The sequence below is a fragment of the Lutjanus erythropterus genome, chromosome 18 (genome assembly GCF_056507025.1).
Source record: "Lutjanus erythropterus isolate fLutEry1 chromosome 18, fLutEry1.hap2, whole genome shotgun sequence".
NCBI classification, from domain to species: domain Eukaryota; kingdom Metazoa; phylum Chordata; class Actinopteri; order Lutjaniformes; family Lutjanidae; genus Lutjanus; species Lutjanus erythropterus.
The window spans coordinates 14,663,810-14,767,630 of NC_139334.1; the positions used below are offsets into that span (position 1 = coordinate 14,663,810).

At 38.1% G+C, this 103,821-nt stretch overlaps 5 protein-coding genes across 8 annotated transcripts; 2 read left to right on the top strand and 3 right to left on the bottom strand.

The window, feature by feature from the left end:
• Window positions 1–16,351: 16,351 nt before the first annotated feature.
• On the bottom strand, window positions 16,352–18,988 carry htr1b (5-hydroxytryptamine (serotonin) receptor 1B). The gene has a single exon (XM_084742294.1). It carries the CDS (start codon window positions 18,620–18,622, stop codon window positions 17,486–17,488), a length of 1,137 nt encoding a protein of 378 aa, XP_084598420.1. The 5' UTR covers window positions 18,623–18,988; the 3' UTR covers window positions 16,352–17,485.
• A 17,017-nt stretch (window positions 18,989–36,005) lies between these two features.
• Window positions 36,006–46,774, top strand: LOC146310801 (snake venom 5'-nucleotidase-like). Its single transcript, XM_084742903.1, has 9 exons — window positions 36,006–36,390; window positions 36,500–36,722; window positions 37,987–38,175; window positions 38,456–38,653; window positions 41,042–41,196; window positions 41,486–41,594; window positions 41,706–41,855; window positions 42,933–43,133; window positions 46,383–46,774. The coding sequence occupies exons 1-9, from the start codon at window positions 36,040–36,042 to the stop codon at window positions 46,538–46,540; spliced, it is 1,734 nt and encodes a 577-aa protein (XP_084599029.1). The 5' UTR covers window positions 36,006–36,039; the 3' UTR covers window positions 46,541–46,774.
• Window positions 46,775–49,749: 2,975 nt separating this feature from the next.
• LOC146310802 (sorting nexin-14-like) lies at window positions 49,750–78,305 on the bottom strand. The gene is made up of 31 exons (XM_084742011.1): window positions 78,151–78,305; window positions 77,812–77,994; window positions 77,577–77,697; window positions 76,604–76,677; window positions 76,088–76,166; window positions 75,950–75,993; window positions 75,698–75,785; window positions 75,520–75,604; window positions 75,272–75,428; window positions 75,006–75,081; window positions 74,463–74,507; window positions 74,247–74,327; window positions 73,249–73,363; window positions 72,458–72,613; window positions 71,444–71,568; window positions 70,691–70,749; window positions 69,458–69,484; window positions 67,147–67,293; window positions 65,282–65,414; window positions 61,702–61,888; window positions 60,022–60,105; window positions 59,610–59,710; window positions 56,231–56,342; window positions 56,022–56,062; window positions 55,655–55,774; window positions 54,123–54,246; window positions 52,583–52,747; window positions 52,340–52,435; window positions 52,095–52,186; window positions 51,721–51,777; window positions 49,750–49,998 (listed from the first exon to the last, which is right to left on the bottom strand). The coding sequence occupies exons 2-31, from the start codon at window positions 77,946–77,948 to the stop codon at window positions 49,957–49,959; spliced, it is 2,970 nt and encodes a 989-aa protein (XP_084598137.1). The 5' UTR covers window positions 77,949–77,994; window positions 78,151–78,305; the 3' UTR covers window positions 49,750–49,956.
• Window positions 78,306–79,980: 1,675 nt separating this feature from the next.
• Window positions 79,981–89,490, bottom strand: LOC146310803 (heterogeneous nuclear ribonucleoprotein Q-like). Of its 2 annotated transcripts, XM_084742467.1 has the most exons (12): window positions 89,333–89,490; window positions 87,394–87,553; window positions 86,302–86,420; window positions 85,911–86,018; window positions 85,291–85,404; window positions 84,894–85,070; window positions 84,505–84,640; window positions 83,819–84,024; window positions 83,568–83,717; window positions 83,119–83,240; window positions 82,139–82,464; window positions 79,981–81,513 (listed from the first exon to the last, which is right to left on the bottom strand). In XM_084742467.1, exons 2-12 carry the CDS (start codon window positions 87,539–87,541, stop codon window positions 81,485–81,487), a joined length of 1,635 nt encoding a protein of 544 aa, XP_084598593.1. In that variant the 5' UTR covers window positions 87,542–87,553; window positions 89,333–89,490; the 3' UTR covers window positions 79,981–81,484. The 2 variants fall into 2 exon arrangements, with proteins under 2 accessions (XP_084598593.1, XP_084598594.1); XM_084742468.1 differs by lacking the exon at window positions 87,394–87,553 and having other exon boundaries at window positions 89,333–89,482.
• A 5,272-nt stretch (window positions 89,491–94,762) lies between these two features.
• On the top strand, window positions 94,763–100,108 carry cga (glycoprotein hormones, alpha polypeptide). Of its 3 annotated transcripts, XM_084742471.1 has the most exons (5): window positions 94,763–94,861; window positions 98,194–98,392; window positions 98,481–98,586; window positions 98,819–99,003; window positions 99,808–100,108. In XM_084742471.1, the coding sequence occupies exons 2-5, from the start codon at window positions 98,366–98,368 to the stop codon at window positions 99,880–99,882; spliced, it is 393 nt and encodes a 130-aa protein (XP_084598597.1). In that variant the 5' UTR covers window positions 94,763–94,861; window positions 98,194–98,365; the 3' UTR covers window positions 99,883–100,108. The 3 variants fall into 3 exon arrangements, with proteins under 3 accessions (XP_084598597.1, XP_084598595.1, XP_084598596.1); XM_084742469.1 differs by lacking the exon at window positions 98,194–98,392 and having other exon boundaries at window positions 94,794–94,861; XM_084742470.1 differs by lacking the exon at window positions 94,763–94,861 and having other exon boundaries at window positions 97,587–98,392.
• The last annotated feature ends 3,713 nt before the right edge of the window (window positions 100,109–103,821 follow it).

The window sequence follows — 103,821 nt, forward strand, 5'->3', positions numbered from 1 at the left end:
CATGAAAGAGAACAGCTAAATAAATGTTCATAAAATGTTAATGTCGAGGGAAAAATGCATTCTTTCTAGTGGTCTTATGATGGCCACAGATATGTAAAGGCAAGTTTTTAATCAGTCTGATTAAAACTCAAACAACCATCATTTCGCAAGGCACACTGTCCAATTAAAATACTATATTTTTTGCCACCCTGCAGGTAGCCACCACCTTGTTTCAGTTACTAACTGATCAAGACTTGAAACATGTTACATTTTCAAGTGAATATTTTGTCAGTGTTTTGCCTTCGTGTTGGGAGGCACTACACTGTGGGTTCTTGATGACAGTGTGCACTTACAGCTGTCATAACACACAATGATGGTGCAAATTTGAAAAACCACACATGGGTGATTGTGATGATCACCAAGTGTGCAACTTTGGAGAGTAAAAGCTGATTTTCATACCATACATAAATGAATGAAAACCAAATGTCCCGAGGGATGTGTAAAACACACCATGCTTTGATTTGGAAAATGATCGACAACAGCATCAGAACAATAATTCTGCCATTTAAATGACTCCGATCTAATCTAATATTCAGTTTTCTCCTGAAATGGACTCTAAACGCTCCGATTTAAATGGAAAGTAAAATGACTCTGGATCAATGGAAGTCACAGTGTAAATTATAAGTTCAATATATTCTGTCCTGTGGAGAGCTAACAGTCTCAAACTGAGGCAACTGAGAGTCATGCCATTCACAACAATTAGCAACTGTCACTTGTCTCCCACATTTCGTTTGCAGTTCCACACAGAGTATCTTTATGGAAGAACTGATTAGAATCAAGTAGAATTGGAATTAGAAGACAAGTGGTCTAAGATGTATACCATGTGACTGCAATGTCCCCACTTCAATTCAAGCTGGGGGACCTTTGTTACATCTCCCCTTCACCCCACTTCTTAAAAAACATATTAACATATTCACATGTTAATATATTTTAGGTTTTTTTTAAACAAAAGAAGAGAATAGAGCTCAGCTGAATATTTGCACCACGCAATTTTGACACCTATCTTGCTTCTACCACCTACCATTTCAATTTTACCAACACCCTCCATATTGCAGTTGGAAAACAATATACATATTACATGAAACAATAAGATATAGATGATTAAGACAGTTCTGTAATAGTGATCCTCACAAAACCTAAGGAAACTGGTATTTGATGCCTTTAAGTATTAAATGGTGCTGAATGGAGGATTTGTTGTTATAGACACTGACATGAACTCAAGTGAATTGATGTTTTTCAAAGTGTTTGTTGCTCAGGATGCTGGTTCTTTCTGTTAGGAAAACACTGTACTCAGGAAAATATTGAGATTTGGAAAAGCAGCATAATAATTAAGAATAAGGCATTTAAATTGAAATTAGAACAGTAAATGGCAGCATTCATGATCTGCTCGGGAGACGAACTGTCCGTGCCTCGCTGTGGCAACTTTTATGTGACGGTCTTGCTAAAAATGGAAAAGTTTTTCTTTGCAATTTAAAAAAGTTCTGCATCCAAAGGAGAACATTGTGAAGCTGATCCCCTTACACACGGACCCACAAAAACGACTGAAACTCTAGTGTGCATGCCAGGCCAGTAGTTGGTGGTGTAACTTTGTTATGAAACGCCACAGAATAACACCACACTCCTCCAGCATATCTACATTTTGCTGACAGAGTGTTAATAGGCAGCAGAAACATAGCTCAGTCGTCCACCATTGTTATGGTTGTCCTCCTATTTGCGCACAACTATTCGACTGAAAACATAATACACGTGTGTGATGTCACTGTTTTCACAGGAACTGCATATTGCCAGTTGTGTGTTGTCAACAACATCTTGAATCAGGTTTCAAAAGTTCGCCTTTTCAGGCCCCTAAAACACTGTTGTCATGTGAATGAACGGCCAAAATCCAACAAAAGTTTACTGATCTATGTTGAAAACTTTATCATGTAAACCTATAAAGCCAGTATTATACTCTCTGTGTCTGCAACTGCACGAGGGTCCACTGGGTTCAGTGTGACATAAATTTCATCAACATCATCTGCAGCCTTGTCCATGTGGACACTACAGACGCTGACCTACTGCATATGTGTGGAGCACGCCCTGCAAGCAGACACCAGAAAGTAGTATAAGAGCTAATATGCCTCCTGCACCTGTGCATGTACACACCTGTTTGGGAATATAATCCAGACTATGTGTATTCTTGATGCAGTGTTCCCACCACAAGGGTGCACATGCCAAAAGTGTTGACATTCTGCTTCTTGTGTCAACACAACACTGTTCACACTTATTCATATTGGAAGTGCAACAGCAAACGAGAAAACTCCACCACTTGACAAATGAATGGTGTAACTTCACCTTCTGCTCAGTCAGTCACAGACTTTCTCGGTCTTTCACAGTGCTGACCTTTATAGACTACAGAGCTGTCTTCTATAGACCATAATGCAGACTTTAATAGGTGGACTCCAGCTTTGTTGTGGACCAGCCAAAAAAAGTTGTGGTAAATTGGTTAAAATGTTGTTGTTAACACTGTGTCTGATTGCTCCTGCTGGTTGCCTCATTGGACCAACTTTAGCAAAGTTGCAGCATCTCAAGATCTCTGCAATTACTTCAGTAATGGTTTTATAACCAATAGAACCAATGGCCCAAGCAATAAAGTGGTAATGAACCGCAGTTTTCCATTAAAACCACTGATTCATAGCAAAAGATACATAGCAGGATTTAATAAATAATAATATAAGTTATTATACTGATGTTCAGTTGTCCACTGAGATATTTTCCTTTCTATATAGTGATAAACAAAGTCAGGAGATAAAACATTGCCTTAATTTAAGCAGAATTAAAATACAGAGAGTATAAAAGAGACAAAACGGTTAAACTAAATAATTAACTTTATCAGCCTGGACATTTTTTTTTTCCCATATGGAAACTGAGAGTTTATATTTGTCTTAATAACTCGTTTAAAGCATGTGCATCTGTTGATCCTCAACTCATTTACAGGCCACAAAATTACATCAGCCTCTGCCCACAGATCTTTTTTCTTACCGCACACAGCGCTCTCCTCCTAGTCTCCTCAGTCATAGTTAAACAATTTTTCCATGACCCCAGTATGAAGGGCCACCATAAGATTCTTCTAGATGTGGTTGCACCAACACAGTATAATTTAATCTAAGATTAGTTCTTTGTCAGAGTTTAGAGAAACTAGATTTAAAATGAGTAAGAAATCCAGATTTAGAATTAAGCCAAATTTCATTTAACACTATTCTCAGTTTAAATGCATTGTTTGCTATTCGGCTAAAACATTAACAAACAATCACAAACAAAAGAAGAATAAATTGGAGCTTTAGGTTTTGGTGCAAAAGAACTGAATTTAATCTTGGTAAAGACTAAAGTAAGTTTTAAAGAGAGGCTGAAATTTAATTTCATTTAATTAAATTCTCGGCTAATTTAAAAGTTTGCTGCAACATAATTTAAATTCAAATCATGATTTATTTTTGTTGGTGCAACCCAGCATTAAACTGCAATTATTTCCAGTTTTGAAAGCTGGGAGATTGTGTTCAGTCTCTACTGAGTGAAGCCGACCTGTGAGTCTGTCAAGAGACATATAGTATCTGCCTTACAAAACCTGTTCAATACAACAGAGAGGACCAAACCTCAAGCTGTCGAGGATGTTGAGATAAGTGCTCATATGATTATCTTGCACAAGGACAAATCATATAGAGAGAGAGTTCAGCCATGCAGGTCGAGAATATCAATCACTGATTAGATGAAATATTTATGGGACAATGATGCCATCAAGTCAAACATCCTGTCTCCTGCAGAGAAAATGATTGAGTCATCTGCATACATGTGACAGAATATCAGATTGCGGAAGCTTTAAGATCAGTTTTAAACGACCTATTAAAGATGTCATATGCAATAAAGAGCTTAAAAAGGCTCATGGCTTTGCGAGGAATTATATCGAAATCGCTCTACAGTTGACAGGTGGAAGTCTAGAGATTAATCGCTCGTGTCTTTGTTCTCCATAAGAGGTGCCAGTGCAGATGCCCAGGAGGGTTTCCTCCAGCTGTCCGAGCTGAAGAGGAGTTAAAAGGCTGCGTTCCCATGCTGGTAGAAGGAAGATGGAGCTGTGACTCCTGGTATTCAGTGAAATGGAGCCTGTTTATCATGGTCCCCATGGACAGGCTTCATTTTATGTAGAAGAAAGGGAGTAAAGCAGCAGGACAGACAGTGATGGAGGGTGGGAAAGAAGGAAGGAGGCAGCTGACATGAAGAAATTGAAGGAAAGATGGGAGGTGGTGGAAAAGGAAGACACGAGAGGGAAAGAGGATGATGATGGAGGGCATGCAGCGTAGGAGGCGGGCATGGAGGGAGGAGAAGATGGAAAAATAGTGGGATGAAGCTGGAGAAACAACGCTGTATGGCAGGGGAACAAAGAGGGGAAAATAGTGAGAAGCAGAGAAGGAGGTCAGGTCAATTGACAGCCCATCAGAGAAGCATTTCTGTCCCGGCATATTAATCCACACCTGCTTACAGCCCACTGCAGCATGACCGAGGCGGCACAGAAACCATGACTGAATCCAATGCAGAATATAAACCTGTCAAAACCGCATCTCCCTCAGACCAACACATGTATTACTGTGGTGGTCTGGTGTGTGGTTTTTGATGAGCTTGATGACAGCAAGCATGAAAAGTCCTAGAAACACTGAAACAAATTTAGAGACTGATTTACGTCAATGGAAGTCAACAATGTAGACGAATATAACTGATCTAAGAATGCCACAAAGGTTCTTGTGTGCATTTGCCTGTTTGTGTGTGTTTACTTTGAGATTAAGTGGATCAGACATTTTTAATCAAGTCAGCATGGCTTCACAGAGAGTAGAGAGCTCTCGCTTTGTCTGAAGATGCTCAGCTTTCTCACCGCATTTGAATTCTGAATGATTAAATGGCCAGTGTCCTCATTTATGGATATTTATATTTTTTTATGGCTATATGTAAGAAAGCACACCTGTCAGGATACAAAAATAAAGCTGCCCTGTATCTTAACCTCTGGCTGAACATTTGCACCATATTGCAGCAGATTATCCACAATAAAACAAAAAGAGACCTTTTTAAAATTAAATTTGGATCAGAGGTATTCGCAGGTCCAAATATTTGTGCTCAAACGAAAAGATCAGGAAATGTACTGCCTGGGACCAAACCGTCTCGTATTTGAAAGTTGGGAATTTAAAACACTCACAAAACAAACAAACAAACAATCAAACAAAAAAACTGATGTGTGTCCAAAAGCATCCAAAGGTTTAAAATTAGAAATTACTGTCTGTCCTCAGGTTAATCCCAAAACTCCCTCCTAAATTGAGCATCAATTAAGGCACTTAAAGGTGCACAGTTACTTAGAAGCACCTATAGTTACATAAAGGACATTTTTATCCTTTTTAAATCATCCACATATATTTTAAATTATTAACTCAATACATTATTGTGCATATGAACTGAGAATACCTGTAAATAATCCTCCTAATTCATTCTAAATAAATTAACTGAAATTACAGTTGTTTTAAATTCAAAACTTAAATCATTTATTACCTACTTTTTTTAACCAAATGTCAATGAAGAAACTGTTTGGAGAAGGGCAGGCACTTTCCAAATCATACAGGTGATTGGTCGCATCCATGGACGCTTCTTGCCCTTGTCACACCTGAAACCACGACCACAGCTACCATTAGTGCCTCCTAGGACGCTGATTGGCTGCACCAGTTTTGGAGATGGATTCTCGCATGAGCGCACAAAGTCGGTTGCCTCTCAATGTATCCCTGAACTGACAGTCATGAGGTTTCAATAATGACAAGATCCGCTCAATCAGGTGTCACAGATGGAGTAACATGTTAACCTCTGACATGTCTCTTTTCTCATTGGCCTACATGTCCCTCCGCCTTCCTTCTTTGGTAATAAAAAAACAGTTATTTAAAAGCCATAGTCAGCAAATGTGTTATGAAGGAGCACCGGTGTTGACTAGTTAAGATTCATGTGAGGGTGGTTACACATCCCACCCCCTGGACACCACAAAATTGGGCTGAAATGAGTTTTCTCTGCAGGGTGAGCTGTCCTCACACTAATCAGGGGGGACCTGCAGCTTCAAGACGTATTTTAAAATGATGTGACATCATGTTTTCTGTTACAATAACAGAAACTTGGAGGTGGAGGTATGGTTTCTTGACTGTGTGGTGGGTCAGTCCCATTCACCACTGTTTGAACTCCAGATCTAATGGGGCTGTGTGAGTCCATGCAGCTGCACTTGCCTCAATGGGTGCAGTATTTTCCATATGATCTCACATTGACATATGCTTCATTTAATGATTTCCCAGGAGTCAATTCTGTTTTTGTGGCAGTGAACCAGTTAAATTTAATTAATATGATTTGATTCAGGGCTGAAGAACTAAACCAAGAAGTATCTGCCTGAAAAATATCAAAAGGGTTTGCCAGAGGGACAATTTGTGGATTAAATCTTGATTTATTCTGCCTTCAAAGGAAGGATGGAGTTGCGAAAATGGGGTTCAAAGTTTTCAGTCTGGTTTGGTGACTTCAACTAGGGTTGCCACCTGTCCTGTATAATATAGGATTGTCCTTAATTGAAAAATAAACTGCACTGTCCCTTACTGAATCAATATAGGACATAATTTGTCCCTTATTTCTACCCCACACTTGTGCATAACTCTATATTTTCACAGACTTGGAATGACGTGAGAAATAATAAAACCAAAACAGTTTCATGAGACATGGTGGAGAAGTATTAAATCAGTGTCATTATTGCCCTGGTTACACAGACTAGGACACACTTTTTTTTTTTTTTGCTTCAGTGCTGACAAATTCCTTTAGCTTAAGTCCACCAGTAAAAAGAGAGAAGGTGTCCAAATACAGATCTAAATGACAGTGAGTACAAGGCAAACAGTTTGCCATAGAGTGTTTTCTATCATTGGTGGACTGTCCGAGCTACGAACTACGAGAGCAGAGGCCCAGAGTGGAGTTACTTTGACAGACCAAACATTTTGCCAAATGTCTATGATCTGATGTAGATGAATCCTTAATGTAATTGATGCAACTGTGCTTTACTCTTATTGACTGTTTATTTCCTTTGCATTCATGTTCTGAGTTGCAGATGACTTTGAAATTGACACATAAAAACAACAAACTGGTGCATAAGAATTCACCAGAATGCAGGAAGTCTCACGGAGGAGGACGCCAAGACCTCCTACTTGATTTGTGGCCCAGTGCCTGGGGCCACTGGCAAAGTATCCCTTATTTTTCCAAACCTAACTGTAGCAGATGAGTAGGATGTAATTGCTTCATTTAATGTCATTTGTACCTATTATTTACACCAAATATATATATAATATATTTGTAAAAAACAATTTGAACTTGAAGAACTTGAAGTTTTTTTTTTTTTATCTATATTTTTTAAAATAATTACCTTGAGGGGAAGAAATTAAGCTTTAGTCAATTCTAGCTGTTTACATGTAGGGAATATTCTTGGTAAAGGTCACCTTGAAGCTCTGTTGTCAAAAGTAGGCTTATATATATCAGCTTCTAGTATAGAGCAGAATTGTGTCACGCTGTAGCTGAAGACGTCTCTGGTCCTTCCTGTCCTATTAGGGGAGCTGAGAAAGAAACTGAAAGGTTAGAGGTGGATGTTTAAGGTTCAGGTAAAAATCTGGGTTAAACTATGTGACGTGGACTGGGGGCTTGTTTTTGATCGAGGTGAGAGGGGGATATATGCGAGGAGAAAGTTGCTTATTAGAGTGACAGGTAGCCTGGGGGTTTGTAGATGAAGAAAAAAGGCTGAATTAGGTTGTGTCAGGCAAATTTCATGCTAATAGCTTCAGTGACATTTTGTGTTGTTATTGCTTGTGAAAATGGGAAATTACAAACATGCTAGTCAAGTTTCCATCTCAATGCACCTTCTCATGCTTAATGTGAAAAGGTTAATAGACAATATGTAAATTATCCTCGAGGTGAGGTAAAGCCTTCATTTATATTCCTCAAGGCTCTTGATGAAACAGAAATCCATCTATGTGTGATGTTTTTACTCATTAATATAGGCTTTATTATTGCAGGAAATGTACATCGGACAACATGCCCCATTGGTGCAGCCTAACAGTTTTAATAGAATAAATTATTTGTGTGTGACTGTAAGCGTTACAGTCAGGATCATTTAGAAAACTCCTTTCACACCAAACTATGTATCACAAGATGCAAATAAATTTATATTTGAGAGATAGTGCAAGAGAAGGGTGAGGAGAGCCATACGGAGAAATCAAATGACCTCTTGTGTTGAACTGCCATCTTCTCTGTTGTAGCAGTCTCTGCGCTTTGCCTTTTAACGAGGACTGAATAAAGTTTTGTGCGCTTGACCTCTGAGCAGGGGCATCTCAAGTTCAGCATGTCAGCCAAGAACAAGACATTCAACTCCCACAAGCTCCTTATTAGACAACAGTTTACTTTTTTCTTTTACTTATAACTTTCTGTGCCTTGAAAGAACCAACAGCACAAGCAGTGACAGGATTGTTAAAAAGGTAGTAAATTACTGTAAAGTTCCCAAGCACTCAATTGATGAAGTGTTGTTATCACATATATATTCCACTATATGTCACCAATATGCCAGTTTTTGGCCCAACAATGAGAAAAAAAAAGTTTTGTTATTCCCAGGTATTTTTAATGATATTTCCGAGTTTGTCTTTTCCTGCAAAACAATTTTAAAAAGACTAGTGTGACTGCACACTAGTTAGACTAACTTCTGTATTTTAAGTTCACAAAAGTTAGACTAACTTGTTCACTTGAATGTGCAAAACTAATATCAACACTTTATGTATCTATAAACACACAGTACTCTGTTGACAGTACTGGCCAGATAACTAGCTACATAACGTTATACTGTGAACTGAACACCCTTCATCCCCAACCCCCCACCCAGTTTACGATGATACTTGCTCACACAAGAGTGTGAACAACAAGATGATGCAGTTCACTTAACGGCCACCAGCGTCAAAATAACAAGGAGTTATTACAAATTAGCTGATAAGTTGAGCTTGGAACAAAAACGATTAAAATATGCATCATTGTGACACGGAGGCTTTTACCCTAAATTTTGCCAGTTGATAGCCATAATTCTCACTCGTTGCAAATAGTTGCGGCTCCAGACAGATTTTGTTCTTTTCTTTTTTGGCTAAAAATGGCTCTTTTGATAGTAAAAGTTGACCCCTGAGCTAGGCTAATCACCTCCCACCTCCAGCTCCACGCTGAGAGCAGTCTTCTCATCTAACTTTCTGTAAGAGGGTGAACACACATATTTTGCAAAATGTAAAATTGTCCCTTCAAGAATAGCACTCAATAATGTATGAATTTTGATATCAAACATTTAAATACATCCTTCACTGGAGGGGCACACCCCCCTAGAGTTTTCATATATTGCATCCAGAGTAACAAAGATACAGTATAGCCTACAGCACATTTGGCACTATATGTCTCACCATCTCCGCCATAAAAAAAAATACATATTTCCTGCAGCTGACAGAGAATTTCTGATACTTTATGGTAAAATTAAACCACACTTTTTCTCTGCAAAGTGAAAACACTGTATCTAAGTGTCAGCTTTTTAGGAAATACTATGAGAAACTCACTTGACCAGATCAGTTTTAATGAGGTTTAACAAATCCAATTTTCTCAGCCCACAGAGGACCATTTAATCTGTCAGCTCGTGATTAAACACACACACAAAAAAAGAGATACCCTCCTCTGGGTCCTGAGGTTTTTGCATGACCAGTATGCAGGTAAACAGAGGAGACCCTTCTTTCTCTCACTGGTAATTGAGCGCCCATTACCAGTGATGCACATATAGTATAGATGGATGCACACCTCCTGTAGCACCACTATATGCCTAATTTGGTGATATATTGCTTGTCAGGCTGGAGTGGATGTTAAGTGTGATAGATTCACCAAGCTCCACTAGTGACAGTCTCACACGCGCAAACTCGGCTATTCGATCACCAGTAAGGTCCGATCATTATGATTTTCTAGCTAAAGGTCAAATACAGTGTATCTTCTTCTCTATTTTTCTGCAGGAGAATCACACTTTATGATGCAGAATGATTGAGAAACATATAGTTTGACGTATTGGTGAGCTCAGGGAGAAGGTAATGCAAAGTGCTGTGAGCCTTTAAACTAACCCACTTTGTTGAGAAGCAGAGAAACTGCTTGTGGCAATTGATCTGCTGTGAAGCACGGAAAGAACACGCATGACTGAAGGCTGTGATTTTAACACACACTCACACACACACATTCACGATAACATGGTGTGAAACCTTCATCCGCACATGAGCTGAGGCCCGTTTAGTGTTCGTGGGCACAAATAAGGCAGTGAATTGCTCCACCTTTGACTCCACTGTCCAATTTTTAGCTCCACATCATCTCATTATCACCAGGTATTGATGAAAGTAGAACATAGATTTATGCTTTTGCCAATATGTATTGATTACATGTTCTTACATGATGAATTTCCACTGTGTATAGACTGTTCTGTCTTTACAAACCTACAATGCAAATGAATAAGTTTATCCATACAGGAGAGATGTGACAATAATAATAACTTAATGGCCAACATTTGAAAAACATGTAATATGTAAAATGCAAGCAGCTAGTAAACCAACAAACATACGCACAAACAGTTAAAGGGATAGTTTGGATTATTTGAAGTGAGGTTATATGGGGTCACAGTAGATGTCAGTTGGCATGCCCTCATTTTGAAGAAGCAGAGAGGATTAGCAGCACGGAAGCTGTGGACAGGGTCACAAAACATATTTTAGCCACTTAAAAATAAGGTCAATTTTAAAAAGTCAAAATGAGATTAAGCTTTCTCTATATTTAGAATATTTTCACCCCTTCACCTCACGGTCAGAGAGCCTCTTCCAAAGGGAAACTGTTGTTATATAAGCCAAATATCACTCTCTCTCACTCAACCATCCTTCACTGGCAAAATCAGCAATTTCACTTCACAGAGCAGGGGGGTTGCTGGTCTTTCGCCGCCTCAGTCAGCCTGTTTGTGTTATTGTATGACTGCTGTATTTTAAAAGGATAGTTTGGATTCATAAAAGTCCTACAATAACACAAACTAGCCGACTGAGGCAGTGGTACACCACCAACTCCCTTGTTCTGCAAAACGAAAATTACCAATTTTGCTAGTGGAGTCTGGTTGAATGTTGAAAGCTTAAGTGTACTCTACATTTAGAATATTTTCACTGTTTTTCCTTGCCTTCAGTTGCCTTTTCTGACAGGAAACTGTCATTATATGTGCCAAATATCATTCTAACTCTTTCAACCAGACTCCATTTGCAAATTCAGTAATTTTGCAGGACAGGGCAGTTGTTGGTCTACCACTGTTCACCTAGTTTGTTTGTATTATTGTGTCACTGTGTTATAAAAGGTCAGTTCAGATTCACCAAAGTCACACAATGAAACAAATAAACTAAGAGATCAAGGAAGCAGTAGGCCAGCAGCTCCCTGGTTCTGCAAGGTAAAATTACTAATTTTCCTTATGGAGTTTGGCTGGTTTGGAGAGAGTGATATTTGGCTAATATAACGCTGATTCCACTTCAGAAAAGGCAGTCTGACTGCAAGGTAAAGCATGAACATATCATAAATATGACCTTGCTTTTGTAGATGGGCCTTTTTTAAGTGGTTAAAATAGATGTCTCTGTTGATCCTGTCCTGAGCAGTACATTACTTAGCTTCCATGCTGTTACTCTGCTCTGATTCTCCAAACTGGGGCGTATTAACCGTCATCTACTGTAGGTAATTAATTATTAATAAGTTCCACATACTCCTCCACTTCAAATAGTCTGAACTATCCCATTAAGAGTCGATGTAAATGATAAAAATCCACATCTTGGTGCATCAGCCCATGTGCTGTAGGATTGCTATAAACTAACATCAGACCCCGCCTCTAATGGTTATTCACCCTCCATCTCCTTACCTTCCCATGTTGCCTAATAGATGACTTGCTGACTCGTTTTCCTTCCTGTCAAGGTCAATTGTGATCACCTTAGTCAGGTAATTTACTAATAGCAGATGGGCCCTTGGGCCTCCATTTTTTGGGTGATGAATGCTGTGAACCTTCTCCAGCAAGACAGGGTGAAACAATAAACCTTTTTAACCCAAACTTCAGCGAAAGAATATTTTATAGGTTCATTATCCATGTGTTCAGCCTCACTAGCTGTTACATCAGCAACGTCCTTCACTCTACAGCCAAGACGCGTGGCAAACCAGTAATGCAGTGCGGTTGTATAATTAATGTATTTGTTTGCACGATGCAATCATCCCGTGTCAACAAAATGAGAATGTGTACTGTTCTGCAGCTGGACGTACGGCAGTGTTACCTACATGAGCCATGCAATACTGCTTTGGATTCATAAACCCTGTTTGTTAAACATCAACAATCTCTCTGAATGAAATATTTATCTGGTCCATTATGGATCAGCTCTGCTCCTCTGTATGCATTCACAAGGACTGTGTGACATTTTCAGTATGTGCTGTCTTTTATGTGTGACATCATGGAAAATAATATTCAAGGTCCCCAAATTTTTAAGGAGAGTTCACGATATCTGATATACAGTGTTGGGCAAGTTACTCGGCTGTAATAAGTTACTTTTTAGTGATTGCTCCTTTAAAATGTAATTATTCACTTTAACTTAACATTAAACTCAAAATAATGACAATGCTTCCACCTGTAGAAAGTGTGCCCCTCTGCCTCGCTCTCATCCTCCATCCTTTGTGCAGCTTGTTGGTGATGTTGGTGATGTTGCACATAAATAATTATTTCATAAATTAGTCTGCCCAGGTCAAAAAGTAATTCAGTAACTCAGAGTAACTTGGATTATAATCTGTAATATAATAACAGATAATAATATTAGAACTTTAATCCCTTACACTGCATATTACTTGGTAAAATAATAATGTTACAATAATATATTATTCAGTCATGCATTACTGCCTAACACTGCTGCACTTGAGTCGGCATTGGTGGAGGCCAAAGACTACAAGTTTGAAATTGAAAAAAGTTAGAAATGTGATGTTAAAAAGAAGTGATCTTACCAGACATCCTCAGCTCCTCATCTCTGCTTGAGGCTTGCATCTTGAGGCTACATCAGACTCACCGACCTTCACAATTTTCCTCGGAGACTCCCATTTTTCATTACCCACCTGAGGTCACATTTTTTCCACACCTCTCCTGATTTCTGATAAATTTTCACACTTTTTCCTCCTTTTCCGTATCACAAACTGGCACTCTACAGTGTGTGTAAACCCTACAAAGCTAAAGTCAACTCTTTCCATCCAAACAACAATACAACTGCACATGACATGAAAGAGAGCTGCTTGCAGCCTCTGTAAACAGTTCCTGCTCACACCTCGTCCTCCTCAGTGAGCAAGAGACAGAGAGAGAACGTAGAGGACAGTATTTAAGCAAATTTCAGACATTGTGGAAAGAAGAATTCCTTCTTCTATCTGTGGGTTTTAAAGGAAAGATGCACATTAACAAACAAGCCCTTTACTGGATTTGTGAGGTGTTCATTTTCTGTGTTTTTGCAACCAAATTTGAAATGGACCGAGTAAGGCTAAATGCTGTGGGCTCATTGTGTTTCCCAGCCAATAAGTTTCAGTTATAGGTCATCTGCAGGCATCTGTTTACAAAAAATCAATGTGAAATTATTATTTTGTTATTTTCATTATTGAAAAGTTGGCAGGAATGCAGGAAACAAAGTGCATGAAGCTCATATTTTTTGGGGGACAGGACTCATAGACCTTCTGATTTCAAAATCAGAGGTGTTAAGGTTGGCATCTATCTGCTACGTTAGCTGCTAGCATGACACTCCTGAAACTCCAGCCAAAACAACCTCTGGGGCTGAAAAATGAAGCCAACACAGCAATGCCAGACTCTGCACTTCCTCAAATGGCCACTTTAGGCTGGTTTTGGTCTCTGAAACTAATTTCCCCTTTAATTATAACTGCATGTTAAATTATATTAAGGCCCAACGTCAGACACAATTAAGGGTGTGAATGTTTTGATTGACAGGTTGGTGCCATCATGGCTCACCGCATAGGTACCTGCTTCAATCGGCCGCCTCAGCTCCACCCATGCTCCACCTCGGATTAGCTGGGAGTTAGGCTTTGCCAAGATGGTGATGGCCACCATTGTACCCATTTTTTACATTTTCCAAAAACATATCTTGAAAAAATTTTTTCCTTAGGACGTAATGTGATGTGAGCCTGTGCGTCAGTGTTTTGCATTACAATTTTGGCAGCTGGAAAATTTTAATGTGCAGACACTCTTTCCTTTGCCTTTGTTTGCTGTTTTAGTTTTGTTTTGTTATGCACCTGGATGTGCACCATCCACGTCTTTGAATGGGAAACAAAAATATTGTCTTCTTATGAAGGTCAAACACAGCTGTATGTACCAGTCTTGTTCTGTTGACTCACTTTTGTCGTTTTTGCGTCAGGTGACCATATTTTGTGTTTTGTTTATATTGTTTACTTCTTTTAATTGTGTGGTGTGATTGAGAAAAAAAGTTTTGACAATTCCTTGTACAAAAATTTACTTTTCTCCAGAGTGACATCATAAAAACACTATTTCATCATTATATCCTGTGAGTTTGTGTTCAAACACTTTATAATGGATGGACTGGAAGGAGGAGGAAATCCAAAGAACTTGCTATCGCTTATTATCCAACAGAGATCTCTTTGTTTCCATTACTCCTGGGGATAGATTTATTGTATGTATATATCATGAGGTGCACATGCTGTCATATTTTTCCAGTCTTTCGGCCTACTTTAACTGCGGTAAAAAATCCTGGAAATGCTGTGAATGTCTGCCCGCTCAGATGCACTCATCTTTCATGCATGATGAGCCATGTGAAAACTCATATGTGGAGGGCCAAAGGGTCTGTGCGCAAATGTGCATATGTGTTTGCATGTGTGATGACAACATGAGTGGCCCCTCCTTTCTGTGTCTGTGAAGTACACTAGAAGAGCATTGCCCACTGTCAGCCTCATGACTTATTGAACTGTGACGGCCGTTGACTACACAGATCGTGTCGATCCTCTGGCTGCAGGAAGGCAGCTGAGAGACGTAAAGGGCAGGAGGATGGTGGAGAGATCAAACCTTTTAGAGAATCTCAGCCACAACACACTCCCATCCCATCATCAGAGAGGAACTGATGGGAAGTGATGCACATTCATCTAAACTGATCAGTATTTGTTAATTCTCTGCTACATCCTCATGATATGCTGCAGCCATTAATCAGTCACACTTTGCAGCACAGTGCATGTAACGTGTTAGTTAATAGGTAGTATGGCCCTTATACGATACTTACTAACATTAATATGACACTATCTAAGTGTTATTAATGGTATCATAAGTATGTTTATTGTTAGATTATAAGACAGTTATTAGCATAAGAAACTGATTAACAGTTTACAGACATTCTATAGGAGTCTATAAGTCAAAAGTCATAAGTGGTCATAAATGTTTTGCAATGAAACAGATATTACCACTTATATAGTCTTATTGACATATGTCAATGATAATAAGTGCCTTATAAGGGCCTTGTTACTTATCAGCCAACACTTACTACAAGCACCTTGATAAAAAGTGCTTCCTGTTAATGTAATCTCTTGTTACATTAAATGTAACATTTAACAATAGTTATAAAATAAATAAATAAATAAAAATGAAAGTTGTTATTCAGAGTACAGAGTAAAATAAACATTTTTTTTCTTTGAAACATTTGCGTCTGGGCTGCCTTAAAATTTTAGAAGTCGACTGAATGTGAAAAGAGAAGTTGAGGTAATCTTGTAATGATTCAAAACATATAAACTGTCTAGTCCAATAAACTTGATATTAGTTCAGTTATACTTGAGAAAACATGTTCAATAAGCTCAAGATGTTAAGTTGAACCAACAACTCTTCAGTCACACAAACAAAGATTGAACAAATTTGATTTAATTTTTCCTCCATTTCAAGGCCAACAAGCTCATGTTTATAAGTTCTGAAGTCTCATGAAAAGCAATACTTTACGTTTCAAGTGTAAAAAACTTTGATAGATAAAAGTTATATGTTATGTTAACTGAAAAAAGGTTGTTTGATTCCACCAAATTCCAGAATGTGTTTTTTTTTATTGTGTATTTGTGCTGCTTTCATCACTGCAACAATAATACCAGACAAAAATGTTTTCACTTCTGATTTGGAAGAAGTTTTAAACACAATTCCGATTATTAAAACTCACTCATGGAACAGTTGTGCCAAACAGATACTTTAAAGCCTTTATTGCACAGCATCTCTGAATGGGAACAGATAAACTCTTAGAACAACATACCTTTTATGTCACATGATGCTGCTGACAAACCTTCAGCATTGTTATATTTTTCTATAGCTCTGCAGGCCAGGCTGCACCATTCAGATCAGTCAATTTCACACATGAACATAACATACTGTAGATACAGATTTAATGTAGCAGCAAACAGACCCACGCACACAGTAAAACAAGGTGTGTGTTTGTTCTGCAAAATTGAACTTATGATCAGCTTTCAGCTCTGCTGGGTAAATATCAGCTACAGTTTCTTTGTTTGACATTGATATGAATCTTTTCTTTTTTTCAGCGGCATGAGTGTGCCTTTCTAAATAAAAAAAGATAACCATACAGCCAGGGTAGCAGCAAGCTGAGCAGTCCATGACCATAATAAAAATATATATACCACCGTTATCACTTCTCAGAATACATAGACTTATTGTAGATCTCCGGGCTTTAAAAATAAAACTATTATATTTGTACACTTAATGCAAAAAGGATCCGGGTAGCCACATGTTTATATTTTTCACTTCTCTTGTCAGATGTGCGTGATTAATGGGTCACTTGTCGCATGGGAACGATGAGTTGTGCATTGGTTTAATATACTGTACCATTAAAATGACTCCATACAGAATACCAGCAACCCATCACTGAATTTGTGCGACAACAGAGGAAAGTCTTCCATCAAAAGGAGCTTATATAACAAGCTTAAATGATTTTGTGCCGTGCGTAAAGTTTGTTTTCTCCACTGTTTTCACATTAGCTTTGTACTCAATATTATTATTATTATTAATCTTATTGATTAAGATTTTTTTCTTAGCAGCAGTCTGAGCTTTAAATCCATGGGGAAAATGTGGAACAGTTTCATATAATTTGTTTACGAAAACTGGAATTTTTAAATATCCTTTCTGGCCCGAATGAATAAAGATGTTTTTTATTCTTTTGCATGCGTATAATGTCCATAAGTCCCAGAAATGATACTGTTAATGGCATCTTTACTTTTCTATACGCTCATACATTTGTAGACCTTGATATCCGAAAAGAAATAAATAAATCTCACTGGTGACTGGAGAAACATTCGTTCACGATCTGCAGCATCTGAAGCGCACAAGTTTATGGAAAGCTTTCTTGAAGTCCTCGTTGGACATGGTGTAAATGATCGGGTTGATAAGGGAGTTCAGATATCCCAACCAGGTGAAAAAGTCAAACAACTCGGGGTTGAAACATGTGTCACATGTGGCCACCACCAGGGTGTAAATGAAAAACGGCAGCCAGCAGACGATGTACGCGCCGAGGATTATCCCCAAAGTCTTGGTCGCTTTTCTCTCCCTGGCTGCTGAAATGCGCTTCTTCTCCAAGAGCGCATCGGACACCGTCACCTTCACCTGGTTCTCGCTCGTTGAGGAGCCGGTGTCGCTGGACGGGGTGTCGTGTCTCCCGCACTGCAGAGAGCTGGTGGACGCCACGGATCCTGGGGAGTTGGTGACCAGGTGCGCCGAGGTGAGTCTCTTCCCCACCTTCTTGTTAGGGGACTGCTTCAGGATGCGTTTGCGCGCCTCGACGTAAATCCGTCCGTAGAGAACAATAAGCAGCAGGGTGGGGATGTAGAAAGCCCCAAAGGTGGAGTAGATGGTGTAGAAAATATGATCCGTGTTGACGCTGCAGCTGGTCAGCTCCTCCGCCTTCACTTGCCTCCAGAAGAGTGGCGGCAGCGAGATGGAGATGGCGATCACCCAGGCTGTGGCCACCATCCCCGCCGCGCGTCCCGGCGTGCGCTTTTTGGAGTACTCCACTGCGTCCGTGATGGCCCAGTATCTATCCAGAGCAATTACGCATAGGTGGAGGATGGATGCCGTGCAGCACGTTATGTCCGAGGAGAGCCAGATGTCGCACACGATCTGCCCCAGCGTCCAGGTGTGGATGACGGTGTAGAGGACGCAGATGGGCATCACCAGGATGGACACCAGCAGGTCGGTGATGGCCAGAGAGGCAATCAGGAAGTTGGCAGGAGTTTGGAGCTTCTTCGACTGGGAGATGGTGGCGATGACGAATGCGTTGGATAAAGTGGTGGCCAGTGTGATAACGGAGAGAATCACCGCCAGACTGATCTGATAGGCAAGACTCTCCGCGCTGACATCCACAGGGGGTGAATCTGTGATAAAGCTGTCGTTTGTGGTGTTGACCGGCTGAGTTGGCTCGATTGGACTGGAGCGCTCCATAACTTTTAGTCACTTTTTGTCATATTTTACATTTAAAGTGCCCTTTACCTTGCCTTATCCGTGCCATGCGCTCAGATAAAAGGCACAATCAGTCTGCAATATAAAAATACCTTCTTTCCTTCCTCATCTTCTTCAGGTTTTTGATGTGCAGATGCCAAACTGTAGAGGCAAATATCCATTCCCCGCTGTTCAAACTTTTCCGTTTTGTAGCCATAAAAGAAAACTTCTTAAATCTCGTGCAAGACAGAAATTGTTTGTGTGTCAGTGGTGAGCAGTGCGTCCTGATGTTCCAACATCTGGGATGAGGCTGCCACAGATAATCCGCATGTAGGGCAGAAGTTCTCCAGAGCTGCTGTGTCTCCTCGGGCCCCCTGTCATTGAATGGTGAGCCAACCCAAAGTCTCAGTTTTATACAGACTCTGACATCAAACAAGCACCACTGATCACAGCCTTGTTTTTTTTTTTCTCTCCCTCTCTCTCTGTATGAAGAGTAGGCTATCTGCTGGGTCATAGTGCCCAGTGTTTCTAATTTGTCACATATGACATGTACCTTATAGATTCTCATTTGCAGTGAAGGAAATGCCTTATTTTATATCACACAATGCAAAATCTGCCCTGGTATTAGCATACATGTAATAACTCACCACTTACAAAGGGGTTTTAGGCTGTAATGAAAGGCTTTATTAATGGTACCAAAGCTTTATAGGTTTTGTGAGGAACAATCTTTCCAGCTGTCAATTTGTTAAGTCATTTATAAATCAGAATAATAAGTTTCTACCTTTTCAATAAATCATTGAGTGAGCGGTTATAAATGTCAATAAGGAAATAATAATGGATAATAAACAATAGGTTAGCATTTACTGTCCCTGTATGTAGCATTTTTAAACAGTATATTTGATAAATGACACTTTGCTTGTACATTTGCCTCAGTTTCTCTTCTTTCTTTTTCCTGGGTTACTTTTAATTACTGTCACTCCCCTCATTCCCTGGACCATCATTTGGGGAACATAACAATCTCTAATAACCCATAGAGTCTGTGGTTATAAATGTTAATAAGACATTAATAAAGGAAAATGAATATCAATGTGTCACATGCCTTTTTACGTACTCCCCTCATCTAACATTTTATAACACTATAATGCAGTCGTAAGCAGGTATAATTTCATTTTTAAGTATTTATTAATGTATAGTATTTGTCAATAGTCATTTCCCTTAGATATATTTTATAATATTGCTATTGACTGGATGTCTAACATCCATGTCTACCTATATGCCTGCCTGCCGGCACACACTGCTCTTGTACTTAGATACTTTTCACAATTGAATAATTTAAGAATGGAAAACAACAAAAGACAATGATCTTCTAAGAGCATTCTGAGACTTTTCATTTTAATGATACAGACGCTATGTCAAGTCTGTCCTTCAGAGCAAACCTGATTCTTTCAAGGTGGACGGGACCTGACAAGTCACTCAGTCGATGAAGGCTGTTCTGGTGTTTCCAGTTATGTAATAATATTTTCTTTGCTGTTATCATGCCATAGGGAATGAACAGTCATCATTGTTGGGTCTGGTCCAAAGCTGCATTTACAAATGTTAAATAAATCATTAAGAGAATGTCAAACCTTTCCAGTTTTCAAGAAACGAACATCAACTTTTGGTAAATCATATGCAGTTATGAATGCACTATTGTTATGGTCCTTACAAAATATCCAAGTCAGGAACTGTAAATAAGTTGTTTTATTTAATAAATTATTTTGGTCCACATGTCCTGCAGCAGTTTACCAGAAAACCAAAAGTCAAATAGTCCACAGGGGGTCTGCATGAAGAATTAAAAGCCAAACAGATGAAGATAAACACCAGCAACAACCCAAAATTGTTCTTATCAATGGTTAATACCTGCACTGTGAAGCATTTGTGAATTATTAATAGAGTCATTACATACAACGTATAAACCCTGTATAATGGGTGCATTATTAGAAAGTGGTACCACTGTATCTCACACCAGCAGAGGAGTTCACACACGCACTGGATCCTGTCATTTCTGACACTTCTGATGTGTGAAAGCGGCTGTCATTGATATTGACATGAGGTCAGTTACACATGAAGCTGTGAAGCTCTCAATAGTTCAGTTCTCAAGTTCACTCACTTCACTGGACTAATAATCAATTCAAGAGCCTGATGATATTTGTGAAATGAATTTTTAGTCTGGTCAGGACACACACACACACACACACACACACACACACACACACACACACACACACACACACACCAGGAGAATGTCCATTTTCCAAACTGAGGGCCTGAAATGACTTTGAGTAATGAATCTGCTGTTATATATTCTTTTCCCATCTCCAGCAGCTGCAGCAATCATAACACCCCATTCTACTTCAATTCATTTCCTCATCAGAAACTTTTAATTGAAATTGACTTGTCACTTAAATTACACCCAATATTCATCTGAATCAGACTTCTCTACTCTTTTCTACATCCGTGGTGCTCAGCTTGTTAACCGCTGAAATCTATTAATAGATTTAGAAGTTTTGACCTCTCAGGTGTAAAACTCCTGTCTTACTGTACTTAGGTGAGTTATGAGCAAATTTTAATTGTACTTAAACTACACAAATTCCTCAAACATATTCCACAGCTTACACTTTGTAAGAACAACCACGGCTGCTAAATCAGGACCATGGACAGCTCCTAACTTTTTCTATCACCATTGTTTTGAATATAAGGCCACTCCTCACAAAAAAAAACAATCAAAACCAGTGTCTCTTTCCAAAAGTCATGCGGAGGACCTGCTCATTCAAGATAATTCACAGACATTATTGTGAACAGTTTTAATGCAGCAACTGCTTTCTTTCTGTTTGACAGAAAGTAGGCACTACTTACTTTCTCCTCTGTAAGCATTTCCAGAACAGCTGCTGGTTAAATTTACAAAAAAAAAAAAAAAAAAAAAATCATGCAAAGTAATATGATGCATTTTCAGATGTAGATACTTGGCTATCTGTAGGCTTTATAATGAATTTTTCTGATGTTTCTGCCATAGCTGAATAATAGATACCTTCATTAATGTTGTCAATCACAATAACTTATTTTGGATTCTTGAATTTCAAAGTTTAGATACCTTGTGTAATATAAGAGACGTACCTTATTGTGACCAGTCATATGTCATAGCCATGTGGGTCTTATGCTGTCATGTGGACGCTTGTTAACAATCAGATGGTATTTTCCACAAGTCTTCAGGTCAATAGGGTCAACAGGTCAACCACATGTTCAGACCACTTGTGCAGCAGCTCACTGATGTAATGAAAAAAAGCTGAGAGTCATCTTATGAGTCATCTTTTAAAAAAGGACACATTATGAAGATATCATATGACAATGGACAGGATGGAGGTGAAGTCTGCTGATTTCTTCCAGTGTAGACTGGTTTTGAAACAGATTGTGAACTGTGGTGCTAACACCAAACAGTCAAAACTGCAGGGAACCGGCAGCAGTTTCTCTGGAACGGCAGCACAGGAAGGAAGCCTGGGTCAACCTATTCATGCATAAATTATCTACATATGAAATGATCATAATAACATTTAAGCTCAAATTTCATATAACTACAAATTCAACAATAACAGACTGACCCTGCTGTCCTGCTCTAGAGCTCACTAATAGTGCCTGATTTTGCAGCACAGCTATTGGAGACTTTTCCTGTAATTTATTGCTATTATGATTTTATTGTTATTATTATTACTTTTTATATTATTATTTGTATTAGAGTTGGTAGCAGAAAAGGGCAGAACATCTTTCTCTCCTCTCCTATGCTCAGTTCGCTACCTTATTTCTTTTTATTATATGTCTATTTTATTTTATTTTATTTCATTTCAATCCTCCTCTTTCTCTTCTTTGCTCTTTTCTCTTTCACAGAAGACCTGAACAGTTGATTTTAGTCATTCCTTCTTCTTCTTTGCTGTACTGAGGTCATAAGTTGTGGGTCATGACTTCACACCAAGAAAAACTTTGAGCAGGCACCAGAACAAGAGCATCTAAAACAAATAAATCATTTCTACTCTTTTCATTTGACTTATTTGGTAACTTTTATTTTCAACATTAACATCTGGATTTGTTTTTTATGTTTGGAAGAGAAAAATATTGAATACCATAAGGAAAAAAAAAGTTCTGAAAAAGGACTGAACTATTCTCAACATTTCAAATTTATTCCTAAAAATGCAAAATAAAAAAAAATCTTCCTCCTCTCATTGTCCTCACTCATGCACTAATACTCCAGTGAGATAATTGTAAAGTCCTCTCCGACACTATGAGAAATTTAATTCTGGTAAAGAAATACTGGATCTTTTTTCTTATAAAAGTAGTCCAATTGATTATATTATTTAATATATTATTAGTCTAAAAAAGACTGGAATTATCCTTATAAAATATCCACCAAATGTTCCTAATTTAAAAGAAAACTCTTCCCCATGCTGTAAAGCCCACAAATTCACAAAAACAATATTGAGGACATGATCTCAGTGTCCACCGTGACGGCTGCAGCCGTGCCCGCTGGTCTTCAGTTAAACTGACCTTTGTGATGTTCATGAAAAAAACTCAGACAAGCCGCTAGCAAGAGCGTTTGTGTCAAACCGTTGAGCATCATTTAGAGTTTGATGTAGCATGAAGGATCCGACGGAGGTGCAAATTAACGATGCATTCATCTGAACTCACCACAGTTCTAACAAATTCGTTTTAACAAGTAATGGTGGCAGATAAAAGAGAGCAGACCAGCAGAGTCTCTCAAAGACATTTACTGCTGCATGGGTGGAGCCTTTCCGCACTGGATGGATACACACTCACTCACAAAATAAAGGTGCTAACTGAATCCATAAAGGGTTCTTCAGCTTGTCTGTGAAAGGTTTCACCCAGAACCACCAATGAGAATTTCTACAGAGAACCTTTCTATGATGTAATGTTTCTGCCCAGAACCCTGTTTGAGGGTTCTATATAGAACCTTTTCACCTTCTACAGATGCCGACAAGAACCCACTAAGCAGGTTCTACTGAGATGGGTTTTATCTAGAGAACTCTCAGGGGGGTTCTACCAAGAACCCTTATATAATATTGTGCAAAAAACCTTGCCAAACCATTGATGAAAGAGTTCTTGAAGGATTTCAACAATGCTTGAATAACTCCTTCTTCTAAAAAGGGTTCTTTGAATGAAAAGGGTTCCTCGTGGAATGTCTTACAAAGAACGCTTGGTGAATCCTCTCTTCAAAAAAAAGGCCTTTCAGAAGCAAATGATTCTGTGTAGAACTTCAGCCCTTCAGGAAGAACCCTTTTGGAACCATTATTTCTGTGAGAAAAACACTATCAACATTTTTTTTTAATTAAATATTGATTGATTGATTGTGTTTGGCGGGTGTCTATGTGATTGTATCAAAGTGGAAAGTCTCTTTTCATGCATATAATCTACAATTTATACCTACAGTTGTGCATAACGAAAGACGTCTAAATGAGCGAGAGATGTCAGGTTGATGGTACTTTTCAACCATGGCCCACAGCGCCTGATAGAAAACTGAATCTAGAGCCTGAAACTGAATCTGGAGCTCTCCTCGCCCTGTTGTTGTTGTGTGTTTATGCATGTTTGTGGGTGGAGGAGAGGGTGTTAAAACAGAGAAGAGCATGTGTTTTTGTGTAAGTGGTGGTAATGGTTGGTGTGTTGTGCCCAGTGTTCGTACATTAGCAGTGCCAGACAGTGGTGGTCAGTCAAGGGGTGCAATCATGAACTCACAGGAGGGTCTGTTTCACTGAGCCCTGCCTGACGACACTCTCTGCTGAGCTCGGATACAGAGGAATGACTGCTGTTTGTCACCGCCTGCAGGGGAATTCATGTGTAAAACAACAGTCGTGCAGTGACTTTACCAAATGCATGTTGACTTCACTGAAAAGTGAACAATTTGGGATGTTTAACAGGGGAAAATGTAGTAAATGTAGTTTTATAACAAAGTTGGTGACAGCTCTCTGCAACAGATACAGAAAGAATTCCAGTCACAGGATTGGAGAAAAGGCAAATTGCTAATAAAACTTTCTTTAAAAACACAAAAATAGAATAGACAAATCAGCCTAGCTTTTCGTGCACATTAATGACTGTATGCTGAAGGACCTCTGTGATTCACAATTTTTTGGAAAACCTTTTTTTTTATGCCTCCACGCCGGTGACTTCGGCATGTGAATGTAATGACGGCTCAGAGCAGAGGCACCTGGCATGGCGGCCTCTGCAAATAGAGTGTGAATGTGTGTGTGTGAGTGGGTGAACATGACATGAAGTGTAAAAAGTGTGAGTGGTTAGAAGACTGAAAAAAGGCACAATACAAATGCAGGACCATTTACCTGTTACATGTAACTGGTTAAATATAATTAAATTACAAAATAAATTTAAATTTAAATTAAACACAATTTTAAATTAAATTTAAAATTGTGTTTAATCAAGTTCAGTTAATGTAACTAAATAGCTTTTTAAAAACTCAAATAACACTTTAAATTAATTATTGAACCAAAGTTCAGTTCACCTTTTTAAATTTAAATTGAACCAGCTCAAAATTATTTATAGCACACAGTGTAAAAAGCTGTAAGTGGCTAATTTAGGGGGAAAAACACACAGCACTTACTTCATAAATCCCGTATTTTTACTCTAGTTATTCTAATGTGACAGTTTATTTTCCTAGTTGTAGTTTTCTGAGTTAAAAGGCTTCAGTGTGAGTGACCCAGTTCAGTGGCAGCAGCAGCAGCAGCAGCAGCAGCAGCAGCAGCAGCACAAGGCAATTTCTGTGACTCTGTTTCTGTTATCTCCCCTCATCTCTAAACACATTGCAGCGCAGCACTGTAGCTGCTACATCCAATCTCACACTGGCCCTGAAAGTCCTATTTTTAGTCGGGTAATAAGGTATCCAGCAAGCCTTAAAGTCGATACATTATACCACATACAAGCACAGGACCATGTGGATTTTTCTAAACCTGTTCTTTACAATCTCAGCCATTTTACATGAATATTAAAATAAACAGGTAACCAGCTCCCCACATACTGTATTTCAGTTTCACAATAAAATCTAAAAATTTTTTTCATAGAGGTTCATGAGTGACACAGACTAAATTATAAAAGATAATTAGAGTTTTTGGAAGCTTCATCTTTCTGAGATGATTTCAATAATTCCTGATTAATAAAAACTGGAATCTTGGCGCATAATTTTGTCTTAAATTCTGTATTTCTGGCAGGGTGCAGGCTATGTGGATTCTGGCACAAGCTCCTCATTGTTCACCTTGGTTTTTAGAAAAATGTGACAAAAATGAGAGAGCAAATCCGTTAGTAAACGGATCAAGTTCTTGTCCAGAAGATTCCCCAAGAGAACAGTTGGTGGAAGATCAGCTGTAGTAGGTCTGCAGAACAAGGTGTCTGAGATTTGTAAAGTAAATTGTCTTCCAGATTGAAACATCCATGCAGGATTTGTCTTAAAGAAGTTACACATCAAAAAGAGGGTTCATTATAGCGGTTTAGAGCACTGTCACTGAAGACAGCTTCCTGCTACACCTCGAAATGATGCAGTGAGAATGAACCAAAACAGTGAAGTTGCGGGTCATAAAACCAAAACAATAAGCTGAAAGAAGTTAAAAAGCTCTGCTCGGGGAAATTATGGGAATTAATTCTGGTTTTGTCATCATAAGGTTGTTTCTGTCCACATGTTTTGGGGGAAACTTAAAATTTGTGCCAAAAAAGAGTGCAAATACAGAAAATCAGTAAAAGGGGGGAAAAAAAACTATATCTAGAGAAGCCAAGAAACATGCAAAACACATGAAAGGCCGTATCTAGAGCTGCAGTGTTTGGTTTGTCAGAAATGTGGCAGCGCAACATGGCGCCCGCTGTGGAAGAAGACCTGATATATAAATGACTCATTCTAACATAACAAAAATGCAACTATTATTGATTTCAGATGATTTTACACTCATCAAAACATACTTTTGAATATTATCCTAAATTTCTACCATATTTTGCCCTGTCTACCTCGCTAATTCTCAAATCACAAAGGTTTACATTTCTACACCGTTACACTTTCTCTGAGTGAAGTTCCTCAAGAGCAATTTTAACAATTTTTTTTTGTGGTGGACTTTGAGTTATTGTGGTCATCTATTTCTATCTTTGATAACTGACAGCTGTAGAGATGGAGACCAAATAGGGCAAACCCAAATCAGGGCAGATCCCTTGTTGTCATGAGATTAAACCGTCCCTCTCCACCTACCGAAAACTCCTTCTTATCCAAGTGTTTTTGACACAAGGCACAGAAGATTGGAACCTGGATCCTCAAAGTATCTCATGTATGCAGCTGTGGAGCTGTCTGTATTTAAACAGTGAAGACATGTGACATTTGTACGTACAGAATCAGTTTCATATTTGTCATAGTAAGAGCTGAAATACACCTGAAGGTTGTTTTATTCCTTTTCACTGACATGTCAAAGGTTATTTCATATATCTTTGTAGAATCATCCAAATACATCCAAAAACTACATTAAACTTATAAAATAGGACATATTATCATAGATTAAACTACCCACCAGTATATAATATAAATATTGTGCTGTACATACAAAAATACATACAAAAAGGCCCAACTAAAAAGTAAAGTTATGTCAGTTTACATGTACACTATATTAAGAATATTTTTCCCATTTCACCTTGCCATCAGAAAGCCTTGTGCGATGGGAAACTGCTGTTATAAGAGTTGCTGTTTTACCGCTGCCTCAATCTGTCAGTTTGTTTGTGTTATTGTGTGACTTCTGTGTTTGAAAGGATTAGTGTGGGTTCACCAAAGTCACACAATAACACAAACACACTAACAGACTGAGGCAGCAGAGGACCAGCAACTCTCGTCTTCTCTCAGATAAAATTATCATTTCTCCAAAAGGAGTCTGGTTGAGTGAGAGAGCGATATGTGGCTTATATTACAGTGGTTTCCCGGTAGAAAGGCTGTCTGACAGCAAAGTGAAGGGATGAAAATATTCTAAATATAGTGAACACTTAAACTGATATTGATTTTTTTTAATGGTCCTTTTTTAATTGGCTGAAGTACATGTTGCTGCTGAACTTGTCCACAGCGGTGCATTGCTGAGCTTCCTACACTGGCACACCTGCTGCTTCAACCTCCATGTACTGAGGATAATACACTGACTATCGATAAGCCCACTTAAAAAAAATCTGAACCATCCCTTTAAGTTACAAACTGAAGTCTCGAGCAATGGTCCGTTGGTGCAGTGGACTTTTGTTTTTGAGACGACAGACTACCGGGCCATCAGGACAATGGCATGGCACCGTAGCTGTGAGCTGAAATGCAGCCCTTTACTTGAGTGACCCACAATATTCACAGTGGGGGGTCTCCCAAAAAATGGGGCACAAGACCTCCAAAAAGTGGCACAGTCCCCTACATGGTTACAGCAGCTCCTTCATATGAATTTGGAAAGCTAGAACCCAGAAAGCCTCCAGTTGTAAATAGAAGCCCATATCTCCTGATACATTTTTAGTTGGAGACCTTCGAGAGCTGACTGGCGGAGCAGACGGCACCATATGCCATCAGACCAGGCTGGGGCACACTGCAACTCAACATGTGCCCTATATTTGATTCTCTCATTGTACTTTAATGCAGGCTTCAGATCATTTAGACACAGTGGTGGAGGAAGTATTCAGAACCTGTACTAAAAGGAAGCAATATCGTACATTATTGTATTATTATTACAATGCATTAAAGGGATATTTGTACCATTGTGGGGCTGCATGAAGTACAGGTGTAGGAAGCTAAGCTGTGGACAGGGTAGCAAAACATATTTTAGCCATTTAAAAACTAGCCCACCTAAAAAGAGTGTGAGTTACATTTAGAGTATTTTCATTGCCATCAGACCTGTTATATAAGCCAAGTATCGCTCGCACCAAACCAACGAGACTCTACTGGCGAAATCATTCATTTTACCTCACAGAGCACAGGAGTTGCTGGTCTACCACTGCCTCGACCTCTTAGTTTGTTTGTGTTATTGTGTGACTTTTGGTGCACACGCTATAGCACAAATTAACAGATCGAAGCAGTGGTAGACCAGCCGTTCTGGTGTTCTGTGAGGTAAAATTACTGTTTTTGCAAAAGGAGTCTGGTGAGCACACAAGAGAGTGATATTTGGCTCATAAAAAAGTATTCTAAATATAGCATGTTTATTATTATTGCCACTCAATATAATGACAAAGGTCACCTGCACACTAAGACAACTCCAGTGAGAGTGTGTGTTGTTGGAACAGTGGGCTTTTGTTTTCAGAATAACAGAACGTTGGACAAATGTACTCCTAGTCCAATGGGACATTTTCGGACTATTGGGGTTTTGGGAATAATGAGCAGAACAAACAAACAACAATAGGCAAACAATAGGCAGTCCCCACAGGACAACAGGCAGTCCCCACAGCCACAGGGAAGGAGGGGGGAAGTGTACACTGAATGTGTATAGGGCAGAATTTTATCCCCTGGAGGAAAACGTGACAGGAAATGGGCTAAGTGGTGATGATGACTGGCCCTGTGTTACTGCGGTAAGACTCGTTTTGGCTTGAGTGGAAGTGGCCGGCTCCATTTAGAGACTGAATGGTCAGATGGGAAACTCACTGCAGGCAGTTATGAGTCCTATCAGCACTTTTGAGAGCTGGAGCCGGTCCACAATTTGAGGAGGAAAAAGCAAGCGTGGAATTGATTTATTAAGCCCGGGCGATGATGCTGCAGTGATACCATTGTGTCAGTCACTGAGGTTCTGTTGCATAAGATATATCATTCTCTCTCTAAATATTCACGGCATGCAGCTACGGTATCACAGATGGCCTCATTTTAACAATTAAAGGAAGATTACCCAGCGGTATAGATTGCAAACATCATAATTCACATGCTACTCTGATAGATGAGGAGAAAAAGAGGACTTTATTACGTGAGTGTGTAAAATGAGACTTGATTTACAGCCTCCTGGAGGTATAAGCTGTCTGATTTGTGTTTGCTTACATCAGAAATAGGAAGTAACTAAATACAAATACTTTTTTTTGCTCTGAGTCTACGGTACATGTGTGAGGATCATGGGACTCCCTGTAAGGTCTCCCAGAGGGCCGGTAAAATCCTTCATGACCCCACACGAATATTGTTCCTGGCCTCTGAATGACTCCCCTCTGGCCGACATCTGTGCAGAACCAGTTGTAGACAAACAATAAAAGGTCAACCTTAATAATTCAGAGTTTTCAGTTATCTGTACTTTACTTGAGAATCTATTTTTCTGTCAGTGTCTTATTTTTATTCCCTTCATTTATACATGAATATCTTTCAGAAGAGGCTCATTACTTTAGTTTTGATGCGTTTGAGGGGAATTATTGATTATTTTTATTTTGCATCATTGTGCTGCCCTCCCACATCAACACTGATTTCAACAACAATAAGACGAAAAGACAAATGATGTAAAAGATGTTACAAGACAAAAACTATGCGAAATACATAACAAGACGAAAACGTTGGAAAAGACATCACAAGACAACAAAAACATAAAATAAGTAACAAGACAATGACATAAACAAAAAGACATAAGAGGAAAAAAGATATAATGAGATTGAAAAAAAGACATAGCAAGCGATGAGAAAAAAAGATGTAACAAAACAAAAAGGCTGTAAAAGATGTAACAAAAAATTGACTTGAAGACATAACAAGATGAAAAAGATGTCAAACTATAACAAGACAAAAAAAATATGTAGCAAGACAAACAAGATGTAATGAGACAAAAACTGCAAAAGACACAGCAAGACAAAAAACATAAAAGATGTAACATCATAACAACACAAAAGATGTAACAAGACAAGTCATAAAAGATATAGCAAGACAAAAAAGCCATGACGAGACAAAAAGTTGTAACAAGATCAAAAATATTGAAAAATAAAAACACTGTATAAGACATTTCACGACAAAAAAGATGAAACAGACAGAAAGTGAGACTCGACTTTTGGAGAAAAGCTGAGCTTCAGTTAGATTTGCAGACAAACAGCTGGTAAATGTCCTTCAGTGAGCTACTTTTTTACATTAATACTTAGATTACAGAGCCTGTACTTTTACTTTTTCACTTTTACTTGAGTCAATAAGTTGAATCAGTACTTCTGCTTTTACCAGAGGCTATTTTAGTCAAGTATCTGTACTTCTACTTAGTAAAGAATGTGTAAGCCACCTCTGTGTGTGTGACGTTTGTGTGTGGAAAGAGACAGAGACAGAGGGTGACGGCGAGAGGAGGCGACCGGCCTAATCTTCAGTGGGCAGACGAGTGCTAATAGCACACATCAGTGCCGGTGTGGGTGATGGCTCATGGAGTGTGAGGAGGGGAGGTTATTAAGCACGCACGGGGTTGATGTTAGGAACAAGCATCGCTGAGATTCATCACCCTGTCAGCGATATCCGAAAAATCACGGCTGTGGATAATCCTGGAGAAACATTATATGGTTATGTATGTAATATAAATGTTAGATATGTAGTGGTGCAGTCGCAGCTGCTGCTTCACTTCAAGATCTGAGTGCAAGAGAGTGGAAGAGCCGATGATTTACTGCGTGAAGACTTCCCACCTCACTGCCCACAAAGACTCACTTCCATCTAAGATGGCAGAAAGTTAACCCACTTTATCACACAGCTGCATTCGCTGAAAGTTTCCTCAACATAAAAGATTATGTTATCACAGTGAGTGTCTGTGCAGTAAAGTGCTTTTAGACCCCCAGAGGAGCACTAAACAGGAGGAAGCAGAGGCCGAGGGGATTCAGTGTTCCTCAAAAGGCTGGAGAAACCCAATATCACTGTGTGTGTGTGTGTGTGTGTGTGTGTGTGTGTGTGTGTGTGTGTGTGGTGTGTGTGAAGAGTGTGTTTATGCTTCAGCTTCACAAGTACAACACCATCTGTCTAACTGTGTCAATTCGTGTGTCAGACTGCACCAGATGCAACCTTTAGCAGTTTGGTGGACTGTTCTGCACCAAACACTGTGAGCGATCACATGTCGAGGCTACCTGATCGTGACACAGACCAAACTGCATTCAGCACTGTAGAGATTCCTGTCTGAGTTTACTTTAAAGACTGTAAAGATGATCCAGTTTGATCTATGAAATCCCACCCTCTCCTGGAAATAAAGAAATAAGGACCATTAAAGCACATAATCAAACACCCTGCATAGAACAAGAGCAAAATGAAAGAAAAAAAAACTCATATATCAGTTAGTAAAATTTGGATAAAAGAAATAAGTTCACAAAAAGCATGTAAAATTTAAGTAAAGGAGGTAACCACATATACTGTATATGACATATGCTTTCATACACTGTCTGATGATCTCATGTAAGACTGAATGTCAATAAAAGAACATTTAACAAAGCATGTAAAGCAGCCGACAGTGCAAAGTATAAGTGCATGTAAAATTACTGAAATAATGATACCAAAGCACAATTAGAATATGTAAGGCAATAAATCTGTCAATAAAACACATAAGATAAAATAACACGATAGTTAAAATGCTGAAAAAAAAGTAAAAGACACAGCAGTCAGCATTGGGAAGTGGAGATGGTTCCATTTCAGTAGACAAAGGCCTCAGTTATTAAGGTTGACCTTTAACTGTTTGTCTACAACTGGTTCTGCACAGATGTCGGCCAGAGGGGAGTCATTCAGAGGCCAGGAACAATATTCGTGTGGGGCCATGAAGGATTTTACTGGCCCTCTGGGAGACTTTACAGGGAGTCCCATGATCCTCAAACATGTACTGTAGATCTGGATGGCAAGAGACTGCTATTAGCAGATCAATGACAAGGTGATTTGTTTTTTTTTGTTTTTATTTTATTTCCTTTTGACAGGTACAGTCATACTGTACAGTTGCATGCCAAAACAGACAACAAGGTCATGAATGTCTTTGGGAGGCAGTCCAGTGAGTTTCGACAACCCCTCAATGTTCATACATACTTCCAATAAGTAGGGCTGAATAATGATTTTCATCCATGATAGGATGAAATACACATAAACACATAACATATTTGTTCATACTTATCTTAGGAGAAAAAAAGTGAAAAAACAAAACAAAATAAATTATAATAATAATGATAAAACAAAATGGAAAAAAGATGCTTTTAAGGGCAGTTTTGGGCAGTCCCAAAAGATGTGTGTGTGTGTGTGTGTGTGTGTGTGTGTGTGTGTGTGTGTGTGTGTGTGTGTGTGTGAATACTGATCTGCAGCCTCTCACTGAACACTGGTATGCAGGATGTTTACTTGAGAGCAGCTCAGTGTTTCTGCAAAGGCTAATGAGATTTATTAATGAATTAAAGCTCAAACCTTTGTGCAGCGATGCACACTATTTTTGATCACGCTCGGGTGTTTCTATTATTGAGCTTTTTTTCAGTTTCATCACTCATTGCATGCAAGTTTTATTGATGTTGATTTTTCTCCCTGATCGCTAAGATCTGTCTATTTTTGTTTCTCGCTCTGTCTGTCACACTGTCTGTAATTTTATACACACACCAAACACCCTCTGCAGCACTTTTTTTTTATGAGACACCTCTGCAGATCGTCACTCACGGGCCCCAAGAGTCCTCACTCTGAAACTGAAATCAAACAAACAGGTAAAAACCTGACAAAAAACAAAATGCCAACAAAAGTTTTCTAATTCTAAAGTTATAAATGTGTTTAAGTTACTTTCTTAGCTTGTTTGTTTGATTTTTGCTTTTGTTTTTTTTAGTTTTTCTCTGCAGACTATCTCCAGGCTGTCACAAATTTAAGGTCTTCAAAAGACAATTTCACTTATTTTTTCAAATAAATACTGTTGATTTCTTCAGTGACATAAAGTACTCATTGTTTACTAAGTTTCTTACCATTCTGTATGGTGCTTCATTCACTGTGGTGGTATTGATGAGGATATTTCAACCATCATGGAATTAGTTGCCTAATATCAGGTTATATATTCTTTTCAAATATTTTGTTTATTCACTGTTTAAACTAAGTGCCTGACCCAGAACTACTTCTGTCTTATCATTGTGACCCATGCTACTTATATTATCTGTACTTATAACTGACACCTCAGTCAAAGCCTGCAGAGAATTAGTGTTATGTTTGTATAAAGATATGAATTTTGTTACAATTGCTCACTATGGATGCAGGATACAGATTTTTGCAGACATGACAATATTTTCAGATGTGTTTTGATCAATTATCAACACACTTAGTGGCAGAGAACACCAAGTATACTGGAATTACATACAACAAGCGTGGCCATGTGCAGCGGTCCAGTCTGAGCGTTGTGTTGTCACACTGTCAGTTCAGCAAAGATGCCCATCTCAGGATGACGCCTGTCTTTCATTTCAAAGTCTTTACTGGCTGATATGGATGATGTGGAGGCAGATATTGTTGTGCATTCTTATTAGGCACTACTTTTTTTGTATTTTTTTTCTTTTCCTGTCTGTATAACCTTGTACTCGAATTGTTTGCATTTCTTTTTCCTTTTTTGTATATAATGAGGAAATCTTACAAATTATTTGAGAGCCATAGTGCCTCTCTGAGTGACCTTTGATTAACTTGGAGTTTTAGTCCTCGTCTCTCCACTAAGGGGTGCTGCTGCGTGAGGGGGACTGCATTTAAAACAACAGACAGCTCAGTCTGGACCCTTTTGATCCAGATAAATTATAGATTATGTCGATTAAAAAGGAGACTCTCTACTGCTGGAGGTGTGAATGGACAATATTTTGTATTTGACCTATTATTATGATTTAGTGGAAAATGTTTGATATGGATGCATATTCCAGGAAAAATACAAATGAAACGTGAAAAATGTGATGATACTCAAATAAAGCACTCAAATTAAAACTGAGATGACTGGTTAGTTCACTTTTCAACATCATTCAATATGTACTGATACTAAATTAAGGAATGAAAAAGAAGAGTTATTTAAAATGTATGACAATACATTTATGACAACAATAATAGGAAATTTTCAATTGTCTCACCAGTTTAAAATATATGCCATTTAAAATTGAATAACATTAAGAATGAAGTTTGTTTGTCTGGATGTTACCTTCACACAACATTGTGCCTTTGTGGAAACAGCCTACAGGAATGTATTCATTAATGAGTGTAAGAATGTTTCTTTCAGCAAACTTTATATCAATAATCTATCAAATCAAGCATCTTCTTAAAACAAGAAAGTGAGTCACACTTCAGAGTTTGGTCATTTGTGTTTTATAGTGCCTCATTTTGTGAACTGCCTACTGTTGAAATGAGACACGCCTGCTCTCAGACATGTTAGAACATGTGTCATGAAATACATATAATAAGAGAGAAATCAGTTTTCCAAACTGGATGAAATATAATTTCTCTCAACTATGTTACCACTTAACTTCCTTGAACTAAGAAAAGAGGAGCTAGCAGGCATGTTTTAGGTACCCTGTACTGAAAAGATTATCACACCAAAAAGCTCCAGTTATTTCTGTTTTACTTGTTCTTCTTAGATGTATATAATATCTTAAAAAATTTTAAATATATAAATAATTTGTAATTCAATAACTAAATACCCTAAAACACAAGACATCATGCACATATCAGAAGTCAGTGGCAGACAAAAGAAAGGTAACAAAGAAAGAGGAGAGAAGAAGACAAAGAAAAAAGTGAGCTATGATCACACAGAGACTGCTGGCTCGTGCACGATGCATCAAATGTCCCAAAAAGACTTTCTTATTTAATTTCATTGATTTTAATATCAAAATTATAGGTGTCCCATTTTGCCACCTCTGAAAAAAGTGGTCTTGTGTTTCAGATTGAGTCAGAAAATCTGTGTTTGATTATTCTTTTTTTTTTTTTTCCTCTGTGTATTGTAGTACGATATGGAAGCTATGGAAGCCTTTCACCAATGAAAGAAAAAAAATCCCCATGTTAAGTAATTATGAGATAAAATGTGAGAAATATGAAATATGAGATTAATTATGAGATAAAAACTCGTAATTCTAAGATTAAAAAAATAAAATTATGAAATGAACCATAATTATGAGATAAAGGGTCAAATAGTCTGATGTGGGATGAAAAATTTGATTTTTTTCCTCATAATTTCGACCTTTGTTTATCTATGTTTTTCTGTCACTGGTGAAAATAGGCTTTTATACAAGAAGGTTCATGTTTAACTGTATCAAGTTTGGAGCTACAACATTGGGATGATTCGGTAAATTTTCCCAGAATGCACAATTTAATAAACTCATTTTGACATTACTCACCCCTATCAAACATGCTGTGGCCTCAGTTACTTGCTCTGTGCTTTGACTCATCCTGCAGGAGAAGCCCCCGCCTTCTTCATGTACCGTACATTCTTGGTTACTGGTGCGTTTTTACGCACAGCAACACGATGAGCGTGTGGACGTGTCGGTGCGCTCTCTTGACCTCGCTGTGCCTCTGTCTGCTTTTACTAAACTGTCCGGGCGCAGTGTCGTCGACTTTCGAGGTGACACTGCTTCACACCAACGACAACCATGCGCGCATCGAGGAGACCAGCGAGGACTCGGGGAAGTGTTCACCCAAGGGTCCCTGCTTCGCTGGGGTCGCCAGGAGGTTCACCAAAGTGACGGAGATCCGCAGAAGGGAGAAGAACGTGTTGTTTCTGGATGCTGGAGACCAGTTTCAGGGAACTGTCTGGTTCAACTACTACAAAGGCGCAGAAGCAGCGCACTTCATGAACAAACTTGGTTATGATGTTATGGTAAATATTCTTTAAATTGTGGTTTTTGCTTTAAATGCGCAACCATGCAGCTGGATGTGGTTATAGAGATTAAATATATAGTAAAAATCTATATTCTTCTATATTTAAGGCTTTTGGAAACCATGAGTTTGACAATGGAGTGGATGGTCTCATCCGGCCCTTCCTCCAGAAAGTAAATTGCTCTGTGGTGAGTGCCAACATAAAACCTGACCAGACTCTGGCAGCAAATCTAAGTGGCTACTACCAACCCTACACCATCTTAAATGTGGGCTCAGAGAAGGTGGCTGTGGTGGGTTACACCACTGCAGAGACCCCCTTCTTATCCATGCCAGGTAAAAGTCTTACTTTTGTTTGATTAATAAAGTTCTTAATGTTCTTGTTGGCATAGCAGTTGATGTGTACATGAGTTAAAGCTTTGTTAGTCCAGTACAGATCAATCATCACTTAATGAAATGTGCCTAAATGGATGCAAATTAGACTACAGACCCCCATCAACATTTTGTCCCAGAGTCCCGCAACTCATGAGATTTTTTGCTTTAAATGTTTTATTACAGAAGGTGCATTAAATCCATGATGAAAATAGTCATACTGTATCTTCTTTCATTGTATTACTTACAAGTTAATTATTTTGTTATCTTGAGATAACAAATCTCATTTTTTGTGATGAGAGGTTAACTATTTCATTATCTCGGGAGGACAAATCAAATTTTCTCACGATAACAGGTTAATTATTTAGTTATCTCAATAACAAATTTTGTTTACTGGCAATAACAGGTTCATTATTTCTTTATCTCAAGATAACAAATCTTGTTTTATCGTGACAACAGATTGAAATGTTTTGCTATCTCGAGATGTTTTAAGTCAACATTATGGCTTTAAACTTAATTAAGTTTGCTCAGCAGCTTATAACAGTTCTGGTGAAAAGTGAACTTAACAGTCATTTCATAGTTGAGTATCATCTGTATTTTTTTTAAAAAAACTGCTGATACCTTGAGATGGGATATGTTGCAAAGAGTCACTGTAAAACAGGTTAATCATTTATTTATCCTTAGATAACAAATCTTTTTTTTTTTTTTTTTTGCACTAACAGGTTAATTATTTCTTTTGGTTGAGATAACACATCCTGTTTTGTCATTACAACAGGTTTAATTATTTCATTATCTTGTATCTTTGTTTTCTTGTGATAACAGGTTAATTTATTTTGTCGTCTCACGATAACTAAATAATTAAACCTGATCTTGCAAAGTATTTGCAAAGCCATTCTCAGCTTCTATTCATAGGGATAGAAAAGTGGCAATATTCCCGTTTTGCTGGGGATCCCCTGGAAATCAACTACAGACTACAGGGAGGTAGAGAGAGCGTCTGTAACCATAACTCTATAAAAACATACTAAAAGCACAATTACACTTAACCGATAGTAAAAAGGCCAAGAGATACAATATTATATAGCTATTATTAACATGATATTAATATTTCCTGCTTTTGCATCATCTGATTGTTATGTGATGTTTGAAGTTTTACTCACCGGTGTTGGACCACTGATTGCTACAAGTTTGTCACCATGTAAAATAATCCAAGTTTTTCCCTTTTTGTGAGGCCAACACCTAAAGTTTGAGGATGAGGTGGAGGCACTTCAGGTTCAGGTTGATAAACTGAAAACTTTGGGCTATAATAAGATCATCGCCCTGGGCCACTCCGGCTTTGAAGTGGATCAAGACATTGCCAAGCGTGTCAGAGGGGTTGACGTTGTTATCGGAGGACACACCAACACATTCCTCTACACTGGTATTTTTATCCTTCTTTATTCCATTATGAAGGTCTGTTTTAGTGACTGAGGTTTACAGAACATCAACTGTCTTGTATCTCTTTTTTTATCTTATTTTTGTTATTATTATTATTTTTTTTTAATCAAATTCAGCAATAAAAGTCTCTTTTTTTAGCATTCACACTACACTCAGATATAAGAAATGTCTACACTGCAAGAGCAAAGACATGGTTTTACTTTCACTGTAACAGGAAGTGAGCAATTGAGCTCTAAAAACATCAAAACTGTCTTTCTCTGTAGGAAAACCCCCATCAACTGAAGTGCCAGCAGGGCTGTATCCATTTATGGTAAAGTCTAATGACGGGAGAGATGTGCCGGTGGTCCAGGCCTTCGCCTTTGGTAAATACCTCGGATACTTGAAAGTGACCTTCGATGAGGCTGGGAATGTGATAAAAGCTGTTGGAAACCCCATCCTAATGGACAGCAGCATACCTCAAGGTAATGAGGCAATGACAGCCTGATTGTCAGTGATAACACTTCACTAGGACTGTGCCAGACTAAGATTTTTTTTAGGTGAATGAGATTTGGCCGACCTATACTAATATTTGACAATTCCTCCCTTTTTTTACTGTACAGTGTGCCACACTAAATACCTATACAAGCCTACATGATTGTTTTACCAGTGAGACATGTTTCATTGCCTTTCTTCATCATCTGTGATGTCAAATTATCAGAGCTTCTCTCCTGTCCAGCATCATCTGCACTGCACGCACTGTGCTCCTTTACGTCGTGAATTAAGGATTAATTTTGACCAAACTAGAGTTGGTGATTGTTGGAACAGTGCAGAATTGAGTTTTATTTAGTTTATGTGGCGTTTGAATGAAGCTGACTATGATGCAAAAGGATTCTGGCGAGTTTGGCGTGAGCAATAAAACAGCCATTTCTGGTTAAACAGAACAAATCTTACTCTTTGAAATAGATCTCTCGCTGTCGTGATCCTGTCCATAATGTTGTCAGATGCTAACAGTAACAATCTGAGTCCATCAGTTGCAAAAACAGGCACAAACAACAAGTAAACAAGCAAGCATCTCCTGCTCTGTGCACATGAATGGATGAGGAGGATTGTAGTGCATCAGGCTGCTCTGATTTTCTCTCTTCTCCTCTTTCACTACAGTTAGTTTTGTGGTGATTGAGAAGCTTTTGAAGTTTAGAGGGTGTCATGCTGTCACACTGCTCTGTGTACAACGACGCATGAGCTGAAGCTTGTTTACTGACCTCTCTTTCACCCCCTCTCATCAGTAAACCGACAGCGCATATAGTCCCGGGGATGTTTTTTTAAGAAGTGCACCAGCCAATATAAAAATAATATAAATAAAATATATTGATGAATACCTTTAATTCCTCATTGAAACATTATCCCTGAGCATTTGTTAATCTTAATGTTAATCGTAATGCACACTGATTGACAAAGGATAAAAAAAATTGCTCTACTGGAAGAATCTTAATCGGTTCGTTGGGTTGGTTTAGGCATGGGGAGTGATTGGTTAGGGTTAGGGTAAGAATATCAGGGTAAGCCAATCAGAGGCAGATTAGGGCGGGTCGTGACAAACAGGGATCTCCGTGCGTTGTCCAGCAAAACGCAGCTTAATCAGGAGCTTTGCAGTTTGAGGACATCAAACTTCAAGGGAACAGAAGAGCATTGGAGCGAACTGATTAATTCACAGTCTTTAATGGTGAAAACAGACTAATGTTTCAGCACCACTTTGTCTTCATCAGACTTCATCAGAGGACTCTGATCAGTCAAAGGCTGTGAATTAATCACTGTGTGCACAAAAGAAGTCTTGGGTGGAAAATGGGAGCAAAAACAAAAGTGTTGCTTTTATATTTTTGATAGACCCATTTTGCCTTGGATCTTTTGGGGGGAGAAGTGGTTCGCATCATCTGAAAGCTGGAAACTTGAGATTAATTTCAGATGTAGCTCGACTTTTTCTAGCTATTAATCTGTAATAAACAGTGTTTTTGTCAAATGCGTATTCAAAATTCTGAAGTCTTGAGTTTATAAGAACAAGGACAAGTATATGATGGCTATTCCTATGCTATAACATGTATTTAAGTTGTAACTCCAGCTAACTAGCAAGCTAAACCACATCAAACATTAGCTAGTTAGTTAATATAATTGCTAATTTTAGCAGAATGCTACCTAAGTAGTTAAATAACCTACATCAGTCTTTAGTCAGCTAGTTAGCTGGCATTTTATTGACATGAGCAAATTTAAGATGTGACTTATATCAGTATTACGAGTTCCTCAGCAATATCTTTTATATGTTTGCCTTTTCAACAAAGACAGTCTGGCACATATAAAAGCAGTTCATCATCTGAATGCCCCAGGTCTCGTTTATGAGGCTGTGATTATCCCTGAGGTCACTATAGGTCATTTTATACAGTGAGGTCAAGTTAAAAAAAAATGGACCACAGTCTGCTGAATTTTTATTTATGGATACTGTGTGCAAGAAAATGCTTTAGTTTTGCTCCAAACTGCATGAGATTAGCATAAAGTTGGCATGTCTGTATAGGAGAGACTCTCAGATTGTACCAGTGGATGCCTTAGGTTCTTCTAGTTTCATATGATATAATCTCATGTACTATCTTAACTCTTGCCTTAAAGCAGAGCCTGCTAAAGCTTGTGAAAGACAGTAGTGTCAGTGGCGGATGTAGGCGTCCATGTGGAGTTGAAGAGGTTAATTCGTGCTTTGTTTGCTCAAATTATAGCAGCACTATAAAAACACAACATAATCTATTTTCCTTTCTCAAGGGTGTATTCAAAAATAAACTTGTCTCATGCTTTCATAAATCCTTTCTTTACACAAGCTTTACTTACTTTCCCAGACCCGGATATCCTCGCTGACATCAGTGAGTGGAAGAAAGGCTTGGCTAAATACTCCTCACAGTATGTTGGACAAACCTTGGTCTACCTCAATGGGACATTTGAAGAGTGTCGATTTCGAGAGTGTAACCTTGGAAACCTGATCTGTGATGCCATGGTAACTGTTGGAATCAACATTTAGTTAATTTACTAATTCAGTTAAAGTATAGTCGGTCGTACCCTCGCTTTGTTGCTCAGTTTATTAGCTACTTAGACAAAAAGAAACCTTTTGTGACACGTGAACCCCAACATCACACTGGCCTCATGTCCTGCCTGTGCTTGTTCAGTATTATATGGGAATTTGTGGAATTTAAATGGCTGCAGGAGTTTGGACTGAGTTGACGTAAATACCCCTTGGAACAGTAGAGTTTGAATGTTGTATAACATGTTTTTTTCCCTTTTGTCAGATTTATCACAATATAAGGTATTCAAGTGATCAGCAGTGGAATCATGTGGGCATTTGTATGCTGAATAGTGGAGCCATACGGGGACCTATAGACGAGCACTACAAAAATGGTACTTCAGTGTTTTGTCGACCGAATTACTGAGTGCTTCATGACAAATACCACTTTGCACTGGCTGCAGGTGTAGTTTTTCTTATAACGTAACGGAATTTGCCCTGTTTAGGTTCCATAACTATGGAGGATATCCTTACTGTCTTACCATTTGGAGGAACCTTTGACTTGGTCCAGATAAAAGGGTCAACTGTGAAAAAGGCATTTGAACACTCCATTCACAGATATGGACAGATGTCTGGGGAATTTCTTCAGGTCTCAGGTTTGTACTCTGGCCCCTGTGCTCCTCAAACAACGCTGCTTCATCCTGGGTCTCCTAATATTAACTGTTACCTGATCTGGTCAGGTTTAGGATTAAACAAGTAATTCAATATTTTGGTGAATATGCTTCTTCTCAAAAGTTGGATTACAAGATCAGTACCACAGTCAGTTACCTTAACATAGCATAAAAACTAGAAAGGGGAAAGAAAAAGATTAGCTCCGATCTCGGAACTCATCAGCTATCGTCTAATGACGATTTAGCTTCTTGGGGCAACAGCCAATGTTTTGGGGGTTTTGTAAAGTACTATTTACAGTGCAGTTAGCAACTTGCAACACAAGAAAGAAGATAGTGGCTAATCTCAGTAAAGAGATATCAAATATAGCTACTTGATGGGTTCCAAGATTGCATTTTGAACAATGTCTCTATTGTTGTCGATGCGGATATCTGTGATGGGTCAATGCTAGTTGGGCTACAAAGGGAAACCAACATGCTGCTAAAAACAAAATCTTATGCCTTGCATACAGATTCTGCATATTTATATGCACATCAGTTATTAAAAGTTTTTTGCAGGTTTGTATCAATTATTTGTTATGAGTTAACGTTACTTATTACTTTCATTCTATACAGATCCAATAAATGTGCCTTAAACCAACACCAAAGCCTCCACACCCACATGCCATATGTTTTGTACTTAACATGTATAGAAATGCAAAAAAAACCACATTAAATAAGCAACCTGTCAGCAGTGAGGAGGCACTGAACATCAACAGCTAACGGAAACCTCAGTGACTGCTCTCCAGAGAAGTGCCATTCTCAACTGAAGGGTCACTGGCCAAATACAGTACAGGCAAAGCTACTGGTTACTAGCTGATAGCTAAGAGGAACGTGTAAATGTAAGCATGTAAATAATGAATTGTTTGAGTTACTGTTATCAGCGCATTAAATCTATTTTCGAGGAAGCTAACTGCCTCCTGCCCTCCATCGCTTCTGTGCCAAGCTTCGTTTTGTTTCTGATGTCCCTGGGGAATTTACACTTACTAACATAACATTTCCTAATTTTCTCTCATACATTTCCAGGCATTCATGTAGAGTATGACCTCTCCAAACCAGCGAACCACCGTGTAGCGTCGTTATCCATGCGCTGCACTGAGTGCCGTGTGCCCAAGTATGAACCGTTAGACCCGGAGAAGACGTACACTGTGGTCATGCCGTCATACGTTGTTGGCGGAGGTGATGGCTTCACAATGATTAAGGACGAGTTACTGAAGCATAACACAGGTGGGCAGCAGAGGCAGTTCAATATCTGTGTGTGAAATATAGTCAATATGGTAAATTTGTTTAGTTTGATGAATTAAGACTGACAGAAAGAAGAACTGCCTTAATTTGCTAAGTCTCATTGCTTAATACTCAAAAGAAAAATGTCTACATGCTAAGCAAAGAGACGCCAATTACTGACTAATGTACCTGGTGAGAAATATTACAGCTGGCAGACTGTTCAAAAACCTCACTCCAGGTCTCTTAATGTCTCATAGTCTTTCCTCCTCTGTGTTTCCTTCCTCTTGGATCAGACTCTAAGAAAGCCCTCCATGTTAATGTTTATTTAATGATAAGGAGCTGGATAGTGTTTTTCATTGATTGCATTTATTTAGTCAGTCATACAGGGTGGTGCTTACCGGCAAGCTTTAAACGTTTCTGATAGAATATTTGGAACATAAAGTCAAATTGCACGTGTTATAGATGATGTTACAGGCAGCAAATGTGCACACAGTCTGTATTCCAGTAGAGTTACAGATACTGACACTGTGTAAAAATAGACTTTGGTAAGAGTAGAGGTCCTGATTCAACTCATTTATGTAAGTAAAAGTGAAAAAGTACAGGATCTGTAATAAACTCCAAGTATAAAAGTACAAAATCGCTCTCTCAAGGACATTTCTACCAGATGTGTCTGTGCAAATTTAACCTCACCTTTTCACCACAGTAGAGTCTCATCTTGTTACAGCTTTTTTTTGTCATGTTAGGGCTTTTACGTATTTCTTGTTTTGTTACATCTCTTTTGTCCTCTTATGTTTTTTTTTTTTTTTTACATTTTTTTGGTCTTTTTACATCCTTTTCCATCATTTTTTTTGTCTTGTTACGTCTTTAACATCTTTTCTAACTTCTTACATCTTTTATGTTATTTTTGTCATGTTATGTCTTATTGTCATGTTACATTTTGACATCTTTTATTGCCTTTGACACTGCTTTTGTTTTATTATGTCTTTTTTTTTTGTCTTGTCACGACTTCTACCTCATTTTGTGTCTGTCTTGTTACATCTTTTACTTCATTTTTGTTTTGTTACATCTTCACATCTTTTATGTCTATTTTTGTCTTGTTACATCTGTATGTCTTTTTTTTTTTGTCATGTTGTTGAAATCACTCTTGATGTTAGGAAGGCGGCACAATGATAAAACTAATCGATAATTCCATCCAAATGCATTAAAGGTGATGTAACAAGCCTATTTTGAAAATGTAAGTAGTAGAAATTCCAGATATTAAAAATGTAGGGAGTAAAAATTTAAAGTTATCAGAAAAAAAAAAACCTCAAGAAAGGTACAGACTGCCAGAAAGCTTTTGTTGATTAACATTGCAATTTGGTTTAGGCACAAAAACTACTTGGTTAGGTTCAGGAAAAGATCTTTGAGTTTTGAGCTAAAATACGTAGGTTACATTACAAGAGTCACAGACATAAGTGATGCAAACCATGCTATTAAACGAAAAACTTTAGGTAACACTGGTTTTTGGTTTCCCAAGGGACAAAAAACCTGGCTTCCTCTATATGTAGACTTTCTCACTCTTTATACTACATCACGTTGTGCAGATGGGCTTACATTGAAGTTGAGAGCCTGTTGCGTTCCAGACGCAAAATGGTACATGATGCCAAGAGACGTGACAAAACCTCTGATCTGGCGAGCTGAGAATAAGAACAGGCTGGGTTTTCTGGCACAGATTTTTTAAACTTGACAGCTCATACGTCATATTCAAATGTTTATATTATATACAGTGGAAAACTTAATCAAAAATTAATCAGCATGGACATGAAAGAAAGGAAGTAGCACGGCACAAAAAGTTCGTGAAAGGCAGGATGTTGCCTTGGGAGGAGCGCCAAACTTGAAACATGTTGCACCTAAGCAAGTCTCTTGGTCGGTCTTTTGGAGCAACATTGTGCCCCAGATGGAGGAGTCCCAAAGCAAACATTATTAGATTGTTAGCGTTGTTATTGTAGCATGTTATCATACTGATGTTAGCATTAGTACAAAGGCCGCTAGCATGTCTGTGTATTACAGGGTGACAGAAGAGTTGTTATTCACTTGTGCCCCGTCCAACTCCCACAAAAACACCGAACATCCCATTCCAGTCCCGGAGGAATGACACATCATGCACTGGTGGCCACCCACCAGGGCCAACAGGAGAGGATAAAAAACAACTACCATTATGTCCAAAATAAAGAACATGGCATGTGTTTATATTAGAAGTGCATATTCATATATATAGAAACAGACCTATTGTTATTATGATTCCTGTCACACCCAAACCCTTCAACTTTTTTTCCTGTCCTGTTCCAGTCACATGATGAAAAGTGAAATTGACTCTCATCCCACTGGAATCCTAGAGGCATACATGCCAACACCGAAGGAGACTCCTGTTTTTCATTACCATCTCCCTGTTTCCTCTCGGAATTATAATTTTCCTGTATTTCTACCGATTTATGACAAATCTGTGTATAAGTCCTACCACTCTAAAAGTCTACTGTTTCCACCCAAACAACAATATAGTTACATCAAACCAGACTTCCTGTTGAGAAGAAGTCATGTCTCTTAATGAAAGTTTAAAAGGAAAGGGGTGTACATTTTGTAAAATCTGCCACGCCTTTTTTTCTTTTTAGGGGCAGGGCAAATAAAATAAATAAATAAATGAAAGAAAACTATTGCATATTAGCTTATGCTAAAAATTTACACAAGATCACACCAGATGTTCAAATTATTCTGTATTGCTTCCTGATAATTAAAGGTAAAATTAAAAGTGGCAGTGTTCTTTTTATTTTGGTATTTTTTATTCTTTAAAATATGTCAGCATCTACTGTAGACTCTTAGTCTTTTTATGTATCTTTTCTTTCTATGCAATAACTGATGATAATAATAATTAAATACACTCAAAAGTCTTTTACTGTAATTCACTCACTTGAAATGAATGCAGGGCCATTATGATCGCAGCTGTTCTATAAGCAAGACACTGCACATATCCTAGGAAAGAGTCCCTGTCGACTCATTTCAGAGGGTCACCTAAATACTCTATACTGTTAATATACTTTGTGGACTCTTGGTGAACTTTAAAACTTCAAATCACTCTGGTGAGGATGATTTATCTAAGCAGATGCATGGTTTTAATACGACTCTGCAGCTGTCTCCAGTGCTCACAGTGACTGAGAGCATGAGCGGCAAGGAAAGTGAAAAACACTAACCAAGCTCTGATTTTCCCACGTCTTGCAGGTGATATGGACATTTCTGTTTTTTCCAAATATATCTCGGACATGAAGCGTGTGTACCCCTCAGTGGAAGGCCGGATCACGTTCAGGAACTCCGCCGTTGTTACAGCCCGCAGCCTTGGCTTGTTACTGCTGGGTTTATGTCTGTCCCTGACTCTCTGATGACCTTGGTACACTCCGGGAAAACTGAAGGGCAAGTTTGGCAGCTTGTCGGCTCCTCTGGGACTTCGTTAACCGCCTTTCCATCTCACTACCTTTGAGGATAACTAGAAGACAACAGGACCACAGGTTCAGCCTCGGGACAGATTCAGCACCCTGACAGTGACTTAATTTATCCCAAAAATCTGTTGATTATAAAAACTGGGGACAATTTAAGTTTTGGGTCGTATTACAGAAGGTCCTATCTTAACCATTTGGTAACCATGGAAATTACAGTTAGAACCTGATTTAGGAAAAAAACATCTATGGATTTCTATACAGACGTTAGTGGCCGTTGTTGTTTTGGCTCCATTTTTTTGTATCTTTCAATGTATGTTTAAAAGCAATGGTTCTGAAGTTGTTTAGCTCAGTGAGATGAGAAAAGAGGCATCAGTTACGTATTTAGGATTTCTTAACCTGAGACAAGATAAGACAAAGTAAGATATGATAGGTTTCCTAAAGTTTATTAGGAGTTGCTTCTGTAATACCAAATTAAGAAATCTCTGTAATACCCCTGTATAATATTTACCCATAACAAATACATATGAAAATATTGAATATGTACTGGCTATTACCGACTTAAAATGCAAACTTAGGCACTGATAAAGCGCCATGTAATGAAAGTCTGAAACCCAGGCAATGCTTCATTATATGAGTAGAAAGAGACTAAAGTCTGGAAGGCAAAGTCCACATCTGACTCCTCAGTGAGATAATGAACAGAGGGGAAGCTGTCTAGAAGCTATATTTCTGCCTTCCCTCACTGAATAGCAATGAACAGGAAGAATCCATAGCTTCCATGTTGTTGTGCACCTGAATGTGCCTATACATTTTGTAGACTGTCTTCCACATTAAACTTAAGTACATTTCCTTTGATATGCATTTAGAGAAAGACCAAAGAACAAACATATTTTTTTTATAAAGCTATTTGTTCATATTCATCAAGTACATTAAGTTACAGACATAAATTGCTACAGCAACTGAGCCTCTCTCCCTGGTTTAGTTGGCATATTGATCTACAGAGAAAAAACACGCAGAGCTGACAGAATGAAATATTTGTGTTCATAATCTGTTGCAAAATCTCACTGCTGTTCATCTGTTTTTGTCATCACACCTGTATAAAGTACTTGTACGAGCTTGTTAGAATAAATTGAAAATGGAAATGAAATTGGATGGATTTCTCAGGTGTTCTTTTTACATATTGAAAAATAAATAGCATCGTGACAACAATTCATCACAATCAGTGACATTGTGACAGATCTTTCTTTTGCATAAAAGCAATAGTCCTACAGCTAATGATTATTAATAATTAATACTAATTAATACAGTAAATTAACAATTTATTAAGAGAATTCAGAAGTGTTTTTGAACCGCATTCTGCAGTAACTCCTAAATGTCAAGCTTTTGCCATCCATGGCAGACAAAGTGTCATAGGTCATTTACTTATTCAACTAATTACTGATCTCAGCTGTTTTTCATTTTAAATGAAAAGTAATCCCTTTACCATAAAATTCATACTGCTTGCTAGCAAACATGTTGCAACACTCCAAACTGCTGCAACTAAAAAAACAAGGAAGGGACATCACATCACTATAGAACATTCAGTGCTCTGCTTGGCACCAGATGTTTGTGTCAGCTCTATTGAAGCCTATGGGAGATGAATGAAGAAGCAGAGTAAAACCCAACATATCTATATTGAATGACCTTTCATAAAAAATGCCTCTAAGAAATGAAAGAAACACTTCCAAGAATAGCATACAGACTGATTTTGTCCAAATATGTGCATTTGTTTATTTACTGTTGGTCTCCAAATAGTATGATCGACACCAACATCTGGAGCGTAGAATGTTCTATCTAAGAGATAATGCACAATGAGTCATTAAGTCATTATTGTGAAATAAACCCTGACACCAAGCGGAGGGGTCTTGAATCACCCTGCAGGGGTTTATTTCACAATAATGACCTGCTCAATGCTCATTATCTCACTTATTATATGGTTCCTTACCTAAATAAATCAATAAATTGACACACAATATTGATTTTAAAAAGGATTTTTGTTGATTAAAAAATAATCCTATTGCTCCTCCAGTCTATGATCAAAACTGTCCATAGCAGACACAGAAAGAAATAGCAGACCTTAGAATGCTGTAACCAATCAGAATCCAGTATTTAACAAAGCCGTGTAATAAAGTGATGTAATGGCCCTTCCTTCTTTTTAAGTTTCCTTGAACGGCTGGGCTTTTTTGGTAAAAACACTGTTTTTTACTGAATAATAAAAATACTGATAAAAACTGACCGCTCTAAATCATAAAAGCAGTTTAATTTGGACGTCTGCATTCTTGCAAATATCAAACATGTCTGAGATGACATTCTTTAACAAACTAAACAACACAAACTCAAAGCTTGTTGGCTAAATCACTGAAACATTAGCAGAAACTGACACCGGCCAGCCAATCAGAATTGCCCCCTCCTCTGTCAATGTAACACAATAATAGAGTGTTTGCATGTGCATTAGTATCCTGGTTAGGATTATGTTCTTGGAGTATTCAGGTTATGTTTGGCATATGTAAACTGCTTATTCAGGTTTCAGAAATCTGGATATACTACCTGGAATACTTCAACAGAAACAAGGATACTGTAGCATGTAAACGCCTTATCCAGGTTTCTGAACCAGCTCATAGTGTCTGAGCCAGTGAGAAATCAAGATACACCTGCAGGTAAATACCTGTTAACTGTTATGATCATGTATTCGGGGACATGAATAACTAGGTTTTTAATGTTCCATGTAAACCCCATATCCCGAATATGATCAAAAACAGGATTAGACTCAAAACCCACATACTAATGCACATGTAAACACACTTTAGATCAGAAACTACATGTGCTGTTATGATAGTTTTTTCTTTTTCTTCAAAAATAAAAATAAGTGACAATTAAAGAAAAACATTTTGGCTTTCAGACTAAGTTTTCTCCTTTTAATCCTGTAAAACTGATTCTACGGTGGCCACTTTTCTAAAAGGTGTTACAGGTTCTAATATAAAGTGATCATTTTATAGCAGTTGAGGTAATGTGTGCTCAGTGGTATCACAGTGTGGAAAAAGTAGAAAACAGTAATTTTATTTAAAGCTTTGACAGTTTGCTTTTAGAACAATAATTACACAAGGGCCACTATTAGATCATTTAGCATAATTTATTTTACAAAGTAAATGACACATGGAGCAGGAGAAACCTTTTCTCACTGTGGCAGGTATCCAGATCAGATGCTGTACATGTGATGTACGTGTTATTTTCAAGTAACCATACCAACAAAAGTCCTTGCATTAGTGTCGGCTTAGTGCAATGCCTCATAAGCATGTCAGCTCATGTTGAACGAAATGTTTATTTTACATCCATGGAGCCATCATAGAGGTCTCCTTCTGTACCTGCTGAGGAAACAAAAACACAGAGTAAGAAAACGAATAGCTGTTCTTTGTCAAGTAAGTGTTCAAATATATACATACATATATATTTATTAGTTACACTTACAGATAATATGTAAAAGCTGTAGTGATGTATTAACTCACATTTGATTGGACAATTTAAATATTAAACAATGCAGTTTAATATTACTATTAATTACAAATACTATGTTGATCTGGTAAAATGTAACTTATGAATAAAAATATTTAAACGGGACATTTCAAAAGCCCAAAATACATACAAAGAATGTACATACATCTTGAACTTGTATCTTAATAAGAACACTCCACTGAGTGTACTAGTCTACTTGTTCTTAACTGTACACTTGACTCAGGTCATAAAATTCAAAAACTGTCAAACTTTCACATATGCACTGAGAAAACTAGATATAAAAGAAGATAAAGTTTCCATCTATGGAACCACAAACTCTTTCCATTTTCTGTCAGGTAAGTTTGTCATTTCTTCCTGATTTACAGTAAGAAACCTGAAATCACTTAAGACAAAACTGTCTGGATAAAAAACAAAACTGTAAAAAAAACATCTGAACTATTTTTTAACAATCTCCAAAACAGTGTCACTATAGCCAATCTCGGCCCTGAAAAATGTAACCAGCTATAACTGTGTAAGAACAACAGATGACTTTTCACTTCTAAAACACTGAAATAATTCACATAAAACAAAACATTAAATCCTCAAAAGGATCATTACAGACACAATGTACAACTTATAATAGAAATGATCAACTGCAGTGATTAAAGCTGCAGTAGGCAATATTATTTCATTATAATTTTGGTTGAAATAACAATTTTTTACCACTGCATGCCATTAAAATTAGCACAAAATATGCAAAATACAGCTGGCCTCAAGAAATTTAACAACCACCTCACTAATGGTGATGAGTATAAACCAGCAAAAAATGATGATTGATTGATGAAAATGATGATTACCAACATAAACCAACATGTTCTGAAGAGACATGAACACCAACAAAAACTAACATTTGCATTTTTTTAGTCATAAAATAGCAAACTTGACAAACTGCTCTGTTCAGCAAGCATGAGGGGACATAAGGGGACTGGGAATATTTTTACTTCTCATTGCTTGTATCAGTGATATAGTTTTCCTTAGAAGAGATTTTTGTTGGTTTTGTGCCACAGTATTGTGCTTAACTAAGCACCTATAGCCACATTTGCTAGAGTTTTGCCATGGCTTCTCAGAAAAAGCAGTTTCAGAAATATCACAATGACGTTCTACATTTTTTGGTGGTCAAGGAAACCAACCTGATTATTCTGGGGTCAGGACAGGGGTCAAAGTTGAGAACCGCTGATTTAACATAACATATAACATAATATTATTTTATTTTATTTGGGACCACGGTTCCACACCCCTGGCTCCACAGCTCAGGGTCCGTGTTATCCAAACCAGGTTACTGTTACATCTTCTCCATTCAGACAGATAAGACAAAACCCCTCCGACCTCAGCCACCATAGCAACACTATCAGGTTGTTCCCTTGTTTATCTGAAAGGAGAAGACAGCTGCATCTACTGTCTGGAGGACAGACAGTATGTCTGTTAAAAGTTAGTCTAGGTCTCTAAATGGCTCCAAGGCCTTAGCACGTTGCATAAAGATTGGAAAATTCCCTAACAACAGCATCACTGCCTTTTAAAAACTATATTTCTTTTGATACCTTGTTCAGCTCTGGGAAAAGTTCTTGGATGGCGATGTCCAACAGCACATATGTGAGCTAAGGAAGACAAAAAAACAGGGATAAGATGAAAAGAACAAAAGCCTGTGATCTTTAATTACAAAACGATTTTAAAACAATATTCAGACGCTGACTGCAGAGGAATTTGACACTGCAATCAAACTACGCAAACAACTCTGAATTGTGGTGTGCCACATCCCATGATACGTGTGTAAATGTGCAGACATAGCAGGACGACAGGCTCAAATTCATTTTCACTCGTGCATCACCTGTCACATCTTCTCTCAGGTTATTTTTTTGTCTTGTTTGTGTGTGTGTGTGTGCGTGTGTGAGTGTGTGTCCTTGTACTTGTGTACCTGTTTGTTGAGAACAGGCTGTTGCAGTCCATCAAAGAGGAGACGTACTCCTTCATACTTGGCCTCTTCCCCAATACATTTCCCCAGGAAGTCTAAAGATAAATAGCTTATGAATTTCCCCGCTGACACACCAAACTGACCACTTGTTTTCACATCCATACATTTGTCTTTGTGGAAAGGGGAAATGTTGACAGAGAGGAGTTCAGCAAAGTACAAAACACTAAGTGCAAGAAATTAATGAATACCTGGAATGTAGGTCATCATCTCCTCAAACGTCTTCTTTGCCCTCTTCTGCCTGTCTTGAGCTGACCGAGGTGGACTGCTCTCACAGAAAACTGTGTCTAGAAAGGCAAAAATTATGTCACATCATTTCACCTCATTAAATTAGAGTGTTTAAAGGAATAGTTCAACACTTAAGGAAATAGACTTATTCTTTTTTTTCCCAAGAAAAAGATGAGGAGATCAGCACTGATCTATCTGCAGTGTACCTCTCAGCAGGGTGATGAGTGAGACTAGTCGGTGCTCCTGGACCACCTGGTTCAGTTTGTACTGCAGGTAGTAATCTGTGTAGGCCTCCACTGTGTTCTTGAACAGGATCCTGCCGGTCATCAGCAGGTGGTGCAGCCAGTCAGGGATGTGGAAGACGACTCGGCCTGAAAAGCACCAAGAGGAAGGACACAAAGAGGAAGCAAGACAGACTATGTGAGTGAATAATGGGCTGACGTGGTTGTGATTCATGAGGGAGCTTTTTCACAGCAGCCATATTGATATGGAATAGTAGGTTAAACACAGGTGTTACCAATGATAATAAGTTAGGTCCTGTTCAGTGTAGCAAAATTCTGCAGAAATGCCTTGCCACATATTATTTTAATACTATTAATAAAAGCTCTTTGTAACTTTTGCTTGAAAAGCTGTGTATGAATAGTTATTATTATTAGATTTAACAGATCTAAATACTATTCAAATGCATCTACTGTATTGTTTTACAATTGCACTGTACAATTCAAACAAACAAATCATTATAATCATGACGTGTTTGTTTTACTTGCAGCCAGTTGCTGTTACATAAAATTGTATATGTGATATATACTTTTGTGCTGTGATCAGCTATTATATATCAAAGCTGGGGTAGGCAGTTTATTTTTTGGCATCTCTGGGGAAAAACTTCCATAATAACTTTCAAGTATATTGCAAAGGAACTAGTCTGAGAGAAGACCAAACTTCTGCTTCTTCTCTTTGTGCTGTTTTCAGGCTTTAGAAAATCTAGCCTGTGACAGGAGACTTTGGACAATCTTTGGTTTGTAATGTTGAGTCTCATTCTCAGGTTTTGGGAATGAGACTAAATTGAAGCTTATTTGTATTCTTGGTTAAAAAAAAAAAATTAAAGAAGACGGTGTGTACAATTTTGTGGCATCTAGCAGAGAGCTTGCAGATTGCAAACACCTCATCTCACACTCTCTTTCCAAGCATGTAGGAGAGGTGGCTGCGATACTCATGCAAAACGTGAAAGGCTGAATCTAGAGCCAGTGTTTGGTTTGTTTATTCTGGGCTACTGTAGAAATATGGCAGTACAACATGGCGGCCTCTGTGAGAGAAGAGGACCTGCACCCTCTGTAGATAAAAATGGTTCATTCTGAGGTAACAAAACACAATCCTTTTTTTCTGATGATTATGCACTAATGAAACATAATGAATACTGTATTTACATTCTGCCATATTCAGCCAATAAATTCCTCAACACACTGGACTTTTAAGAATGCTTTCTTATAATTTTTCTAACTGATAAAATCTATTGACTGGCAATGTGAGATGACCTTGCATTACGATGATTTCCCCACACAAGTTCAACTATGATGGGGCACTTTGAGGTCTGGTGTCTATCTTCTGATCTACAGCCACATCTCATATGAGAAAACAGACCCTCACATCCAAAACGCAACTTTAATAACCAATAGAAAACATTATATAATAAGATGAATGTGATAAATAAAAGATTGTGATTAACAGACCCCAAGAATACTAACTTACCCACATACATCAAGTAGTCATACACGCCGTCAACAGTGATCATTTCCATGAAGTAATTCTGGTTGTGTCTCTTCTCTGTCGTATCCGATCGGTTGGCGTTGTTTTTGAAGAGGTCATTGAAGAGCTACAAGAGAAGTGGTAGCACACATTTTTAAGACTAAAGCCCATGTAAGCCCATAAGACTGCTATTGAATTTACTCTGTTTAAACAACCTTTTCCAGGTAAATACTCCATCTCTGTGTTTTTTATTAAAAACAGAATGTCAACAAAGATTGCACAAAGGTCCCTCTTCATTTTGAGCAGTATGACAAGAGGTTAATAGTGTTCGTTCCTGCATTCTGAGGCGATGGCACATTTGTTCTAGTACTTCAGTGAAGTGGACATTCATATTAACTTGGCCAGAACTTGGGTTACCTTGTGTTTAAACAGGTCAAGGCTTGTGAAACCTTTTGTGATCTCACCAATTCAACCACTGGCAAGGTGTCGAGTTAAATGCTTAAAGCCTTTTTGGCCAAAATGGGGGACTAAGAATGTCCCTACATGTCAGAGCAGGTAACAACTTATGCAGTGTCTCTCTTGACATCTTTCAGGTCCAGTTAAACTTCCTTTTATCCTAAGACAGCTAGAACAATGAGATATACCTCAAAACTACTGAAAACTGATATTATAACAATACATAAGCCCCATTCACACAAGAGTAGTATTACTCAGGTACCTCTGATAATTTGTAATAATTGCAAAGGTTGTCTGTGATCTTAATCCTATGTCTGTAATTTGTAAAAAAAAAAAAAAAAAGTACCTACCATATTTCATCAAACACAAAGGTCCTTTGATAATATTAGCACTGTGTCAATCAGCACTGACTATCAGCTATATGTGGCTTTTTTTGTTTGTTTTTATTTGCATTTTTGAGGATTATTTAACATATGTAAAAAAAAAGATAGGGGAATAGGGTAAAAAAAAAAAAAAACAGTAACAATATTACGAAATAAGTGACAATAATATAAGATGATAAAATGAGAAACTTAAAAAAAATGACATACATTATTTCATAGGAATAGAAATTTAGATTTAAGTTATATATATTATAATATAATATATGTGGCTGTTTATGCCACTTAGCGGCCGCCACATGGCCCCCTACAGCAGTTGTGCTGTGCACCCACATCACACTCCTTACTCACTTTTAAGCATTTCTCAACATTATGCAGTGGGTGGAGTTAGTCTCATACTTTCTAAATCATATGAGGTCCCCTGGTTATATCAGTCCTGTACCAATAGCGATCGAGAAACAAAATCAGAGTGCAAACAGTTCCTACAATGATGTTTTGGCAAACTGTGACTTCACTCTGAAAGCTACTGTTTCTCTAAAACATTTAACATGGATTTACGTGATAAATGGCAACTCTCCAGTGTAAACAACAATTAAAGTAATTCTGAGCCTCTGGGAGGCTGTACTGAAAGGATAACATTCCTGGGGCCTAGTCTTGCATAAAGACAGTAAGAGAGAGGAAAAGACTTCAGTCTCCAACCTTTTTATCATTTTCCGATGTAGGACTCAGGATGGTGAGCTCAGGGCGACTGGGTTTGGGTTTGGGAGACTCACAGGAGTTGAAGAAGGACTGGATGAAAGGCTCAAGATGCTGCCCTTTCTGACAGAGAAAGCACAGGACACAATCTGTATAAGTTACAATGACAGTATAATTTCTTTTACAAATGTATTTGGCATATAAAAATGGTTAATGGACTTCTAATTGTCTAAGAAATACACAACTGACGGAATAAATATGGAGCGACGTGATGGGTAACATTTGTATTGTGTAAAGATGAGATAGACATGGAGCATTCCCAGACCACACACACACACACACTGACACCACACAGGAGTTCATTTCTTACCTCTTTTATCAGTTTGCTGGGAACTGACTTAATGATTTTCCCTGTGAAACATAAATACTTTATCTCAGTGATGAATGGTTCTGTCACATTTTGCCTCCGTCTAAAACACATCTTTTCACTGCAACCCAAGGTCAGGCTGACCAAACATTTTCACAGATTGTTTGACGCGTTCTGCTGTTCAAACATAATCCATCACACCAATACTGTACCCAGGTTCACGTCAGGTAACATCTTGTCCAAGAACTGAGACTCCATACTATGAGGGGACAGGAAGTCAGCCAAGAGCTGACTGTTGCTCAGCTCCGGGTGCTGCAGAAGTTTCTGCAAAGAAAAGACAAACAGACCTTGAATCAATGTTGCGGATTTTAAATATATTAGACCATTTATTTATTATCCTTAACTGCTTATCCTTGAATCAAACTCCCAAGTCCCCAAGCTGGCTGGGGGATTTGAACTCAGGACCTTCTTGTTGAGACTACAATCTGCATTTTATTTAGCTTTTTTTTTTTTTGTTTTAAAGTGCAGACTTTTTATACTGCTTTTAGCACAACTGTTCATCACTTTGTTTACCTCAGTCATCTTTTGCAAGGACTTTAACCCATTTTATTCCACAGACATTGTGTTTATAGTGCATAGACTTTTATGCTGTTTTTGAACAGGGGTGGGCTGAGCACACAGCCCTGGGGGGCTCCGGAGTTGAGCATTAAACCCCTTTCACACATGCACAGCAACTCTGCAGGGACTTGACCCTGACAGCTCCCAACTTCTAATCCGAGTGAGCTGCATGTGTGATTGAGCAGCTCAGTGTCTGGAGCAAGTGGGTGGATGTGTTGATGACACTGTGTGGTGTGGAAGCCACTTAATAGTTCTGTTTTCATACAGACTATCTGCCGATTAGTATCAGCCTACATTAGTTTGATATTTTTTAGCTCACATTTTAACGCCTTTCTTCATTATTTGTAACGTGAAATGCCAGATTACTGTCAGAAAAGCAGTGCAGCACGAAGTGTCTCTCATGCCAGAGATCATTTTTTTCCTAGGATGACAAAAGCATGTCAGAGTAGGGTTTGATATACCCTGAGAAAACAATAACTGCTGCAAGACTCTGTACTGATATCAGTGCAAAAACAGTCATCATTACAGATGAGTCCTCCTCCTTCTTGCTCTGCAGGCGCCGCCTCTCGCCTAAACCCTAAATACAAACGTTATCTCTAATATGTGTGAGCACATCTGTGTGAAAGGGTACATTTGGACAATGTCAGGACTGATTCTCAGCGTATGGTTCGGAGTGCATATGTGAAAACAGCCCTGGAGTGGAGGAGGTGAGATCACCAATCTCAACTGTCTGGGGTCTGTTTGTGAGTCCAATATCCAATTGCAGAGTGTAGTACTCAAGTCCAGAGTACTAAGTTTGCCAATCAGCTTTGGGGGGGAGATTGTGTTGAATGCTGAAGTGAACTATGAATTTCATTGCATTGATAACTTATGCATATGACAATACAGCCTTTGAATCCTTTGAATTTTACATATTTTTTACATGTTGTTCTTTCACATACCTAAACTGAAGTTTAAAAAAACACCAAATTATTCCAAGGAATTTCCATTAGGGGCTCCCTAGGTGTATTTTCTATCTTGTAAGGGGTCCTTGGCTGAGAAAAATTGAGAACATCTGTATTAGACATTTGAAGCAGAGCAGAGTAAAAGTAGGTACAGTCTATTATTCGGGTATCCATGTGGAAACTTTCATTCACAGATGTTTTACTCGTTTTGTAAAGACACAGACTGTAGTTTTTCAAAAAACATACCTGTGTTTTTCTATGTTGGATAGCATATCAACAGAGTTTATATGATTGCTGGCCATTTTACATGAAATATCATAAGTTTTTCAATTAATTTCCACCCTTCACACTAACCTTTTCTGCTCATTAATTTCAGCATGCTATAATAATCATTTTGACACTCATTTTGACTGAGACAGAGTCTATCACAGTGAATTCTTAAACTGTCTTTTGGCCACGCTAGTGGCATGCCTCTAGTGATGCCAATGTCAGCCTGTCTAAACAGTTACTGGATGGATTATGAATTACCATTAAATTCTGTACAGACATTTATGTCCCCCTAGGATGAATTATAATAACCATTAGGTCAAAATGTTCTCATTTGTGGAATACTTTGGTTTATGAGCAACTTGCTGCAAAATGAATTACATTACCACTGGCCTCAGCTGTACTTTGTCTTTTGGGCTAATTGCAGAGGCTAGCATGCTAACATGCTAAAGTAAGGTGCTAAACATGGTAAAATGGCTAAAGATTAACATGTTAACATTATAATCGCTAGAAAGTTAGCAACTTTTTCAACTTGACTTGAGTCATGTGACAAATTAAAAACACTGCTATTCGTTTCCACAGGGTCCTACCTCTTTTTTAAAGTATTACACCATATACATAGTGTAAAGGGGCAAAAATCTGTATGTTATCTATAAGCAACACCATAGCACAGAGGGTTAAGCACAGGATTTCTAGATAGGAGATTGAGGTTTGATGCCCATATGAAGCTTATTGTTGACTTAGTATTTTCATTTTTATTATTATTATTATTACTTTTAGCGTTTTGTTGCAGTTAGGTTAGGTTAGACAACAAAAAATAAATACACCATTTACCACATGTTAGAGGTATTTCTGGCAGAAAGATTTCTACTTGTTGTAATGCACAATTTAAAAACACTTCCTTGGTGTTGCATTCGAGGACACTCCAGCTGCAACACATCTGGAATTTGTTGAGTCAGCTGCTGAAAATTTAATGAATTCATGACTGATGTTTCAATAAATAAATCTCAGAAGACAAACAATCTGCAGTCGTGAAAATTATGTGACTGTGATAAAGTGTTGATAGCCAGAACTCAAATCTTGCTAGAGTGCCCTTGAAAGCACTGCTAAAAAAAAGTGGATCCTAATCACATCTTCAAAGTCTGGACTGTCTTTTGAAAAGCTACCCTTTCAACAGCCAAATGATACAGAGAGATAATTCTCCATTTGAAATAGTGTTTTAACCTGTCGATCCTGACATATGGTAACCTTTGTTCATCACAATTTCCTAACAATAACTTTTAAATGGTTGTTTTCTGAAAATGGATGTGCGGTGTTCCTGGAACAAATGCTCAACATGTGAGACTGTTCCAGTTTAATCTTGATGTGTGGTCACGCGAGTGCAGTTTGTTGAGCAAGAGTGCATGCATGCATTGAACGGAAAGATTTGTCTGGAGTGTTTCTGTGCGTGTATTTTTGTGTGTGTAGGGGGCTCTGAGCCTGTAGGAAAGTGGAATTAAGGGAAATTACAGAGGTGATTCTGCACTTAATGTTACTCTGTTATTTCAGACAAGTATTAGCAAAACTTCCCTCTCATAAGAACACTTGGGTTAGGGTAACACTTTTGAGGACATCAGCAGCTGGTTTGTAGCCATCTGATTCTACTTACATATGCAAAGGATGTGACACATTTATATAATCAGAGGTTTCTTGTTAGAGTGCGTACATGTATTATGAAATTCAGAAGCAAAGGTTTAAGTGTCCTGTCTTCTCAGACATTTACCTGAAGGTACTCCTGAAACTCCTCCCGCTTCGATGTGAGGAACTCGTAATTCTTGGGACCAATGATCCTCTTTGAAGGTAACTGCGCATCTGGAAATGAGCCTACAGAGGATGTAAGATTTCACAGAAGGAAACAGTGTAAAAATATATAATTCCAAAGAACAAGCTTTCTCTTGAAAAATTTAAATAACAGTTCTGTGGTCTCCAATATGATTCCCTACATGATGCAACAGGGCCATTATACTTCCTTCACTCCTAAAGTTAAGGTTCACTTGAAAGTAATGTTCTGTGAATCCTCTGGAATACCTGGGACCATTATGATGGATGATTCCTTCCTTATGACCATAATGAAAGAAATAAACATGCACAGCCCTTTTAATGCAAACTAGAGCAACAATATTCAGAAACTTTACCATGAAACTCCGTAAGCTTTGATTCAAGGACATAGAACTCCAGGTATCTTCTGTACACAGACCAGTGCTCAGTCTCATGTCCCACTGCAGATAAACACAGACAGGGAAAACATGCAGCAAAATTAATACATGAGTTCTACTCTCAGCTAACATAGTGCTGAGGGAACTATGCATGTTGGAAGCTCCAAGAGATAGTGAGAAAGGTAACTGGAGTTCATCCAATGTAATTATGTTATGTAATAATCAGTAGGCTGCAGACACAACGCTCACATCAACCAACTTCCTGCAGCTAGTCTGTGAATATTCCTACCAAATGACCCCATCAAGGAAAAATGAGAGGAAAAAGATCAAACACTGATTTTCTTTTTCACAGCTTTTTTTTTCTGCAGTTGTTACTCAAATTTTACTCTTTCATTCAGATTTTTCTCCATTTGTTTGAGCAACACTGTATTCAGCACCAGAATGGCATGGGGGCAAATCTATGAGGTCTGAGTTATTGGCTCTAATCTGTCATAGCCCTATTTTTACCATTAAAGGAATAGTTGGACATTTTTGGAAGCATGTTTATTTGCACTCTTGCTGAGAGTTGGACGAGATGATTGATAACACTTTCATGTCTGTATGGTAAATATGAAGCTCCAGTGAGCAGCTGATTAGCTTAGCTTAGCATTAAGTTTGAAAATAAAGGGAAACAGCTAGCCTGGCTCTGTACAAAGAAAACAAAATTACATGGTGTTTGTTCAATACATACAAAACCAAAAAAAGAGTGTAAAAAACAAATCCAGCAACAACAAGTTGTGTTGTTTTCTGTGTGGAGGCTTGTCATCACTGTGAGGCAAGTCAAGGAGACTTTAGGGAGTCACTGAGCATGGCCAAAAAATATTCTGGGTATCATTCAAAAAAATTAGGATACACCAACCAATACTAGTACCCTTAAAGTGATACTGATATCAATGGAGTACTTCATTCAATACTTTTTATTGAAGGTTCTTTCTTATGAAGTTTGAATTGATTGGCTACAAGCAAAACCATATGAAGAATATTTTTTTCTAGATCTGAGTGACAAAGGTTAAATGCAGGTATCGTTTGACTAAAGAAGTTTCAATACTACTTGGCACTGGATTGTTTCAATCAATACCTTAAAGGTATTGTGTACCAATACCCTCAATGTAAACACATAACTTGTCATTTTTACACTTCAGATTTTGTACAGATTAAACAAGATATAAGCGTAAGAGGTAGTGATTGGTCTGTCCAAAGGTAACCTTTTTCCCCCGGCTTTCAGTCTTTGTGTTCTCTTCTGTCACTGCAAACTCACCCAAAAGCTTTGTTTGCAAATATTGACAGGCTGCTCTGAGTCAAATCTAATCTCACAATGCCCATACAGTCCTGATGAGGCAGTTTAGCTAAGTTTAAGTGTTTTAAGTTTTGTACCCTTTGTTTAAAGCCTTACTTTTGATTTGAGCTTACACATAAATCTTTACTGCTGCAAAAACGAATACTTAAGATTTGAAACCAAGTTTTCGAGGGGTTTAAATATTTCTGTGAACACAAAACTTGAGTAATATCAAAACTATAAGATAGAGAAAAGGACGCTGCAGCTCACTGTAAAACGTCATGCAGAATGACCTCTCTTTGATGACAGTAAATGAGACAGCAGGATGGTTCTGACAGCCTCACCTGCCTTCCTGTCGTTGCGCTCTACATCGATGCAGAACACAGGAATCCTCTCCCTCTTCACATCGTCATCATAGAAATCGATGTACGGGATGGTGATGTTCCAGGCTGAGAGGTTTCGGGGGGTGCTGGGGGTGGAGGCTGCCTCCATAGGGGAGTCGTCCTCCAGCACCATCATGGCTTCCTCCACCTTAAAATGGAAGGAAATGAAAGAGGTTAAGGTTGAGTAAAGTAATCCTCTACTCCTCAGAGTAAAGTGCAAAACACTGTGAATCTGTAGATCACTAGTGGAGGGACGCCTTTTAATTCTTGAATCTATTTTGTTCTTTGACTTCAAGTTCTGCTTATTTTGTATTGTTTTACAATTCAAATGTGTTTGTCTGCCTCAACTGTATTTATCTCCACGTATGTAATTTACTATGAAGTCTTTGAAAGAAAAGCCTAGCTTGGACTCAACCACGAATAACAAATCAAGGAAATGCTAAACAAAACATGGCATTATGTCCTTAAAGTAAGTGCAGGAAGAGCAATTAAAGAAATATTTCCAGACATTCAGCTAACAAATAATGTTTTACTGCACAAGCTATGGAAGACAGGTCTTTATATCTGTACTTTCACTGTACATGTACTGTACATATTTTCTTATACACATTTGTAATCAGTAAACAGTTATGCACTTTCTGTACAGACAAAAGAAGAAGTCATTATGTGAGATCTTTAATAACAATACACATTGGTTACAGTTCTCTTAATCAAAGCAGAAGTTACACACTCCTTAAATCGCACACAACCTTGTGAAAGCTGAGCATGCAAACTCAAGCACTAGTAAAACAAATAACATTTTTTGTAACTGCGCAGCCCTAAAAAAATGATTTTAATATTGGACTGAATAATATTATAATAATATTGGACTGGCCTCTCCTCATCCGTTACAAGTATATTCTAATCTGTCTCCTGAATCAGGGGCCTGCAACTGGTGGCCCGTGGGCCACATCTGGCCCGGAAAAGCTTCCCATCCAGCTCACAGAATGGCTGCTGATGAAAGCAGAGTGATATTTCCATATGTACAGTATTACAAACTGGCTAAATTCCCAGAAAAAATGAAAACCGAATGAAAACTGAACCTTTCCTATTGCTGCAGCTTCACATTAAACACCGGCAAAGAAAGTCTTTAGTTTTATCAGTAAAAAGTAGAAAAAGCTACTCACTCTTCTTTCCAGAGAAGCCCCCTTTAGTTCCTTCAATGGAACAACAGAGGTATCTATACTTTGTATGATGTCTGTGATGAGGAGGGTCTCCAAACATTTAACAACTTAGAAATACCATTTGATTTACCTGGCTCTTCATTTTTCTGATATTTGCAACTTAGATCTTCAGTGCCGTGCCTATGGTGTACCCTGGGGCCATTCTATATGCACCCATGACCTTCATGTCAATTTAGATGTAGGGGTTCAGTCAAGTGGTTTGGGGTCTAAGCTTTGTTTGTCTTTCTTGGTGATGTCGATTGGTTTACTGTCTTTGATAACTTAATTCTACAAATTCTAATCACAAACCTATTCATTTTAATTTTATACAAAGACTATATTTCACCCCTTGAAAACGTTATCTAACGAAACTCACACTGTCATCTTTGTCCCCATTTTGAAAAGAGGTGTCCTCTATCCTTTCAGACTTATTAAATGTGCACATACAGTTTCGTCCCAGGCTTCTGATTCTGAATGCCACATCATCACTGCCTGTCTCCCTCAAAATCTGACTGCTGCAAAAAAAAGATGTTAGCTCAAAAAACTCACTCATGCATAATGACTTACATCCTTTATGAACACTACACATGGAAGAATCTATAGACAGAATATATGGGGCTACAGAAAGATCTATTCAGGCACAGATATTTGCAGCACCAGGTGTTAAACAGCTGCTGACTTAAATATGATCAATGTATGGCTGTATGACGTATGAAATTGCTTTTTTTCTATTAGACTGACTGAAATGTAGAACTAGAGTGGCAGGGTAAGGGAAGGGTAATGGCTGTGATATTCTATGGGCATAGAAGGATAGCTACACTTTGATATTATGTTCACTGTGAACATAGGAGGGTTCTGAGGTTCTACCCAGAATCCTTTCGTGAAGAAACAGTTCATCAAGCATTCTTTGTAAGATTGAGAGTTACCTTAAGAACCCTTTTCATCCAAACTGTTGGAATCCTTGAGAGCTCTTTCACACAGCATTTTTTGTACCATAATATAACATAGTTCTTGGTAGAACCCTTGTAATGTAAATTGGTTCTCAGTAGACCAGGGTAGACCAGAGAGCAGTGATCCAAGAACAAAACCTGTGATATCATCAAAACGGAAACCTCCAGTAGTTTTAGTGAACAGTGTGGATTTCCTTTCTTCACTCACCATCGCCCCCAAGTGGGAACTACAGTGATAATATAGAGGAGTGCTTCAGTTCAAATCTTACTTTTTGCAGCAGCTTAAATGGTTAAGAAATAAACAGACAAAAATGTTGCAGTTACTTCCTCTTATTTTGTAGCATTGCTTTAAAAGGTTACATACAGATACAAGAATGAGGAACACACAGAGGGCCACTTAATTTGTGTTTAAATCAAGACCCATGAATGATTGTCCCATTACTTTACACTTTAAATCAGTGGGGTCCATGAAAAGTTTTCAGACTCAAAAATTTAAATGAGTATTATATATGAACTTATAAATCAAAAGGCTTTATAGTTTAACAAATACTGTTTTTTTTAATCTAAAATATGTTATAGATTACATTCTAATTTAACAATCTATATAAATAAATACATACATTTTCCTACCACTTCACACTATGACTATTTCAGTGACCTGTTATACTGAGTGATACAATTTATTCTTAAACTGTATAAGAAAATACTGGTTCCATTACATATCTTTGTTATAAACATTTGATGAGGAATCACTACAGTATCAGCTGATATACAGATGATCAGATTTTTTTTTTACTCCCTAATACTATGAAAATATGAAAAAAAAACATTTTTTTATACTGCACAGACTTTTATACTGCTTTTAGCACAACTGTTACCACCTTGTGAACCTCAGTCAAGGTTCTTATCATTTCTTCTGTTTTTATTTATTAATTTATTAGTTTCAAGTCTGTCTTTAAATTTGTAAATAAAATAATTGACAGCACTATGTAGAGAAACAGTGAACGAAGAATTTCTTTGCACTGATAACTTATTTATTTCTGCAATAGAGCCTTTGAATCCTGTGAATTTTATGTACGCACTGATAATAAAACACAGTGTCTTGATGTGTGTGTATGAGTGCTGGGGGAATTCTGTGTTGACTTGCTACAAATATTTTACTACATATCTAATATATTTCTAATACATTTCTCTCAAGTTGGTCTTTCATATAACTAAATAGAAGTGTGAAAAATAGACTAGACAACATTTTTCCAAGGAATAAACATGACATGGTCACCAGTGTATTTTTTTTTTATCTTCTAAGGGGTCAGTGGATGATAAAAACTGAGAACCTCTGGTTGAAATCATCTAAAAATGACTGTTTGTAATATTTTAGGTCAGCCTCACCATATCGTCTTCTCCCTCCACCAGCCCGTAGGATGGCAGCATGGCTCCCTCCATGGTTGTGCTCTTGAACACTCCTTTGATCTTACTGCCAATGCGGCTGATCCCAAAGGACTCGCCCCTCTTTGACGTGTTCCTGCGGGCGAAACGGAGAGCTTATTAGACAATGCGTTATGGAGGAGACGTGCATGGCTTCAGCAAAGCGCATGCAGCCTGAGAGAAGTGACAGGGAAGGAACCAGAAAGGAGAGAAGAGGAGGGAAAGCAAGGAGCAGCGTACTGAGCATTGGTATCATGACTGTACAATGGGGAGAAAAAGCTAAGATAGCCAAACCCAAAGCAAAAAATTTCATATCACAGCCATCTCACAATGAAATGCCTGGGTTGCTGTTTGAAGGCCAAAAGCAAACACAGCACACAGCAGTGAGCAGTGATTTCATGAACAGATGTCTAGTTTGAGGAGCATCATAAATGATCGCTAAAATGTTATATGATCAGTTAACCAGGACCAGGAGATACACAACATTACTGGTGCTCTGCGTGAGCGTCTGTTAGATTAAAGGGGTAGTTGAGATTATTTGAAATGGGGTTGTATGAGGTGCTTGTCGATAATTAGTGTTTTACCTATAGTAGATGGCAGTTGGCAAGCCCCCACTCTAAAAAAAACAGAAAGAGTATCAGAACGGTAGCTAAGCAATGTCCTGCTGTGGGCAAGGTCTGCAGCAGAACATATTTAAGCCACCTAAAAAAAGAATAAATCAAATATCAAATTTTCATCGCTTTACCTTGCTGTCAGACAGCATTTTCTGAAGCAAAACATCACTTATATAAGCCAAATATCGCTCTCTGTCTCTCAACCAGACTCCTCTGGCAAAATCAGTCATTTTAACCACAGAACACAAGATTTTCTGGTGTACTGCTACCTTGATCTGTTTGTTTGTTTGTGTTATTGCGTGACTCCCATTTTCTACACAGTGTGTTCTCTTTTGTCAAAGATTTGACAAGGCTTCTTTGTACCATAATATGAAATCTTTCTCTAGAACCTCCTAGGTGGGTTCTTACTCTTGGAATGTAAAAAGGTTCTCGGCAGAACCCTCTCGGCAATTCTGAGTGAAACATTTCACAGATGGCTGGAGGTATAACCTTTTGTGTTGGGTTCTAGGTATAGCTCTATGAAAGAGTTCTGAGTGTAACTTTTATGAAAGGAAACAAAAAGTGTTTTCCTCTGGGGACAAGCCGAAGAGCCCTTTATGGTTCTAGTTAACACTTGTATTTCCAAGAGTGTACGAAATAAAATGACTGATTTTGCCAATGAAGTCTGTTTGCTTCAGAGAGAGTGATTATATGATTATATGACTGTGGTTTTACATTAAGAAAGGCAAAGTAAAGCAGTGAAAAAAGTCTTCATAGTGTGCATGTTTACTTACTTACTTTACTAGTACTTCACTTTTATTCTTTTGGTTGACCTTTTCAGGTGACTAATATACATCTTAGTGTTGATCCTGTCCAAAACAGTACGCCAGTCACTGTAGGTGATACACTGACTGTACCTCATACAACCACACTTAGAGAAAAGTCCGAACTACCCCTTTAAGTGAAATATAAATCACCATATGACACATGGTGATGTACCCAATACATGAGAAACTGAACACTGAAAAGTCACTGCATTGTCAAAAACAACAGGCGAGTCTTCAGCCTAAACAACACAACAAAGTTGGAGGCAGGACACATGAAAAATAAAAATCCCATGCGTTTTTCAAACCATGCAGACGTTTGATTGGGACTGGGGTCACGTAGTAGGAGGGAAAGTGGACAGCATGACATCACACTGAGCGACCTGTGACACACAGATGGACCCTGACTTACTTGGGTGATGAGTGGCGGTGGGATAGCGAGCCGTATGGTAAAGTTGTGAACGTGGACTGGGCATGGAGGGAGTTAAAAGATGCAGGTGAAGAGCTGCCAGAGGCGGTGAACAGTGAGGATGGGGACTCAGGGCTCCAGTCCCAGGAACTATAAGCAGAACAGGGTCACGTCCCCGCGGGCAAGAGGAGGGAGAGGGCCGTGGATCATACCAGGGCAGGCAGTATGGTGGTTACAGAATCAGAGTGGACATACAGTCACAGACACAGCATGGTGGTGGTGGAATTACATAGATGGAGTAAAGGGCGAACAGACGGGCAGAGTGGAAGGAGGGGGGTTACTGAACTGCAGACATGGAGGGAGCTGAGGCTCATAGTCGGTCAGTGTTTGGGTTGGAGTGCCAGTAAGAGCCATTGTCTGCTATCTATCTCCTTTGAGAGGCACAATTCATGTTGCTTTGAAAACTGCCTTGATTTCTTTCTTAAAGGAACAGTTCATCCCAAAATCAAAAATACATGTTTTTCCTCTGACCTGTAGTGCCATTTATCCATGCTATCCATATTTTTTCTTTATTTTTATAAGCACTGGTTCAGATCATATCAACAGTGTGCAAAGCTGTTGTCAAAGAAAAGGTTGCTACTTTTATAATCTAAAATATCAAAAACGTTTACACACTTGTAGGTCAACAAGTGTATAGAAGACCACGGGTGGACAATAAAAAGCAAAAAGACTCTTCTACACTGTCTTCTGCATTTGTAAGTGCAGAAAACAGTGTGTGAGAGTCTTTTTGCTTTTTAAGAACCTAAAGTATAAAACATATTTTGCCCCATTTTCACATTTATTGCTTATTATATCATTACAGATGATTCCATATGTCATAGTTTTGATGTCTCCAGTATAAATGTACAATGTAGGAAAATAATATGAATTAAGAAAAAAACACTGAATGAGAAGATGTGCACAATTTTTTTGACTGGTACAAATTTTTTCCATTTTTTTCAAACCTTGAAAAAAACTACATTAATATTCAAATGTGTTTAAGGATTACCAGTACCTGTAACGTTACAACTCAGCAGAGGAGGACGCCATTAATGTTTGCATCGACCATGGTCACAAGCTCAAGCCTCTCATTCATGATGAGAGTGGGAATCTCATGGCACCTCCAAATGTGATTTGATTCCAATTCAGACGGCTACAATGTGATTATAAAACGATGATCAGGTACCAGTTGGATTGCATCCATCTGCAGTTGATCATGCTCAGCCATCGAGATGTGGCCTAGTTTAAAATTTAAACACAACACATGTTTAAGTTTCACCAACCAGTTGGTAGAGCTGATGATATCATGATGTATAGAAATAGGTTTTAAATTTCTGGTTATTGACTATTAACATTTTTGCATTGATTTATAATCTTTCAAAAGTGAATCGCGATGCGTCCAAGAACTGATTATTTTCCCCACACCTGGTCTACAAGCAGATGGACGTTTCCTTCTGCGAAGAGATACGGCTGGTGGTGCGTGAAATTGCTCATAACAAGGTCCGTGGATTATCTTGAGTAACCAGGCCATGATTCTGGATAGAGACATTGCTGTGAATGTTTCATATTTATTTTTTGGCCCTTTGATCACCACAAGCCGAGTGCCATCAGGCTCCATGATACTCAAGAGGAGGCGGACATCTCTGCGATCAACATCTACAAAACCTCTCCAACTCTCAACAAAACATTCTAAATGGATAAATAGCGCTATAGGCCAGAGGAAAAATATGTGTTTTTGATTCTGGAGTGAATTGTCCCTTTAACGTGAGGACATAGTATTTAATTCCGTAATTTTAGAAGCAAGCAAACCTAAGTTTGAAAAATGTAACAAGAAAATCAAGAAATAAATCCTTAAACCTTCCAGAAGAGTTTATATTGCATGTGTTCAGCAGCATGATTCTTGATTAGCTTGATTAACATATGATTAATGATAACTCATGCTATGATTAACACGATTAGCTGATTAAGGTCACTTTTCTCAATCATCTTTCATTTGCATTTACAGCACAGGCACCAAATAAAACATGTATTAATGGGTAAAATTAGATTAGTAATAAAATCATATATCATTATCATATTATCAACGAGCGCTCATTGAACTGAAGCCCTGATTGCAGCGGGCTCAGAGCACATTCTGTGAATTTGTTTCTAAATGGCACCACATGTTCCTCTGTAGACCAGTCAAGAAAGAATGATGTGTCGTTTGTATCTTGCGTGCAGCAGCACTGCTCAGCCAGCCACTGGTTTGATCAGCACACTGATGCCTTATACTCACCGAATGTCATCCAAACTCAGGCTATTTCTGGAACAATATGCACAAGGAGTTAGTGGCAGGGCCCCGTGGCCACATACACACCACACCCCGTGATAGAAACATGACATACTATCCATGAGCTCAGGTCACTTCACTTCTAATTTAAGTTTCATTATACTACAAAATAAATCACACTATAATAACCATCTTTAAGGAATGGTAAATTAATAGTAAAATAAACTTTAATTAACAGCTATTTTACTGTGAACAAAGACTCAAATAATGATAGCGTATACCTTATAAACCATTTATTAAGCAACTGTGAGGTTTTGTAAACATGAGTTGCAATTTTATAATGGACATCAACATAAATATATATATATACATAATAATGCAGCACAACATAACGTAACATTACGCAATGTAGTGCAACAGAATAATAATAATGTAACGTAATGTAATGCTCAGTTGCAACTTTATGATAGTCATACAAATAATATTTAGAGATGGTTTATATACTAATTATTAACCGTTAAGATGGTGTTACAAATATCTGATCCACCTATTTCTTAAAGGTTTACAAATCATTTGGTAATCATTAATAAATATTAAATATGGTATATAAAATGGTATCATGTGCGCAACAATGAACTACTAGGTTACAAATTTAATCAGAGTGCAATTGTGTGTATATTTAGCTATGACAGAATATAAAATTTATAAAAAAAAAAATAATACTACACAAATTATTGAGAAAAACAAATCATAGCATTACTAATAATTAGTAAATTAGTTGACCATATGTTCATTGTTTGTTAGTAGTGAATAACTATTAATAATAAACTTTAATTTACCATTATTAATCATGGTTATTAGGTTATTAAGTGTTACTCTTGTTAGTTATTGCTAATTTACAGCTTCTTTTAAGCAGTATTAAACAAAACTTAAAGTGAATCCATATTTAGGTTTGATGCAGATAGCACATACTTTATTCTGCCTTGAGCAGTATCTATTGAGGTACAGAGTTGCGAACATTAGAAAAAATGAAATATATTAAAAGTGAAATTCAGTGGGATTAAAAGAACTTGGGGTGCATCTGGATGCAGACACAGCAATCAATTTTCTGCCTATAAAAATAAACTACCAGTGAGGCATTCTGTGTTTTATCAAAAGTCAAAACTGTGCCTTCTATCAAATACTGACTCCTGGTAAACATTTTATCAGCTTTTATTTTGTTTGTAAAGTGAAACCTACCTGCTCATCCTGGAGTTCCTGGCAGGGGACTCGGCCCCCCTCAGAAGCTGCCGGAAGTACTGAAGGATGACATGGAAAGAGCAAATAAAGGTACGTAAATTTCAGTTCAGTCAAACAGCAGAAGCCTTGTATTTTAAAGAAACATACTACTGTGTGTTATCTAGCGACCTCTTTATGCCTTGATATTAATCATGACTGCGCTGTTTATTTCAGAGCAGGAACAGGAGTGGCAACAAAATATCAAATAATATCATTATTTTCCAGACACACTGTTCGTGCAGGGCAGTGGCCTGCTGTGGACAATGGCCGAGCACTGGTCCACCCAGCTGTATTCAATGAAACAGCCTCTGAGGGGTGAAATTCGGCTTGGCAGCTTGGCATAATGCCAGTGTCTCTAGCCAGGCTCATTGGCCAGTTGCGCGTCTGGTATTGATGACACGGCCGATAGTGGTTGGTGGCTGAGAGATCGGAAGAGGATAGCGCAAGGGAGTCAATAAAGTCCAACCCAACTCTAATCACAGCATTTGGCAGATACAGTTTTGTTACTTCTGACACAAACAATTTAACATTAACATTCAGTTTGTGCTACAACAGCAATATTTCAAAAAGACTGTATTTAGATATTTAGAAGTCAGAGCTTGGCAGACATATACAACGCAGAGGTGATTCATAAATTGAGCTGAGCCTCAGGCATGTGTTGTCAAGTTGGGTGACAGTGAGTTGAGTGATTTATTTCTTGGTGCAAACCCTAACCTCATCACTGTGACAGAACATGGGGGTGAAAACATTCTCCAGGAGGGACAGGACGTGCTCATAGGCTTCAAACAAACACCTCATGGTCTGTAGCTTCACCACCTCTGGATACGGGCCCTCTGCAACTGAGAAGTTAAGCAAAAACACATACGTGTGAATAGCAAATAAATTTGTTAAAGGGGTAGTTCAAATTGTTTGATGCTGGGTTGTATGAGGTGCTTAGCAACAGTCAGTTTATTAGCTACAGTAGATGGCAGTTTACATGTCGACAGACAGGAGAAGAAGAGAGGAGCACCAGTATGGAAGCTAAACAATGTATTGCTGTGAGCAGGGTCAGCAACAAGAGATTTTTTACACCTAAAAAACTCCCCTAAAAAAAATCAACATCAGTTTAAGTGCACTCTACATTTAGAATATTCTCACTGCTTTACCTTGCCATCACACAGCATTTTTTGACGTGAAACCACCATTATATAACCTAAATATAGGTTATATAAATCTATCTAACCTATATAAACCTATTCTAAACTACACAAGGTAAAATCAGTCATTTTACCTGGCAAAACACAGGAGTGCTGGTCTACTGCTGCCTTTATCTATTAGTTTGTTTGTGTTATTGTGTGAGTTCAGTGAATCCAAACTATCTTTTAAAAACACTGAAGTCACACAATAACAGAAACAAACCAACCGACTGAGGCAGCAGTAGTTCAGCAACTCCTGTACTCTGCAAGGTGAAATTACTGATTTCACCGATGAAGTTTGGTTGGTATGGAGAGAACAATATTTGGCTTATGTAACAGCGATTTCCCATTGGAAAAGCTTCCGTGCTGTTACTCCTCTCTTCTTCTCCAAACTGCGGGTGTGTCAACTAGCATCTACTACAGGTAATATACTGGCTAAGGATACGTACCTCATACAACCTCATTTCAAATAATCCAAGCTATCAAACTTTAAGGTGGGTCCAATTATGTCTTTCTTGAAGAAATTGTGAATTGAATGATTCCTTTCACATACTGTTGCGTATTTCTTCCACTATAAAGGGGTCGAAACGGATCTTGTCAACGCTTTCATCCAAACAGTACGTCTCATAGATCTTCTTCACCTCCTCGTGAAGCATCATCTTCTCTGAGTCAGACAGCTCTGGGCACAGTATCCTGTCATTGAATTCCTCTGAGAAGTTAAAAGAGTCAGACATCTCAGTCTCACTGTGTCAAGAGCTTTAATAAGAAAGCATCACTGTGGTATCCATGAGTGTCAAGACTGCAGACAGTTTTTACTGAGTTCTGCTGATGATATCAGACTGACTGTGTGTGGCTGAGAGGTGAGAGAGGGGCTAGAAAAGGGCTGCTTCTATTGAATTTCTCCTCTATAGAGGCAATGGTTGACATCGCAGCTACTGCAAATTACAGGAAATTACATTAAACCAGAAAAGGACAAATATATGGAAGCCCATTTCCACCAGTGTGATCTAAAAAAGATCCTGTAAGCCATTATAATGAGAGGCTTTCTCAAAATAATGACTTTCTCAAAATACTGACATAGTGTCTCAAAATAATAAGAAACTTTCTCAAAATAATGACAAACTTACTCAAAATACTCAGTCATTATAATTTTACAGGATCCTTTTTCCACCACATTGACATAACATGGGTTTCTATTAAAATGGGACCCTTTACTTAGATCGTTTTACTTATTTTGAAAAGCAGTTAGAATTAGACAATTACAATTCAAAGCATGGATTTTGTGCAAGTACTAACAGCCAAAGTGTCCTTTAAAGACACCTGACAGGTTCAGGACGCACTTACCGACCGCAAGGCAGAACTGGAGCACATGGACAGCCCCTTCTTGCTTCAGGAAGTTCATGAAACGGAAGAGAAGGTCTTGTTGTTCTCTGATTTCCTTCAACTCCAGCTTCAGCACCTGATGAGACAGAAAGAGCATAGAGGGGAAGACAGAATAGAAACCACAGTTAACAAAGGCACTGCTCTTTAAACAGCTCAAATATAGTATTTTCTTCTAACTTCTAACTTGTCAAGCTCAGTGAGACTGCTATAGAGCACCGGTTCCCAACCCGGAGCTGCCAACCCCATTATGGCTCGGCAAAGCTTCTTGATTTTAAGTGGTGTGGAAAAACTTGAAAAAATAAACAGCAGGCCTATATCTCATTATGTCATTTATTCCTGTGAAGAGAGCTGAATAAAATTATTTATAAAGTTTAGAGTATTATTTGAGACATAAACTTCAAAAATATTTCACAGGACAACACCTGAACACAAGCTAAAATCACAGAGCCTTCAGTCTCTAACAACCTTGTCCTCCATTATACTTGTACTACTACTACCTTGTACTTCATTAAGTAACAAAGCGCTAATAGAATAATGACCAAGTGTCAGGGAGATGAAAACCTTATCAAAATATCAAAAACTAAGACAAACAAGTTCAGATCAGAAATCATCTCTGATGCAATACGAAAGGAACTAATCTGTTCAAAATTCATCCAAATTGCTCGTTTTACACAAACATCCTGCAGTTACTGCATCCAATATTTGGATGAATTGTACAGTTTATCAGTTGTTCTGTGCTATTATTGTTATCAGTTGAATATAATATGTAATTTTAGTCAGGGTTTGACAGTTTATTGTGATAGAAAATGGGTCCCTTAAAGAAAAAGGCTGGGAAACACTGCTTTAGAGAGCTAAAATGCACTGAGTCTGCATATTGTGATTAGAGTATGTACTAGATATTATTACACACAGTGTCTGGTGGTTTGCTGGGAGAGGTGAGACTTGGTGGAAACACTTACAGAGGGCTTTTTGTTGCGAGTATCAGAGTACTTTTGCAGGAAAGGGACCAACGTTGAGGCAGGCTCTGTGGCTTCTTCAGGCTGTAGGGACAAAAAGTAGACAGAAAACATGTTTGTCTTATTCACCCATAAATTGCATACACTCTGCAGCAATATATTTATACACAGGGAATGGAAAAGAAACTGCCAGTACACATCAGTTGAACATATACTTACAGGGGAGTTGTCGATGAATATCAAAAGCAAATGATTCACTGTATCCTAAAATTAAAAAAAAAAAAAGGAAAGCAGGCATCAAGTTCACAAAACTTAGGTGGAACACTGTATTACTGATTATTTTTGATACTCTGAAATAGACACATCTTTGTCTTCCATTTGCATAACTGACATGCTTACTAAATACAATTTAGATATAGTCTCAGACTGTATCTGCAGAAGGCTTCAAGTAACAACAGATTAGATTTAGAAAACTGGCCCATGAAGACAAAATCTGGATTATTTGAAGAGGGGAAGTTCTATGGCAAAAATATTTCTAATATTTCTTTTTTTTTTAGGTGGACCTTTTTTGAAGTGGGCAAAATACATTTTGTGGTTGATTCTGTCCACAGCAGTAAATTGCTTAGCTTCCTAGTATTCTTCTCCATGCTGTGGTTGTGCCGAACAGCAGCTGCTATAGGTAATAAACTGACTATCAGTTAGTACCTCAGACAACCCCAGATCAAATGATCCAAACTACCCCTTTAATGTGTCTACACTCACAGGATCAGCCAAGTAGTCCATTGAAGGAAGGAAGACAGAACCAGCCAAGACTTCTCTTATCAGGAGAGTAAGAGATCTGAGAGGAGTGAACAGATACAGCAGAAGGAAATAAGAAAATAAGAGAGTAAAGAGTGTCCCTTATCTACTTCTGTATAGTGCCAATGCAGTCAGACTTTCTCCTTGGATGACACTCATGCTGCTGTGATGTTTTGTGACAGACTTTGATAAATACTTGGAGACACTTCAATGAAACATAACTGTGTTACCTGCAGTCTGTAGCCTTGGGTGGCAGGATATAGGGGAAGAGCATCTCCGTCAGCTTCCTGAGGTAGAGGAGCTCATCTCGGCGACTGCGAAGGGCCACATGGAGGTCAGGACCGTATTCTTCCAGGGCAGCTTGTTGAAGATACTCTGTGTTCTTTACTACAGAGGAGAGAAGAGAGGTTTGTTGCTTTGCTTTTCATGCTGCACACAACTAAAAGAGTGAAAAGTGGGTGATACATATGATAAATACCTTTCTGTCTTGCTTTGCTGATTATTTCAATGTGCTTCATGGAAACTTTAAGAAGCTTTTGTGTTATGAGAGATGCCACATCCACCTGAGAGAGGAAAAAAATAATTTTAAAATAACTAATGTTCAGTGAATCAGTTAAAACCCCAAGATTTTTACTCCACATAGTCTAATTTTTCACCTTCTGGGTTCGGCGGACCAACACTGCTGCAAAGAAACGCAAAGTCACCCTCAACTCGTCCACAAACGCCTCATCATCTGTGATGTCTCTGAAAAGAAACAGGATACAGTCAAATCTTTCACTTCATATAACCAGAGATGGAAGGTAACAAAAAAAAACTTTTAAACTGGTTATGAAACAGTCTCAGTAAAACAAAATATACCACATCATTTTATATTACAATACACAAAAAATACAGACAAAATGGCTTACCTATACCAAGGATAAACAAAATTTTCCAGAACCAGCTCCAGAATCTTTAAAAAGTAAAATAGAAAGGGACTATGATATTATCTGGTCTGTTCATTTAATAATTATTTTAAAAATATGTTTGATTCTTGCACACAATACCTCTGAAAGAGAAGCATCCACCTTGGAGGGAACTTTCAGGTCAAGCCATGGTTGATAGTTTTCCAGTAACAAAGTTGGTCTATCAATAAATTGAAAAAAGACACAAAAAATCACATGCATTTATAAAAGAAAGATTCGATTCTAGCCACTAGAGGGCAGTGTAACACCTTCCACAATTTGATGATAAACAACAGTGTTACTGGGCACAGTGAATGCATGACAAGCGAAATGTAATAAGATTAAAATACATTTATACAAAGTCTCTCTTCAGTTAATCTAGAGTTTATGTTACTCTGTGAATCCAAATTAATGACTCTCATTTTTAAGAGCACAAGTAAGCCCAGCATATGCAGTAGCATGGTAGTATCAACATAATAGGGACCATACAGGTCTATGGAGTGCCCCCTTGTGTCAAGTTTACCTTGTCAGCTTAACTTTTGTTGACACATACGATAAGGTCACAATACAGCTACTTTCTCAACTACCACTGCACAAAAACATAACCAGATGTCCCACCTGTGTCTCTTGCACTTGATTTTTCCACAAACAGCACAGCTGTGGCCCAGTGGAAACAGCTCCTGTTGGTATGACTGAAAGACAGTACCAAAAAAAAAGTTCAAATACTGTAGATTAACAGCTTTGACATGGATCCTACCCAACATCAGAATTTGGCTTGATTGGCCAAGCGTATGTACAGACACAAGGGATTTGACTCTGTTTTTACATAGCTCTGAATCTACTTACAAATATAGAATAGACATGACAGCTACGAACAAGGACAGCAAAGCTCAACAAAGGTGAAAAGTGGACAGTACTGTTATGTACAGACGAAAGTGAAAAATAAGGTTTATATAAATATTTATAAGAAGCAGCAGTAACCAACAGCAAAGATGAAAATCTCTTTATACAAGTTGAGAGTTCTGCAAGTTGTAAACATTCAATATAATGCAAAATAAATAAACATTGAATGGAAATACATAGAGTGGATGGTTAAATGCAGTATATGCATGTATACATGTCTGTATCCAGTATATACAGATGTGCAAGATTTATATCATCAGCGCAAAATGTTATGCACAAGTTGAAAACAGCACTGTGCATTTAAATTGTAAAATATTATGTAGATATATAATCTATGATGGAAGATGTTTTGGTTTTAGAGGCTTACTGACACTATGACTTATTCAGCTATTCATAATAATGGGAAGAAAGTCATTCAATGCAGCAGCAAAAGTACCTTAATTACACAGAATTTTGTGTTCAGTCAATTCAATTTAAATTCCTGAATCCAAGAACAGCCAGTAATAAATGTTTAATTTACCTATCAGACACCAATAAAGATGGGAACCACTGAATATCAGTATATTATTGCAATATTTTCTATTGATATTTTCTTCAGAATATACAATAAACAAGTCACAAATGTTGTGAAATTTTAATTTTGTCAGTGTCAGACACTATGCTGAGTAATTCCTGCTCTCTGACCTACCTTGGTCTTTGGTTTGATGGAGACAAAGATGTTGGGAAGCAGAGACTCTGGCCCCAAAGAGCAATAGAAAGTGACGACTCCAGCCAGGAAGGACCAAAACACCATTATAATGTGTATATATCTGTCAAAACATAAGAAATACTCTGCTTCTAACTGAGTAAAAACATTTTAGCATATAAAGGGATTAGATGAGGGTGTTAGGGATGCTATAGATTAAGCAGCATTGTGATCTCACCTGTTTAAAAGCACAGTGGACAGCAGCAGGACCAGCAGCAGAAAGCAGAAGACTGGATACTGTCGGCCCAGTTCCCTGAACCGGTCCAGTTTCATCCTGCGTCTTATTTTCTGCAGACAAGCCCTGATAATTCCCATCTTCGTCGCTTCGGGAGCCTGTTTACATGCAGCCTACTGCATATTACTGAAAAATCAAGAAGATCATGGAGCGACTGTCAAGAAATAAACGAGGGCGTGCAGCAGCGACACATAACAGCGCACGCTCAAAACCGTGTCATTTTGCGCCGCTACTTTACGCAGGTTGCAGCTGTTATTCTTATTAATCCACCCCGGCACTTACTTTAAGGGTACGGTGGATGTCATGGGCCATTTCTCACTGTAGTCCGGCAGCGACACCATCATGAATTTGCGGAATAAATAATACGCAGGCTGTGTTGTTTGTAGGGTCAGCGTAGCAGAGACGATGTGCCGTACACAGCTGTAAATTAAAGCCTCGGCAGGATTAGAGGCAATTACACAGCATCGTCTGTGTGTATACTGCCCTAAAACTATTATGCTGTTTGGCTAATGGCTGCGGTGCTCCAGTTGTCATTTCTGTCCGTTGAGGGGCAACAACGGTCGGTCGTCTGTCAGCGCTGGAGACGCGTGATGTCACCTCCGCTGTGCTCACAGTAGCAGCAGCCTGTAACACGGCGGCTACAGCAGACAAGTAGATATATCAGCTATACAGTCGCTCAGTCAATTAAAAAAATACACGACGACAACGACGAAGTGGGAGTGTCGCCTTTCCGCCATGTCTATTAATTATTTTCTTACCTAACGGACTCAAAGTGCCGTTTCGGTCAATGGAAATCACTCAGAATAGACTAAATGTGTCAAGAAATGGCTCATGGATACAGTATTAGATGATTTTACAGTTTTCACCACTTAAGCAGAGTCGGATATTCATAAATACCTTTGCACAGATTTTATTTGTATTTAGTATAGTCTGAAATTATGTCGACAGCAATATAGGCTCAAAAATTGTTGAGTGTCTATGCGATCAACTAACATCTTGATCCCGTAGGCATCCAGGAACAGAGCAAAACTGAGCATTTGAAAACCCCTCGTCTATCAAACGTCAAAAAAGTGGGAAAATGCTCATCATATCCCAGGGCCCAGACTGACGCCTGCAAACTGCTTCTTTTGCCTTACCAACAGTCTAAAACCAGTTTTGTCATTTACTATAAAAAATGACAAATAAACGCAGTAAATCCTCACAATTAAAGCTGTAAACAGCAAATGTTTTCCTTATTTACTTGAAAACAATGTTTTTCTTCCAATCGACTATGCACTGCAGTTCTACATGAGAGAGAGATGTGTTGAAATTAAACTAAACATCAAAATCATGATACATAGTCTACTGTGGTCAACTGTCAATGAATACTTCTGTGAAAGAAAACCCACCTTCTTAAAATATCGATATGTTGTATTTTGTCCCATTATTATGTAGGGACCACAACTCTTTGTATATTGATAAATTACCTTGAAAAAGACAAGTTGCTCTCCACTCCACGGATGTATTAAGAAATTAATACATTTGAAGGTCCATACTGCCCCTCCCAAGTGAAAATGGGAGCATAGTAATTGACCTATATTGGTGTTGTGTCTTGTCAGTTCCTTTAAAGCTGGGGTAGGCAGTTTATTTTTGGCAACAAATTCATAACCTTTAAGCATATTTCAATTAAACTGAGAAAATTAAGACTTCTGCACCATCTCTTTGCTGATTTTAAGCTTTAGAAAATCTAGTCCGTGACAGGATCCAATCACAAGTTGGTAAGAGTTTATTGTTGGGTCTCATTCCCGCTTTGCTCCCACAACCCAAAATGTTGGTGTGAGAACCTGGGAATGAGACTCAATCAACTGCATTTCTCCAGAATTGCTTACTGCGCCTTTAATTATGCCATTCACTGTAAGCTGTAAAAGTGATGCTAAATTTAGTTTGAGATGTGGTAATATACATGACTGCTCACTCGTCTCGCTTCCTGGGACGCTTAAAAAGAAACCGAGCCAAGTTTCACAATCACAAATCCATGATGAGTAGTTTCAAAGACAGACCTTTTGCCAAACTCAATCAAACACCAGCCAATTTGCATCTCATGAAGATTTTATCCAAAGAGTAAGACACAGATAGAAATCAAAAACTTTATTACAAAAATAAGTTACACTCACCTCCATTTTACAGTATAAAACAATTTATTTGCAGGAATGCAAAAAACGTTGTTGGCCACCAACAATAGTTTAAAACTGCTAACATCTTTTTTTCAAAAGGTGGTTGTTATGATTTTATTGAGGGAGTTAACTGTATAGAAAACTGGGATTGAAGAGCAGTTTCCTTTTTGCTATACCCGGAAATAGAAATCATTCACTGCAGTATCCCTTCTACCACTATGTGACTATGATCCCTCACCAAGTCGTGGCAGCTAACATTAGGCACACATGCTCAACTGGCTGGGCAATATGGCAATTCAGTCATCCATCAAGATTGACTCGAAGGATCTTCTACATAGTTGCTGTCTTTGGGAAATGGAAAGGGATCATTCAAGATTAACATGGTTTTTATATGGTGGATTTGATTAGGTTGTTTTACATTATTCTGACGTTTGAAAATGAATATAAAAACAACCCCACTGGAATAATACAGTGGCACAAAAGGGACACTGCAGGGCTTTATTTTTGTTTTTCATTTTTTTTTTTAAATCAAAGGCAGTTGGATGCCTGTGATGTTGAAGCCTTTACAAAAGTAACATTTTATCCGAAAAACTATACAACCAGTAACTACATACTCTGAAGAAGCAAGGCGGCTAATTCAGTTCAAAATAGGATAAAAGCAGGGCTTGTTCAGACTCATCATATGAGATTGTTTTGCATGCCCAGTTTGACTGTTTGCAGTGTCAGAGCTGCAGCTGAAATGACTATATTACATTAAGTACATCGTTTTTGCGCCGCAGCTCTTGTGCATATTTTGTATGAAAACAAGCCCTGCTTTCATCAATATAGTTTCCCTATTTACAGTACAGGCCGGGTAGTTTAGTCCTCTGTACTGAGGTAGTCAACCAACCCTTTAAAGACTAGTTCTGAAAAGAACCACTTTCCTGGAATGCCTGACTTATCCATGCCAGGTGGGTACACCCTAAAAACCTGCAAATGTTCTCTGTCAAACATCCAGATCAAACGATTAAGATCAACATGGATATTTCGACAATAAAAATTGCGATTAGCACAAAAATATACAATAGCATCAAGCTCCTTTGAGCCACTTCAAACCTAAGAACTTAAAAAGTGCAAATTCTTCAATAATTATTTAAAAAATGGCATGTTCAGGGGACAGGGAAGGGGGAGATTGTAAGGGCAATACATAGAGCCCTATATCAGGGCTGGGTACAAGGGCTTAAGCCAAAAGAGGCTGTGGCGAGTATTCAGAATCCTCCGTCATTCATCTTTTTTTTTTTTTCTTAAGGTGGCAGTTTCAGAAATAAATGAAGATTAAAAAAAACATGGGGGGAGGGGAGATGCTTCTTCTGTAAGGCTGGAATATCATTGGACCTTTTTGTCGTGCTTCTTTTTTTTTCTTTAACATCCATTGCAGCTTACGGTGTAACCCCACACATCAAGTCAGTATCCACTGTGACAGGTCAGGACCGCCCTCGGCCCCGTTTCCCTGCTGAATCGATGAGAGAAAAGATAAAATTAGTACAGAACTTTGCTGAAAAAAATACAGACACCCATGTTGCACACATTTCCTATCAATGAGCATTAAAACAGACTAATGAAATCCCACAAAATTTAGACTGAAGACTGTTGTGCCACCAGGGTCAGCCACCTTAAAAGTACAGTACGTTGTGAATGACCTTTTTGCTGGCAAATAAGCCGACTGCTCTGAAAGATGACACCTGTTAGGGGTTAGTATGACGCCAGTAAGCAGGTGGAACTTTTTTCAATGCGCAGCCTTATAATTATTCTCTTTTCAAGACAATTAAATCCTCAACTTTCAATTTTCCCAACTACAGCTGCTTTCATTTGCACATCTTCTACACCTCTTCCATCATGTCATTCCTCTGAACTGTGTGCTTTGATAACTGGCCCACAACATATGTCGACACTGCAACCAAGCCAAGTAGTCTTTTTTTTTTTTTCTGGCCTCTTAAAGACACTTACTCAAAATAAACTGGGCCACGTAGCAAGTTCTTTTACACAAGCGAGCAGTAATGATGTGGAAAAAAGAATTAAGCCTTATTATTTTGATTTTAACCACTTTAAAATGGTATCAAACAAAAGTTTTCATTTACCTCTGCTTGTTCCAGGGCCTCCTCGTTGGGAGAAGCCCAATCGGCCCCTTGGTGTGACGGCACCACGGCCCCTGGTCTGACTGGCGCCACCGCGGATTCCTCCCCTCCCTCCTCGTCCTCTCCCAGACCCCTGGAAGTCATCGTAGCCGTAGTAGGGGTCATCGTAGCCGCCCCTGTAGTTGTGGTAGTCGTATCCGTAGTAATCGTAATAGTCTTCATAGGTGTAATAGTCAGGGGGGTAAGAATAACCTCCCCGTCCACCTCGGCCACGGCCCCTCGTGGGTGGTGGCATGTGGGGAGGCCCATAATAATAGTATTCATCATACCTGAAAGAGGAGACATAAAGTAAACATAAACATGACATCCTGCTTTGTATTCAAATTTACATTTGCCAAATGCATGGCTAAAAAGTAGAGCCTGATCAACAGTCGACTTTTGGAGCTGCATCTTGGGGGGACAAAAAATTTAGATAAACCAGCCAATATTCTTCATACAGAATACGTTATCACACATTATTTGCAATGATCCCCAAATGTGGTACACACTTGTGTCAAACATATATATAGGAGGCCTTCATCGTCCAAAAACGATATCTATCTCTATTTTTAATAATTACAAATAACTATTAGGGATGTTAATGATTAATTACCATTAAGAATTTAACATATTATTAATAGATAGTATAGAAATTGTAGTAGTTGTGCCACATTTGACATTGTTTTATCTAGCAGAACCATTTATTGAATAAGGACAATTAAACTCCAACTTAAAATGAGAAAAACATGTGAAACTAATAACTAAAAAAAAAGTATGTACATAGAACTAAAATTGGGGGGGGACAACTTACTAACTTCTTACTTATTTTGTTAAAAAAAAACAGTTTCATAACAGACAATATATATGATGAGACTGATAAAGCTTTTTGGGCAATATCAATATCATCAATAATTTCAGACAGGCTCTATTCTATTCCTGCTTACATTTGTGTTTTAGCGGCTTGTCTCTGGGCTTTGCGCTCTTTCCTCTTCTGGTCGGGGGGCTTGGCGAAGACGATTTCAATGTGCTCTCCCTCGAGGTCTTTGCCATTGAGATCAGCCAGAGCCTGTGTAATTGATCAGGATAATGAAATTAGGTTTTTACTGGAGTTTGAGTTCAGGATAAAAATCCTGTAAACAATTTCTTCATAATAACTTGTAGCTAGAGATTTTATTTAGCTTTATGATATCTTGCTTAACGCCGTTTACATTATTTTTACCTCAGTTTCAATTTCTAATTTTCAAACACATCCTTCCAGTGACTTGCAAATTAGCATCCACCATAAACCCTATAATACTTGAATTGGGAAACCGTTTTCAGTTAATGTATGCAGTATCTGTCCTTAAACAAATCACCATTAACTCTGCAGTGACTAAGTGTATTTTGTAAATACCTTCACAGCACCATCTCTTTCCTCAAAGTGGATGAAGGCATAGTCTTTCAATTTCTTCACCCGCTCCAGCTTGCCAAACTGACTGAAGGCCTTTTCAAGTATCTCCTCCGTGACAGTGCTAGCCAAGTTCCTCACAAACAGCACCTTGACCTGGTAACAGAAACATGAGGTTCAGTTTTTTTGCAGAATGGTGAACAAATACAACTGCAGAGACAAAGATCCTACTGATGACCTCTGGCCGTGCGCCTTACCTTGGCCATGACTTCTGGGTCTGGGTCCTCAATTGGATCAGCCCACTCCACGGTGACCACATTTCCCCACACCTTCACCTTGCCACTCATCAGCCGGCGGCGGGCCTGAGCTGCCGTCTTGTGGTCTTCATACTCCAGGAAGCAAAAGCCCCGATTCTTCTTCTTGTCATCTGGCTGGTGGTACAATATGACATCATTTAGACCCTCTGTGGAGACAGAAAACAGGGAAGAGGGGTGGATTTATTTAACAGAAATCATTGTTATAACAATGGCATCAAATCTGCTTTTAAAAATAGCCACAAACACAATCACTTAAGAAATAAAAACAATCCACAATTTAAAAGCTTGACTCAAGAACAAATGATCACAACAGTTTCATTTTAGAAGCAGGCAGCTGATCTGCTTCCACAAAACTGAGTGTATTAGATTTAGTGTCCAGTCAGATCTTAGCGGTAAGCCATCATAGTAACGTGAGTCACTCCAGCATAGTAATGAGGTCATCATTTGGACACACAAGGGAAATGCTCGTCAAAGCTTCAACCACTGATTCTTTCACAACAAGTTTTAAATGTAAAGCAAATCTAATGTAATTGTCCAACACAAAAAATAATAAATATTATTAAAATTTAGGAAAGCTGTTGAATAAATTATGCAGAATGAAAGAGCAAAAGATGGTGCTGACTCACCTGTGACTTTTGCAAATTCTTCAACAATCTGCTCTTTTGTTTTACTCTTGGGGATGGAGCCAACAAACAGTCTATTATTGGCCACAGAGATGCACACGCCAATGTGTTTACCCGGTCGAATTTCATTGTTGTTGCACTGCAAAGGCATAGGAGGATAGTGTAAGTAAGAATGAAAAAACTCAACCAAATCAACATAACAGAGCATATTGCAACTTGTTAGGATTACTGTCTTTTTTAAGCGCTATTTGCAGACATTATCCAGTTCCATTGTACGTTAAATTAGCTTACTTTATTATCTAGACTAAATCCTACCATCTACATTTTAACTAACAATTCCATCAGACCCTCTCCATCTCTTTCAGGTCATACTTGCAGTAGGGTGGGCATACCAATTTAACAGCCTGCTGTGCAGCTTCTTTAGTGCAGAAAGTGACAAAGGCGTAGCCTCTGTTCAGGCCACTGAGAGGATCCATCATCAGGCGCAGGTCCCAGATGGGCCCAGCCTTCTCAAACAGCGGAACCAGCTCATCCTCAAAAAGGTCTCTGGGGATTTTGCCTACAAATATCTGGCGGGTTGAGAGGAAAGGAAGAGACACTCTTTAAAATTGACAAATAAGATAAAGACAAGGGGTAGATGGCATTCAGGTAAAAAAGTGTCCAGTCAGCTCTTAGCGGTAAACTATCAGTGTAACCATGGTTACTACAGAGGATAATAAAATTTCATCATTTGGACACTATATGAATCCTGAATGTTCTGAAACTACTTAAAGGTGACAAGTTCTGTACCTCTGTACCGATGGTTGGCTGTGCCCCTGAGTGAGCAGACTCTGGTGGGGGACCTCCATACTTCCTCTGGCCTGTTGTCACATCAAGTGTGTAGCCAGTCCTCTCCAGCAAAGCCTGATGACCAGAAAATAAAGAAAAGGAAGGAAGGATACTGTTTAACATCCATAGATTAAAAAAAATCCTGAATATACTATAATATTTATAAAAATAAACCTATGTCAAACTCATTGCACATGTAATTCTAAGTGTTAGATCAGATTAGCGCTTGGCAACATATTGATATAATATTGATATTACCTTAGATTTTGGATACATAATATTGTGATATGGCATAAGTGTGGGATTTTCCTGATTTTAAATACTCCATTTCAAAAAATGACAAAGTGGTGTAATTTTCTGAACTGACCACACTGTTCTATTATCCACCTTTAACCTCATAGTAATTATATCCACATGACTGATGCTTATTTATCAAAAATGTCATTGTGATAATATTTTGTGAAAGCATCGCTAGTCATCCCTACAATATAGTTGCAATATTGACAAAGGTATTAGGTCTAAATCTGATAGAACTTTTTTTTTTTTTTTTTTTTTTTTTTTAACACAGAATTAGTTCTCACTTTGATTTTTGCTTCATCTGGTCCTTTATTGGTGTCTGACACTTTGGTCCCTTGTTTCTCTCTCTGTCTGTACGTCTTCATCACGCCACAAAGAAAGGCACTTTTGTTCTGGAAGAAAAGAAAAAATACTGAGTGCTATCGAAGAATGATTCAAAACATATCAACATCATTAGGACGATTTCTGATTCTGGATTTACAAAAGAAAAAGAATCAGGTGTTACACAAGTCAGGGAGAGTCCATCTTGTAGATAAGGTCAATGATAACTAAAAGCTACTGTGCAACCACAACTCCAATATGTTATGCCATTATAAATTACACACAATCATACACTTTAATGAATGAAGTGTAAAAATGATCTAAATACTACATAAAACGGTGTCACTTGCATACCTGAACATGTGAGAGGTCACTGTCCTTAAATTGCAAAAGGACTTGCAGAGCACCTTCCTCGTTGAATTCTTTCAGAGCCTCAATCGCTCGATCATCTAAGTCACTGTGTGACACCAAACCTGGAGGGGGAGGTGGGACAACAGAAAGAGAAATGATGAGCTACTACCAGAAAAGACTGAGACACTCTTCATTACTACCTTGTCATTAAGAAAGAAATTTAAGTATAACTGAAAAGGATCAAAGAAGCATTTACATGAGTCATTATGCCTAACAAATCTCTTTAAACTGTAAAATGGATAAGTAATGATTACTATGATTAGGAGAGAGGGGCGGGAGCATCCTAATCTAATGGAGCTGTATTCGGTCAGGCTGCACTTTGCTCTCCAACCAGCACGTTTCTGCAGAACTAATCACAACAGATGTGACAGTGCAACTCGATATGCCAGTGCCCCTCTATACTGTGGCTGGGAGTTTCTAATGAGCCGGTCTGCATTCTCCTCTATAGAGGGGCCATCACCTGTCCCAGGCAGCCACACACCAGACAGCTGCTGCCATTGTTTCTGCCTCGGCCCCATCTGGCTGAAAAGGCCAGACCAGTACTTTTCTAGATCTGACCGACCAAACAAGTCCTAAAATGACCCCCAAACTTTGCCGCTGCAGCTCAGCCAATACAAACTTGAATAGGTCTGACCAATGTGACGGATACTTGTACTGTAGCAGACATACTTATACCTATCCATCCCATTGTGGTATTTTTACAGGGTGCAGAGAAATTTCACTAAATGGAGTAACTGGACAGGCTCAGTAAAACACTCCCAGGGAGAAGACTATTCATTCGCCCTGACACCAGTGATCATGCAACCATGTTGGGAATGCAAATGCTGCAATCATTTACACATTTTCACACTGGTAATGTGTAATTTAATATTTTGTAGCACTGCAGTACCCATTTTGGTGGGAAACCACAAAAAGTTGCTTCAGGATCCCAATTCCCACATTCAAAAAGGTGATAAAATGACAATACATGCAAGATATCGATAAACATAGAAAAATTGCATATTTGAATATGCAAGTATATCCATTGTGTCTTACCTGCTATGTAAATTTCATCTAGTTTTTCAGCAACTTTCTGTGGTAAACCAGCTTCTAATAAAGTCTGGAAGTGCTCAGAATGGGTAACTGCAGCAGAGGTGTCCATTGGTTCTTCTGGACCATTTCCATTAATATGTTCTGTGGCCATGTCTCCAGAAATCTGTGTAAATGCAATGAGCCAAATTAATCCTGGGTCAAGGGCAAGACTTGGGATGTGTTCAGGAGAGTGCAAAGTCTCAAATTAGTAAAAAAAAAAAAAAATGTTTTTTTAAAAATGGGTTGACCAGTTATGATCTTGGATAACTTTTGTATTACTATGCACAAATTATCAATAAACAGGGGATGTCATCATGTTCAACACAAGTTATCATGGTCATGTGGTCCTTTTCAGTCTGGAGACTTTCCACTATCCTGAGTTAACACTTGCAGCTCTCAGCTTGCATGAAGTAGAAGCCCAGAAACCTGTATATAGGCAGTTGACAGATGTTTCAACATCGAGCGCAAGACAGACAATGCACATACCAAATTCCCCACAGAAATCAATGACATCTTGTAAGAACAGTGAAAACTACTGGGGTTGTGTCCATGTGGCAGTTATTTTCCATTCTGGTTTGTCCTGGGCTACGAAGTTTGTGCAGATGAAGCCAAGTTCACTTGCTAACGCTTGTATCACAGCCCTCTTGGTCGCTGCTGCTGGTGCAAAAGCCTGGTCTGCTTTGGTCTCTAAATTACATGTTAGCTTACCTTCTCACTGCTGACTTCAGCACAGGCTAGATAGCTGATACACGTGTTCCATCAGAGAGTGAGCCCTGGTTTCCGGTGGCTGACCAAGTATGCACCCTTTAGCATTTAGTCTCTTGACACTTTGACAGCACATATTGTGACACTGAGGTAAATACTCCAATTATCACGTTAATGGCCAACCTAACCGTCACCTCCCATGTGTTTGTGTCGACAGATACTGAAGCATGAACTAATGCAAAGAGGCAAACTAATTGCTCTCTGTTCATATTACTGATTGCGGCAACACAGGACTCAACAAAACGTGTACGGCATTGGTCTGTTTTGGCCTTTACTATCATTATCCTCAATATATGCAACCTCTATCATGTAGTGTCTGCTAATCCATCTCATATCGGTAAGCACGTGCTTTCTCTGTGGTTAAAAACATTTCTGCAACGTTAAAACTATCTATAACCTCCTTGGACAAAGCAACATTGAATCTTGAATCTGTAACATTAACAAATCATAGGGATTACATTATTTTTATCAGATGTAGCGATAACGTTAGATTTAGCGGGGAGGGACTGACTCGCACACGTTGAGAGGCTAGCTTGCTAGCTAGCGGGCTAGTTTGCACGGCTAATGTTAGAGCCATCGAGCTAACTGGGGATCTTCATCGGGACAATAACATGACGCGCCTGTATGCGTTTTGAATGAGTGCATATGGATTTAGTGTTTTATTAGGCAGGGAGCATGTCAGTTAGCACTACAGTAGCGCAGGATCGAAATTCCCTGCCAATATAACGGGCTTTTGCCAGCTAGCTGCTGTTAGCATACGATGACAATGAGCATGTCAATTCCATGATCTGTCAAAATAGGCTAGCTGAAGCTAACATGCTAATTCGAACGGAATTTCACTGAGGCCATTGTTACAACGTCATTTGTCGGCACGGACTTCACCGACAGTCAAAGTATGGCTTTAAATTTTTATTAGATACAACTAGGCCTTAGAGGCTAGGGCTTTAGCCTGCTAGATGCGTGGTTTGTCAACGTGCCGCCATATAGGAAGAGTCCATTTTCAAAAAGCCGGTCTGGAGAACTCGTTCCCAACCACCACCAGTTTCCACATTGTTTGAAACAGCACCACACGATTCAGACTTTTTAGCAATCAGTTAAGCAACAATCACGTGATCAATTTAGTAAGCATTCGCCCTACCTGCCGCTGGATCACCAACGTGTATGGTGTTGATTATTTAGGAAGATAAATGTGATATTTAAAAGACAGAAAAAGTGTAAAACTCCCGGCACTGATCCGGCTCCAGTCATTCACTCTTGATGATGTAAAATGGCTGCCACGTTCACGCCTCGAGTTTTGTCTCGTCGATGGGGTTTCTTGGACCGCCCTGCACGGGCTTGCCTTGTATGCATTTTACAGAAGAGCAGCAGGTCATCTACAGCATCCATCATAATTACCAACGATGAGTATTTTCACCAAAACAGCACCGTTTATTTGACGAAAACAAGTATGAGCTAATGAAGCAGTTAAAAGGGTAGATACAGAAGCACAATGTTTAGACTAAACGCCAGAAATTAAGTAAAATTCTAAAGTAAATATTGAAATAAAACAAGAAAATTTAACAATGAAAATAATTTGCATATTATTAATAATTTACTAATAATACAGTACCGCTATTAATGAAATACAGGGTATATATTTTAAATGTGGTCAGTATTCTAAGACAAAATGTTATCAAATGCACCTCCTGCATATTTAAATCTAAAACTACACACCGTACCTGGGACCTTAACAGACCCACTCTTGCACTTAATGCCCCTACACAACTGAGTTTGCCTGCATGACTGTAAGTAATGAGATATGCAGATCCCGCTTTTCACCACACTGTGTCACTCTTCTCACAGATTTAACATTCATCTCCCACATGAACAAAAGAATATGTCAGAGTGTATGTATGCGTATAGAAAACTGCACTATTATTTGTTTGACCTGACAGAAATTAAAGCACTTGGAGCGAACATTTTCAGTTCTGCAGTCAGTATATAATTATAATAACCAGTTTTATTATTTAAGAAACCAAAAAGGGGGTCAATTCTGGTTTCATGCATTTTGGTCATTCTAACTGAAATGTTGTAATATATGTAATGTGATAAAAATTAGGTACTATCTAAGTAATGTTGTAAACCATGCCAGAAAAACATAGTCTATAGTAGCATGGTGAATGAAGCTATGGTTAACTATGGAACACTCAATAAAGAAAACAATCAAACTACAATACAGTGTGATTAATTGAGAGTAAGCAACACTACCAAACTGACACAGACACACTCTAACAATCAGACACACGATGACAGGCAACGCAACTTGTAAGTCTGTTTTTAATGTAATGTTTTTATGAGTTAAAAAACAGTGTTGTTCCTGGAGACAGCTCCAGCTGGGGACGGGCCACCAAAAACAGGGACTATCCCCAGAAACCGGGGATGTCTGGCCACCTTATGGGGCAACGTTTTGCACTTCTCAAGAGTTCTTTGGTTATGCAATGCAAAATTACATAACAATTCTTAGTGATTTTACAAGGGTTTTCTTTGCAACATTAGGATAGGAAAGACAAGTTGTATGTGTTATCATGCATGCATTATAAACTGGATTATTTATTTAAGAAATGTCATTTGTTCTCAATATGTTGACAGTGAGTATCAGCTGCAAAATTACAAGTCGAAAACTGGTCAGATCTCACCTTTTAAATAATAATTTATGGGTTCACATATTGAACAGTACAAGTAGAGCTGAGCCATTTGGAAAAATATCTAATTGCAATTATTTAGATTTTGATATGATTTGTGATATTAGAGGGGGCGATCATTTTTACGTTATTCTCATTTTCATTTAAAAACTTTGAAATGATAATGGTGTGCTTTTGCAGGGATCTTTATCAAACACAGAAGTTTTCTCAATTCTGTAGAATATGATGTGTAGGCCAGGACATCAACACAACAATAGTTAATTAAAAATGATTTTTTTTTAATGCACATTTCACAATTTTGTACCTCATATAGCTGAAAAGTGCAGTAGGCCATATGCGATTACAATAAAAAGTTAATATAGGATTCACTATCAGTAACTGTCATTTTAAAATTACTTGTGTCAGTGTTGATCCTTGACAATACTTGGCAATGCACAAACTTTGCAGTGACAGCACAGTGCAGGGTATGAATTTGGGACTGGGTTATCTGCTATCTTCATCACAATCAGGGTGATTGATGGGCTTCATGTTTGGCTCATGGCTGTAATAATAAAATTTTAGCAGGTATGTGACTCCAACAACCCCCACAGGTATAGAGCGCAAACAGCTGGATGATGATGATGGCTGGAAGATTTGGAGGAATAACTTGAGCAGCTGTTGAGGAACAGAGCTACAGAATGATTTCATGGCACGTTTTCTCAACACTGCTTCACTGACAGAATCCAAAGTGTGTTGCAAGTTGCCTCACAGAGAAATGCAAATTACAAGCACAGACATTTTTGAATGACACAAAACAAGACAGAAAAGGTCCCTGTCCCTGCTTAGTCCCTGTTCCTATCTATTACTGGTGGAAGTATTAGAGCTTTTATTTCAGGAAAAGTAGCAATGCTACAATTTAAAAAACACTGTTACAAGAAAACCTAAATCTTATTTAAGTAACTGTATGTAAAGTATAAAAGCAATATTTGATCTGTCTATGTGACATTATTATACATTCTACTTTTAGATCATCATTATTGATGCAGTCAACATGTAAGATGAATATTCAAAGCTGGGTGCAACAGAGCTAATTTTAATCATTTTTTATCCTCTTGGGTAGTTTAATTTACTTTATGATAATGCATTATATTTTATTATAAGCAATACAATATTTATCTGCAAAGTAACCTCTGACTACAGGTACTTAATAAATGTAGTGGTGTCAAAAACTAACTCAGAATTGTACTTAAGTTTAGCACTTGAGTAAACTGACTTTTCACCACTGTCTAAGATGAATGAGTTGACAGCAGCACTATTCATTGTTCAAAAAAAACCTCTTGTTTTTAGGAGACAATTGCTAATTATTGCCAAGATTCTCAGATAAAAGGGCTCCAGGATCTAAATCAGCAACAAATGGAATATTATAATGCACATGTTCTGAGTTTGAGAAATGAACAGGGTCTTTACTGACATCAAATTGTCTATTTAACCAGACTAAATATAGTATTCCAAATAAAGCTGACACAGTGGCATATTTTTGTTGTTTATTTGTATGCTCATGAAAACATTGTAGCTTCACGCTTATCTGTCTCTGACGATGTCTGCCTTGTTTCCAGTGATATACAGTAACTATGACACAGTCTGACGATGAGCACAGACTCTTTTTTGTGGCTCCGTACGAACTCTTGAATGAGATAAGGGTGGTAATTGTTCCTGTATTACAGATCTCTCATGCCACCGTGTGGAGAGAGTGTCTCTGTGTCCTCATCAACCAAAGCAAAATAATCTGGCTCCTGAACAGTTTAGCTAAACCTCTGTTCAGCACTATAGGTCTTTATTCCTTTTTGCAATTCTAGATAGAAGATGCAAAAGGATAAGAATGTGTAAGATAAGATAATAATTTATTGATCTTCCAGAGGGAAAATTAAGTTAGTTATAGCAGCACAAGAATCAAACTAGTACCTAAAATCAAACTAGTACTTAAAATCTTTTACAATGAAGCCACACTGTTGTAACACGTGCAGAATGTGTCTTGGTGTTGTCTTGTTGAAATAAGTAGGGATGTCCCTGAAAAAGACAACATCGGGATGGCAGAATGTCACAGAATGTCCTGTTTGTTCCTTTCAGCATTAATGACAGTTACTCATGTCATGGGCACTAACACACCTCTATAACATTTTTCACGTGGACTTTTGAACTTTGTGCTGGTAACAATCTTGATGGCCATTTTCCTCTTTACCTTGGAGGACATCCAAAACCAATCTGAAATGTGGACTCGTCAGTCCACAGACATCACACCTTTCAACTTTACATCAGTCCGTCTCAGATGAGCTCAGGTGCCAGAGAAGTCTGCAGTGTCTCTCGATGTTGTTGATATATGGCTTTCACTTTGCATAGGACGATCTTCACTTGCATTTATAGATGCAGCGACAAACTGTGGTTTTCCAAAGTGTGCCATGCTTGTGCACAACTGAGCCTTTCGAGGATGCTCCTTTAATACCCAATCATGATACGATCACCATGCCCCCTCAGGGCTGAGTTGACTGTGGCGGCTCAGTGAATGGAAGTGAATTATTATTTTTTTTTTTACATTAGTTATTACATTACCTTATAGTTATCAAAAGATCACACAGAATAGCCTACTGTTTTCCTCTTTCCAAGAGTCAGAAACCATTAAATGCATTTGGACAGAATATTTTTTTTAAGAATTTGGTGTAGTGTAAAGTTACATCAAACAGCAATATTAGTCTATTTTAGCTCAATTGTTTAGTGTCTGCGGGATCAAATAACATAATCATGAGCACATAGACATCCAGGAATAGAGCAAAACTAGTCTCGTCTAGTTTGGCAATTCCTAAAGGTAATATGTAGTGATATAGTATACCATAATGTAACACTAAAGATATATAGCTCTGAATAAGGTATATAATAAAGTTAATAATATGATGCTTTGCTTTGAAGGCAAAAGTCTAAAAATTTTATAATAGTATAAAAAAAGAAATATTTATATATATGTGGCAAATGAGATGGATGGTTGAATTTTTGCACTGGTCCAGAGTGCAACATTTTTAGTTTTGCAAAAGCCAATCTTACATGGAAGGTTAGTTTATCAGACCAAATATACTTTTAATATTACCAAAATCAACCTGCTGTGACACTCAGGTGTCTAGAACTCTTTGATTTAATGAATATATTTCATAGTCAACAGTAGTGAGCTGGGAATGAGCCAGGATTAGGAATATACTTTTTTCTTTACTGCTACATAAACACTGTTATTAGTTTTATTACCAAGAAAACACAGATCTCAGCTAATGACCTCATTTGTTGTCTGGTGTCACTGACATGTCTGTGGTTATCTCGGTGATGCCATCCAGAGCACCTTGGCTTTGAGCTGAGCGGAGCCTGGCTGAGAATAGACATGACCTGCTCACCTCACTTATGTCTCCCTGTGCCCTCTCCTCTGCAGCAACAGCGTCCATGTTGACACCAGAGCCTCTGAGAACATATCTGACTAGTGTTTCATTGAGCGTGACCACGTAAGGTACGCCGTTTACTCTACACCTGGGGCTTTCCGCAACGTCTCCGTGGCTCTCATCCTCCTCATTGAGACAGATTAATGTACCATGCAAAGGTCTGAGAGTCTGAGCATCTTGGCCTTGTTATGTACCTGCAGAACATAAGAAACTCTGCACCACTGCTTTTTTCATAAATCAAGAGGCTGTGCAGCAGGTCGAAAAAAGATTTCAAATATAGACAGAAAGGAAAGATGCACATATCCTCAAACTTATTGTTTTAGATTATGTTTTTATGCTTAAAAAATACAAGCAATTTACACCACTCATTATAGGATTTACAGTACATTGTACAAAGGGTACAAACGCTACTGTATGATACAAGCCATTAAACATCTCTGTGATATAAACATCTCATCTTCCACACTTATTGAATTACCAGTCTTAAGCCAAGGATTTATCACCAGCACAACCAAGGACACAGGACATGGCTACGTAAGTAAACACACAGATGAAATACAAAATACATTCATATTCATCCTTGACATTTAGGATGTTGGAGGTAGACAGATGGATGCTCCTTAGCAACTATCAGATGTCTCCTCATGTATTCATAACTTCTTCCATCCATCAATTCCACCAGTTCTGAAGGAGCCGCAGCACTGAAATGAGTTTTGTCTCAGTATACAGTACAGAGTAAAATTATGGTTAAAAAAATACACTCAAAATAAATTATTTATGTAATGCTTTTTGTAGGTTTAGCTAGATTTCTTATATTTAAAATAAGATGTGTTGTTTTTAAAGCATATGCCAGCATGCCAGTATAGCTCAAAAGAGCTATGCTGGAGTCGCAGCAATATGCTGCTGTACATTTCAGCTCTTGACTGATGTCAAGATTTTAATGTCAGATTATTTTCCATTAATTTGAGAAACTCAAAGGAAGCTCTCAAATAATTTGTTTCATTCATCTTTTCTAGGAAGCATCTCAGTGCTTTGGAAGATCAAAACCTTTGCAACTTACGTGTGTCTGTGAATACATTTTATTTACACCTAAAGCAATTTTACAAAGGTCCGGTGTGTTAGCACAATACAGCAGAAATGAAATATAATATTCAGAAGTATCTATTAATTAATGTATAATCGCCTGAAAAATAATCCTTGTGTTTTCGTTAACTTAAAATGAGCTGTTTATATCTACAGAGGGAGCAGGTCCTCTGCTACAGAGGACGCCATGTTGCACCTCCATGTTTAAGTGGACAAGCCAAACACAGGTGTGTTTTTCCTTTGTTTTTGCAGCCATCATAGTTTCTCCTACATGTTTGGTGGAGAGAGGTGTTTGCAATCTGCAAGGTCACTGCTAGATGCCGTTAAATCCTACACACTGGTCCTTCAAAGTAGAGATGCACCGATTTCAATTTTCTTGCCGATTCCGATCTTTTATTTTACAGTTTCTGGAGAAACTGACTTTTGATCTCAATAACAAATCATACAGGGGACGACGCCTATAGCTCAGCTGGTGGAGCACACGCCCCATGTTGTTATCAGTCCTCCTCAGTGTTTGCATTAAATACACTTGAGGTGCACCTGTAATTGCAGGGCCTCACTACAACATCTCACTGAAAGCCATGTATCTCTCCTCTGAATAATATTCACAAACATTATAAAAAATGAAAAAAAAGGGACAGAAACTTTTATCTTGGTGAGGAGGTGTGGTTGACCCTGTTGCTAGGTATGATTTATTCTTTTAAAAGGTGTGATTGGTTGATCCAAAAAATAAGACAGATAGAATTTAGTCTCTACTAGGGCTGAACAATTAATCTAAATTTTGTCATTATTGCAATATGTTCTGCTGCAATTTTCAAATCGCAGGATGTGCAACATTTTTTAAAGGCAAAGTGAAGGTCAAAATACCATTTTAAATTAAATATTGTGGTGCTGCAGAGGTGAACTGGCCAACACATCATTCTCTAGTTTAGTGCAGATCCCTGAAAATAACACACCATAATCATTTTAATGTGTTTTTCAACTGAGAATAATGTAAAAAAATATCCTTTCCTCCAATATTACAAATCCTATTGCAATAGTAAGATCAGTCAAAATAATTGCAACTAGTTATTTGTTCAGCCCTAGCCCTTATTAAGACATGGTGTAATTATGAACACTATTTGACCCTCAATAACACCCGTCGACATTTTTGTCCTTTTGGATTTTAATTTTTCAATCATTTTGGCTTTGTTAATGCATATTGCATACACTCTGGTCAGGTTGTGTATTTTTGTGTTAATTTAGATACTTCAACTTCATATCCTATAATATGTCTAAAATAAACTGTGTAATGAAAATGCTCTCCAATTTACACCCAGAAGATATTTTTGTCCCATTGACTACTGGCAAAACTGCAATTTTTGATCCCATTGCCATTGGAGCATAAAAGCATGTTTGTTTTTTTTTTTTGGCTCTCATCCTGCAGTCAGTCTCAAAGTTGTTTTTGTATGTCTGCTACAAAGAAGTACATTTCGTACTTTCCGATACCACCACAAAGAAATCCAGTTTGTAAAAAAAAAATCTAGCTTCCATTTATTATATAGAAAATATTTTAATATTTCAATTTTTGTGTATGTTATTTTTGTAAGAATGAGTGGTAATGAGTATTTTAAAAAATCTGACACTGCACAAAAAATGAAAATGCATGTTGTTGCTAATGACTGACATATTGTATTAGTTTGTAGATTTTTTTTAAGGGTCTGACCTGCCGATTCCAATTTTGGCCTATTCCGATTTTCAGCCTTTCTAAGAACTGTAATTCACAGCATTCACAAAAATTTTTGCAACTTTTCTTGTAATAAGACACTGACTATTAAATATTCATTAAATACTATTTAAATTTTCTCCAAAGTTGTCCATGTTACAGCCAGGCCTTATTATAATTTTATATTAAGATTATCAATCAGCTGAAGGCGATCTCGCGAGATCATGAGAAAAACAGTGAGAAAACAGACGCATAAGTTAACGAGTCTGAATGACAAAATGTTTAAGGGGACACATCAACACAGGTTGTTTATTCTATATTCTGTTATAGAACAGGAGGTGAGATTTTAACTGTCAGTCTGTGAACAGCAGTCTGCTGCTGGCTAACATCAGCCTGAAGAGCTACAAAGTTTACAGCTGTTCTGCGACATTGTCAGCTGCTCTGTCTGGTTGTAGACTGTCTTCTCTTTATCCTGTACTTGGAATCTGTCGCTAACACCAATTGCATGCAAACATGTGACTGAGTGTATGTAGCTGTCATCAGCGCTGTGGTGATGTCACAGTCAGTTTGTCTGCTGCGCACATGACGTGACCATCGTGCAGAACTCGTGTGTGACAATGACGGGCACAGAATCGGATATGTGACGCTGACCAGCCGGTCACCGGTCAGGGCCGGTCACGCTGAAAACCTGCCGGTTCCGGCCGATCGATCGGTGCATCCCTACTTTAAAATCAACTTATGTAAATGTGGAAGAATATTATATAATAAGAATATTTTCAAAAAATCTATTCTTTGGATCTAACAACTATTTCAAAAGGTTTTTGGCCACTAGGATATTGTTTTAAAAGTGATATTTCATGACATTCTTCACTGTTTAAGAAAACCTTTAAGACACTTACAGCCCACAATTTTTTTTCCTGTAAATCTGCCAAACCTCCAAACAAAACCACGAACAATAGCAATCCCCAGTTACCAACAAAAACCTAGGAGTTAAGTGCAGCATCCATAGTCAGGATGGAAATCTGATGGAAGTATGTTTTGACTTTCCACTGTTTGTCCTTCATTTTGTGCTTTGAAGGGATTAGGGGGAAGGTTGCAAAGTGACCAGTGAGTCAGTGAGATCACTGATAAGGTTGTTAGGTTTCACTTAATCCAGGAAGTCATCAGAGACATGAGGGACGTGGGTATAAATTGACCCGGAGTGAAGCTGAATTCTTCAATAAAAAGCAGTCGTCCTGCACAGAGGTACAATGAAGGGGGAACTCTCTGTCAACATGGTAATATATATATCTCTATCTGACCTAAATATGCTTTGATCATGGAGATTTTTTTATTGATTATTTCCTTTTGTCTCTGGATTATTAGGTAACAACCACAATGGGCTCAGTGAGATCAGCTGGACTGTCTCTTCTTCTGTTGTCTTTTCTTCTTTACGTTGCTGATTCTTACCCCAACACTGACTTATCAAACAGTAAGATTTTTTTATAATATTAAGTAATTACCACTCACTCTAATTAATTAATCTATAAATGTAATGTAAGTACACGAACCAAGGATTTCCTTCAGTAAATTAGCACCATCTGCTTTTCTTTATCTCTATTTACAGAGATTGTACACTGTGCCTTTAATCTCAGGTCTCAGATGTTACTGGCACTATATCACAAGCTGTCCATGATCAATAGTGTCTGATTCTCTTTCTGCAGTGGGCTGTGAGGAGTGCACACTGAGAAGGAACAATATTTTCTCCAGGGATCATCCAGTCTATCAGTGCAGGGGCTGCTGCTTCTCCAGAGCATACCCAACGCCTCTCAAGGTCCTGATGACGATGACAATCCCCAAGAACATCACCTCTGAGGCGTCGTGCTGTGTCGCAAAGCACAGCTACGAGGTAAAAAAGAAAAAGGACGTGTCAGGCAAACTTTTCTTTAAATACTGTGAATGTTTACTGACTACACTGTAGAGGTTACTGGTGATGTCCTGATAACCTAAAGACCCACATCCCTGTTTTAAATTTAGCCAGGCTCTCTTGCTGCATCTCCTTCTCTCTCCCCAAAAAGTCGTATCTGTCACTACTATTTGCTATCAGCGAAGGCTAAAATGAAAAAAAAAAGATTTGTCAAGAAAACAACAAAACAAAGAAAGATAGAAACAAAGATAGAAATGAGTCTTGAGGAAATTGGTTGTATTGGTAGGAAACCTCCCCATATCTGCAGATAAAATGCTACACTAGTCTAGAATATTGATATTGATTTTAGTTTAGATTATATTTTATTGCGGAAGAGTATTAAACATAAAGATTATATTTTTAGTTTTAGTTTTTTGCATTTTTAATTTTGACCTTTTAAGTTCAAATGTTAAGAAAAAAATGTAAAGGTAAAGAATAAAATTGTTGAAAATAAAGCTGAACTTCTGTGGAAGCCAAGAGTGGCTGCGCATGCAAATATTTTTTAATGCCATTATCTCAAGATGACAAGTTAATTACTTCAGTATCTCAAGATAACAAATCTTTCATGTACAGCTGTTCTCGGCTTCTGTAGAGGACTTGACTTGAGTAACTCAAACTGCTGAAGCCTTTTTGAAAGCATCTGCTAAAACAAGAATTTGATCATACATACTTGCTGCTGCAGATTTGTAAATATCTTTGTAAATATTCACTCTTTCCTTTCTTCCTCCTCATCCGTTCCTCTTCCAGATCGAGGTGGCCGGGATACGGGTGCGAAACCACACAGACTGCCACTGCAGCACCTGCTATTTTCATAAGATATGACAGATGGGAAATGGAGCTCATTCTGCAGAACTCGGCTTGGCAACAAATGGTGTTTCTTTTAATATGCAGGAGCGCTTCTGTGTTTTAAATTGTATGGTATTGGTGTTGCCAGATAATATTTTTGTAGCCGTTCTGTGTCTGTGATGTGTAATTAGCCTACATTTTTGCATTGATAGATGTATATGATTAATTGTAGATTGAAAAGCAATTAAAATGTGCACCCACATGTTGCATTTTCATGAGTGTGTCTTACGTTGATATGCATGGGTTTTTGTCGTGTGTGTTGGCAAGTTGTTTTGGACACGTGTCTGTTAATGCAGAGGTTCTGAGTTTTTTCTCAAGCAAGGACCGCTTACCAGATCTTAAATATACTGGAGTCATCTTCATGAGTCATTTGGATTACAGAGAGCTGGTTTCCACCATTAATGTGTGATGTGTGGGTGAAACATGTTTGACTGGCTGAAAAGTCAAATATTATTTGTTGAACTGTGAAGCACTGGACTGCAAAAAACATATATTGTGATAATTTATATAAATACACCTGGAAACTTAATATAATGTAAGAAATAGTAACATAAGTGAAAATGTATTTTTTCATTCGATTACTGCCTTGACAAAATTGATTCTCCAATCAAAATTGGCAGCCACAATATATGTAACCCCCGACATCTGAGAAAACTCCATCTACTGATGGAGATTGTGTAATATAATGAAAAACCAGAACAACTCCAGAACTGAACATATAATACAAATGCTTATAAACTGCATATTTCCAACGTGTGTAGATTGTAATTTTAAGAAATGTAGGTTAAGCCCCTCTCTTTGTTTGTGGAAATGAATTTAACCTCATTTTGAGGGTTGTATGAAACTTTAAGATGTAAACCGGCATGCATGTCATACTGTAGTATGTACAGTAATATTTTTATTTTCAATATTTTATGCTCTTCCTGAGGGATATAACAATGACAAAAGCTCAAGGTATGATAATATCATGATAAAGAGCCCACAATATGATATTTATTGCAGTGTTACAAAACAGAAAAATTTAAATTTGAAAAAATGTAATTTATTAAATGATAAATCTGATGTTTTCAGCATTTTTTTGTTCTTATAAAATGTGTTTCTGCTTTTCTTCTTTAATAACATAAAATAAAACTAGCCAGCCGTGACCAAAGCATGTGCAAAAATGGCCATTTTAAATGGGTTAGGGTTATAGCAATGAATATTTGAATTTTATATGTGCAGTTGCAAAACAAAAACAATACAGCAGTCAGTAACAATTTTGTAAAATAGAATAAAAAATAATAACCATGTCATATCACAGTAAAAGGCATCACCGTCTGGTATTTTTATTGTGATATTGTGATATTGAATATATTGTTGCACCCTTACTCTTCACAATTGAAGAACATAATCATAAAAGTTTTTCACCACTTATAGAGTAACATGCCAAGTTACATGTTTTCATTTAGGTGAGATGATAAATCAGCTGTCTGACCTGCTGAAATGTCTCTGACCAAGTCACACTGAATCAGGGCTGTTGTTAGAGCGAACCCTGGTGGGTACTCTTACCACTGTGGAGGAACAACAAAGACAAGACAGTATTGCACTGGGGATAGTGGAGGTTAATTAAAACTTTATGAAAATATTACGGATTTACAAAACATATATGCTAGGCTAGTTTTCCCGTCAGTACCCCTGACCAAAGCACTGGCTTACAACTGGAGTTTGTCTCCAGGCACTGCACAACTGGCTTCTGCTCCTAATACAAACCCCAAAAAAGTTCCAAAAAAGTTGTGATACTGAGTAAAACGCAAATAAAAATGGAGTGTAATGACATGCAAATCCTTTTTGAACTGCATTCAGTTGAAAACAGTGCAAAGACAAGATATGTAATGTTCAAACTGATGAAATTTATTGTTTTTGTGAATATATAGAAGCCTGCAACCTGTTCCAAAAAAGTTGGGATAGCGGCAACAAAAGACTGGGAAAGTTGTTGGACGATCAAGAAAACAGCTGTTAGGAATGTTCGAAAGGTAAACAGGTTAATTAATAACGGGTGACAGTATCATGACTGGATATGAAAGGGGCATCCTTGGAAGGTTCAGTCGTTCACAATCAGTGATGGGTTGTGGTCCACCACTTTGTGAAAACTGTGTTTCTTAACACTAAAGTGCAAGACATTTAGGGATTTTACCATCTACAATCATTAAAAGAGTCAGATAAGCCTGTGACCTTTGACCTTTGACCCCTCAGCCAACACTGCATTAAAAACTTACATAATTGTATAAAGGATTCTACATGGGTTCGAAAACACTTTGGAAAACAGTTTGTTGCTGTATCTACAAATGCAAGTTAAGATTCTATCATGAAAAAGTTAAGACATATATCAACAACAATCAGAAATGCTGCAGACTTCTCAGGGCCTGAGCTCATCTGAGATGGACTGACAGAAAGTGGAAAAGTGTTCTGTGGCCTGGCCAGTCAAAATTTAAAATTGTTTTTTTAAATCAGGGATGCTAAATCAGGCTAAAGAGGAAAAGGACCATCCAGATTGTTTAACAGTGCAAAGTTCAAAAGTCAGCATTTGTGATGGTATTGGCAGCTTGTACATCTGTGAAAGATTTGGAGCAACATCTGGATTTGGACCAACATCTGATGTCATCCAGACAATGTCCTTTTCAGGGACATACCTGCTTATTTCTCCAAGACAACGCCAAGACACATTCTGCATGTGTTAAAACAGCATGGCTTCATAGCAAAAGAGTGACCTCTTTCCAACTGAAAATGTGTGGTGCCTTGTGAAGCACATAATACGGCAACAGAAACCCTGGACTGTGGGCAACTGAAGCCATATATCAAGTAAGAATCACTACAACAAAAACTTCAACAGTTAGGTGGGAGATATATGCTATTTATTTAACCATGCGTTCACATTTGCGATTGCGTATGCATAGCATTAATTTTTGTGGGCGTGCACAACCATCGCTCCAAATGTATGCAAAAACGTAGTAGTTCTCAAAACACTTACTGAGTGTTGTTAAAAGAAAAGGTGATTTATTACATCCCGACTTTTTTGGAACATGTTGCAAGCATCAAATTTATGAGTGCATATTTATAAAAACAGTAAAAATAATCAGTTTGAACACTAAATATCTTGTGTTTGTAAGAAAAAAATGTCATCACATTAAAGATATGTTTCGTAAAATGGGGATTACTAGCAGGACAACAATTTTAAAATACATTTTAAAATAAAGAAAAAAGATTCTACTGTTACTACTACAAACAGTTAATACTGTCAATAACATTTAATAGACATATCATTAACAACATTAGGCTGCTGTTTCGAAATCAAAGAATAATTGGAGCACATAACATGGTAAAGCAATAAAGCTGAACATTTGTTAAACATTGTTTAGCAAAAGTTTTTTAACTACAAATAAAGAGAGCTCTTGTGCTGTTTAAGGAAAATAAAGAAATAAAATAAATGAAAAGAAAATATAATCTGTCACACTGTAAATGAACAATGTTTTAAATGTTTAGAGCTCCCCCTAAAGGTCTCAAAGTACACAGGGGAGCTTGTGTCCTTGTCAGGGGACCCGAGCTCCCCTTAGCTCCCCCATAATTCAAACGATGGTGACCACAGTGGTGTGTGGGTGGAAACACAAGCCTGACACAACAACAGGATTATGGAAGTTTACTTAACAAAGTACATTTAAATGCTCATAATTACTACTCTTAAACTAAACATGCATTTGCACACAACAAAAGAGGGAATAGTTGGACAAAAAATGTAGAAACCCACAAAGTAATCAAGTTACATCACTTTTTTTTATTGCAATACTTGGATTAGGTTACAGATGACTTTTTTTTTTTTAAAAGGTAATTAGTAACTGTATTGGGATACATTTTAAAAGTAACCCTCCCAACCCTGGTAGT

Bases quoted from the DNA above. Each gene is read 5' to 3' on its own strand.
- cga (XM_084742471.1), top strand. From the start codon at position 98,366: ATGAAGGGGGAACTCTCTGTCAACATG. The intron at 98,393-98,480 runs GTAATATATATA...CTGGATTATTAG, and splicing joins GGGAACTCTCTGTCAACATG to GTAACAACCACAATGGGCTC. The intron at 99,004-99,807 runs GTAAAAAAGAAA...TTCCTCTTCCAG, and splicing joins TCGCAAAGCACAGCTACGAG to ATCGAGGTGGCCGGGATACG.
- htr1b (XM_084742294.1), bottom strand. From the start codon at position 18,622: ATGGAGCGCTCCAGTCCAATCGAGCCAACTCAGCCGGTCAACACCACA.
- LOC146310803 (XM_084742467.1), bottom strand. From the start codon at position 87,541: ATGGCCACAGAACATATTAATGGAAATGGTCCAGAAGAACCAATGGAC. The intron at 86,421-87,393 runs GTAAGACACAAT...CTCCCCCTCCAG, and splicing joins AGATGAAATTTACATAGCAG to GTTTGGTGTCACACAGTGAC. The intron at 83,718-83,818 runs GTAAGGCGCACG...TTCTGTTACCAG, and splicing joins ACCCAGAAGTCATGGCCAAG to GTCAAGGTGCTGTTTGTGAG.
- LOC146310801 (XM_084742903.1), top strand. From the start codon at position 36,040: ATGAGCGTGTGGACGTGTCGGTGCGCTCTCTTGACCTCGCTGTGCCTC. The intron at 38,176-38,455 runs GTATTTTTATCC...CTTTCTCTGTAG, and splicing joins CAACACATTCCTCTACACTG to GAAAACCCCCATCAACTGAA. The intron at 38,654-41,041 runs GTAATGAGGCAA...TTACTTTCCCAG, and splicing joins GGACAGCAGCATACCTCAAG to ACCCGGATATCCTCGCTGAC.
- LOC146310802 (XM_084742011.1), bottom strand. From the start codon at position 77,948: ATGGGAATTATCAGGGCTTGTCTGCAGAAAATAAGACGCAGGATGAAA. The intron at 72,614-73,248 runs GTAAGTGCGTCC...TTAACTTCTCAG, and splicing joins CCAGTTCTGCCTTGCGGTCG to AGGAATTCAATGACAGGATA. The intron at 60,106-61,701 runs GTGAGGCTGTCA...GTTTATCTGCAG, and splicing joins GCGCAACGACAGGAAGGCAG to TGGGACATGAGACTGAGCAC.